General features: G+C 53.0%; 2 protein-coding genes and 1 long non-coding RNA gene across 5 annotated transcripts; 1 reads left to right on the top strand and 2 right to left on the bottom strand.

Annotated features, from left to right (window-relative positions):
* Nucleotides 1-45850: 45850 nt before the first annotated feature.
* GLRX3 (glutaredoxin 3) lies at nt 45851-75735 on the bottom strand. Its single transcript, XM_066238289.1, has 11 exons — nt 75570-75735; nt 70882-70990; nt 62205-62279; nt 61161-61362; nt 56234-56406; nt 55938-55999; nt 53378-53435; nt 51577-51629; nt 48807-48846; nt 48629-48721; nt 45851-46087 (listed from the first exon to the last, which is right to left on the bottom strand). Exons 1-11 carry the CDS (start codon nt 75665-75667, stop codon nt 46037-46039), a joined length of 1014 nt encoding a protein of 337 aa, XP_066094386.1. The 5' UTR covers nt 75668-75735; the 3' UTR covers nt 45851-46036.
* Nucleotides 75736-80433: 4698 nt separating this feature from the next.
* LOC136310131 (uncharacterized) lies at nt 80434-86516 on the bottom strand. Its single transcript, XR_010726514.1, has 2 exons — nt 86380-86516; nt 80434-82020 (listed from the first exon to the last, which is right to left on the bottom strand). It is a non-coding gene; the product is annotated as an uncharacterized lncRNA (long non-coding RNA).
* A 506-nt stretch (nt 86517-87022) lies between these two features.
* C7H10orf143 (chromosome 7 C10orf143 homolog) lies at nt 87023-107082 on the top strand. 3 transcript variants are annotated; one of them, XM_066238290.1, is made up of 4 exons: nt 87023-87154; nt 94655-94819; nt 94928-94990; nt 105481-107082. In XM_066238290.1, the coding sequence occupies exons 1-4, from the start codon at nt 87086-87088 to the stop codon at nt 105508-105510; spliced, it is 327 nt and encodes a 108-aa protein (XP_066094387.1). In that variant the 5' UTR covers nt 87023-87085; the 3' UTR covers nt 105511-107082. The 3 variants fall into 3 exon arrangements, with proteins under 3 accessions (XP_066094387.1, XP_066094389.1, XP_066094388.1); XM_066238292.1 differs by lacking the exon at nt 105481-107082 and adding an exon at nt 104057-104080; XM_066238291.1 differs by lacking the exon at nt 105481-107082 and adding an exon at nt 96281-96698.
* Nucleotides 107083-142320: the final 35238 nt, after the last annotated feature.

The following is a 142320-nucleotide window of genomic DNA, read 5'->3' as shown; positions in this document are numbered from 1 at the left end:
GAGGAGATGCCGCGACTGGATGTACTTGAAAGTCACAAGACAGGTGCCCGGGCTGCTCTCCAGCCGGGGGGACCATGCACCCGCCTAGAGGAGGGTCCTCCCCAAAGCCCAGCACACCCTTCCCCGGCCCTTGTCTAGTGACTTCCAACCGGGACCCCTGGGAAAGAAAAGGCCACCATGGTGTGGCCGGTGGTAGAGTGAAGGACAGTGAAGAGGGGAGAGTCTTCACGCCCCAAAGGGCAGTGACGGGGCCACTGGGCCCCACAGCAGGACGGCCCTGCCTTCGTCAGGGACAGAAGTCCACACTCCCTCTGCTGGTGCAGACGCACAAGCCCCCTAGTCCTCATTCGTGCTCAGGGCTCTCCGGCCAATGCAGCTGTAAACCATCCGCCGTCAAGGACAAGACTCAGAAATTTTCGAAAGGAAAAGGCATTGATTTTAGGAAAGAGAAGAGGTATCCAGAAAGTTTTATTAAAGGATGGCCCAAATGCAGTTGACAGGGTGGGGGGAGTGGGGAGACTAATTCACACTGCTGTTTCCATCTGCAGGCTGGCGGGCAGCCCAGGTGCTAGAGTGCTGTGATGTCCCAACAGCTGAGCCACCCTGCCAGCCTGGCTCAGAGGGAGACCCAGAGGCCTGCACGCCTGTCCCGCGGAGGCGCATGCGACAGAGGTTGGCTTCCTGCTCTGGCCGGACTGCCCAGGGCCAGGCGCCCGGGAGCCTCCATGCGATGCGGAAGATCAGGCTGAGCCCAGAGTCCCCGGCATCCCAGGAGGAGGAAACAGGGCCCCCTGGCCAGGGCTTAGAAGCCCTTCCCACTGGGTAGACAGCCAAGGTAAACACAGAGGACAGCGAAACATCCTTCTCCCAGACCCACGAAGCAGCCCTCAGACATGGCCACACACTATGTTCTGCCCACACCCTGCTCGCCAAGGCACCTGATGTCACCCAGGAATGAGACAAAGCGCCAGAGGGAACCGCCCTGCTGATCAGCGTTCACGGAGGGGACGTCCTCGGTGGAGAGACCCACAGACGGCCGGCTCACCAGGAAGCAGCCTTGGCCTGTCCCTCTCCCGTCCAGAGCTGCTGTGGGTCAGGCAGCCCCCGGCCCCCAGCCTGCACCCCAGCGAAGCACTGGCCTCCCCTTGGAGGCCTGGCCTGCAGCCCAGCCGGCCACGTCCCCTCTGCTGTGTCTCCCCCTCAGATGCAGCCGGCCCTCCCTGCTGGCAGTGCTGCAGGGAGCACAAGGACAGGCTGGGAAGGCAGCCAGCCTTTGCCTCAGCCTCAGTGCCAGAGCCCAGCTGGTATCCCCGGGGCAGCGCCAGGTGGGGCGTGGCAGCCTGGGTGCCGAGAGAGACAGGCCGCACCTCCTGACAGAGCTCTGGATATTTATCGGCTTTCCAGGGTTTTAATCCGGGACGCTTGTCTTCCCCAGCGCCGCACGTGTTAATTTACCAAGCTGTCCTGCGTTGAGCTGCATTCCTCTTTAATGAAGCTAAATTGGGAGAGTCCCTGAATTTAAATGAGATTCTCTTCCAAGGCAATCAATTTCTCCCCAGGCCCAGAGCTCCCCCCCCCTCGCCCCCCACCCTCCCTGCCGTCCCTGCATTCCCGGGAGCCCCCGCCCATCCGTCTGTCCATCTTCCACCAGGCAGCTGGGGGATGCTTTTTAAACCCTTCACGTCATCAGGTCTCCACTGCCTCAAACCCTCCGCACACCTGTCTGTGCTGACACCTGGCTTTCTGCTTCCACAGTGGAGTTCCCCTGCCTCCTGCCCCGGTCACCCCTCGGGGCTCTCCGGCCGCCCAGGAGCTCCAGGCCTTCCTAGCTGCCGTCCCCTCGGCCAGGACACTTCCCTTCCCTCTGGTATTCCTGCCGACGGTCAGCAATCAGCTCCAAGAGACTTCTTCCGGGCTGTGTCCTCTGGACGGGCCGACCCAGGCCCCTCTCAGGCCCCAAGGCAGCCGGACTGCCCTGTCTGGCTCTCACTGCCCTTGTCATTAAGTGATGAATTGTGTGCCTGTGGAGCAAGGCCTTCCCTTCCAGGAGATGTCGTCTCCGTGATCTGAATGACCATCTGTTCCTCCACGGGCATGCCATACTCCACAGACATTTCTTCAGTCAATACACAGGACGCACGACAGGGTCCAAACGGGAGCCACAACACCCAGGCCCTGGATGGAACGAAGGATTTCACTGGACTCGCCCCAAGTCCCAGACACACTGGTTCCGACACGGGCACAGATGTAACTCGAATGAGGGCGTAGCTGCACCAGACCCCAGATGAAAGGCTAGTTCCTGAAAAGGCATTGACTTCCGCCTCTACAGCCATGCGCCAGGTGACGGAAGCTCAGGAAGGCTGGCGACATCCGGGGGAGGGTTTGCGGCTCTGAGCATGTTGGTCACGAGACACTAAGGAGGCTGAGAAGGGTGACCCCCAGAAAATGTGCCCATGTCCTCACCCCAGGAACCTGTGAAGGCAACCTTATCCAGGAAAAGGATCTTAGCCGAATCAAATAAATAAAAATCTCAGAATGAAATTTACCCTGGAGCTCCTAGATTGAAGGTGGCCCTCCGACACTACGTGTCCAGGCGAGGGTCAGAGGGACGCACGTCAGGGGAGGACGGGGCAGAGACTGCCAGGAGGCGTCTGCAACCCAGGACACACCGAGGATCTCCTGGAGTCACCAGACACAGGGAGAGGTGGGAAGGTTCTCTCTCAGAGCCCCTGGAGGGACCCCTCCCTCCCGATCCCCCGATTCAGGGGTGCTGGCCACCAGAGTTGGACAAGAACATATTTCCGTGTTTAAAACCCACCCAGCTCGTAGTGATTGGATACAGCAGCCCCAGAAGCAAATGCAGGAAGTACATAGAGCTTCTAGATTCAATTTCTGTGAGAATACGCCAAGAAGTGCCTTACAATGATTATTCCGGTAACAGTTCCCTTTGGGACAGAGGGACTTGGTTATTGACTAAAAGATGGAGTTCCCCGGCTCTGGGATTGACCTCCCTCTTCCATTGCTGACTGAGTGATGGGCAAGGTGCTATTGGATTGTCTCAGGATGTAAGGGGGGAAAAAAAAGATGTTTGGAAATCCTTTTCCTTAGCAACTAAAACGAAAGCAGAGAAGACCTTGGAGCCTCAGGGGACAGAAGTCCTGGCCTTGGTCAACAGCTGGACCGGGGACCCTGTGGCAGGAGGGCTCTGTCTCTGAGATGCTTCTCATCCGCTGGTGGCCTGGACACCCTTTGACAGGTGATGCCTCCACCCAGAAGGGCCAGGAGGAGGCATGGGGAGTATTTTTCTCTGCGTGAAAGGGGGTGCGTTTTTGTTTCGGGGAATGAAGAGACGTCAACGGCCAACGTGGTGAGTGAGGGTGGGGGACAACAGCAATGTCCAGGTGATGCCATCACCATCGAGCCGGGGGTCAGCTTAGTCCACGATGGTGCCAGGCACACCCAGGGGTGTCAGACATCAAGCTGGAAAAGCCATTCCGAGGAGTCCAAATTTCCTGCCCCGACGGCTGGTGTAGATGCAGAGAGACCGGGTTTCCCTGACCCTTAATGGCCCGTCCACCGTCACAAGAGCAGTGGGAACGTGAGCTCCCGAAGGCTCGGGGTTCGCCTTGCTCTGTAACCCTCAGGCGCTGTCCAGTCTGAGTCCGATCACCCAACACGACGTCCTCCGTGAAGACACGCGTATCTTTCAAATCAGCATCCAAATTATCCATAAAAAATGAAGTCATCATACTTCCAAGAACTACACCCCTGGGGCCCTAACCACTCTCAAGTTTTGTCTCTAAGAATCCAATGAGGAAATAGTTCATTTACATCTGATTCTACCGGGGCGGGGTGGGGGGGTCGGTCAGCGGCCACACTTTCGGCGGTCAGGAGGGAGCGCCTGTCGAGCTTCGGGTTCAAGGACCACAGACGTCAGGGGCGCCAGGCAGCCTCTCCCGAGCATGCAAACGGCTTCCTGTCCGGCTCGTGCGTACGCGGGCTGCCCTTCCGCCCTGGCTTTCATCACAGGGGCTCCTGCTCCCGGCGGTCGGCGGTAGTTCTGCTGCCCGGGCGCTGCTCACTCGTCATATTATACATTTTCAAAAAAAAATTATTGATTCCACTGCATTTGCATTTAAAAGTTCAGCACCTCCTGGCTGACCCGTGTGTGCGTGCCAGTCCACTCTCTGGAACTCTGATTTCGTGACGTCAACGCTCTCTCCAGAGATCTGCACAATGGTGGGGTTTCCCCTCCTCCGTGGGACCGAGAAGGCTTTTTTTGTTTCGTTTTGTTTTTGCCTGGTACAAAAGACAAGCCCTTGAGGAGAAAAAAAAATCATGTTTCTTTTGGAAACTCAACGTGGCCCCCACAAAAAAGCACACTGGGAAAGAACAAGGTCACGTGTGAGGTATCACACTAGACAACACGAGGGTATTTCAACAAATGGGTCGAGTTGACCCATCCACATCCACATATTTTCCTGAAAATCAATCTATTCTTATTTCATTAATGGGAAAAATCTCTTGGCCAGCTGCTTTTAAGAAGGAGCAACAAGGCCCTGGCCGGTTGGCTCAGTGGTAGAGCGTCAGCCTGGCGTGTGGAAGTCCTGGGTTCGATTCCCATCCAGGGCACACAGGAGAAGCGCCCATCTGCTTCTCCACCCCCCCCCAACTCCTTCCTCTCTGTCTCTCTCTTCCCCTCCCACAGCCAAGGCTCCATTGGAGCAAAGTTGGCCCGGGCGCTGAGGATGGCTCTGTGGTCTCTGCCCCAGGCGCTAGAATGGCTCCAGTTTCAATGGAGCAACGCCCCAGATGGACAGAGCATCGCCCCCTGGTGGGCATGCTGGGTGGATCCCGGTTGGGCACATGCGGGAGTCTATCTGCCTGCCTCCCTGCTTCTCACTTCAGAATAATAAAAAAAATTAAAATAATAAAAAAAAAGTACAACAAATTGGTTTTAAACTGGTAGAAAATCTTCAACTCTGCAGGGTGACTGGAAGCTCGGAGCGAGGAAAAGTTGTGCGTGGCAGGTCTGATCAGGCAAGTGTGGGGGTGCAGGAGGGGGTGCCGTCCTCGGGCAGAGGTGAGGCTGGTTTGCTCCCAGCGGGCTGGAGGTGGAGGAGCAGGCAGCCTGGGCCGGCGGTGCCGCTGCTCTGGGAGGGGAGGGCTCTGGACGTAGACTTCCCACACTGGGACAAAGATGACCATGTGTCCCCGCACACTGGCCCTGGAGGACACTGCATCTGCGACCTCCGGAGCGAGGGAGGCCCGCGCCAAGAGACTCCAGCGGGCACGGGTGGACGAGCGCCACGTCCTCTCAGTGCTCTGCCCTGGTTCAGCCGAAGCCGCAGGGGGCTCGGTCCTGCCATGCCCTGGAGGGGTCTGTGCATCAAGTATAACACACTGGTTTTTCCCCAACAACAGAACAACTCGTTTTGAACAGGTACCAGCCCCCCCCCTCAGAGACGGAAGATTCACTGCGTACCCTTCTCCCTGCTCGCCTGCTGGGAAGACCAAGACGCAGAGAGGAAGGAACCCCACACCCTACGTCTAAGAGAAAGACATGCCGGACAACCTTGCTCATACCTAAAACGCCGAACTCGCAGAAGCAGAAAGTAGAGTGTGGTAGCGGGGGGGTGGGAGGTGTCGGTCACAGAATACAAACATCTAGTTAGAAGACAGATGGGTTCTGGATCTCACGTACCGCAAGCAGGATGATTATAACCAATAGTACCCTGTCGTATGTATACCTGTCAGTTTCTAAGAGAGAAGATTGTAAATGTTCTCATCACAAACACCACGGTCTTCCTGTGCAGGGAGGGGGGTGTTGGCGAACACTGCGGTGGGAGCCATTCTGCAGCATGTCAGCGTGCCACATCAACTCACTGCACGCCTTCAGCGTACACAGCCTGGCATGTCAGTTATATCTCAGCAAAGCTGGAAACATGAAGCAGCCAACCATCCTGGGTGGGCTGCCCCAGACGGTGCAGAAAAACAGGTCTCAGTGTTGAACATCAGGTGGCCACTGAGCCTTCCAGATTTAAATAATCAGAATAACTGTATTTTAAAAATAGCCAACACAAAAAAATAAACTGGCCCTGGCTGGTTGGCTCAGTAGTAGAATGTTGGCCTGGTGTGTGGATGTCCCAGGTTCAATTCCTAGTCAAGGCACACAGGAGAAGTGCCCACCTGCTTCTCCACCCCTCCTCCTCACTTGTCTCCCACACACACACACAGCCATGGCTCAATCAGAGCAAGTTGGCCTCTGGCGCTGAGGACAGCTCCACGGCCTCCACCTCAGGTGCTAAAACATGGCTCAGTTGTTGAGCAATAGAGCAAGGGTCCCAGATGGGCAGAGTAGTACCCCCTAGTGGGCTTGCCAGGTGGATCCCACTCGGGGCGCATGTGAGAGTCTGTCTCTCTGCCTCCCCTCCTCTCATGAAAGAAAAAAATAATAATAATAAAACCATGTTGGCATGAGGACTTGTATTTTTCCAGCGATACTCCAGCAGCAGGCATGCACGCCCACGTCTGAGACCATGAGCAAGGCTGCTCAGGTACAAACACATGAGAAAACTGTGGGCTTGGGCAAAGCATTTCTATTTTCAAGTATATCTCTAGAAAACCATCAAGAGCCCATATGTCAGGGAGATAAAAGTGATTTAAGGTTGTCAAAAACTACTTTCAAGCTTTCTCTGGGACGCCCTTGAGGATCAGGGAAGAGATGTCAAGAGAAGGGAGAAACTCCTTAGAATGCATCAGGGTCTGGAGCAAGTGGAATCCACGAGTGATTCCATAACACGGGGTGTTTCTGCACCATCAGCCCTACCAGCAACAATAACACTAAACTCAAAACAGTTCCCAGAAATACCATTTTGGAAGCCCTGGTTGGTGGCTCAGTGGATAGAGTGTCAGCCTGGTGTATGGATATACTGGATTTGATTCCCAGTCAGGGCACACAGAAGAAGTGACTCCCCCACCTTCTCTCCCTCTTCCCATCCCACAGCCAGTGGCTCCACTAGTTCAAGTGTGGCCCCAGGCACTGAGGAGAGCTCCGTTGAACCACATCAGTCCCAGGCACTAAAAATAGCTCGGTACTTGAGCATCGGTCCCGGATGGGGTTGCCAGGTAGATCCTGGTCAGGGTCTGCCTCACTATCTCCTCTCCTCACAGCTAAAAAAGAGAAAAGAAAGGAAAAAGAAATACCATTTTGGAAACACCTACCGATTTGGGGAAAAACAGCCTCACGTGGCTCACACTCAGCAGTCCCATGCACAACCATCCCACTTTCCTCTGAGTCGAGAGACAATTCCCTCCCCTCAGAAAGAGCCTCTGCATTGTGGATACCTCCTCACGGTAATTTAATGCTACATTAAAGTTCAAAAACCTTCATTATTCACCAGGTTTTTGTTCTGTTCATTGAAAGTTTGGGCAGCTTCCAACTGGCTAATGCCCCCTTTCTTAATTGGCACCTGGCTGCATCAGAAAGGAGCAGAGCGAATGCACCGTACCTGTTACTCTAAGCCTGCGCGGTTCACTCCAGATGTCAACATGGAAGCAACCGCTTCTGATACAGGAGAGTTCGAGCCAATTACAAATCTGTTCTTAGAATCACACTAACTCCACCCTGAAGCACGCAGAACAAAATCAGATTTCATTGTAAAGACAAAGCGCACGCACACAGATAGGTTTCGACAGCTCCGTGTGCGGCTAGCCCGCACTTCCGCTCAGGTCGGGGGTTGGGAGACACAGAGATGTCAGGTTGAACGCTTGCTGGGTTCAGACCTAAACGGGAATCTCATCCATCACAAGAGGGTCAGACAGAGAACGGTGATGACAAAACACCTCAGTGGTGGCCACCAGTAAAAATCTTAATTGCTGTGATTGTAATACTCGTTTAGGGATCATACATCTCTCTAACATTTATTGGCTTTAAGCCTGTCACCAGCATTCTGCCGAATATTCTAAATGCATTATGTCACACAATCCTCACAACACCTCTCAACACCTCACTATCCCATTTAGCAGATGGGAAAACTGAGACTCAGAGAGGTATGAAACTTGTCCACAGTCACACAGCAAGCAACCCAAACCCGCGCCCCCTGACTCCAGTGCCCAATGCGGCAAGTCGATGAGACTAATGGCCCTCATTTAGGGTCTCTCTTTGCCCTGTAACTTTGTAGTCTCCTCTAATTCTTGGCCATATGACTTGCTTTGACCAATGGGACAGTAATGAACCCAACAGGAGGAAGAACTTTACAAAGTGCTCATGTGTTTCTGTGCCCCGCCTCAGTCCCTGTGAGCCTGCTGTGTGAGGGCTGCCCAGCTCACATGCCTGGAGCTGCAGTCAGGAGAGAGGTGGCCGTCCCTGCAGGGACCATCTGAGACAAGCCAACCCATCAGCTGACCACAGACACTGAGCAAGCCCAACTCAGACCAGCCGGAGGAATAAACCAGAGACAAAGGGGGCTGAGGGCTGGAGGAGAAAAGACCTCAGGATAAGTACCCTATTTTGACTGAGAGTTTGAGCACCAGGGGGACATTTAAATTGAGGGAGGGGCTAGTCAGGAAGCAGAATTCTACTCCAGAGCCCAAAGATGGAGAGTGGACCCTCGAGAGAGGGAAACTGGGGAGAAAGGCCAGCCAGGGCCCAGATCACCTCCCTGCCATCCCCATGTGGTCACTTAGCCCTGCCCTCATCCCTACAAGGGACTGGCCCCTGACAGAGAAGCTCAGACAGTAGAAACAGCTTCCTGGGGCAGGGGTCCACTAGGGCCCTCGGGCTCCTGAGGGAGGCACCTCTGCCCCTCCCACAGCCCACGTCCTCCACTGTTGCCGCAAACTCTGTGCAATCCTGGTCCCTCTTTGGGCCAGCTCGGTTTATCGCCCACCTGCCGTCTCACACCGGCTGCCCCGAGCTTGCCATCCACTCCTCCGGCCTGACCTCCCCCACCATGTTCCCATCACCATGCTGCCCCCACCCCTACCTCTCTGTGCCCACCTCCTCCAGGCCAGTGTCAGGCTTTCGTGGGGACAGAGTGAGCGACACACCGGGGGCCAAAGGAGACCCACCAATCCATGAATTATTACCCCGGTGAGAAAGAAAGGAGATGGCGATTGGCCATCAAGAGTTCCCCAAACAGTAACCATGACAACCAACCCATGAGAGGGATTTTTATGCTGTCTCCAGGTTTTATGAGGCGCATGGCAGGCTCTTCAACGGACCTGGGCATTAATTACGCTCCTTGTGGGACAGAGCCCACTAAACCCACCACGGGTTCTCACCCGTGATGCTCCACAAAACTCAGACACGCCGCCCCTCCCTCCCAAGTTAGGGGGACCCCGCACTCGGGTCAGGCATTGTGGAATAGCTGGTAAGACAGGTGTTAAGGTCAGAATGTGCGTTGATACCACAGAAAAGGCCAGAAGAGGAGGGTGCTGTTGGAGTTTAGGCAGAACAAACTATCCACCTGCAGCAATTGTGATGAACTGCCCGTCAGATCAAGCAGACACTTGGAAATACATAGAGAGAGATGGGGGGGGGGATTATGTTGACTTGAGCCTCAAAACTGAGAGCAGATGGTGGCAGAAAGTGTTTCCTCTTTCCAGGTGCCACTCGTGTAGAAACCAAGCAGACACCTCTCAATCGAGGATTTCCTTGCCTCTCAGCCCTCTTCCTGTGCACAAACGTCTCCGCTGCGTGCCAGTGACATGGACCTACAAATGCCATTTGAGCTCCAACTCCTGTCCTGGGAGTCAAATGTCGACAGCTTTCTACAAGAAGAGGCATACTGTCCTGCTCCGTGAGCCCCGTGCCGTGACACTGCCGTGCTGACATGACACCTGTTTCTTAGGTCACGGCGCTTAAAATGGTCAAGATGGACCATGTGCAGCCGCCCACCATGCTTCGCACATGCAGACAGGTCCCTGTTCTCAGATACCAGAGGACTCCTGATTGGGCACGGCCCACCACACTGTTTCTGCAGCAGTGACAATGCAGGAATAACAGAGGCCAGCCTGGGTAAGGGACAGGGACGAGACAGGAACTGCTGAGACCAGTGAGGTCAGTGGCATCCGGAGGCTGGAAGGCAACCAGCTGTAGTCAAACCCTGGGGCTGGAGGGGTCAGTGCAGAACTCAGGGAGTCCGGAAACAGGGACTGGAGAGACAGGCTACTTGGAGGGGTCCAGGTGTGCCTGCAGACGGGGGCTGTAAGAAAACGCCCCCCTATCCAGCTCCAGATGCACCCCCTAACCCCACAGCCCAGAGCCACACAGCTCCCCACCCGCACCCGAGGGCAGCTGTCTGAGAGACTTCTGCTTCCTCCCGGGGGTTTCCACGCTGGGGTGGAGGCCTAGGCGGGAGGACTCACTTCTCTCCCAGGAAGATCAGAGTGCAAGTCCCTACCCAATGCTTGTACTTCTCCGCCCCTCAAGGAGACACAGCGGTGACCAGCCCTTCAGAAGGCTGTGTCCAGTCTCCCAAGTTCTCAGAGCCTCACTGCTGTGTAGCCAGGGAGAACAAAGCTCCCACCAGCCCACCTACTATCCCCACCGGCCCCCCTATGTTGGGCCAGCCGGGGGTGGGGGAGGTGCAAGTCAGAAAATGAATAAAGGCAAGAGCCAAACAGTTCCACTCAGTTCCCATGCGTGGGCAAAGCACACCCCGGCTTCCTCTGAATACTTGTAGTGCCTGCTGAGAGGAGCAGGGTGAGTCTGCTGTCCACAGGGCACCAGCGTCAGGAAGGTGTGAGAATGGGGCGGTCTGCCGCCATGTTCCTGAAAACCTGCAGTTTCTCTCGCCTCTGGGTGTCAAGAGTTTGATTTTTCTCCTGCTCTAAAGACTGGGTCATCTCGATCTGGTCTGCTCTGTGCCCATGGGGCAGGCCGGTCCCACAAGATCCGTCCACCTTCCCCTCCCCCGCCAAAGCCCCAGGCTGCCCCTTCCCAGCCCTCTGTCCTGGCCTCTGTGGTGCTGACGGAGGCCATCATCAGATGGCCCCTGGACCGGCGGTCCAGCACGAATCCTCAGCTGCCCCAGGAGGGTGGGAGCTCCTCAGGAAGTCTGAGCCAGGAGGAAGGGTCTTGCAGAATGTGGCTTCCTAGTCCCTCAGGTGCGAGACATGACTCCGACCCAGGCCGGCTGCCTGGCTAACCGCCGGTGCCCACGGAGGGCCGGCCTCAAGCTACGCCTTGTATGACGCTTACTCTTCCTTTCACCATCACCCCCTCCATTAATAACCAGCCCATAGCCTAGCCCTCAGCACAATCCGAAAGCTGTCAGTCAGAAACACCCCCCACACACACAACCGCCGCCGCCAGAGGCAAAAGACACATTTGAAGAGGGAGGAAAAAAAAAAGATCCAAGAAGGAGACTGTGGAGCCGGTTTCATCCTGACGCCCTGCTGCCCCCAGGTGGGGAAACAGCTGCTAGAATCCGTGCCCTTGGCCGTGGGCAACTGCCTCCTCCCGCAAGGACCTGCAGGCTGCAGGGGGGCTGCCCGGGTGAGTGTCAGTCACCACCACCCCGAGAAACCCATTCGTACCTTTGCAGGTTCAGGAAAACTCCTCTGAGGTCCTTTTTCAAACCTCGAACTATTTCTCTAAGTTTGTGTAGAAAATGCAGGGCGGGGAGGGCAGTCCCAGGGGGTGAGCGGGGGTCACGGAGCACAGGTGTGTGACAGCACTGGACGCAGAACTGGTGGGGGTGGCAGGGGCCCCAAGCCGGTGATGGGCAGAGTCTCTTTCAACAGGCAGTGTGTGACAAGACCAAACCCAGTGACAGCTGGCATCCACACGGCCCCCCATGGGGACATGGTGCGTTCCCCCAGAAGCACTCAGCACTTGGACAGCACCCTGAAGTCCAGGCTGATTTAAATGCGAGCTTGTTTACCAGGATGCGGCACATCCAGGGGCGATTAGCCGGGAAAACGGGACGTCTCACTTGCTTGTTCTGTTCACGAGACAGAGCCCAGAATGCTGGCTGTGAAGGAAACCTGGTGTTTTCAGAGAGCAGCAGAAGTGACAGTTTATTAAAAAATATAGGCTCTGCCGGAGAAAAAGTAATATTGGGTTTTATGATTATTTCATACTGGGAATTGTTACGTAGTTCCAGGCCTGTTTATTATATAAACTATAGACTGCAATAATACATTTTGTAGCTTGCAAAGTCTGAACCAGCAATTTTTTCATAGCTACATTAGTAGGTTGGCTTTTTTAAAAGCGGGGTGGGGGGAGGGGGAGTTCATATTAAGAGAAAATAAGCCTTTGGGAGAATTAAAACTACAATATTTTTTTCACATCACTTCCTTAGACGGGGACTGTGGAGACCATGTTTCTCTGATACTCACCTGTATCTAGCCGAGCTTTGCAGTTAGATCAGTGGGTCAGTCATAGCAATTGGTCCTGGAGCATTTCTTTACAGCCGACAGACCAACGGTCAGCCCCAGGAACTCTCTCGGGATTACAGAGCTGGTGGTGAACTCTCATTCATCACCGAAGTTTTTCGGCTTCCCCGTGGCGGGACCTCGGGAGGGACAGTGGGCTCAGGATGCCGACCGGAAGCGCACAGGACCCCTGTTCTTGCAGAACTCAGACGGGGAGCAGACAAACCGCCTTCAGAGAAATCACACACTATCTTGCAAACCAATAGCTGAGACCCCTTCTACTGCGGCTAAGACCACAAGCTGTCAGGACCCGGGAGAGGCGGTCGGTCAGTGACCAACGGTCGGTCAGTGACCAGCAGCTTCCAAACTCTGATCAGAGTCCATCCTCATTGGTGGATCGGGGTCTGTGAGGAGTGTCCAAAGAGAAAATAGTTATTTCCATGAACAGGAACATTGCAGCACAAAACGGTTTCGTGCCTAGAGTACGGACGCTCACACTGCAAACACCCGTGCCTCTTAGGTCGGCGTCAGGAAGAGAGAAACACTAATTTATTGTTCCACCCATCTGTGCAGTCACTGGTTGATTCCCGCATGTGCCCGGACTGGGGATCAAACCCGCGACGGTGGTGCATCAGGACAACGCTCCAACCAACCGGGCTGCCCAGCAAGAAGCTCCATCTCTAATGATCGGCCAGACCCACACCATCTCCTTCCCTTCACTCCAAACTCTGCTCTGAAGCAGAGGCCAAAGGGAGGGTCACCAGGGGGCCTGTGACCACTGCCCAGACCCGGCTGAAGGCAGCCGGGCTCCCGTCTGACCGGGCGCAGAGAGAGGCCACATGCCTCGGAGTGCAGGGACAGCCAGAGGGCAGAGGATGACAACCAGTCTGTGACTGTCTGAAAGCGTGACGGCCGGCGAGGCCCAGACGCCACGTCCACGCGGGGCCAGGCCAGGGTGCTTCGTCCACGTGGGGCCGCGCATCTTGCTGCACCAAACAGAGGTGGCTATTCACACGTCTTTATAAAAACATAAACACAGGGAGAGGAAAACAAATACATTATGATGTTTCATAAATCACAAACGCAATACAAATTTGTCATCACAAATGGAATGTTTCACGGCTGACAGGCACGGTAGCGCTGGGGCGGAAGTGAGATGGTCAGGGCAGAACCGGGGGGCCAGTCAAGGTCCTTCTCAGTGCCCTGGGCTGTACGCTTTGGATTTGGAAACTATATCAATATGTTCTCTGAAAAAGTAAGTAGGTCAAGATATCTTTTTTAAAGTATTCCCTAAAAATCAAAAACCAAACTGAGGCCCTGGCTGGTTGGCTCAGCGGTAGAGCGTCGGCCTGGCATGCGGGGGACCCGGGTTCGATTTCCAGCCAGGGCACACAGGAGAAGCACCCATCTGCTTCTCCACCCCCCCCCCTCCTTCCTCTCTGTCTCTCTCTTCCCCTCCCGCAGCTGGGGCTCCATTAGAGCAAAGATGGCCCAGGCGCTGGGGATGGCTCTGTGGCCTCTGCCCCAGGCGCTAGAGTGGCTCTGGTCACAATATGGCGACGCCCCGCAGGGGCAGAGCATCGCCCCCTGGTGGGCAGAGCGTCGCCCCTGGTGGGCGTGCCGGGTGGATCCCGGTCGGGGCGCATGCGGGAGTCTGTCTGACTGTCTCTCCCCGTTTCCAGCTTCGGAAAAATACAAAAAAAAAAAACCAAAAAAAAAACAAAAACCAAACTGAATGACCCTTCGCAGGAAATCAAGCTGACGGGACAAGCACGCAGAGGAAGAGTCACTTGGAATGACCTGCAGTGCCCTGGCTGACTGGTCAGGCTCTGGTCTGACTCGCAGCCCGCGGGGGAAAGGGCCGGCTGCGTCTGCGTCTCTGCTTTCAGCAGCGGCATCTGCACTGGCAGCGGAGGGCATACCACCAACGCCTTCCTCTCCCTATGGCTGGTCTCCCATCCCCGCCGGCCAACTTCGGTCTCGGTTATGGGACTCGCAGGCTCCACCCTGCTAGACCCAGAATGAGCCATGGATTTGATGTGGCCAAAAACACTGTGGGTGAAAATGGTGTTTCAAAAAACCTTTAAAGCCAGCTCCTCGCCCATCAAGTCAGTTTTCTCTCCACCGTGACACTCGACCGCGTCCCAGAATCGGGGGCTACCTGAGCCTCTGAGTGAAGACATGGAGCCTCTGCAGCCCTGGTGGGCACACTGGGGGGAGCCCGCCATGAACTTCTGCAGTCAGCGGCACACCCCGGGGAGCTGGGGGTCTCAGCGGCACACCCCGGGGAGCTGGGGGTCTCAGCGGCACACCCCGGGGAGCTGGGGGCCTCAGCGGCACACCCCGGGGAGCTGGGGGGCTCAGCGGCACACCCCGGGGAGCTGGGGACCGTCTCCACGGCCTGCACCGGCTTCTCTCTCCGAACACGGGTTCCACAGGAAGCGGCACACTGAACGCACGGGATGAGGAGCGGCGTGCTGATGCTGCCAGGAACCGAGATGTTTAGGGTGATAGAGAAACAAACATGTTCATCCTGAGTAACAGAGTGTAGGACCTTGTCGTCCAGGATAAGTTGTAGACATTAATATGAACATAATTTTTTTTTCCTTTCTAAAAAAAGTATGCCTTTTCTAACTCTGTTCCCTGCAAAGGCCTAAAGCAGTGACAGTCCTGTACGCGGTGAGCATCTCTGGCACTCAGACTGCAATCTCCACGTGATGTTTCTCACTGAGGAGAGCCACGCCTCCTTAGAAAATCAGCTCATTCAAGGTCGGGAGCAAGAAATGCTCAGAATGAGTTTGAAGACCTTTGTTGGCCTGAACACACATACACACACATATATATACACACACATACACACACACACACGCGCGCGCGCACACTGAGGTCACTGGGATTTCATCTCAAAGAAAGGAGCCAGCTGGAGATGGGGCTCTTAGTAGCCAAAAAAGGGGGAAAATTAACACTAGAAAGATGCATGTTAAATGCAGTGTGGTATCTTAGGTTGGAGCCTACAGAGAAAGGGTTGACGGTGGACACTGAAGAAATTCTAAACAACTCTGCCGTTCACTTGACGTCGCCCTGTACCACGGCTGCTGTCTGAAGCTTGGCAGCTGTCCTGTGGCAACGTAGGACGAGAGCATCTGGGGAACTGTGTGCCCAGAATGTGGGGATTCTGCACAGTCTTGGATACTGTTCTGTAAACCTAAAATGATTCATAAATGGAAAGGAAGTCTTTTTAAATATGAAGGACTACAGTGCACTTAGTTACAATAGATATAAGTTCATGGGTTCATAATGATATTAAAAAACACACACACACACACTCACCACTGGCTCTGGAGATTCTTAGGGAACCAATAATAGATCTACCTTGCCTTTTTCTAGAAACTGTATCTAGGTAAATTAAATAGTTAACCAGGGCAAGACTGTCTTTGCTAGAAGTGCAGTTAGTAAGCACAAAAGAAACGATGAGAGTTTTTAAATTACCTTGCTATTAGATAACGATTATCGACGGTATAGAAATACGGTAACATCTAGAAATGTGACACACAATTATCCTCTGACCCAACGACTGCACCTGCAGAAATCTATTCCGGTACACATCAGATACATGCACTAAGCTATTTAGTGAAGTACAATTAGTAATAGAAAAAGACTAGAGTTAACTCAACTGTCCAGTAATGGGGACTGTCTGATTAAACAATGGTACATTCACAAAATGCACCGCATGATGATAAAACAAAATAATTTCTCCACATCTTTATAATTTCTCCACGTCTCCATGATATTATTAAGTTGAGAAAAAAGCAACGTGGACAAAAATGCGTATGTTATGTATTTTTAATAAAGAGGGAGGGAGAGATTTTCTAAGTACACATAAGTATATGTGGACATATAAAAATAAAGCAATAATTAAATTAATTTAATTTAATGTATTAAGATAATAAATTAAACTGAAAGAATTTTTCCTGGCCAGTTGGCTCAGCGGTAGAGCATCAGCCCAGCATGAGGAAGTCCCAGGTTCGATTCCCAGGCACACAGGAGAAGCACCTATCTGCTTCTCCACCTCTCCCCCTCTCCTTCCCCTCTGTCTCTCTCTTCCCCTCCCGCAGCCAAGGTTCCATCGGAGCAAAGTTGGCCCGGGCACTGAGGATGGCTCTCTGGCCTCTGCCTCAGGCGCTAGAATGACTCTGTATGCAACAGAGCGACGCCCCAGATGGGCAGAGCATCGTCCCCTGGTGGGTGTGCCGGGTGGGTCTCGGTCGGGTGCATGCGGAAGTCTGTCTGACTGCCTCCCTGCTTCTCACTTCAGAAAAATACAAAAAAATTTTTTGAATTTTTCATGGTGATGTTTGGACGGAGGCAGACCAGCATAGAGACAAGAAGTGGAAAAGGCTAATTTTCATGAAGATGCCTTATTTTATAGATTCGCCTTTGGAAACGGGGACATGTTTTATGTTTCTATAAACTACAATTAAATTGAAACCAACCCTTAAAATCCAAAGTAACTCGAACCATATGAACACGACTGTGCTTTGGTTCATGGCATCACTTCTTAGGGGGAAATTATTTCAATTTGAAATCACAGCAAGATAACTGTCCATCCCTAATGAGATAGAGTCTAAGGACAGAAAGAAATGAAAGGAGCCCCTAAACTGATTGCAGGGCGCACACTGTGAGCGTCAGCGGCTAGGCTGGAAATAACAGCGATTGTGGCGACATTATTCAGAGACTGCTGTCCGTGCTGGCTGAGGGATGAAACAAATCAGTAATGCTAATTGGCAGCGTAATTGGAAAAGGGCACTTTCAGCTTGGGAGAAGGGGAGACACAGATAGAAGATGAAAGAGGTTAAGTAAGAACCCTGTAGCTTTCACAGTTTCATTGGAGCTACTAGTATGGATTTGTAATTTTTTATTTTAAGGAAGAGAGAGACAGGAAGGGAGAGAGATAAGAAGCATCAACTCAGAGTTGCATCATTTTAGTTGTTCATTGATTGCATTCTGATATGTGCCTTGACTGGGGGGCTCTAGTCGAGCCAGTGACGCCTTGCTTAAGCCAGGGACCTTGGGCTCAAACCAGCAATCATGGGATCATTTTGATGATCCCACACTCAAGCCGGCTACCCCACGGCTCAAGCCCATGAGCCCACACTCAAACTGGTGATCTCAGGATTTCACAACTGGGACCTCAGTGTCCCAGGTCAATGTTCTATCCACTACTCCACCACCCATCAAGCTATAATTTCTTTATTGCTAAAAACATTTGTGTGTTTCCTAGCCTGACCACTGAAAACATCAAAAATAATAACCTACCCAGTAGCAAAAAACTGCCACTTTATTTCCTATAATACTATTGTACATCCCACTAAAACGCAGCAACACTTCTGAGAAAAGTGTCTTACTCAGTAAGACAGAAAACACACAAGATGTGTCTGGAACATTCTGTCTTAGAAGAAAAGCGAAGATGGTCTCCAAGATTGAGGTCACGTCAGAAAGTATTCAGAATCCAGGATGAAGATGCTCCCACAAGGCCAAAGACGGAACAATTTTAGAATCGATAAGATAACAACTGCAACAGTTTAAATACATCACACTCTTCAAAGCCATGAGTCCGTAATCATAATTTCTTTCAACTCACCGTGGAGCATGCTGGAGAACCAAGCCATTATTTTGAAACTTGGTAAGCAAAGGAAACAAATCAAGTATTTATCCTGCCTTTCCTGTATAAACTTTATCTTATGATAACTAAATAATTCGTGAAACTTTTCTTTTGCAGAAGTAGTACATCCAATAAAGGAAAAAAATCACAATATCACCTGTTGGCAATCAACCCCTAATAAATTAATGGATTGAGGCAATGATCATCGATGGCTTATAACATCATAAGATGAGAGAATCAGACATCATCGCCTCTTGATGGAAGTACACACATCTGCCCGTTGCTCTCCCAAAAAAACCCAGACCCCTGAATCTGACTGAACCTCTAGATCTAATTACCAACTTATAGGTAACACAAGGGAACAGAGAACACACGGCCGGCATGAACTCAGCAAAACCCAAGCAGTGGGAAGCCCTTTCACACCAATGAAATCGTTTTCTCAGCAAATAAGTGGCAAGAGGCATGGCCTGACCTGTGGCAGGTGCAGTGGATAAAGCATCGACCTGGAACTCTGACGTTGCCGGTTCAAAACACCCGGCTTGCCCGGTCCAGGCACAGGCAGGAAACAACTGTGCTTCCTGCTCCTTTCCCACCCCACCCCTGCCTCTTCCTCTCTCTCCTCTCTCTAAAATAAATAAATAAATAAACTTAAACATTAAAAAAGAAATTGCAAGGGGCATGAGAGAGGGGAGAGATGATGGGAAAAGAGAGGAGAGAAGATAAAGAAGTAAAACGTGCAGGTTAAAAGAGGCATATTAGTTGACTGCAATTCGTTGAGTTTATTTGGGTCACATTGTGAAGAAGGTAGAAGATGGACCAGGTCGGCCGGATCCTGGGGGCACTGAGGGAGGGAGGGAGGGAGGGACCCTCTCCCTCCCTGTCTGTCCCACAGCCGCCACCAGCGGTAACCGGTTAGTTAAAAGCTGCTCGCCAGACCGAATGGGAGCCTGAACGTTTCTATGCACAGACTCGTTCCTGGAGAAGTTTTACAAGCCCAGTCTCCGATGCCCTGTTACTCTTAAAAGCTCTTCTGTTGGCGTTGCGGAGACAGCGGCTTGGGGAAGAGGCTGCTGCCCTGACGTGGGAAAAGCCCTACGAATGATGGGGGGGTCCTGGGGCAGAGCCCCCACAAACACATGGACCTTCTCGAAGGAGCGAAGGCCTGCTGATACTTCAGACGCAGAACGCGTCAACGACAAAAATTAGAAAGGCATTTCTTTGGAAGAACTAATTTATACCTACTGTGTATTTTGTAAGGACCCCAAAATATGCTGGATCCTGTGCAGACCCGGCACGCCCCCCCCCAGCCTGGGGCCAGACAACGTTGTCATCGCAGGTGACTGGAGGACACATCACACAACCCCTATGTAACCAGCTGACCGCAATACCGGGTCTAGTCCTTTTTTATTTTGTTTCTTTCCACTTGAAGTCGCCGACGTTTTTAAAACTGGGGTACTCAGTCTCCCCTTGAAGGATGACAGTTTCCTGTGCTCTCTCAGCATAACAATTGATACATGCACGCTACACCATTCAGTGGACATGGAAATGTCATGTGCCCCAAACCAGCCTGGCCACGTGGGACCACTGACCCTTTTAACAAAGCAGAGAGCCGAGCAGTGGCGTAGCGAACAGAACTGCGTCCGGGGCACGACACTTCATTGGCGCCCCTCCCCTTCTGCTAGGCTTTTCTTGTTTGTCTTGGAGACCATTTGGCGCCCCTCTGCGCGTGGTGCCCGGGGCATGATAGACCCCCTTAATCCCCCCACCCTGCTACGCTATTGAAGCCGAGACATAGATGTTAATGAGATCATCACCTTATTTCTCCACAAAACAAAACCAAGAGGCCACTGAGCACTGAGTCCACCCCCAGTGTGCAGACTGAACCCCCATCCTCCCCTTCTGCCAGGTTAGGGGGCCAAGAGGAACGCAGCATCCGCCCAACAGCCTGCCCACGTCTGCCATGCTGGTTGTGGCGGGGCAGGACTCAAGCTGTGGGGCCCCATGAGTCCCCAACCTTCACTGCTACTCTACTTGCTCACCATGGAAACTGTCCCCCAGCCTTGGTGACTGAAGACACTGCCCCCCCATAAGCTTGAAATGGATTCAGTAAGGCAGGAAAGGGAGCCCAGTATCTGTCCTCAAAGTTGACCTGGAAATAGGTAATGTGGGGGTTTAGGGAGAGTGGGGTGGGGAGGGTCCACGGGGTGGGTCAGAACAGGACATGGGACCCTCCCAGCCAGGTGCCCTCACCCCACCTGGGGACAGGTGAGGCAGGTTGGGCCGTGGGCATCTGTCCCTGGGTAAGCCTGGCACCCTCCCCCCAGAGCCACAGCCCACCCTCTCAGCCCCACCCTTCTTCCTGTCACTCCATTCTCTTCTCAGAATCTGCAACTTTAAAAAAACTCTGGGGGAGGTGCTGGCCAAACCCCAACGATGAATCTTTAGTGGGGGCAGCTCCGTGCTGGAGTCTGAGACAGAGGAGCTGTGGGCTGGGGATGGGGTTTCCTCTCCACCTCTGGACCCCTCCTCTGCTCCCATACCCACCCCCCCAGGCCCAACTGAGCCCCCATATCCCTGACCCCCAAAGTCAGTCCAAGGGTGGGAGTCCCACAGCCAAGGCCCGGAGAGTATCCTCTCGGCCTTCACACCACAGAACAGCTCACGGCCATCTGTTCTGGAAGATTCTATCAGAACTGCAAGAACGAAATGGACTTCCTAGTACAGCCGTGGTCAGTCCAGCATCACACAGCCACAAACCCACCTTTTCACCTCTGGCCTTTCAAGGATGCCCTGAGCCCTGCCCACCTCCGGGGGGGGGAGCTATGGAACCACACAAGCGTGGAAGGAGGACACCCCCACTTACCTAGAAGGACACAACTTCAGACCCCACAAAACGGTGGCCGGCGATCTCAGGCTTCTCTAAGAAACTATACTTTCAATATGTTAATTCAGCCAATAAAAAGTAACTGTATTTGAGTTTCCTGATGTAACAGTAAAAAGATACAACTGGCTGAGTATTGGAAGTGCTTTCTTTGCATTCTGAATAAATACAAGACCCACGGCTCAAGCTTGAGTACACCGCCCAGAGCTCCACAGATGCCGGTTCCATGCCAGGCCAAAGCCCACGGGAATTCACTGCTGTTTAAGGAATTCAAGTCTATAGAATGCTATTTAATTAAACTGCCTGCCGACCTTTTTTTCTTAATTACACTTAGACATCTACGCACTGAGTCTCATCTCCACCAAAAGTGAGATCACACGACTAACTTCCACGCGAGAATCACAAATTGGAAAGAAGACAATTAGCAAAACTGAATTTGAAATGCACATAGAAACATCTGAGACCATTAGGTTTGATTAACGAGCTCTCCTTCTTTAAAAACCGGCCATCCTTAAGCGCGGGTTCGCAGAGGTGGCTCGTAAACCAGTGGGGCGTGCGGGGACGCAGACATGGATGGCCCGCGTGTCCCCCTCCTTGGGCCCACCTGCCCACTCCCGCAGGCCCCACGCGGCCCTCCTCCCAATTAGGCGCAAACTAGGGTCTCCAGGCAACAGGAAACGCTTGTGTTAATCTCTCCATGCAGACGGCGGCAGAGCGCCGCACTGTACCAGCTCCCACGGCTCCCACAGCCATCTCTCCGGAGGCCGGACGACGGTTGCCAAGAGTGAGCAGCTCAGAGAACCGGGTGTAAGCAACACTGAACCGCCCACATGGCGTACCACCCCGTCCACGTACATATCGCACAACCCCCTGCGCGTATGCACCGTGCAACTTCACCCCATACGTACTGTATAATCCCACGTGTGTGCGTGCTGCACAACCCCATCCACTAGGTGCTCTCCTGGCCATCGTCCAGATGGCACCAGTCGATACCAGCCGCATACACGCTGTACAATTCCATACACGTACGTACTATACAGTCCTACCCAAGTACAGACTGTACGACCCCACCCACTGACGCACCGCACTGGGCTGGCCGAGCACATGCGGCGTGGCTCCAGTCACGTAGGCAGTGGCCACGTGGGGCGTGGGGGGGGGGGCGGTGACTGCAGAGGGAGCGTGCGTGGCACGTGAGAACGATGGCCCTCCGGGGAGGGAAAGGGAACTGTGATGTGTGCAAATTTTACAACCGAACCGGGAGGGTAGCGGAGCCCTGGGCGCAAGGCCCAGTGTGAGAAATGGCACGTGCTATTATTGCCCGTAAGCGACAGGGCTCGCTGACGCAGAAAGGGGACCCGGCCCAGGAAGCTTCGGACAGTGGTTTGGACTGGAAACTAAGGCTCCAGAGGAAAAGAACCATCCCCACATGGACACTGGTGCTCCCTGGGGCAAAGCCATTTTCTCCCGGGAGCTGGGATACTTTTCACGGAGCTGGAGCAGACAGGTAACTGTGCCAGGGGATGGAGGCTCCAGGCTCCTACCTGGCAGGGGGAGGGGGAGTCCGAAATGGGCCCTGTGCTCCTGGGCGAGGGTCTGAACATCAGCGTGCACTCGCGTTTCTGATGTAAAGACGCGGGTAGGTACCGGGATAATTAGAAGCGCGCGTGGGTGGTACGGACACACAGACCCCTTGGCTCTAGGGACCCAGCAGCAACAGCACCCTGGTCGCCACAGGCACCCTCAGTGCCCTCTGCCAACAGGAGCAGCCAGGGCCTCCTGAGAAACGTCTGGTACCCGAAGCCACAGCACCCCCGGTGGCCAAAAGTGGCACAACCTGAGTTAGAGCCCAAAGTGTAAAAGAAATATGCACAGTCTCTGCTGCTGTAAACGTTTGAATAGCTAACTGGGAGGAGAGGTGTTTTGAAACGTTTCATAGTTACTAACCCCTCCAGGCAGTGGAGCCTGATTCCCCTCCTGACTTTGAGTGAGGCCAGACTCAAGTCACTTGCTTCCGAGGAATAGAGTCCGGATAGTGACTTGACAGCCAAGGACCCTGGCCAACGGCCTAATCCAGTCTCAAGATTAACGTCACCAGTGGGAAGTCACCTTCAAAGTATGTGCCCCCCGCCGAAGATAATAAGATTAGAGGACATGTCACCTGGGTGGCGTTATTCCCCCCCAAAAAACCATAACGCCTCACGAAAAGTTGAAGAAGGTTTTACAAAGTACAGGACCTATGTCCTCCAAACAACTGAGGTCACTGTCAACAAGGAAAGCCTGAGAAGCCGCGACAGGGACGAGGAAGGAGACGAGGGAGATGGCGCACCGAGACCCCGCTGGAGAGCGTACCCTGAGCTGGGTCTTGGAAGAGAGAGGGGAACAGCGGAGACACTGGTGAACTGGGCACAAAGTCCAGAGCCGACTGCGCGGGGACAGACGCACGTTGGTTTCTCAGCTGTGACAAGCACATCTCCCACAGGAACGTAAGAGGCCAACGTCAGGGGACACTGGTGGAGGGGTATACAGAGCTCTCTCTAGCTGCAGCGTGTCTGTACATCTAAAATTATAACTAAAGGAAAGGTTTATTTAAAAAAAATAACAGGCCCTGGCTGATATGAAACCCAGCGGTAGAGCATCGGCCTGGCGTGCGGGGGACCCGGGTTCGATTCCCGGCCAGGGCACATAGGAGGAGCGCCCATCTGCTTCTCCACCCCCCCCTCCTTCCTCTCTGTCTCTCTCTTCCCCTCCCACAGCCAAGGCTCCATTGGAGCAAAGATGGCCCGGGCGCTGAGGATGGCTCCTTGGCCTCTGCCCCAGGCACTAGAGTGGCTCTGGTCACGGCAGAGTGATGCCCCGGAGGGGCAGAGCGTCGCCCCTGGTGGGCGTGCCGGGTGGATCCCGGTCGGGCGCATGCGGGAGTCTGTCTGACTGTCTCTCCCCGTTTCCAGCTTCAGAAAAAAAAATACAAAAATAAATAAAAATAAAAAAATAAATAACAGCACGGAGATGTTGGCAGCCTTGGGATTTCTTCCGAGGCTAGTTTGGTTAAGGACTGTTCCTACTTCCTTCCCGAACAATAACCAAAGGATAATTAACAGCCTCCCCACTCAGCACTGCCCCCACCTCATTCCAGCCCCCCCCCAGGGGGGGCCAGTATCATCCTCTACACCAGGGGTCCCCAAACTACGGCCCGCGGGCCGCATGCGGCCCCCTGAGGCCATTTATCCGGCCCCCACCGCACTTCCGGAAGAGGCACCTCTTTCATTGGTGGTCAGTGAAAGGAGTACATTGACCATCTCATTAGCCAAAAGCAGGCCCATAGTTCCCACTGAAATACCAGTTTGTTGATTTAAATTTACTTGTTCTTTATTTTAAATATTGTATTTGTTCCCATTTTTTTACTTTAAAATAAAATATGTGCAGTGTGTACAGGGATTTGTTTATAGTTTTTTTTTATAGTCCAGCCCTCCAACAGTCTGAGGGACAGGGAACTGTTTAAAAAGTTTGGGGACCCCTGCTCTACACAGTGTTCCCACACCCGCAGGGCGCTAGCACTGCTGGAACCCAGATAAGCCACCAGGTGGAGCTGTTTCTTATATTGACGTAGTTAAATTAACTACTCAGAGTTGGTAGATTCTGACAGCACATTGGGGTAGCCCGTTCTCCGGGTCTTTGTAAATGGATGGTCAAGGGGTGCTTTTCTGGGAAGATGGGTGTCTTGGCTTGTTTGGGCTGTGACGACACAATACCACAGACTTATGCACAAGATGGATTTATCCCACACAGTTCTGGGGGGGCTAGACATCCAAGGTCAGGGTGCCTGCGTGTTTGACGTCTGGTGAGGGCCACTTCTCCCTGTATCCACATGTGTTGGAAGGGACACGCTTGCTCTTTGGAGCCTCCTTTATAAGGGACACTGACCCTATCGGGAGCCCTGGTGACCTAATTAACTCCCAGAGGCCTCTCCACAGAATATCATCACCTCAGCGGGTAGAATTTCGACATAGGAGTTTGGGGGGAGGAAAACAGATCCCCCCCCACGGGAAGGGTAAACCAGTCATCTCGGATGTGCCATCATCATCATCATCATCATCATCATCACACAGTGAGATCCGATCCATGGGGATGGTGTCACATTGGATATGAAACCCAGGGGACAGGCAGGATGGGAGCAAATTGAAGACAATGATATAATTGGCACTCTAGAGCGGTTTTTAAAAAGACATAAAATATAAATGGCCTGGTTGCAAATCACACTGCGGCTATTTATAAAACGTGTGACTTTGAGCAAGTCACTCTGACTCGGGCGGCGTCCCTGATGGTGAAACGGGAATGGGCTCACGGTGGCTGCACGAGGGCTGGACTCACAGGTCACTCCGGTGCAGAGACAGCGGCCAGGATTGTCCCCCCGGGGCGGAGAGGCTTCCCAGCACTGTTTTATACATATGACCTATGAATGTCAGCCGCCTAAGAAGGGCGTTGAGAAGTCTGTGTGCCCGACGCTGTGGTATCGGCCTTCAGCCAGAGCAGACCACCTGCACGCCAGGGGACAGGCACTCAGTCTGCCCTGGAACCCGGGGCTGAGCACGCGCCCTGTCTGGTGTGACGACACGCAGACCCGGCACAAGCGTGAGGAGAATTTCCATGCCACCATGTCCACGGGCTGTGGCATCTGAATGGACCCGTGTCCGCAGTGGCTCTGTATCAGCCAAGGCTGCAACCAGTAGGAAAGAGAATTCACCCCAGACCGTGCAGAGGAGAAGTCTGATGAAACGGCTACTTAAGAGGGTCAGACAACCAAACAGAGGCTGCTGAGGCTGGCCGATGCCACCGCTCTGCAGGAGCTGTCACCCCAGTCCACGGGAAGGGCAGGGGGACATCATATACACCTGGCCAGTGAGGAGGAGGAAGGCCGCAAAAGGAACGCAGGAAGATGCACCCTGTCCCCCGCCCTCCCGTCTCCCCCCGCCCTGTCACTGCTGAACTGACAGCCAGCCAGGAAGGGAGCCAGGAAGGGAGGGTGGCCTCCGCCGGGCACCCCGGGAGGTTGAGAAGGCGCAGAGGCCATGGGAGTCACGGGACAAACAGCCACACCTCCCGTTTGGTGTGGGGGTGCGGGGACGGCCAGGCCTGTGTTAGCACAGGGCTCCCCTGCAACGTGAGGGAACAGGTGAGTGCAAACGACACACTTGCAAAGACGGGAGGGGTCCTCACACGCACGGAGGTCTCCAGGGACCTTTCTCTGCTTTTTAAACCCTTTTGCACTTTTCAAATTCTAATGCCAAGGTTATCATATTTTTATCATCAAAGAAAAGAAATGTTTCTGAAATGGAATAAAAATATACACGCCGTCACACAGAAATATCAGATCGAATGCTATGAAATCGCTGTTTCCTGTAGGTCAGCACAGTTGAGTGTCTTACACACACGTGTTCACACACTCTCTCTGACACATGTTCACACACACACACACACACCCTGCACATCCTGAAACAAGGCTGCTGAGCAGTGCACACCAGTGGGGTGTCAGTGGCTTGCACAGTGAGGCAGCTGGGCTCCCATGTCGGTGCTCCGGCTTAGCTGAGCCGCTCCGGCCATCCTGCAAACTGTTGGCACTTAGGGGGTAAATCACAGAGGGTGAGCTCTATGTGGCTGACCCGGCCGTTACCTTCCCCCACGTTGGAACACCTGTGATGACTCATGAGATAAAACCTAAGCGGACACAGCCTCCTCCTCTGCCGTGATCACTGGCCAAAGGTCCGTGTTTCACCCAAACGTGCCTCTTGTCCACAGCCCCGCCAGCGGAGCTGCTGGCGGCCGCAGGGCAGGGAGGCGGCGCTGCTGCGTGCCCGGTGCCCCGGGCAGCCTGGAGGCGAGCCAGCATCTGCTCACCGTTGATGAGGGCTGGCAGCCGAGCCAGACTCATGGGAAACATCACGTTATTAAGAGACACCTCGTGATGGGCAGTCCAGAACATCCCGCGGTTCTGCAGGAAGTTTAGGGCATGGGTACCCTCTGAGCCCTGGGCAAGTATCTCCCTGGCTCCATGCTGTCAGGGAGCTCTGCTGGAAGACAGATACTGGCCGTAGGAAGTTCTCGATAGATGACCGCCGTCCCTGTCAGGCTGCTGCAGGACATGCATCCCCAATTAAAGCCCTCAAGCGGGCCGGCCCTTCCAGTCCGCTCCTCGGGCTGGCTCCATCCACCCGGCCCTTAGCAACCCATAAACCTCCCCTGGGGGCCTGGGATGCCCACATGCCAACGCAGGGGGGTCCACTTCCCTCCCGCCCCCCCACTTCACAGGTCAGCTTTTTACCAGTGACGGGCGGAAGCTCTGCGTCACGCTGGATGCTGAAGTCACAGTGATGACTGCTGACCCGCTAGGGCCCCTGCCTGGCAAGGCCAGTGGCCACGAGCATTTGTGATGGACGCCTGTCCCTTTCAGAAAATGTGCAGACCAGCCTGACCTGTGGTGGTGCAGTGGATAAAGCATCAACCTGGAAATGCTGAGGTTGCCGGTTCGAAACCCTGGGCTTGCCTGGTCAAGGCACATATGGGAGTTGATGCTTCCAGCTCCTCCCCCCTTCTCTCTCTCTCTTTCTCCTCTCTCTCTGTCTCTCCCTCTCCTGTCTAAAATGAATAAATAAAAAAAAAAGAAAATGTGCAGACCAGAGGAGGATTAGGGGACACAGAGGACTAAGAAGAGGGAGAGCTCAGCCACAGGGGCTCTGGAGAACCCCAAAAACACCTCCTAAGGAGAGCTGGCAGAGAACGAGATGCACCAAGAAGGTGCAGAGCCAGGCTTGTCTGTCCAGAGAAAGCGTCTTCCTTCTTCCAAGCCCAGCATGAAAGACTCCAGCAGCGACAGCCAGGGGGTGAGGCGGGACCCCTCCGTGCCACCGGCACAAGACACCTTCCTAGTAACCGCCCCGGAGGTGGCTCCCAGCACCCCTGCACTTCACAACTCCCCCAAAATAAAAGGATTCAAGAAAGTAACACCCACCGAGGCTTTGCTGTGTTCATTTTTAAAAGCCACACTTTTATTATAGAAAACGTTAAAGCTCCCAGAAAACAGAAGTTGTTAGTCACTTTGCCACCCAGAAACGACCCCTGACGTCCTGACGTAGGACAGGTATTCCAGGCTGAAGAAAACCAGAGCGCATCACCTCAAAACACACACTTGGCGTCTGGACGATTTTAAATTAAAGGGCACCTCGGAGAAACATCAGGGACCGGAAGGGCACTCACTGCCCTTCACCGTCTTTGTCCTGAAATGAGATTAACCCCCTCCCCCCGGGAAAGGTGCCCTCCCTGTGCCAGGGGCTGGGTGCTGAGAAGTCTGTGTGACAATCCTGTTCAATGCACCCTGACTTCTGCGCTGTGGGCCAGCCTCGCCAACCCTCCGTCTGGTCCGTGCTTCCCCGATACACTGTTTCTCTGCCTCACGGCTGCCAAAGATCCCCGCCCTGGTCACCTCCTCCGGTCTCCCTTCTTCTGTGAAGGCTCTGTGTACTGGGAACTTCAGTGACAAAGCCTCCTGTTAGTCTGCAGTGTGTCAGCTTACTTCTTAGGTCCAGCTGGACCCGATCAGTGGGGGGCATTTCTCCTCCCCGACAAGATACACACACACATACATGCATGAACACACACACACGTTCCAGAGACGCACATGTGCAAGCACACGCATGTACCTACTACACTCACAGGTATAGTATTTTTTTTTTTCTGAAGTGAGAAGCGGGGAGGCAGAGACAGACTCCCACATGGGATCCACCTGGCATGCCCACTCGGGGATGATGCTCTGCCCATCTGGGGCATTGCTCTGTTGCAATCAGAGCCATTCTAGCGCCTGAGGCAGAGGCCACAGAGCCATCCTCAGTGCCTGGGCCAACTTTGCTCCAATGGAGCCTTGGCTGCGGGAGGGGAAGAGAGAGACAGAGAGGAAGGAGAGGGTGAGGGGTGGAGAAGCAGATGGGCCCTTCTCCTGTGTGCCCTGGCCGGGAATCGAACCCGGGACTTCCACATCCTGGGCCGACGCTCTACTGCTGAGCCAACCTGTCAGGGCCACAGGTATAGTTTTTTTATTTTGCATTCTTACCCAAAATACAGGTGACTGCTATCTCTTCTGATGCCCTTTAAACTTGGTTTGTTACAATCCTTCCCGGACGACAGCTCTTGTTTGTGAATGTTATGTCTTAATGACTGTAAAGTAGCCTCCAGGTGGCTCAGCCACGTTGTATGTAAACTAATTCACGCAAAAAACACTTGGGCCTTTTGCACGTTGGCAGTGTTATGAGCACAGCAGAGATGTGCTTGCATCCTTTGGGCTGAGTAGGGGGTCGTGTGCAACACGTTCCTGTCTGAGAAACGAGGTCACATGCTTTGGGGTGCCTGTTGCTAACATGCCCCTCAGAGAAGTGACCCCCCAGGCCCCCTCCACATGAGAAACACCCAACATGCGACCACACCTAGAAGGAAATCAACTTTGACCCAATTAAATTGCTAAGCAAATGCCTATGAAACCAGGCACAAGCCAGGGCTCAGACAACTGGGTAGCTGTGGGGACTCTGAGGCCGTCTGTCCAAAAGCAGATTGCAAGTGCTGTGAGGGCAGGGCCGACATTACCTAGTGACACTGCGCTGGGCCTGGGAACCCAGCTTCCGGGGAGGGGTCTCCCCACCCGGACAGTCACCCCCAGGAGCCCCGGCCCAGCCAAGGACACGCAGGCTGGGCCCTCAGAATCAAGGCGCTTTCGGGGAGGGTGTGGGGGTGGGAAGGGTCAGGGGTCTGCCTGCGCCTTGGCCCTGCTCCCTTGGGGCCGCCTCCTGACCTTGCTGGCCAGAGCCCAGCCACCAGCTCAGAATGGGCAGGGACTGGCCAGGCACCAGGACCCCATCCATCCTCTCTGGGAGACACTCCCACTCCCTGGGGTTCCTGTGGCTCTCCGCTCTGTCGCTTTTGGGGTCTTTTTACAGCAAGAAATTTCTACTTTTTTAAAAGAAGGTGAACAATTTCAAATACAAGCAATGATGAGCTATATAGGAACATTACCGTGTCTGCACTGGCTTTTCAGCTAGTCAGATTTCCTGGTGGTGGGAATAACTGTTTCAAAGGCTGGTGTGGCTGGCTGCCATTTGATTAGGTTACAGCACAAGAGAAATGACATTTGCAGAAGCATACCTCCGATAACACGTCTGGACCGGGGAAGTGCAGTGTTAGTCAACAAGCAAATGAAGCCACTAACATGTCCACAGCTGGAAACAGGCCTTGAGTCCCAAGCCTGGCTGAGAACAGCGGTCCTCACAGCCCACTCAAGCACGTGCCTGCTACAGGCCTAAGCTCTGAGCGCCAGGAGCCCGCGCTCACTGAGCCTGAAGGCCAGGCTCTGTCACCAACTCCCTTAACAGATGGGAAGGCAGAGGCACAGAGAGGTCGAGGAATTAGCCCAGGCCACACAGCAAGAAGAACAGTGCTGGGCCAGGTTCGGCCATCCCAGGATCCAAACCAGAGCTCGCACGCTGCCCGCCGTCCGGCCGAGGGCCTCTTGCACCTGAACCCGCTGTGCAGATGACGTGTGAGAACAAGAGGCTGTGGGTGTCTGGGGCGGCTGCGCTCCCTCGTGCGTGGTGCCCTGGCTGCCTCAGGTCTGCCCTGCTCTACGTGGGCCCCCAGGACCGTGGTGACGGGGTATCGCTCACCCATGCTCGTGAAACCAGCACAGTGCCTGACAGCAGAAAACACTCAATGACCTCACTCTATAACGTTCTCTAGTGCACTCCATATGCAGGTTGATGTACACTGTGTGAGTAGACTGGAGAGGCTGGCCTCTCCCAGGGTCCGCCCGACAGGGAAGAGTGTGGGGACCAGGGGCACTGGCCCTTCCTAACGGCCTCTGCGGACACTCCACAGCAGCTCCTCGCAAAGCACCCTCTCGGGCGGCCCTGGTTTCCGCACAGAAGACTCCTGATGCCTTTTTTACAGATGCCGCATCTGGCTGGCTGAGCTAATTAACAACGAAAATAATGGTAAAAAAAACCGAATGAGCTAACGCTGCTCAGGATGGCAGCGGCGGGAGGAAAACAAAGCCCTTCAAACGCTGAGCAGCGGGCGAGCCTATTCATCAGTGTCTGATTAAAGAGCCCGTTCCTGTGGGGAAGAAATGCCCATAATTCCTCTCTCAACTAGACCAATAAACTGTTACTTAAGTGTTGTTTTTTTTGTTTTCACTTAAAAGTTTTTCTAATTCCTCACTCTCGGCTCTGAAACCAAACGCCTCCTTTTCACCAGGCAGGGACGAAGGGTTGAAATTGTCCTTGTCTTTTCTTGGAGTCCCTCTCCTCTATCTGTGGTGCTGAACGGTCCCTTGTGGAGGAAAGCATGGTGTGAGTGAGGCCAAGCTCCGCCACTGACCCACGGGGACCAGGGACAGCCACGGAATGTGAGTACCCCCCCCCGGGGAAAATACTACAAAGATGTTTGACAAACACCCAAAGACACCTTGTCTGCTTGCTCCTGGGCGCGCCCTGCCTGGCTCTGTCCCTCGCCTGTCCACCCGCCCCGCCAGCTTGAGAGACCTAGGTTGAAGGGAAACAGCTGGGATTTGGGGCACGACACGTCCCAGGTTCGAATCCCTGCCACACACCTGTGCCTGGCCTCCCCTCTCAGAACCTGTGCATGTCTGCAAAGTAGGGGCTCGGCCCCCGCTCAGTTTTGCTGTGAGGCCACAGTGTACGTGATCGCCTGGCTCGGTGGCCCAACACAGCCCCGCGACCAGCTCTGGGTGCCCTGAGAGGCGGACACTTGTCCTGGCCTGAGCGGCAGGATCAAAGAGCAGACATGAGCCCCGCCCCAAGTGCACCCCCACCCTCGGCTGTCGACAAAGAAACAGGTCCGAACCTCTGATAAGGATGGTTCCTGATTGCCAACTCTGAGCACCTTTCCAATGTACAAAAGCCCCCCATGAAGAGGCACCCCAGATTAACAGAGGCAATTAGAAGGAGTCTTTTTGTTTCCCTCGATACAAAATCAGCTTTTTATTGCACAACTTATAAAACCTTCACGTTTTCCAAGTCAAGGGACACCAAGGGGGACCTCAGCATGCCAGCGTCCATCACACGCAGTTATCTTTGGTGGACAATCAGAAATTTGAGCTAAATCTCACTGCCCACTGAATGACGAAAACCCACAAGAAACAGAACAGTGGCCGTCAGCTCGTGTTCACAAATACCTCCCAGCTCGGTTTCCTAAACCCTCTGTGACCTCACAGGAGGGCCACACCGAGATCATTCCTAGATTAGAAACCAATTATAACTGTCAACTCAAATGCCCCAGCTCAGCCAGGGTGCTCCAAGGTTATGTCCTAGGCCAAGCAGCCCTTTGTCGGGGGGGCCAGAGGCCCCTCCCTTGGGGTTGATGAGCCTGTGTGTGCGGAGGTCTCTGGGGGCTGCTCACCATCTGGGGGATCCTCCTGGACACCAGGCCTCCTCCCTCCATCGGGGCTTCAGGCCGGAAATCTGGCTCCAGCCCAGCAACCTGGCTGAGGCTGTGCCCATGTCCCCCCAGCCTCCTGGCTCCCGTGGTGGAGAACAGTGGGCAGCCCTGCCCGCCCCACCAGCTCCGCCCTGGGTCTTACACCCTCTTGAGCTCCGCAGCAGCGCCCCCAGCTGCCCACTGCGGTGACTGTGCCCTCCCTGGGATGGCCCCTTCGTGGGACATTCCAGTAGGTGACCTCCAGTCCGGCCAGGTTCCCTGCTACCACCAGCGATGGGTCCTCCCTGTCAGCTCCCATGTCATCAGCCACCCCTAGGGGGAAGTGGACCCGGAGATGGAGACCAGTGTCCAGAAGGTTTATTATGGACGCTCTGAAGTCAGCGCCCCTCGGGGAGGGGAGAGGCAGGGAGGGCCATTCTCTCCACAGGGAACCCAGATGCTGGGGCGTCCCCCCCCCCAGAGAGGCGGCTGGGGCTGGCAGTCCAGAAGGCACCTGACTTCAGGATGTGAGGACAATTCCCAGAGAGCTGCCCAGAGGGAGGGAGCCTCCAGCATCTGGGCAGCATCTGGAGGCAGGAACCTCCCCCATCTGAACAGGAACTGGGCACATGAGCATATCCTAGGTAGGACGACCCCGTAGTCACCCACACAGGGACAGGGACATGCTTAGCAGAACAGCAGGGGACCTACTGATAACAGCGCAGGCAGGAACTGGGAAGAGCCAGCCCTGGTGGGACATGGGGTTGCCCTGCTCACAGTGACCTCGCCCTGGTATATGGGGACCTCAAATAGAAACCCTCGTGGGGCACAGACCCCTGCTCAGAGCCATTCCCAGTGTCTGTCTTCACCCTCCAGCCTTGGTTTGGGCAGGAAGCTGACGGAGCTGTCCTGTCCACAGGAGGAACACGGGGCAGATGGCTGAAGGGCACGCCCGGGTCCGCCTGCCCTCTGACACTGAGCCGGCACCTTCACTGATGAGCTACCAAGTTGACTGGGGCCAAGGGTCACTGCTGAAGCAGAGCGGACCAAGGCAGAGAGGGATTTTAAAAGTTATTCTTCGTGTATTTGTTTAAGTGGTAAAATGCACCGTCTTTATGGGCACGGTTAGGTGCTGCGTGCCTTCCGGGTGCTGCGCGTCCACCACCGTCTTCTCCGAGCGCTCAGTCTCGCAAACCTGGAACTCCGCCCAGGACACTCTGACTGTCCACCCCTCCCCCAGCTCCTGGCGCCCACCCTCCTGCTTTCTGTCCCGAGGGATCTGACCGTCGTACATGCTTCCTATAAGTGGACTCAATGGCGTTTGTCCTCCACGTCTGGTTTATTTCACTCGGCGTGTCCCCGAGGCTCACCCGCCCTGTCGCTGGTGTCAGAACTTCCCTCCTTTTAACATTACATAATATTTCTCTGTGCACAGGCACGTGGGTATTTACTAAAACAGAGATCAGCCCTGGGAGTCCAAGGTCACTTCAAGGCCAGCAGCGTCTGAAGGGAGAGACCGGTCTGCGGACCAGGCTGCAGGTCGTGGCGGCCGTGACCCTCAGGGTGGGATCTCCGCCTCCCGCCCTGTGAGCTGCCCACCTTGTCCTCGGCCCTCTCTGCCGGTGGCCCTGCCAGCAGCTTCCAAACTAATAAAAGCAAATGGAGTTTTAGATGCTCCTAATGGAATCATGGGACGTCTGGTGTTCACGGGAAGAACAAGTTAATTCTGAAAGATGGTGCTGATCCCCGGTTATCGTTGCAAGGGAAACGGTGTGGCTCTGGGGACCCCGGCTGGCACTGCCCATGTGCCATGCTGCCAGGCGGGGCCCAGGGGCTGTCCTTCTGTCCATTGCCAGGGCCCAGGACCACCCCCAGGGATGAGCTGCCCAGGTGCAGAGGACACCAGTCAAGCAGAAGGACATCTGTACCTGCGGCTGCACAGTGGACACGAGGGCTGTGGAGGGAGCGGCAGGAGGCCGCGTGAGGGGAGAGGGGGTTCCCAAAGCTTCTCATAGTGGAAAAGGCCCCAGACCGTAGCCCACGACCCCTCACAGAGCTCCAAGTGTGACACTATCCACACAAACTGACCCGCACCCTCCCTCCTGCCTGGAACGTGGCCACTGGACAGCACATGCCTGTGATACTGATGAGGACAGAGCACAGCAGGGAGGCCCCAGGGGACCAGAGTGACCCTCAGAGTCAGGGGCAGGCCCACCCCTCCCTCCAGGCTGTAAGCCATCCACCTCAGCACACTGCTGTCTGTGGCCAGGCCTGTCCTGACCTGCGCGTCAGCTGCCCGGGGATGACGCACTTTCCCCCGGACACAGGCCCCCACCAAGGCCCCAGCAGCACCCACAGGCTCAGCTCCTGCAGCGGCCACCAGGGAGAACCGGGTCCCTGCCGCACCACCCACACCCACTCAGCGGCGGCCCTGGCACCCCCCGCACAACCCAACCCGCAGCTCTGACCCCTCAGGACCTGCGGGCCCAGCGCCAGCCCGGTTCCTTCCTCCTCCTGTCACCCACGTGCTGGCCGCCCCCGCCTCTGCCCCCAGCCTGGCTGGGAGCCCTGCGGGCTGCTCTCTTTCAGAGAATGGCAGCCCTTACGTCCACCTAACAAAGGCTCCTGGCAGCTGCCCTCAGGGGCCTAGGGGCCACGCCCCCGCACCCTCCCCGCTCAGAGCGGCTCTGCCGCCCCATCAAGAGGCAGCGTGTCCCTCCTCCTGGAGGCTGGAGGCCCTGCAGCTGCAGGAGACAGGACCGGGCACTGGTGCCGTCCTGAGGTCCAATGGGGCTGCACACGTCTGCTTGCTACTTCGGACCCTGTGACCACAGTGAGGACAAGCCCAGGCTGGAGGAGGGGGATGCAGGCGGCAGGGCACCGTGCCAGACCAGCAGCCCGCAGCCAGCCCTGCGTACCTTACACCTGTGGGAGTCCCAACCCCCAGCGGGCTGCAGACGCCCAGGGCCCCACATGGGACTAGCAGCATTGAGCAGGTGTTGGGGACAGGGGCGGATTGCTGCTACTGTGACACCAGCTCGCTGGTCCAGGACAGGGGCAGCTGTCCTGTGGACATGAAAGGGTAACTGACACCAAGCTGACCCAGGAAGGAGCAAGTTGTGAAGTCACCACACTGCACGGGCCAGTGCTGGGCCCGCCCCGACTCTGGAAACCAGAACCCTGCTCTGATCATCAGGTAAGGGCCAGTTGTAGCTCTGAAACAACAGGGCTGAGGGAAGACACCAGTCCGGCCTGGGAGGAGGCCCGGCCGGCACAGGGAGTGAGGACCCCACTCGTGTCCTGTTAGAACAGGCTGCAGGGGCCCCCGACCCGGAGTGACTGCAAGGACTTGCCCCTCAGGTCCACCTGGGACCAGGCTCATAGAGAAGCATGGCTTCTGCTCTCCTGCTGCCCCCATCCATGCCCGCAGCCAGGGGGGCACCAGGGCTGCAGTCCCCGGACCCTCTCTCCCCAGGCCGGCGACCACCCCTGTGCAGCCTGCCTGCACCCAGGTGTCTGCCACCTGAGCTGATCTTTTCAGAGCGGCCATTTTTGTGCATTTGCATGTGAACCTGTGATTGACTCAAGACGTGTGTCCACAGCACGCCAGCCAGCAGGGAGAACAGGCTGGAGCAGCCCGAGTGACCGCAGGAGGCCAGACCCTTCCAGGCACAGCCGTTCCGAAGGGCTCAGTGGGCACCTCTGGACCTGCTGGGGACCTGGGGGAGGCAGGAGGGGTGCTGTAGAAGCAAGCACCCAGAGGGCTGCCAGGGGTTTTCACGGGCAGGAAGAGAGAGGGACCGGCTGCCCCCAGGGTACCCAGCGTCGCCCCTGCTCCAGGCCGAATTCCCCCCAAAGAGCAGAAGCTTGTAGGGAAATGAACCAAACTTAAAGCTTTGATAGGTCATTTGAGTTTGGGAACCAGGCTAGTTTGCCAAAGTGATTCTCCCCTCTTTAATTAAAATCCTTTATTAACTGCCAAGCTGATACCTTCCCCAAGACAGAGAAGATAATGAGCCCACATCTGTCAGCCCAGGCAGGCGGCTGGCCAAAGGTAGGCTCAGGAGAGGGGTCCCCACAGGCACCCCTCACTCTTGGGCTGTGGGCATGGCTCGGAACTCAGGACAGGAGTCCCGCTGGGGCACAAGTCAGGGACCCGTCTGAAGATCCCCGTGGGAAACGGGGGTGGCCCATGGGTGCCGCCCACCCAGTGCTTAGCAGAGCCCGGTTTCCTCCACGGTGTACTCACTGCAACCAGGGCAAGGAGCTGGGCGTGGGCCCCGGGGCCCCGCGGGTCCCGGACATGCTCTCAGACTGTGTCAGCTGAACAAGGACACTGAATAAGGAAGGTTTCAGGTGCCAACCAGAGCCTGGCCTGCCACAGGAGCCCTGGACCACCACCATTAGTACAAAGAGGGCCCCGGGCCCAGGAAAGGGGGTAGACAGCCACAGCAGCAGCCCGCCCAGGGCCAGTCCTCCCTGGGCATAGGGGAGGGCGAAGCCATGGAAACGCCGACTGTCCATAACCCTGGCTCAGGCCCGTGATGACCGCCATCACTCCATTTTTATTTCACTTCACCTGAAACATCCCAAACACAGCCAAGTATAGGGACCCACACGACAAAACGTCCACAAGCCACCAGCCATACCCAGTCTCCAAACCATACTCCCTCCTACCCTTTACACACGGAGGGGCTGTCTCAGGCGCCTCAGCAGACATGAGGCTCTGGTCTCTTTGGGGTCAGCTTCCTCCATGAGATTTTGTTGGAGGAACAACAATACCCAGGAGGCTGTGCTGAGGTAATAAGTGATTGAACAAATAAATATGTGGAAAGAAGACACAAATCTCCTAAAATCTCTATCTGTAAGACTTCAAAGTGTTTTATGAGATCCTCCCCCTAAAGAAGCCCCTTAGTGCGGGCTGTGTATGACTGACTCCCTTCCCAAGGGGACAGTGTGGACGGGCAGAAAACAGCACCTCAACAGTGGAGACAAACAACCAGCCAGGTGATCAAGGTCAACAGAAGCAGTGATGTCATGTGGACAGGACGGGCCCTTAATATGACGTGATGAGAATGACACTTCACTGTGGTCTTCTTGTCAAAAAACCCTTGCCCCCGTCTAATCATGCCAGAAACCTGAGATAAATTCCAATACAGAGGCATACCACCAAACACCTGGCCACGACCTTCAAACTGCCACGTTCATCAGAAAGAAGGGATGTCTGCAAAGCCGTCAGAGCCGAAAGGAGCCTAAGGACCCCATGACAATGAAACGCTGTGTGGGTTGGGTCCTGGGACAGAAAAAGGACATTGAGTAAAACGGAGGCATTCTGAAAAACTACAGGTGTCAGCTCAAAATAACACGTCGGCAGTGGTTCAGTGATTACATTAAATGAACCACAGGAACGTAATATGTTCATAACAGGGAGAACTGGGTGTAGGGGGGATATGGGAACCCTCTCCATTTTCCTGTAAGTCTAAAACTCGTTTAAAAATTAAATATTGACCCTGGCCAGCTGGCTCAGCGGTAGAGCGTCAGCCCAGCGTGTGGAAGTCCCAGGTTCGATTCCTAGCCAGGGTACACAGGAGAAGCACTCATCTGCTTCTCCATCCCTCCCCCTCTCCTTTTTCTCTGTCTCTCTCTTTCCCTCCTGCAGCCAAGGGCCCATTGGAGCAGAGTTGGCCTGGGTACTGAGAACGGCTCCATGGCCTCCACCTCAGGTGCTAGAATGGCTCCAGCCACAACAGAGCAACACCTCAGATGGGCAGAGTATTGCTCCCTGGTGGGCATGCCGGGTGGATCCTAGTCGGGCACATATGGGAGTCTGTCTCTGCCTTCCCACTTCTCACTTCAGAAAAAATCAAAAAAGAAAAAAACATTAAATATTAATTTGTAAAAAAAAAAAACTAAACTCCTGTTGTCCCCACTCTCCCCACCTGCCCCCCTGGGTCCCTGGGCTCCCCTCATTGAGGGAGCACTGAAGGTTTACTGAGGTTGAATAACAACAAAAACAACAAAATCTCATGGAGGAAGCTGACCCCAAAGAGACCAGAGCCTCATGTCTGCTGAGGCGCCTGAGACAGCCCCTCCGTGTGTCCTGAGGGACCTGGCACTATCCACTCTGCTAGAGCCACCTAGTGAAGTGTCAATACAAGAGAGAGGGGAGGGGCTGTGGGAGGCTGCCCCGAGGCCTGGTGCGGACCCTGGCCGGTGCTAGCAGCGCACCAGGGGGCTCACAGGCGTGTCTCTGCAGACGGTGTCTCACCTACATACAGGCATCTCACCTGCACACAGGCGTCTCACCTGCACACAGGCGTCTCTCTGCATACAGGCGTCTCACCTGCACACAGGCATCTCACCTGCACACAGGCGTCTCTCTGCACACAGGCGTCTCTCTGCACACAGGCGTCTCACCTGCACACAGGCCTCTCACCTGCAGACAGGCGTCTCACCTGCACACAGGCGTCTCTCTGCACACAGGCATCTCTCTGCACACAGGCCTCTCACCTGCAGACAGGCGTCTCACCTGCAGACAGGCGTCTCACCTGCACACAGGCGTCTCACCTGCAGACAGGCGTCTCACCTGCAGACAGGCGTCTCACCTGCACACAGGCGTCTCACCTGCACACAGGCCTCTCACCTGCAGACAGACGTCTCACCTGCACACAAGCGTCTCACCTGCAGACAGACGTCTCACCTGCACACAAGCGTCTCACCTGCAGACAGACGTCTCACCTGCACACAGGCGTCTCACCTGCACACAGGCGTCTCACCTGCACACAGGCCTCTCACCTGCAGACAGACGTCTCACCTGCACACAAGCGTCTCACCTGCAGACAGACGTCTCACCTGCACACAGGCCTCTCACCTGCAGACAGACGTCTCACCTGCACACAGGCGTCTCACCTGCACACAGGCGTCTCACCTGCAGACAGGCGTCTCACCTGCACACAGGCGTCTCACCTGCACACAGGCCTCTCACCTGCAGACAGACGTCTCACCTGCACACAGGCGTCTCAGCTGCACACAGGCGTCTCACCTGCACACAGGCATCTCTGCACACAGGCGTCTCACCTGCACACAGGTGTCTCACCTGCAGACAGGCGTCTCACCTGCACACAGGCGTCTCACCTGCAGACAGGCGTCTCTCTGAACACAGCCGTCTCTCTGCACACAGGCGTCTCACCTGCACACAGGCGTCTCTCTGCACACAGGCATCTCACCTGCAGACAGACGTCTCACCTGAAGACAGGCGTCTCACCTGCACACAGGCGTCTCACCTGCACACAGGCGTCTCACCTGCACAGAGGAGTCTCACCTGCAGACAGGCGTGTCTCTGCACACAGGCATCTCACCTGCAGACAGACGTCTCACCTGAAGACAGGTGTCTCACCTGCACACAGGCGTCTCACCTGCACACAGGCGTCTCACCTGCATACAAGCATCTCTGCACACAGGCGTCTCACCTGCACGCAGGCGTCTCACCTGCACGCAGGCGTCTCACCTGCACACAGGCGTCTCTCTGCACACAGGCGTCTCACCTGCACACAGGCGTCTCACCTGCACAGAGGAGTCTCACCTGCACACATGCGTGTCTCTGCAGAACCCCAACCCCCAGGGCCGACTGAAACCCTCACAGGGAGGGGTCAGGAGCACCACCGGGGACCCCCCTCAGGACCAGGCTGGGCGAAGGTGTCGGGGTGCGCAACCTGCTGGGGTCCAGGGCTCCCCTGACACCGCCGCCTGGACCACCGCGCCCCCAAGGGCGCAGGCACGAGGCTTGGGGCTGGGGGCCCGCCGCGCAGGCACAGTTCATCTCAGCTCAGCTAGTAGCCTCTCCCCAGAGCCCTAGGTTCGGGACTGGAAAGCGTGGCCGGTGGCCGCGCGGGGGACCGGCTCGTAGGACAGGCACCAGGCCGGCCGGGTTGCCACCGCGCCGTGGGATGTCCGCTCCAGCGCACGTACCACGCCTCCCCCGCGCGCCCGGGCCCCGCCGCTCCTCGGTCTTCGCGCGCCCCCTGGCGCCCCCTGAGCGTCCCTGCAGGCGGCGCGGGTCGGACCGAGCGCGGCGCGCAGCGCCCTCTCGTGGACACGTGCCGTCTCCGCGCGCCCCGTAAGTCTGCGGTCAGCGTGGCGGCCACTCAGCAGCCGGCAGAGCGCTTCCCGCGTGCCGACCTCGAGACCCAGCAGTGGCCTGGGAGCCAGAGCACGGGCCGGCGCCGTTTGGCATTCGAGGTGCTGGGGTGGCTATTTCCGTCTACGGCACGCAGCTTGCGTCCCGGCCCGACCCCTTCGAGGTCACCCCGGCCTCGGCCAGCGTCACGCGGCCCTGGGGCTGCAGGCAAAGGATCGCCCCTGTGGACCCCACGACCGCCGCACTCGGGCACCAGAGATCGGGACCGGGACTCGCCCCGACCAGACAGGTGAGGAGCCACGGGGCCGCGCGGGTGCGCCCGAGCCAACCTCTCCAGAGGGGCGTACACGGAGGCAGACCCCGCCAAGAGGTGGGCGCACTGGAACTGACCCCTCCAGGAGGACGACCTTGCAGAATGTGGTGTTCCTGGAAGAAGCCGTCCAGGAGCGGCCTCTCCCAGAGCCAGCGCGATGTCCCCACGCGCTCCTGCTTCCACCCGGAGGGGAGCGCACGGGCCAGCGAAGCCGGGCTGGGCCCGTTCGCCCAGACCTGGCGTGGAGGGCTGCACGGGGCGCACTGCCACGGTGGCCAGAACAGCACTCTGAGGACTGATCATTCTAAAATCAAATGTGGCCCTCCGGGTCATTAGTGGGGTGTATTTGTCAAGAAACGTTCTGTGCTCTTGACTTAGAACCTCGGGGTTTGCACTTAGTAAGTTAGAGGCTTGCTCTCCAGTGCCCGCCGACTCCCCAGGCCACCCCAGCGCCCGACGTCGCTCCTCTAGGATAACAGAGCACCCACCCAGGACCCACAAGCTCCGCGCCCGGGACAGAATTTCTTTGCCCTCAGCCAGGCTCTGGTCTGCGGTCCAGCCAGGAGCGCACACGACAGGACGACCACGCGCTGCCCAGGAGGGGCAGAGATCCAGCCTGGTTTGAACCCTGGTGAGTGACTTGGGAAAGTTTCTGAACTTCTTTCCCCGCTGACGAAAATAGCACCCAGGGCACCTACTGTGCTGGGTCCTTTGCATTTGTAACTAGCACGCACGTGCTTCGGGCAGGCCTGCACTTCATCAGAGGGCCTCTTAGGTGCTGGCCAGTCCCGCCCCCACCGCCTACCCAGCTCTCTGCCCCATCAGGACCAGCCCAGGCCCATCTGTGCTCAGGCTGGCTGGCTTCCCCACCCTTCCCGTCACAGGGAAGGAACGCAGTCTGACTCCACCTCTGGGCAGCATGAACTCCCCAGCCAGGTGACCTGACCAGGACCAGATGCCCGCTCCACCTGGTACTCTGAGCTGGTGCAGTCTGCTTCACCTGGTCCCCCATCTGTAAAATGGGCTGATGACGCCTCCACACAGGGTTGCAGTGAGAATTTACTGATTCCCTGTGTAAGATACTTAGGGCAACACCTGACCACATGAGTACCAGGTGTGACCTGTTGCTACACCACATCAGCACGGAAATGCAGAGGACAGACTCGAGGACAGTGTGACCAGGTTGAGGGTTACGTGTACATTTCTCCAGTGGCAGTTTTGATCAGGTTTGAGGAGAAGATTCATTAGCAGGACCGTGATTACCCTAAATGGTTCTTCAACAGACTCTCTAGGAAAGAACCCAGGCCAGGGCTTGACACCCACCCTGTCACGTCACTCCTCTGTCCACACCCTCTGGAGTGGGCAGCTTCCTGGGCCCGTGCAGTTGCCAGGGTCCTGCCCACGCTTCGTGTACTGCTGCCACCATCTGGAGACTCTCCAACGATGTTGTCTTTGGACATTTCGTGAGTGAAGCCCGATGGGATCACAGAGTGTGTGTGAACATACGTGTAACCTGTGTGTCCACCTGTGCTCCTGGCCCCCAGTTCATAGTGTAGGTAATGCCCCGTGAGCACAGGATTCTAGTGGCCCCCACATGTGGGTGAGTCTCAGGGAAATGTAACAGAACACACACAGTTAGGGGTGAGGGTCAGGGTGCTCGACCTGGAAACCCCAGCACTGGGCCCAAGGCCACCTCCCCAATGCAGCTATCCCGCTCAGAGCCTTCCCCTCTGCAAAGTGCATGGGGCACAGTGGGGCTGGGGACTCCGGGTGGGGTCTTCAGGACACTCAAGGGGCACGCACCTGGGATGCTCCACACCCCGTGAGCTGAGGCCTCCCTGGCCCACAAACAACTTGGGCATCCTCCCTGCCTGCACCTCCCAAAGCCAAAGGCCCTGGAATCTCCTGTAGACAGGAAGAGTAGGAGAGAGGCAGAGGTAGGAAAGGGCTCTCGGAGGACATACAACCTCCTCATTTTTCATTATATCGTCGTCCTTTATTTAAACACAGGGCAAGAGCATAAAAGCTATTTTAGCTCCTCTTAGAGCATCCAACTTCACTTCTTCCTGAATAGACTTCCACGTCCAGATTTGAAGCCTCTGTTCCAAAGCCAGGCTGCACCTGAGACAGAAAAGCACCACCCCCACCACCACCACCCCACCCCCCACCCCGCCCCGCCAGCCACCCTGAGAAAGGGCACACTCTCCCTCGGTGGGTTCATGTGGGTAAGGTGTAGGGCCCTCAAATAAAATGTGATGTTGTAAGAAAAGATTAAATAAAATTATCTCCAAATGATAACCATTTAGATGAAGGCAGGGATATAGCAGAGGCCCTTTATACTCACAAGTTGCTGAGTCCGGGCACTTACTTTAGAACACGGAGATAAATATCTCATCATTTCAAAAGTGAAACATCTGCAGGGGACCGCCGCGGGCCCTGTGCATGCGGCCCAGCTGCCGGTGTGGGGCGCTCAGAGCACAGAAACAGGCTGGAGCCCTCATGCCAGCTCCCAGCCCCTGGACGTGGCCAGCAAGCGGCTAACACCTACACTTACGAGGGCCCTCCCACCAGAGCTCAGACCTGGGGCTGCAGCCAGATGATGTCACCTTTCCTTGCAGACTGCCTCTTCTCCAGTGCTGGGAACAACTCCGTCCCTAGGCCGCGGGCCTCAGAGAGGTCAGTGCTGACAAATCGCTACCACAGCGGCAAGCTCGGTTCCGTTAGGAAACTGATGGGGGGTTGCTGGTGGATTCTGAGGCTCAGTTGGACACTGTAATCTCCTGACTCCTAAAATGTGCGTAATAAAATCAGATCAGGAATGGCCGCCAGTCTGCACGAAGACCTCTCGACCTTCCTGTCTAGCTGCAAGCACCTGTGAGGTAGAAATGTGTCCCACTGTCACCCCCATACACCTGGAGTCCGCGAGCCAACACCTGACGGACGAATACGTGCTCGACCCAGGGATAACACCCCAGAGACCAACACGAGCCCCCCCTTAAATCACATCACTGACGTTTTCATCGTGAGAGTCACCCAGAGGAAGGGACATCTGTCCTAAAGTGCACAACGCAGTTTACATGGCCAGGCAACAACTTTTGGCCAGAACAGTGGTCCTGAAACTGGAGATGGGTGTGTTTATGTTAACAGTTAGGCATTTTCTTTATTTGAACAGGCATTAGGAGAAAAACTAGTTTTTCAAATCTCATGGCAAACACATTCTTGCTTAGGATGAGGTTAAAGGGTGACTTAGCAGAACGTACCCTAGGACAGGTGGCACTTGATGGTCACGAAAGCAGTCCGCGAACGATTTAACTTTGGGATAAAGTATACAAGAACATTATGGAGCACTCCTCTCTACACATTCTGAATTCAATGGCTTAATAAAATTGCACTAAAAAACCCATTTCCATCTGCATTTTAAAGGTTTTGTTTATACAATGATTTCCCTTTTAAATGGAAACAAGCAGTTCGAGGATGATGCCCAATTTCCCGATGCCTGGTTCCCGAAGGAGCCCCATCTAATTACCGTGGCGAGAAAAGCCGCCGTGGGATGCTGTTGTCTCTGAGCTGGGGGCAAGGCCCCGTGCACCGCTGTGCTCTGTGCAGACCCCTCTGCAGCACCCACCCCTGTAGCCGCCACCACCTCTTCAGTCACACAGCAGGGCCCCAGCCTCTGGGGCAGGGCGAGCCTCCCTGGAGATGTTCCTACCTCTCCCCTAGATGGCTGACTGCTGCGCCCTCTGCGTGCCTACTACCGGGCAGTCCATGGAGCCCTGGTCCCTGTCAATAGGCTGGGAAAATGCAGTGACCATCTCAGGGCCATTGGTACCCCCAAAATCTCAGAAGCATGGCGGTGAATTCAGCCATGCTGTTAATGGATGAATGGTGAGAGGCCGAATGCAGCCACTAGTTCTTCAATATGCTCGACTGAGGATCAAAAACGCTGCTGAAATAATTTTCATGGACCTCAGGATGTTGTCAACCTATTTAAGAATAAATCAGTACTATGCATGTAATGATTAATATAAGTGGTGACGCTTAACACAAATGGACAACGCTCTGCGGCTGCCCACTGCCTACGTGCTGTGTGACTCACCTCCCTGAGCAGTGCTTCCCGGGTGTGCCAGGATGCACCCCACATCCGCATACATGCCGGGACGCACGCCCCGCATCCGCGCACGTTCCGGGACGCACGCCATACATCCGCACACGTGCCGGGACGCACACCCCATATCCACACACGTGCCGGGACGCACGCCATACATCCGCACACGTGCCGGGACGCACGCCATACATCCCCACACGATGCCGGGACGCACGCCATACATCCGCACACGTGCCGGGACGCACGCCATACATCCGCACACGTGCCGGGACGCACGCCCCACTCTGTACACATGCCGGGATGCACCCTACATCCGCACACGTGCCAGGACGCACGCCCCACTCTGTACACATGCCGGGATGCACCCTACATCCGCACATGTGCCGGGACGCACACCATACATCCGCACACGTGCCGGGACGTAGGTCCCACTCAACACCACTGGTGCCAGGAGATGCTGTCAGAACAGGACAGTCACCTGCGTTTTCCAAGATGTGAAGTGGCCTTTGACCAGCGAGGGGAGCCATTGGTCTGGTCTATGAGGTTCTAAACGCTGCTGGGGATTAGACTCCATCATAATTCTCCATTTTCTAGACTTTTTAAAAATTTTTCCATTGATTTGAGGGGGGGTGCAGAAAAGCATCAACTCAGTTCACTTAGTCGTTCCACAGATGTGCACTCTGGTGTGTCTTGCCCGTGCCCTGACCAGGGGTGGGACCCGCGAGCCCCAGTGAGCTGGGTCGATGCTCCCCCCACTGGGCCACCGGCCAGAGCAAACTGCCTCACTTAACTCCTCCTACAAGAAGCCCCCATGTTAGAGGGATTTCAGGCAGATCAGTCGCAGTCACTCTGTGGTCAGCACCACTGTAAAAATGAACTTTTTTACACAATGATTTTTAACTGAATTTGAATATGTTTATTGTATTCTATTTTTGGTGGAAAAAACGTAACATAGGCTCCTTTAGCGCAGCCTGCACAGTGCAGAGGGGGGCCGGGAACCGCGCTCCTGCCCCGCCAGCTGCACGCTGACCCCGCGGCTCCACTCCCTCTCTTCCCACGCCAGCGGGCACTGCACTCCACGCAGATCACTTCTCTCCTTGCAGGGTGGACAGCAACTCGCCATTCTCCTTCAGCTCCTTAAATGAGAAAGAAAACATAACGAGCACACGTGTGTGTGAGGACACCCTGATGACAGATGGCATCTGTGTCCGGGAACCAGAAGAAGCTCCCGTTTACGGACACACACTGACCATGCTGCCACACGCCTGTCAGAGGACACTGCAGGTGACAAAATTCAGCACGGAGGCGTCTAAAACCAGCCGACTGTTCAGCACTAGCAAACGGAGCAACAGAAACGGAACAAAGCTTCCGAGTTAAATAGCGACACACAGGGAAAGAAGCTGAGTGATGGAAGGAAAAAGCAGCAAGTGCCCGGTGCTGACCCACGTCCACTGAGACATGCCCGGCAACACTGCCCACTTCAGTCTCCAGCCCACCTGGAAAAGCAACAGTGCTGCTGTGGACATTAAAATATAAAGGCCAGGAACATGAGAAAGACACAATAATTCAGAAGTATTCCCGTGCCCGTCTTTCAGAAAATGTGGACACCGCCATCAAGTGTACGATGTGACAGGGCAAGATGCTCTGATTTAGATCCAGGTTTCATCTGACGGAACTCAGAGTTATTATGGGACATTAGGCAGCTCGCCTCTGGATCCGACCCGGGGGGCACACAAGCTCAGCTGGCCCTCAGTGATGTCGGGGCCCTCTCCCCACATAACAAGCAGAGACCCTGCTGCATGCGAGGTCGAGCAGCGCTGTCCTGAGCACATGACTCGGAGGCCAGAGCCCTCAGACAGAACCTGCACCTGCACTCCAGGACTCCCTAGTGTGACCTCGGGAACAGCTCGCCCTGGTCATGTCTGCGCCCCACCCAGGGGGCAGGGCTGGGGGCGGGATGAGGCTTCTTGCTCGGTGCTGACCCAGCGTGAGACCCCCAGACAGGGCAGGTGTCCTCACTGCAGGTCAAAGGGCACCCTGACCCAAACACAACAGGAATGATGTCTTCAGAAGATTAAGTCACCGAGTACACACTCGTTAGCAGCTCAGTTTCTCAGGACATGAGACTGTCTGAGTCACCGACTTACTAATGCACTTGTTCAATCACCCATTCAACAGAAAGACTCAGCGCTCCACAGGGGCCAGCCAAGACTGACCACCTGGAGCATGACTGATGTTTTAATTCAGCTGCAGAGGAAGGACCAGCTCTGCAAGAAACAGACTGAAACACCCATTCAAGAGCTGCTCCCACTTATCTTCCCCAAGAACCAAGTCCAAGCACCTGTGTTCTCAGCAGGTGAAGATAAAGTCATATAGCAAACGCCCTGTTCCACACCTAAAACAGAAGCTGCCCACACAGCTCAGCTGCAGAACTAAATGAGATTTATTGATCGCACCTTCCCACAAGTTACCAGTGGCTCAGGTCCAGGCTATGAAACATTCAGATGAGAACAGGCTTGAGAGAATTTGGGGTCTGAAGACTGCCTGTGTCTTGCAAAACTAAAATATATATGCAACAACCAATGCAGATCTATTCCTGTGGCTTCAGGGCTATTCAACAGCTACTAAGTTAACCCTGTTCTCCACCAGGAATAAGACAGTTTACTAGGAAAACAACTCCTGGCTTGCTTGGGAATGTGCTGTTGAACCAGGAACCTGGCAGGGCACCTGCCGTCAAAGGCCCGTCCATGACACCCATGGCCACAGCGCAGCCGAGTCAGGTTGGGTGCGGGCTCTCTCGTCATGATGTCACGGAGGAGAGCTCAAAACTTTCGTTCTCCAGCACAACCAGGAGCAGTGCGGAAGACCTGCCTTCCTCAGAGGACGTCCTCGGCAAAGCGACCCGCCCCAGACCCGCCACCGCCCTCCTCCCGCACCACAGCCCCTGGTGGGCCCGGGGGCGGCTCAGCTTCCCTCTGGTTCTGGGCTGACCAGTCCAGCCTGGAGCACAGGTGCCACCACGTGGGGGTGCCCTCAATTCTAGACTCTACATTCTAGAAGAAAAATCACAGCCACCTAAACCCAACGGGAGTGTACTTAAAGCAAACCAGCATGTGAGTAAGGCAAGTAGAAAAACGTGAGAAAACTAACGATTATAATGGCGAGAGCAGAGGCGCAGAAACACAGACGTTCCCGCTGCAGCACTCTGCACGGGGCCCCACACAGGCAACTGGGAGGACACCGAGAACAGGGTAAGTGGAGGATGCAGTGTCCACAGCAGAGCCGACAGTGAAGAAAAGCGGAGAGCACGCAGGGAAGTCCCCGTGGATTTAGAACACAGGAGTAAAAGCGATTCTGGACCTTGGCCACGATGAAAGCCTCTCTCAACACCACTTCCTAGAGTCTGGATGCTGGTGGCACCCCCAGGACACGGAAGGGGCTCCCAGGAGGAGCCGCCAGAGACGGGAAAGGGAGACTGACTAGCTCAGGGGAGCGCTGAGGGCTGTCTGGTACAGCAGTGACACTGAGAATGACAAGAAATGATGCCTGACATGGTGACGCTAGGACGACCGCCCACGCAGCCAGGAGAAAGGCAGCAAGGACAGCCCCCGAGTTCCTGCTCACAGTGAAGCCACCCCACTCCCCGTCCTGAGGTGCCTGATGGATTGGGACCTCACCTTAACAATGTCCAGCCCTCCAATGAGCTCCCCTTTCACATACAGCTGAGGGTACGTCGGCCAGTTGGAGAACGTTTTCAATCCTTGCCGGACCTATGGAAACAACAGGAACCCTAAACCTTCCCACCAGGCTCGAGTGACAGGAAGTCAGACAAAGGACATAAAGCACAGAGCTTACTTCTTCATCCTCCAATATATCGAATGTCTCATAGTCAACACTAAAAAAGAGGAGAAAAGCATTAACAGCAAATTCAGTTTTAAACAAAAACTGTAAAACTTATTCTGTGTTTTAAAAATTGTCAAGGAAAAAGAAAAGTAAATAAATCATTTTGGTGCTAACAAAATTTACTGAAGAAAAACAGAAACACTTTTACTTCATAATCTGTCTGGTACTTATTCAGAATAAGTCATCCCAAGATACCCATTTATCTGAATATTCCTCTAGGCCAGGGGTCCCCAAACTTTTTACACAGGGGGCCAGTTCACTGTCCCTCAGACCATTGGAGGGCTGCCACATACAGTGCTCCTCTCACTGACCACCAATGAGAGAGGTGCCCCTTCCAGAAGTGCGGCGGAGGCCGGATAAATGGCCTCAGGGGGCCGCATGTGGCCTGCGGGCCATAGTTTGGGGACACCTGCTCTAGGCAGTATTAGGTTAGACAGGGTCAGCAGATCTTTTCCTAAAGGGTGAAAGAAACATTTAGGTTCCGCAGGCCACAGCCAGAGGTACAGAGCACTGGCTGCACCTCACCTGTGACACAGAATAAATGTATTTCAGAACCCACATGCTATTTCCAATATGCACAAAACCAGAGATGGCGTTGTGCTGTGTGCTGTAAAAGGAATGAAAAAGTCACCCCCTGGGGATCAGGGATCCCTCGGAGTGGGACCAGGGGTCTAGGGAAATTCAAAAGTTGGCCAAAGAAAATGTCACACAGAAAACTCAAAGCCACCCTCACAGAGAAACCTTGTTTGATTAGTAAACAAGATTCCAAAACAACTGTCCATGGTGTGGGAACAGTCGGAAAAATAAGATGACAGGATAAATCAGCAGCACATACCAAAAAATGAATGTTTGGAAAGAGCAAAAAAAGAATTAAAAAGGACCCACACAGGTGAGTCTCCTTCAGGGTGAACTATGGGAGGCAGTCTGATAAAAGGTCAGGGGTCTGGGGGCCGGCAGTCCTGACAGTTCTTCGCAGTGACCTCCCCCACTGTGCACAGGGCCTCAGCCCTCGGGGTGGTGGACTGGCAGGCAGGGCAAGTGCGAGAACAGAGGAGGAGGAACAGGGCTCCCTGTCCACCCGCCCACGTCTCCCGCGGGTCTGCGCTGTGTTCCGCCATTCCGCCAGGAGCCGGTCTGCACGGTGTTCTCCCAGAGCCGTCGTGTTAGCAAGGCTGGAGCGGGGGTGGGGGGCTGGGGGACTCCCAGAGACGCCCGCTTGGCTCCGAGAGAACCGGCACCTCCGCCCCACCAGGCTCCCCAGATCCGGGACAGAAAGCAGGCAGGGAGACTTGCCCAAACACGAGAGCAGATGCATGTCCTGGCCTCATGACCCGGCAGAGGGCACCCAGGGGACAGGCTGGGCCAGGGGGAAGGGACCAGTGTCACCGTGAGGCTGTGGTGGGGACACACCAGCCAGCCCGCCCTCCACCCTCAGGCAGTGTCAGGCAGGTGAGACCCTGCAGGGGATTATGGGCTGACCAGACTGCTCTGGGAAATGTCAAGGCCACCTGAAGAAATCGACTGGTTTTCTTTGTCCCTAAAGTTGTCTTTAAACCTGTTACACTCAGCCACTTTCCCCTCTGCCAAGAACGTCTCAACATTTCAAGAATGACTTTCCTTCCCAATCATTTCCTAGGCTGCCTAATCTATTTAAAGCCATGGTTACAATACCTATAATATTAAAAAAACAAGTGTGAAATAATAAGAGAAGTTAGCAAAAACCATGTGACAAACCCTATAGAGCAGGGGTCCCCAAACTACGGCCCGCGGGCCACATGCGGCCCCCTGAAACCATTTATCCGGCCTGCCACACTTCCGGAAGGGGCACCTCTTTCATTGGTGGTCAGTGAGAGGAGTAAAGAACAATGTCGCTCACGTACAGTACTACTTCCGGTGACGTGGGATGTATGCGTCACAGCTCCAGAAGCGCGTCCTATCACTTGTTAGGGCTAGCGGTGACAAATATGGATCTGGACATTGACCATCTCATTAGCCAAAAGCAGGACCATAGTTCCCATTGAAATACTGGTCAGTTTGTTGATTTAAATTTACTTGTTATTTATTTTAAATATTGTATTTGTTCCCGTTTTGTTTTTTTACTTTAAAATAAGATATGTGCAGTGTGCATGGGGATTTGTTCATAGTTTTTTTTTTTATAGTCCGGCCCTCCAACGGTCTGAGGGACAGTGAACTGGCCCCCTGTGTAAAATGTTTGGGGACCCCTGCTATAGAGCATGTGCTAAACAATCCAAACAAGTGGCTTTGTTTTCATCTTTTAAACTGAGGTATAACTGACACGCAGAAGTGGCTTTGGTTTTATCATAAAAATCAATCCCAATTTTCTCACCTGGCAGCCTCTCAAGGACCTGCACCTCACTGACCAACTGACTTAATATGTACCCTGTCAGCTTTGTGGACTGTTATAGACTCTAGAAAATTAAAAATCTAAGTTCACTTTCCCTAAAATGTTTTTGTGCCGATTAAGAACTCAGCTATTAACTTTCCTCTGGGGAAGTAGTCATTTCAGTGTTGCCTGAAAAGCACGTTTGTTACCTGTAGTCTGAGACTGGCCAGAAAACTCGATTGTTATCTAACTTAAAGCATTCACAAAACAGTATAGCAAAAATAAGCAGATAAAAATACACGGTGCAAGAAAACACCGGTGGGAGAACGGGAAACTTAGAATTTCTTAAATACAAATTCGAAAATAAGACTGACTTACCCAGTACTATTTAGTATTTCCAGAATTTGTTTGCTGAATCCACATTTAGCTTCCTAAATCAGAAAGAAAATGGAAGAGGTGTTGCCTTTTGCACATGGCCCACAGCAGGGCTGCACCTAACACTCTGTTCATGGGACGGCACGTGGACGAGCACGCGCTCCCAGGCCCCTCATGTCAGGTCAGTCGGACAGTATGGCTTCAGGAGGCACCTGACACCCCCTGCCCCTTCCAGCACTGACCCCTCCAGACCCTGTCCCACTGCGCAGCCCAGACTGGCTTCAGTGTGACCACGGGAGGTGCACGTATCTGGTAGTCTCTCTCTGGGGTCAGAATTCCCTGAGTCCAGTCTCAGCGCTCTCCTGAGATTTCACTCACACAGATAACCCCAACTCCTCAACCTGTCTGACTCCATCGTCACTGTCCTGTCCCGTTCCACTCAGCCAGGGAAATCCCACCCTTTTCAGGCCACAGGAAGCTGAGAAGAGGCGTGACCCCACAGACATCTTAAGAGCACTCATAATCACGTTCCCAAAATATACAAATACTTTCTGGGCTTCCAGAAAAAGTGTTTTGAGAATAAAAATAATCACCAAAAAGAATTTAAAAAGAAAGATGACTTTTTTACTACTGGGAATTACTAACTTCCTCTGTTTCATTTTAGTAAATACAGTGTCGAAGAACCGAAGTCCTCATCCAGTGACCACAACAGGCTGAAATTCACATCCCTGTTTTCTGAGTTAGACTGCTTTCATTGTAAGGGTTATACTAACCAACTCCTCAGAGAACTAACTGGTTTCACTATACTAGTTATAGTACTAACCAACTCCTCAGAGAACTGGTTCACTATACTAGTTATAGTACTAGCCAACTCCTCAGAGAACTAACTGGTTCACTATACTAGTTATAGTACTAATCAACTCCTCAGAGAACTAACTGGTTCACTATACTAGTTATAGTACTAATCAACTCCTCAGAGAACTAACTGGTTCACTATACTAGTTATAGTACTAATCAACTCCTCAGAGAACTAACTGGTTCACTATACTAGTTACATTAGACTTTCACAAGAGTTATTGTTGCCTCACTCTAAGAAGACGCCGTGAGGTGTCATGCTGTCTGCTCACACAAGGGGAAAGTGAGGCTGTGAAGTTAGGTCAAAAAGCGACAGGGACCACCCACGACCCGTAAGAACTGTACTGACGTGAGAGGAGCCTCTCAGGGCAACAACGCAGAGGGAGGTCGGCTGGGTCAGGGGTTCTTACCCAGTTACGGGCAGCCCCCTGGAGACTTTGGTGAACCCTGAGCACGCCCCTTGTAGAAACGCAGGACTATGCAGTTACAGAAAAGAAAGCCAGTGTCAAACTGCTCCACTCGTCATCACACAAGCACTGGGCACACGGGCAGCAAGGCCTACTTGTCCACCGTGGGCATGTCCAGAGGATGGTCCAAAGCCACCAACGCAAGACCACAAGGCTCCCTGTCCTCAGTGCGTGCAGTGACCCAGCCGCGCTCTGTGCAGCCAGTGGACACAGACAGTGGCTCGCACAGAGTTACCAGTGCTGACCAGTGAGTTGATGAGGTCTGGCAGCAGAGAAACGCACCCCACTGCGTGCCGAGGATGGAGTCAGAAAAGGCAGATGACTTTGTTTGATCTCCGTAAGCAGCAATTAAGGCCCAGATAACTTCCTGGCACCACCGCGGCTTCATTAGCTATCGCTGGAAAAAAGATGCTAAGTGTCCCCTTGCTGCAGATGTTAACATCAAAAGAAATTACAAATAAAGCCATTTCTGAGTTCTTTACCTGTTTGTTTCCTTTCATAAAGAGCATCACGGAAGCTTTATTGGTCAGCACTCTGAGCCTAAGGAGAGAGAATGGGTAAGAGATGGCTCAGCTCGGGTATTAAACAGCGCCTCTGCTCCGCGCAGGAGCGGCGTGCGTGTTGAGGGACAGACACAGGCGGGGGGCCCCCAGCTCCACATGGCAGTGAGCAGCAGGCGCACTGATGTTCCCTTTACTTCCCACTCTCTGAGCCACTGTGAAACACAAGATGGCTTTTTAAGGCAACGAATGTTCCTTCAAGTTGCAATTTAAGCCCATCAACTCACAGTTTAAAAAAATAATAATAACCAATTCAATAAGGAATTGTTCAATAAGGGGCCCATTCGGAACTTCCAGAACTCCACCTCGGTGTTCCCGTTTCATCCTGAGGCTGCACACGGCCCCACATACCCCGTGAGCACAGGCTGCCCCTGGAGGGTGGGCTGGACCTCCGAACACCAGCTACCACTGGCCGCGGCCACCAGGTCCTCTCGTCTTGCTGCAGAGCAAGTGTTTCACACAGTCCTTCACACACCATCACCTAACTGCTGTCAGGAACTTGCACCACGGCACAGTAGCCAAGTCAGACAGGTCTCAGGAACAGCCGGCGTGGGGACAGCAGGCTGCGGAAGACCCTCTGGGCCGCACGGTGCCCATCACGTTCTCCTAATGACCCTGGTTCTCTAGGCCACAAGAGGCTCCCAACCACCTCACAGAATGACGCTGTCACAATGAAACCAGATCATGCACAAGGCTGTCACACTCGCTCTCAGCAGAGTACCGTCTGCTGATTCTCACACAGTAAGAAACAGCAGGACACTAATACCGGCTGTCCACCTGGTAACCAGGGGAGCAAACCAGGTCCCTCTGAGCCGCCCAGAGATGGCACCCACCCCCGGAGCTCTGGCTCCTGCACTATTCCTCCCAGCAGTCCTTTAAATTATGACTCAAACACCCTGAAGATTGCTTCCTACATAATCCTAGCCAGTCAGCCTGCAGAATCTGAAACCACATGGGATGAGGTGCCCCCGACAGCAGTCGAGGACACGGGACAAGGCGCCCCCGACAGCAGTCGAGGACACGGGACAAAGCGCCCATGACAGCAGTCGAGGACAAACGCACAGCCCGGGGCACGGCAGCGCGGGCCACCCGGCGTCCCAGCCGGGAGCGTAGCCAAGGACCCAAGTCCCAGGGGTGGGGGCGTCCCTGTCTCATCAGGAGGGCAAGGAGGGGTGTGCATCATGAGAAAAAGTGCCGCCCTGAAGGTCAGCTTGACATGCATGGAACACTATCTGTGAGGACTACTTTATTAATCAATGACAGATAAATCAGGTATTTATTAAACACTTTTAGAAATTCTCAAAATGTCAAATGGCAAGGCAGTTACAGGAGGAAGTTTGAGCTCAAAAACTGAATCCCCATTGTTCACAACAGCAAAGATCTGGAAACAGCCCAAGTGTCCGTCAGAGGACGAGTGGATTAAAAAGCTGTGGTACATATATATATACAATGGAATACTACTCAGCCATAAGAAATGACATCAGATCATTTACAACAACATGGATGGACCCTGATAACATTATATGGAGTGAAATAAGTAAATCAGAAAAAACTAAGAACTATATGAATCCATACATAGATGGGACATAAAAATGAGACTCAGAGACATGGACAAGAATGTGATGGTAACAGAGGGGGTGGGGGTATACAACATAATCAAATGTCAAAATAATCTGGAGATGTTTTCTCTGAACATATCTACCCTGATTTATCAATGTCACTGCATTAAAATTAATAATAATTTTAAAAAGGTAATTAAAAAAATAAAAGTGCATAAACACACAAAAAAACTGAATCCCCAACAATGAATGGCTGATATGCTACAATATATGTCAAAAGAAATTCCTTTCTCAACCTCTACATTAATTCATATTTATTGCAATAAAAATTCCTTTAAGTCTCCCTATAGGCTGAAGTCCAAAATTTCTATAAGATAAAATGTTTGAAAGCTGATCGAGATCCTTCATAAAATGAGTCAGACAGATTTTAGAGCTCCGAGATCTCCTTGAGTTTGAAGCCATCGGGTTCAGAAAGGCGGGGAGCCCGTGTGCACATGCACTGCAGACACAGTGCTGCTGTCCGCCCAGAACACCCCGTTCCGACAGGACAGGGGCAGCAGCAGGCAGCAGGGCTCCGCGTAGGAAAACACAGGTCACCCAGTCAGGCTGTGAGAAGAGCCCCTGACGACAACCTGGACACCAACACAGCTGGACCCTGGCTCGAAAATGCAGACACTACCCACGGTCATCCCACGCGGCAGACACTTCTACAGGAACAAAGAGCATCACCCAGCTGGGGACACAGAACGTCCCTAGTCCCCATCAGACCTTCCTGGTCAGCATGACTGTCTGCCAACAGCAGACTGGTGACCTCGACATACAGGACACATCTGACTGCTATACAGGAGGACAATGCAAAAACTGGGGATTAAAAAATACACTTAAAACAATGAGAGACTATTTGAAACTCTTAAAACACTTACCTCTCCTCTAATTTGGGGGCTTTGGGACAGATTGTATCTAGTTCGTCAGAGGCTTCCAGCTCCTGCAATGAACACACGTGCAAGTTTAAGAAAGCGTTCATAAGATCAACGCCCTGGCCATAACACAACACAGAACTTCAGTCACAGTCATCTCACCGGACACAGCGGTGCGTGTTCCGGACTTGTATTGGTAGGTGTGGGCATGCTTAAGAAATTCACACTGAAGACGCGTTACAGCACTTACAAAACTGCGCTCTAAGGGAAACTCGACCAGGGACAGACTGCCCAGTTCTAACCTTGACTATGTCAAGCCCTCCTATGAGCTCGCCGGAAACATAGAGCTGGGGGTAGGTGGGCCAGTTGGAATAGGTTTTGAGGCCCTGACGAACTTCTTCATCTGAGAAGATATCAAAACTGCTAAACTGAATATTGTGTCTGTTGAGAATTTCCACCATCTGCTTGCTGAAACCTGCAGAGAAAAGAGAATGAAAACTCAGTCTCCCTCTAGTTCACATCCACACACAATTCTAAAGTCAGAGTGCATTTATCTACTGAACACGGGCGCCCACCTCTACAGTACACTGATTTAAGCACGCTGACAGTATGGAAGGACAGAAATCCAAGAACTCCTTATCTAACAGTCACGTACCACATGTTCAGTGTGGTTCAAGTTGTTAATACACTTGAAAGTTTTTTTTAATGTGTGTTGAGCAAAGTTCTTCTCAATATCAGGCACATTTTTGGTTCCAGGAGAAGCGTACAGGCCAATAAGCAGAGCCCTCAAGCCTTGGCACCTGGCTCCATGCACCCAGGGGATGCCCAGGTGAGCCGTGGACAGCCCCCCACGCCCCCCCCCCACCGTGCTGGCCCAGCGTCAGGGACAGATGTGGGAGCCCGGACAGTCCCTCCAGGCTCTGCCGTCTGTGACTGAGACCTTCCTGGTGGGGAAATGCTCCACAAGGGGCTGTGTCTGCAGCTACTGTGCGAACATGGGAAGCTAACTCCATTCCCACTGCCCTTCGCCGCTTCCCAGGTGCCGCCGTCTCTAGCTAGAAGAGATGAAAAGCCAAGTCAACGCATTCCCTTTCAGCCTAACACGGGTGTTTTAGCACCTAACACGGGTGTTTTAGCACAGAGTTTCAGAGCTGTCCTCTCTGCTCTTCTGTATGAACTGTCAGTAAACTGGGGGTGTCCTTCCTCGTCTGGGGTCACAACTTATAGCTTCCTCCCTAAAACTGTTTTCATTCCCCAAAGCCTGTTATGTGTTCCCCCCTTCACTGTAGTGACAATCTTCTGTTCCATGATTTTATTATACTTTGGTGACACATTTTTGTTCCGTACATTTTTGACATCATTTTCTCAGGATGACGTTAGTACTGAAAAACAAGAGCATGAATATCAATCAGTCTTTCACAAATCTGTTGGTCTTGCATAAGAGGAGGGCGTCTTTCTGTCTGTAAGTTCATCCCCCTGCTGGTGCGCAGCATACCGTGCCAGTCTGCCCACGCCCTCACACCAGCCTGCCTCTTCCCACCAAGCCTAAGTCTCTAGGGAATGACCTATTGTTCAAATTCAAAATTCCTGTAAGATTTAACAGCATCAGCAATTATCTGTAAATAAAACTGAATCATAAAATTCAGTGAAAGGTTATGTCAACAGCAGGCTCTACCTGCTCCCATGCAAAAGCGCTTTTACTATAAAACCAGGATCGAAGCGAGCTCCAGACAGCAGCTCACGAGACGACCCCTGGGGGAGGAGCGGGTTCACAGTTGTGAACCCTGCGCTACTGTTTACTAATTATGTGTTATTTTCCACACGGGCAGCTGCACCCTGCCTCTGCCCTGCCCTGTATTTATCTGTACAGTGTGCAAGCGGCTTTCCCACAACCCAGTGCTAGGTTCTTGTACAGCCCGAAGTAAAACACTGGCTCTGAATCTTTTTCACTCATCTGGGAGTTCATTAGTAAACAGCTAACGGCTGATTGCTGAGGGTTATTCTGTAGCCAATACATTAACTCATTGCTACTGCAACTGGCTGAGAGAAAGCTTGGTTTTACCTTAAGGCAATTACATGCAGACTAGAAAGATTGATTGGTGGTGTTTCATTTTTAAGGGTTAAAGTGGCAGACTAGAAATGTTATGCTTAAGGACAAAATAGTAAGAAGGCTTTATTCTAATAGCAAAATATTCACACGCTTTTTAAAGAAAAACGCATACATGTACGCATGCAGTAAAAACAGTTAAACGTGGAAAACGCATGTTGAGCTGCCACAGAACCATGGTTTGTATCCACAGTCGTTTCTACTCATGGCTGGAGACGGGAACAGGAATCTAACTGCCCACTCCATCACTCACACAATGAAACCTTTAGAACACTTCTAAACCTGCAACATCTGTGTCTGACTTAAAAGGTAAAACCAATTAGATGACTCTCTGCAGGAGAAATGTCTGTACTGTGGTTCAAATTCCTTTTGCTTTGCTAAAAGCTTTGGTAACAGAAATAGATAAAAGAATTCCCAAATAACTTAACATCATGTTCAAGGCCTTAGCACTCCACTTAAAAAGATGTCCATCTCAGTACGTCTTAGACATCCTCTGAGCATGAGCGCGGCCCTGCCCTGCCGTCCTCCCGAGCAGCACGGGGTGAGGACGCGCGAGCCTGTCACTGGGACCGGACACACGGCAGTCCAGTCCTGCAGGCAGAGCCCCCGTGCGAGTGAGGGGCTGGCCCGTTCAAGGAGGCGTAGGCTGCAGGGCAGATCCTGGAACAGCGTTCACGGTTTTCTTCATATGAAATTTAAATGTGACGATTCCTGTTTTCTGATTAACTGAAAGTGAAGGGCCAGCTAATCACAGAGCCAGCATGGCTCCACTCCCCAAGGGTGCCCACCGAGAGCGGGGAGTACTGAGGAGGGGCTCTCGCAGTGACTGTCCCACCACGGACGTGCCCACGCCGCACCCCACGCATGCCACTGACTACTGCTCCCCTGGGCCGGCTCTGCCCACACTGCACCTCTAAAGCACTGTGACAGCAAGTTCCCACTGGCCAGGCTCAGAGAGGAGGGGGGCACGCACATCCCTGTGAGAAAACAGCTTGGAGACGGAGACTGTGTGACACAGTGCCCATGGGCAAGAGCAGGCTCCACAACAAAGTCATGGCTCCATCCCACACGGCACCTTCCCATCGGTCCATACGCAGTACGCAGAGGTTTCACGAGAGAAGCAGCAGTGAGAAGTGACCTGTTTGCAAATGTGACAGAACCCAAAGCAGCGGAAGCAGAAAAGGCTATCACCAGTGCGGTTACAGATACTCCCAGTCTCGGGACACTGTGAAGTATGGCTACTGATGCAGAATAACAGTGGCAACTGTAACTGAAAAATAAAATTTTTAAAAATATAATTATAAAAATTATAATGAATAAAATAAATACTTGTACAGAATAAAACTGCTAAATCGTTTTTATCTATAAAGCTTTTAATTCCCTAATTAGGTCTTTTATTATCTAAGTGTCTATAATATGGAGTTTTTGCGATTGCTCTGAATGTTTTAAAGCATCTTGTTTCATTCTAACTTACCTGTACAGTCTTCTAAATGCCCCTCGGCGACTGTGCAAAGGGACACAGCACATCAGAACCTCAGCGTAATGAAGTGGAAGGTAAGCAGGAACATGATCGTCTGAGTGTCACTGTGACTTATTCGAGTAACCTACAACGTCTGAGCTGGAAGGGGCCTCCACCCTGGCCCATCCCTGCCTGGGGAGGCCGCGCAGGCACAGGAGGGTAAGGGACCAGGTGGGCACGCGGCCCACCTGCTGTGACATCTGCACTGCCTCCCTTCCAGTGCCCTGGGGGACCTGCCCAACTTCAGTTAGCCACCTGCCACGCCCACGAGGGGGCCATTCAGAAAAGACTCAGAAGACGCTGCCGTCCAGTCCCAGAGAAGGGAATAGCCTTCTCTGGGTTTTTCTGCAGGGTGACCCCATTCTACTGCCTACAGTCGCCCCCACCCCACAGTCACCGGCAGCACGCTGGGCCGTGACAGGACTCGGGCTCTAAGTCCTGTCACTGGCACCACACACAGGACCAGAAGTGACTTTCCTGCCTGATGGCAGAGAGTGTGCCAGGTGAAGCGTCCACTGAGATACGTCACGGCATGTGGACCGCCCGCTGCTGCCTTGGGCGGCCCAGCCCCTGAAACAACTGACTCAGCACTTGATGTGGACACTGGCCAGGGGAGTTTTCAGATAGAACTGAAATACAGGAGCCACTTTTCTAATCTTTTTAAGAGAGACTTCATCATGAAACTTTATTTTTAAACCAGACTTTTCCATAATGTAACATGTAACTCACTAACCACACAGGGAAGAATTTACAGTCACATGTCCTTAGCAGCTTGGATATCTGCAGTCACCCAGGACACAGTCATTCTTCCGACAGCACTCCGTGGTGCCGCCGCTCTCTGCCAAACTCCCTCCTGTGCAGTTGGAACAGATCCTCGCTCTCAACAGCACCCTCCGAAGGCGGTAACTGCCCGATTAAGCCATATAATAATGCCATACGAGGCTCACGAAAGAAACCAGCATAAGCCCAATACCAAAGGGGCCAGTAACCGTAAAACTTACTTAAGGACAAAATTACAAGCATCTATGTGCTTCAGAAAACAAGAGTGACTATAAGCCACAGAATTAGGAACCTTGAAGTTACCAGAAGCTGTAAGTTGGAAATGACAGTGAGGGGGACCAAGTCATCAGAGCTGAGACAACAGGGTAGGTGGCAGTGCCCACGGCAGACATAGGAACACGTCAAAATCTGGTAAACGTGCAAACTGCTGAACTTGGACAAGGTGAGCCAAGGGGCAGCCGAGAAAGAGGGTAACTGCTAACAGCAAAGTCCACGGGAGAGGCAAAAAGCCCCTTCGCGGACCAGCAACAGGCGCTGGAACCCCATCCGTCCCGGCTCTGCCGTCAGGAGACCGCGGGCAAGCTGTCCTCAGCTCTGGGTACGTGGGTGCACCACACAGACCTGGGATTAGATGACTAAGATGCCTCTCGGTTCCAACATGCTCGTCTGTAGTGAAAACCACTTCGCATCACCCAGCCACCTAGCGCCACTGGAATCCTAACGGCTCTGACTTTGGGGAGGAACGCAGTGCCCGGTGCGCCCAGGCGCACCCAGCCGACCCCGGGCGAGGCCCTCTGCCAGCGTCTGAGCAGCAGCTCCTTACCGCAGCGCGGCTCCTGAGGAGTCCCTTTCATGAACAGCATGCAGGGGGCAGCGTGAGTTAATCTCTTCAGGCGGAGGTTGAGGTCTTCTTTGGGGTGCTCACTCCCCCTGGGTGGGAAGGAGCCCACAGACGCATGGCGCTGAACTTTTCTGGTCAACTCTGGGGCATGTGCACCGTCTAATCGGTCCATTTTCTGAGAATTCTGAAGTTATAAACCTCCTTTAGAATAGGTGGCATTCCTTCCTCACCTCTATACTGCAGCCTCCACAATGATAACAAGACAAACCCACAGGGCTGGCCCGTGTTTAAGGGGAACACACTATTACTGGAGAAGTTTTTAAAATCCAACTACTAACTGCCGGCACTGCGTCTCAATTTTAGAGATAACTAATTGTTCTCTATTTCTTTTTTTGAGAACATGCTAGAAAAACATCTGTAAAGTTCCAAATATGAACTCCCTTCAACTAGCTGATGTTTTTCAAGAGTAGGGTACAAAAGTTTATGACACATTTATATCTAAATGAGATTCACTGGGTTGGCTGTAAACATTTCTACATCTCAAGCTCAAAGCAGACCGAGTCTAACATAAAACAGAAAGGGTTTCCCTGCCCTCTGGGATGAATCCTTTATTACGTATAAATGAGGTAATTGGGGAACTGTGGTATAACACCCAGGGGTGCCCTGAAGCACAGATGTGCATCACTTCCTACAAGAGTCATTAATCAAACCAGAATCAGCCAGATGTTTCATTATGTCCAGACACAGGCCCTATCAACCAACTTCTGACCCAACTCGGAACGCTTTGTGTCTATATCATGTATCTGATTTTTTTCTCAAGAAGCTCTATCTAGCCCTGGCTGCTGGACCTCCCCTCCAAGTCCCTTCTCCAGGACCCCAGGGCAGGCAAACACCAAGTCCACAAGAAGGGCACAGCCAGGAACAACCCAATGCCAATGTTTAGTGGGAAGGGGGAGGGTCAAGGCACCAACACAGAACCCACAGCCCAGGACAGACGAGGAGCCGCTCCTGCAGCTTCATCCTTACCTTGAAAAACAGAAAGGTGGGGACAGAGCTGATTTCATATTTTTCAGATACTTCAGGAACAGCTTCAGCTTCCAACTTTAAAATAAGACAATTTAAGCTTGATTACAAAAGGTCCTTTTTCACGACTTCATTATGTAAATCAGTTTCACATGCATTATCCCTTCAAGTAGTTCTAAAGAGTGTGGTATGAAGTTTATGACACATTTACATTTAAATGAGGCTCACTGGGCTGGCATGTCATCCACTGAGTCTGCCGTGTCAAAACAGGTTCAGAGGTTTTTACTTTGTTGCACATTTCAAAAGATGCCTGGAGGCTGCGAATAAAATTTTTGGTGCACTAGTGACCTAGTAAATTTTCAATCATATGCAGCTACTACTATATTGAAATCCATAAATCACTGACCCCAGTTATGTCATGATTACAGTGCTGATTTTCTGCCCACAGCAATTCTTGCTGTTTGCTCTATTGACTAATTTCAAGAGGCAGTACATCATGACTGACAGCTGCAGCCTTCTGCAAATTATGAAGCAAAAAGGAGTATTTCTTCAATAAACTATTGATGTCTGATGAATTTTACTTTTAACTCCTGCAAGGCTGCTGGACACGCAGACGCCGTGCTCAGTCTCTCGCTCTGGTCTCTGCACCTGTGAGTGCGTGTGAGATGAGCGTGCTGTGTGCCAACCCTCAACAAGACGCGGTGTGGCATCTGACAAATGGACGGGAGACATGGAACAGTGTCCGCTGAGGAGGGAGGACAATCACGCTACGCTGTTTATGTAGGCCCTGATGGGCAGTGTACTCTGACAAACACCGAGATGCTGTATCCATCCCTCACAGAACCACCAATGTAATACCAGCTTTTTAAAAACAATAAAAATCTGTTTTCATATTATACCTGTAGGAAATAAAATTTACCAATGCATTATATTGTTAAAGTTTTTAAAATGCATATCTTCTATTTTTCCAAGAGTAGACAATTTCCTCTGGGCTTCAAGCGCTACTTTTAGCTCGAGCCACGCCGTCACCGCCCGCCTCTGCCCAAAGGACCCGAGACAACAGCAGCCACCGAGCACTTGTCTCTGCCTGGGTTCCTCTGGCTCCCGAATTCTCGGTGCTCTTCTGACTTAACTCTTTACTCTCTAGAACACCCCTTTGAAACAATATTTTTAATTTTTTTCATTTTTAAATGTATTTATGTGAAAAATTAGATCCACTTGAAATCAGCATCCACTGTCCAATGGTGGTGACAGGACAGCAGAGGAGGAGCAACGGAGGCAGCGCTGGGGACAGAGTCCAGGCTGCGGACACGCCTGGGCCACCCCCCTCTGCACAACTCCCATCAGACCAGAGAGGAGCCGCAAGGTGACGGGCAGTCCACTGCCTTCTGTCTTCCAACAGCGGTTTACAGAGTGCCCACCGCACCCTGGGCACTGGGCGAGGCTCACTAGTAACTGGATTCTAACAGAGAAGTAATGCCAACCCAAAAAAGGGCTACACTCAGTAGAAACAAGATTATGTAGTCTTAACCCAGAACAAAATGAAGCACAGCACCCTCGCTAATAAAAACAAGTTCAAAGTTCCTGCATGCTTCTCACACCCCTGCCCAATCCCAGCTGGCTTCCCCCACTGACCACTCTTCTGGGAAGCAAATGTGTGTGCTGACATTCCTGCTGAGGCCACAAGGGTCACTACACGCCTCCCGTCTGTGAGCTCCCAGACACCAATCTCAGCAAGACAAAGGCCGTGGTGACAGACAGACAGCCCCCTGCGCACGGCCAGCGCACCCACAGAGGCACAGCCGCTCTCCACACGGCAAGCACGGCCAGCGCACCCAGAGGCACAGCCGCTCTCCACACGGCAAGCACGGCCAGCGCACCCACAGAGGCACAGCCGCTCTCCACACGGCAAGCACGGCCAGCGCACCCACAGAGGCACAGCCGCTCTCCACACGGCAAGCACGGCCAGCGCACCCAGAGGCACAGCCGCTCTCCACACGGCAAGCACGGCCAGCGCACCCAGAGGCACAGCCGCTCTCCACACGGCAAGCACGGCCAGCGCACCCAGAGGCACAGCCGCTCTCCACACGGCAAGCACGGCCAGCGCACCCAGAGGCACAGCCGCTCTCCACACGGCAAGCACGGCCAGCGCACCCACAGAGGCACAGCCGCTCTCCACACGGCAAGAGCTTCTCAGGCCCAGAAACCTCTGCGGCACTAAAACTCCCTGGACATGGTTTTGTTGAATGTAAAACATGAGTTATAACAATGACAACAGAAAATAAGTATATAAATATTTAAAGTGATCTGCACTCAGAAGGGACCAAAGATCTCTTTGATGGCTAGCAGATATCTTTCACGGAAGGCCTGCTCTGTGCCAAACCATGGCAGTCCCTGGACCTAAGCAGGCCGGTCCACTTACAAGCTGGAACGGGGTGCAGCACACCGCCTCAACCTCCAGGCGGCCCAGTGCAGAGACCAAACCAAAGACACAGCTCTAAGCAGCCGAGCTGAGAAACAAACCCGCTTAGTCTGAGTACCAAGCCTGTGCTGTTCCCACTCTGGTGAACCTGTTCTACAATAACTACCAAAGAGAAAGGTTACATTTCAAAGACAGAATGTACACATGACTTCAGGACCAGCCAGGGATGCACACTTCCAGAATGGAACCCAGACTGCCATGGGCTTCCTGTGCTGGGACTCCCAAACCTGAATCCTTCCCAGAGTGCCGTGCGTCTGCGGAGAAGGGAGGTGTGCCTGCAACGAGGCAAGTCCGGAGGGAGGGCACTCTCTCTGCAGTCTACTTCAGTGTGCCGGGGTCGCCACGGGCCCCTGGTGCTGGTGGCCAACAGCAAGGGTTTCATCCAGGCCAGACAGGGCTCTAGCACATTGTGTGTACTGACTCATTTAACCCTGACAACAACAGGTGCTGTCCTTACACCCTTCTGATAGAAGAGCCGGACCCTGAAGATGCCGGGGAGGCTGCCTGGCCAGGATGACAACACTGGTGATGTGGAGGGAGGCAGTCTGCTCCAGGGCCACACCACCATCTCACCAAGCCCAGCGGTTCCTCATCCACTCATTGTACTGACCTTCCAGTTCGCTCAATAAGCATAACCACACTCACCTCGTGGCGATGTCCTTCACATGGCTCTCCACGCTTCCCCCTCTCTAACTCTCAGACTCACTTCCGGCTTCTTCCTGCACCTCTGGCCAACGGCTCCATGGTTCCATGTCCCAGGACTTGGTTCTGAGCCTACTTCTCCACTCACTCCCCTACAGGGGTCTCCTCTGACCTCAGAGCTCAGAGTAACCCCCTGTGACACGGCAACAGAGCCCAGCTGCGTCCAGGCCAGACCCCACCCTCATGGCCGCACGCCTGGGCTGCACTCAGATGGCTCACAGCCGTCTCCCACTTGGTCTGGTCTTCATTCTTGAATCCCTCCAATGCTCAAATTAAGGAGGAGACAACCTCGATGAGGCCAGTTCCCTCACCCTGACACCCAAACCGTCCATAGGTCATCTGGGTCCCCCACCAAAATATACGCTGACTCAGACTATGACGTCATTTGATGCTCTCTCCCTGCTCATGTCCAGGGCGCCTGGCCCAGCCTAGTGAGGCACCTCCTCCCTGCAGTGCTTCCAGTCTGCACCCTCGGGCCCTGGGAGCCACTCTCCACAAGCAGCCAGAGTCACCGACCTAGGGGACTGACTGTCCTTTACCCTGCACTCAGAACACAGCTCAACCTCCACCAGTGCCCATGAGGCCGCCTGGCCCCACCCACCTCCAGCTGCACATCTGCCCTCTCCCTCGGCCCCCTGTGAGCCCCACGGCCGGGCCTGCCCTCTGACCGTCCACACCTGCTCACCCACGGGCTCCGGGCCTCCTGCCGCTCGTCCAATGACTGTCTGCTTCCCTCTGCAGCCGTTCCAGCCGCTCACTGAAGCACCCCTCCTGAGTCCCCAGCCTGCACAGCCGGCCCCTTGACTCTTGGCGGCACTCAGAGCTGCCTGAACAGCATGGTCGTGTCCCTGCTGTGTCTGCACCCGTCCAGCGCCCCGGACACCCCGTGGTCAGCACGGCACGCGGCCTCTCAGCGTCCAGTAAGTTCGTCTCACAGAATACTGAATGAATAGTGGTCACTGTGCCTGAGCCAGGAACCGAATAAGCACATGCCTGTGGTGGCACAAGGCCCCAAGGGGGAGCAGGGACACTTCAACCTATGCTCACTCAGAGAGACGCCTTTCTACCTGTGACATGTGACAGAAAAGGAAAATGAAATTCCTTCTTTATCACATAATCAAATATAAATTTCAAAACAGGTACTTATATTAACATTTTTGGTAACTTTTTAAAGACTTTTACTAAACGTATTGCAGTAACAGCTAATAAGCTAAGTTAACTGCATTGTTTTCATTACCAAGACAGCATAGATAGAAATTAGGATATTTTTAAGATATTTAAGATTGAACAATTCTAGAATTATCTGAGAGGCATATCTGGAGCTAAAGTAAGTCCTACGAGGCTAAATAAGCTGGTGACTGTCCCTGACACTGAAGAACAGGACTCCAGCGGGCCGGCTGGTCCTAGCTGCATGGCTGGCCGGTGAGCCTGAGACTGCCCTACGCTGTCTCCTCACACCCACAACCGCACAGATGTTTGAAATGAAACCACTTAAGCTCGGAAATGACCTGCGCTGGCTGCGCACGCCTTCAGAAACCAAACCATGGGAGCTACAGCTTAAGACTAAGTCAAGCTGTAAATATTCCTACTTCCGTAACAAAATCAAAAAACACAGATTTACATAAGTAACTCCTCCTGTACCCCTCCCTTGGGTCTGGAGGTACGATGGACACAGCCCAGCAGCTGCGACAAGAGGAATGCGGAGTGAGACTGGACAGCGTGAGATCTCACCAGCCAGGTGGCTGCTGAGTCTGTGAGGATTTCTGCACCCAAGTGCACTACACTGCGAACTGAGCAACCGCAGCCCCGGAGGGCAGCTGGGGGGGGGGGGCATGGAGGGGGCCCTGGCTCTGGAGGCGGGAGCCACCTGCACAAAGACTGTGATTAAAAATGGTACATGAAGGCTCCTGCCTCAGGCATCCACCCTCCAGTCAAGGAGCCGATCGAAACAGAAATTAAATAACCAATGACAAAAATATAAGATATTCCCTAAGAGTCCAACTCATGAAATAGACTAAGTTCAGAGACCAAAAAAAAAGAGGGAAGAAAACGGGAGAGGGCACAAAAGAGTGCACAGGAACAATTTCATACAAAATGGACTGGATTTAAATCAACATGCTGTACAACTTAAGTATATGCAATTTTTATTTTTAAAAATAAAATTAATAAAATCAAAAGTGAAATTTCAAAACTGACACTCCTATAAAAAAAGGATTTGATTGGGACCTCATATACGACTAGGGGACCCCAATTTGTTCGTCACCCAAGAATCCTGGTACAAGTTTTCTCTCTCCTCTCCTGGACACTCTATCTTGAAAGATTCTACCAAACAATTGATTAAATGATAAATGTGTATTCCCGTTTCAGTTAGTGCAAACAAACCAACTTTACAAATTTATTTGAAAACCAAAGGCACTTACCACTTTAATTAATTTCATTTTAATCTGAACAAATGTAAGGTTTCTAAGCGACTTAGCAACAGGAATAACTCAGGTATCACCTCAACGCCTGGGAGGTGAGGACCCCGGTCCACTGAGAGCTGGTGGGTGGTGCAGGTGAGCCGACGCCCCCCGCACACCCGGCACCAGAAAGCCCCACACCACCACCAGTCTGGGACAGGAGGGCACGCAGGCCCGAGGCTGTACCCTGCCTGTGAGCAATCTCTTCTGACGAGCGCAAATCACCCAGACCAACAATGCAGGCCACCTCTTCTCAGATATTAGTCTTCCGTCACCTACAGGGTAAGTTGTTGATGGTCCCAAAACTTAACCATCAAACTATGTAACACGTCAAGTTTGACATCACCCACATAAGGCTTCTGTAAATCTAAGTCACAGAATGGACTAATCTCTCTACTCCACGAGTTAAAAATGCCAAACTACTGCAGTCACAATAAAGAAGAAATCTAATGAAAAAACACAGTAGCAGGCCCTGGCCGGTTGGCTCAGTGGTAGAGCATCAGCCTGGCGTGCAGAAGTCCCGGGTTCGATTCCCGGCCAGGGCACACAGGAGAAGCGCCCATCTGCTTCTCCACCCCTCCCCCTCTCCTTCCTCTCTGTCTCTCTCTTCCCCTCCAGCAGCCGAGGCTCCATTGGAGCAAAGATGGCCCAGGCGCTGGGGATGGCTCCTCGGCCTCTGCCCCAGGCACTAGAGTGGCTCTGGTCGCAACAGAGCGATGCCTCGGAGGGGCACAGCATCGCCCCCTGGTGGGTGTGCCGGGTGGATCCCGGTCGGGCGCATGCGGGAGTCTGTCTGACTGTCTCTCCCCGTTTCTGGCTTCAGAAAAATACAGAAAAAAACAAAAACAAAAAACAACACAGTAGCAGAGCATCATTTCCATAGCCCAGAAGTTTCAAAAAGCTCTCAATAATGAGAAAGAGCTGTTTTAAGATGAATCTCTGCCTCTCTTCCTAGGAAACGCCAGATCTCCTCGAATCCTTCACTTCTCACTTGATCTGGATGGTCCAGCAACTGCAGCCTTTCCAACAACCCACCTTGCACACTCCTTAAAAACTGCCTCTGCCCTCCCTGATGTCCAGCCCAGTGAAAGAAAAACTATGCCCCGGAGTGGACACCCAGAAAGCAAGCACACCTGGACAAACGTCCCATCTACACCGCCTCCCTCCCCATGAAGGGCAGATGCAGGCGGTTCAGGTATCTCCAACAGGCAAGGGCTCCCAACCTTGGCTTGCTCAGACACTTAAGCACTTTAACAACTTCGAGTCTCACTGCCAAGTTTGGTACCAATGTGAGAAGTAATCCTATAGCACTTTCAATAAGTCATTCAGGCGGCAGCCAGGAACAATGTGTTACCTAAACCAGTAACATTATCCATATAAAAGCAGACTTACAACAATTACCATCCTCTTGATTAATCTTATGATTGAAATGTTTAATCATTCATTTCACTTGTAGTCATTATCTTTTATCACTGACCAAACATGCAGTTTTAATGTTCCCTTCTATTATTTATATTGGACATTTTAGGGTTACATTCTAAGGTTACATTGTACATTTCCCTGGAATTTTAAATAAGATCTTAACTTTTAAAAAGCTAGCCATTATACTCATACTTGCTCTATCTGCATAAACTCATACAAAATTAATAGGAGCAGGTCCTAATGGGGACAACAGGCCCGACAGGAAAGAGCCCAGTGAGCCTGCTCGGTTTTGATTTCTGAGCCACCGACCGGCAACACCTGTTGAGAGCACACTCACCTGCCCAGACCCCCTCTGGAAACCACACCCGCTGCACAAGGCGGCAGCCTGTCCAAACTGTCCCCGCTGCACAAGGCGCAGCCTGTCCAAACTGTCCCCGCTGCACAAGGCGCAGCCTGTCCAAACTGTCCCCGCTGCACAAGGCGCAGCCTGTCCAAACTGTCCCCGCTGCACAAGGCGCAGCCTGTCCAAACTGTCCCCGCTGCACAAGGCGCAGCCTGTCCAAACTGTCCCCGCTGCACAAGGCGCAGCCTGTCCAAACTGTCCCCGCTGCACAAGGCGCAGCCTGTCCAAACTGTCCCCGCTGCACAAGGCGCAGCCTGTCCAAACTGTCCCCGCTGCACAAGGCGCAGCCTGTCCAAACTGTCCCCGCTGCACAAGGCGCAGCCTGTCCAAACTGTCCCCGCTGCACAAAGGCGCAGCCTGTCCAAACTGTTCCCAGTTTACGGAAAACAAGGTATTCAAACACGACTGACATCACTCTTAACGCTATACACAGGTATATTTGCCAACATGTCTTACGATCTTATACATGCTGGTTTTAAAACTAAGGCCTTGGTTTTTTTATTTGTTTTAAGTTGGAAGGACCCAGGCTTGTGAACACAGGGTGCACCTCCCTTCCCAAAGGTTAATTTCTAAGACTCAGCTCACATTCTGGACTTGTTGCCTAAACCAGTCCTAAGTCCTGAATGGTAACATTAACGTGCTCAGCCCAGCGAGCCACAACGATCACTTCCCAGTCCTCACCCGCCCACAAGACACAATATATTATACATCGTGTGAAACGCAGCCCAGCAGCCCAGACACAGGATGCCAGGGAGACTGTCTGCGTTTTTTTCCTCTGGTTCCTGAGCAAGTCAGAAATGCCTTCAGTTTCTCCTGTCGGTTTGTCCAATCCCAGACAGCAACTTCTCCCTAGTCCCCTGCTTCCTAACACTTCACACGCCTCTCCTCAGTCACTTTTCCACATCACAGCTGGCTTTTCAATGAAATACATCTGCCGATATTTTCCTAACCAAACTCATAATTACTCCAGCAGCCTGTGGCCCACCTGCTCTGGACTGCTCCTGTCTGCCCCCATGCACGTGACAGGCACCGTGTGGTGAGTTTTACACTACCTGGGAACTTAAGAAATGCAACACTATTTTAAGGTTTATAAGAATAGTCTACTACAAAAATAACAGATCCCAACATCAATTATAAATGAAGAATTCAACACCACTCCTCTCTCGTGTAAGTGAATGTCAACTCCAAAAAGACGTGACACAGAGGACGCACCTTCACAAAGGAAACTTGAGGGTGTTCTTTGGCCAGTTCTGCCATGACGTCGTTCATCTGAGCACACTGTGGAGCCCATGGCGTCCAAAAGTGGACCACAAGGAGGGACCTGTAAATAAGCAAGATACAACTTGAAAAAATTACGGCATCTTTAAAAATAAGCAAATACTGATAAGAGATTAAATTCGATCACCAAAAAACCCTTTATGAGAACTGCCTGGATTCTTTGCGTTCTGCTAGAATTTTGTTGATTTAAACACAGGCTGAAATATAAGGACTTGCAAGGTCTTGGAAATCTTTTAGGTCAATTTCCAAGTTAGTGATTATTTCTTGAGTCAATAATTAGTTCGCATAAAGTGGTTCTATATAGTCATCCATCTCAACTAAGTCATGTAGCTCAACTATATTTTCTGCTTAGGACACACATAGACCGGATTTCTGTAGCTGAGGCATAATGTTCGTGAGAAATGACTGTAGAAGCGTGATCGCTATTAACGTTAGCATTTACTTTTTTAACATGGTACTGTGATGGATGAGCATAATCATAACCATAGAAACGAGAATAAAATGTTGAAAATGAAAGCACACAAAGCAGAAGACATGAAAAAAGTTGAACTGCTTTTTTACAAAGACATACTCTTAATGTTATGCTATAAAATACTTTCTAAACATTGACAGTATAAACAGACAGAACCGAGGATTAATAAACTGTTGGTAAAATTCTTAGGAATTTCTGTATATATCAACTACTTTCACATAAAATTATCTTGGCAAAGGTATCTTAAGTCTATCCTCTCATATCGAACTCAAAAACTCTAGTTTTATAGAATTCTAACTTCCAATTCAATCAATTCCCCTAACCAAAAAAAAAAGGAAAAAAAACCCACAAAAAACTGAAAAATCAGGAAGAACACGTTTTAAAGAGGTTGCATGGAAAGAAGAACCGAGAAAAACAAAAGGGTGAATTGAAGTAAAGCAGGTGAGCACAGGGCCTGCCACCCAGGCCGGGAGAGCGGGAGCGGGAGCGGGAGTGGAGGGAGGTGCTGGAGTTTCAGCGGTGGTGGGAGAGGCAGGATCTGGTGACAGAGCACAGCGGAGAGCTGACTCTGAGTTCTGGCTCAGTGAGGGATGGCCAGTGGTGGCACCAGACACAAATCGTAGCACAGAGCTGCCAACCAGAGAGGAAAGGGAGGCTCAGGGGCTGGAGCTCAGGAAAGAAGCCTGCACTTGACCCACAGATCTGGGAACTGAGAAAGTGCTGACACAGGCTCACCCAGGCAGCAAGCAGGAGAGAGGCCGAGGTCAGAGCTCTGAGGCTCCTCCACGAGTCACAGGAGACAGGGAAAAAGGAGCCCAGGCAGGGGACCATCGGAGGCCCAGGGCTATAGCACGGCTAGAGGGCCTCAAAGAAGTCCAGAAGACAGTGACAGCCAGCCAACCCAGCAGGAAAGGACAAGCAGCCCTGGGGAGCGAGTCCAGGGGTGGCAGGGCAAGCCACACACTGCAGTGTGCGAGGGACTGAACTGATGGGGAAGATGCTAGAAATCTGCTCGTTTGTATCTACAGAGCTGGGAAGCAGCAGTGTGGCAGTAGGTGGCTGCAGGGTCCAAGCCAGGGTGGGTCCTTCCTCTAGCACTGCCTCCTCTTCCTCCAGGCAGACAGCGAGGCTGCATTTCCATCTTCCTCGCAGCTGCTGGGGGGCAAGCCAGAAGTGATCTCTGTCACCTCAAAACCCTTCCACGTGAACCTCTGCCTCGGCCAGCCTCATCTCGCAGAGTCTCTGCAGAAGACACACGGGGACCCCAAGACCTAAGGCACGGTGAGACAGGAAGCGAGCCCCCACAGAATCTATGCAACAATGTTCACGGCAGCCTTGCACATAAAAGTCAAATCCTGGAAATAACAAGTTATCCCCAAATTGGAGACCTTGTAAATGAACTATTACTCAGCAACGAAAGAAAGAACCAACTGTAGAGAGATGCTACAATATGGATGAATCTCAAAAACATAGGAGCAAAGCAGGACAGACAGAGGCCAGGAGTACATGGCTCCACTCACATCAAGGCCAAGAGCAGGAAAAGCGAGTCTGCCCTGACAGAGAGCAGATCAGTGGTGAGGGTTACTGGAGAGGGCCTGCAAACTTTCTGGGGTTCCCCATCTCGTTCTAAATGGCGCTGACTTGTGCGCATACAATTGTTGAAATTCATCACACCTAACAATTAAGAGCTAAGCATTTCATTATGGTAATACACCAACTTCTTACCAGATTGAAAGAAGATTTTTAACATCATAATGGTCAATGAAAAAAAAAAGCCAGTGAAATATCCTCATTAAAATTAAACGGGAACCTTTCAGAAATTTCTTATACATTTTTAAGTGTCTACCCTAAGAACAAAATTAAAGAGACAAAGGTTTATATATATATATATATATATGAATACTTCGTCATTAATTTATATAGCAAATAACTAAAAATAACTAGTCCAACAATAGTTTTTAAGAGTCATATAATAAAATATTATAAAGCCACAAAAATTATGTCAAATCTTAGTAATGGTATGGGATATGATTACATTTTTTAAAAATTAAAATAGGTGGCCCTGACCAGCTGGATCAGCAGTAGAGCGTCGGCCTGGCATGTGGAAATCCTGGCTTCGATTCCCGGTCAGGGCACACAGGAGAAGCGCCCATATGCTTCTCCACCCCTCCCCCTCTCCCTTCTATCTCCCCCTCCTACAGCCATGGCTCAACTGGAGCAAGTTGCCGCCCTCAGCCCACCCCCACCCCTGTGCTGAGGGTAGCTCCATGGCCTGGCCTCAGGCATTAAAATAGCTCGGTTGCCAAGGAATGAAACAACGGCTCCAGATGGGCAGAGCATCACCCCACTGGGGGCTTGCTGGGTGGATCCCAGTAGACAAGAGCCTGTCTCTCTGCCTTCTGCTTCTCACTTAAGGAAAAAAAAAAAAAAGGTTACCAAACTTTGTAAAAGTATGAACTGCCAAGTAAAAAAGAAAGGACTAAGAAGAGGTTCAAATCCTGACTACTGTGATTTGAAACAGTAGCACTCAATAAATGGCTGTTTCTCTATCATTACAGGTATTCTGCTCCTAGTGACTCAGCTGCAGAGAATAGCTACCGTTATTAAACACTATCGGGTTAAATTATTTTACAAATGAGCAAAACCTTAATTACTTTGCAAATGGGTATTAATATCCCTAATGCACAGACCAACGGAGGTTCCAACAACATATAAATAGGATACCATGTGACTAGATGATTTAAACCAAAAAAAAAAAAAAAAATGTTCTTCAATTTGTATGAAATTTTAAAACTGAACAGAAGTGGAAATTTGGGAAGTGGGTTTAAATGATGACATGAACAGATGCTATATAATATTTTTAAATGCTTTCACTTTCACAAAAAGCTGCAGAGATCTGTGCCTTCCCCAGGGGCCAGCCATCATGTCCCATGAGCCCACCAGCACTATCATGGGGCAAAAGAGACACTGTTTCCTCAGTCACTGCAGGTAGACCAGTGGCAAGAATACGTTCAAATGGTATACGGAATACATTTCAACTTTTACCGACGGGGATAGTCTAACGACTTTTGTGTTTAGAAAACAAAACACAAAAACAAAAATGTGAAACAAAAAGCAAAAACCATGTTGTAAGTGACAAAAGTCCACTCATCCCGGCAGGTGCACAGAGCCCTGCTCCTGTAAGAGGCCGCCCTGTACTCCATCGCTGCGCTGCTGTAGAACGGGATGCTGCGTGGGGTGAAGCAGAACCCATTCCTCGTCAATGAGCAAACGTCCTTTCCCCTCCTTCCCCCCGCACCCCCTTTTAACAATCTTCCGGGTCAACCTGGCATATGCCCAAAGGGGGGTTAAGGGTGACACTTTGGAACGTCATCACCTCCAGAAAGCTCGGCCCACTCCAAGTAAGACGGGAACTCGCCCCGCTCCCCACAGCGGCTCGCCTGTCTCGGGGCGAAGTCCCGCTGCACTCGGGTGGGTGCACAGCGTTTCTGGCCGGTGCGCCCCACGCGGGCGCGGGCACGGGCACAGCGGGGGACACGGGCCGAGCGCCCCGCGCGCCAGGCCGGGTCAGCGCCACTTTGTCCGCACCACCGCACCTGACCTCCAACCCCGACGCAGGCGGGCCCGGTTCCGACCCATCAGCTCACAGCTGAACGATGCACCTCGCCCGCGGCTGACCGGGCGCGGCCGGGGGCTGAGCTGGGGGCCCCTCTCAGGTCGCCCGCCGGGCTCGCCGCGGGAACCCCCAGCCCCGGGGGGAAAGGGGGCAGGGGGACGGCCCGACTAGCCCCACCAGGCCGGGGCCGGAAACCGCGGCGTGCGCACTGCAAGCCCGGGTCCCCGCGGGACTCCGACGCGCCCGTGGGCGGCCCGGCCGGTGTCCTCCCGAAGGGTGACCCGCACGTGCCGCTGCCACCGCGCTGATCGCAGCAGGCCCTCCGGCCCCAACCCACGCCCCCCGCGCGCTCGGTCACCGCCTCGCCGCGCCCGCGGTCCGGGTCCGGGCGGGAAGGTCGGCACTGGGCTCGGGAAGCACCGGCGGGCCGGGCCCGGGGCTGGGTCGGGCCCCGCTCCTCCGCCAGCGCCGGGAGCCCGGGCCCGAACAGCGCCCGCCGCGCCCCTCATCCCTGCCGCCCGCCGCCCCGCTCACTTGGCTCTGAGGCGCAGCAGCTCCTCAAACTGCGGGGCTGAGCCGACCTCCAGCACCGCCGCCGCCGCCCCGGCCGCCCCGGCCGCCCCCGCCGCCATGCTGCCGCCGCCAGACAGGAGCAATCGAGCGTGGGCCGGCCGACGGGGGGAGGCTACGGCGGCTGCGCGCGGAAGCCCCGGCCCGGCCCCGGTGTGCGCAGGCGCCGGCCGCGATCGGCCTACCGGGGGCGGGGTTTCCGGCCGCGCTGGGCTCGCGACCCTCGGGGTCCTGACTAGGGGCTCCACACACTCCCTACGGCGCTCGCAGCGGGAGGAGGCGTGCGTGTGCGTGATGGGCGTGCAAGTGACGTGAGCTTGCACATACTTGTACAACAGCCGAAACCTTAACTGGACGTGACATTACACCACGGCGGGGCGCAGGTGGGAGGTCAGGGAAAGGGAGGATGCGCGTCTCGGAACCTCCGCGCCGACCCGGGGCTGCGGACGTGGGTCTCCGCGTGTCCGGGCGTAGACCGCCCGCGTGCCCCGCGCCCTCGGAGCAGCACAGCCTGGGCTCGGGCTCCGCCGGCCCTGTGACCCCCGCCCCGCCCGGTGATGACTCCAGGTGACGCCGCTCGCCTTCCTCCCGTGCGCCCCACGCTCTCTCCCGCCCGCGTCCTCGCGTCCCTGCCGCGAGTGTCCTCCGCCCCCAGGGAGAGTTCCAGGCCAGCCCCTCTCATCTGCTCTGCGGAGGGGGCGTCTCCTGGGGGCGGTCCCCGACCCACACCGGTTTGCCCCCCGAAACGCCGCTTCCCCTTCCCCTGGAGCTCCCATCTCCCTGGAGCCATGCTCGCGCCCGGGACCAGAGCGCTCCTCCTGGACAGCCCTGGGGGCTGGCTCCGCTTTGAGAGCCAGCCCGTGAGCGGAGCCAGCCCGTGATGCTGGAGCATCCGGACCCCCGCTTCCACCACGTGCATGTCTCCTCCGGCCCCGTCCCCAAGGGCAGGAACCGCGTCAGTCCGGGTGCCTGCGAAGGTGCCCCATTCCTGCCCACTAGGCGCAGCTGGTGGGCAAGCGGGCGCGTGGCGTTTCAAAAGACTTAAACTGCCTCCCCGTTTCCAACTTCAGAAAAATACAAATTAAAAAAAAGACTTAATTTTAAAAAATGTAATATATGCCATTAATAATGGTTATGTTGAGTGCATATTAAGATGGTAATACTTTAGGTTTTGTGAAATGTCCTGTTAAGTTTACATCTCTTTACCTTTTAAGGGGGTTCCTAGAAATTTTTAGTTCTGTAGGTGACTCATTTGCAGCTCACTCTGTTTTCTCTTGGCTGCACTGCCCCAGTGACTGAAAGTGGCCTTTAGGAGCCATTACATGTGTGCCTCACCCGGAGGAATAGATGTTACTGAAAACGGTAAATTGCAGCATTTAAAATGCAACAGGAGAGCGATGCCGAAGTTGTATCCTGGCTGTGTTGGTAGATACACACACCTAAACACATGATAAAATTGCACAGAAGTACACACACACACACACACACACACATGAATCCTGGGGAAATGGGAGATCTGGAAAAGGTGGGCAGATGGTCGGAGTGTCAGTATGCAAGCCAGTGACCCCTCACTCAAGCCAGCGACCATGGGATCATGTTGATGATCCCACACTCAAGCCGGTAACCCCACTTTCAAAGTGGTGAGCCCACGCTCAAGCTGGCAACCTCAGGGTTTCAAACCTGGGACCTCAACATCCCAGGTTAATAGGGGAGTTTTAAAGGGAGAAACTTCCTTTTATACATTTTGCATGGCTTACTGTCATTTGCATTTTTTCAAAGAGAAGGGGCTGGCTTTGTAATTTTAAAAATAATGGAATTGTAATGGACCAGGGCGATGTGCTATTGGAATCTTTTTTCAAAACAAAAAACCATAGTAATCACCTCTCTAATAGAACTATTTAAAAAAAAATCCTGATTTTTTTCTGTAATTGGAACTTGTTGAGAGCAGCACACCCCAACTACAGAGCCTACTGGCTACTTCTCCAAGCTAGGGAATCTCCAGATTTCCAGTCCTGCCTCCAGGATCAGCATCAACAGGCTGAGGTCAGCAGATGACCTCTGAGCTTTGAAATGCTCTGAGTCAGGCAACAGAGAATACTCCCTTCAGGCCCGGTCACTTCCGGGGCCTCTCACATCTGAGTTACAGGTGTATAGGGAGATATATATGGTCGTACAGTGCATTTCAGCCTTCCGGAGCCCTCACATACCCATGGCTGTGTTTATCATCACTGCTTCCTCCAGCTGACATGTAAAAAGAAAAAGCAAAACCATTGCCACACCCCCACTTTGTAGCCAATGAAACCGCCTAGGCCCACAGTGGGGAACGGCCAGCACCCAGACTCATCCCAGAGCCTCCCCTTGAGGCCTCAAGCTCTTCTGGGGCTCTGCCCCCTTCCCACGTGCTGTTGATACACTGGAGAACCCAGTGCTGTCTCTAGTCTGTTTGGGTCCAGAGGGAGAAACTCGTCATTACACCGACCTGGTTGGCCTGTGAGAGAATCTGGACTTGGCTTTCCCTTAGGCTTGTTCATGCTTGAAGGTTGAAACGCACAGCAAAGGAGGGCACCTGGGCTGAGTCCAGCCTTGTCTCCGACGTGGGTTCCTCCCAGGCACTGGTGTTCTGCCGACTCCATGCTATGGTTTGGCCACATCCTAGTCCCTCTTTGGGGTGAGGGAACCCAGTGGCATTTCCTCTTGAGTGCCCTGGGGCAGGGGCTGGTCCTGGGCTCCCAGGGCCCTCTTGGTCAGGAAGCAGGAAGAGCTTTCCCCAGACAGCAGCACAGTCCTGAGAAGGACCAGACATAGGTTTTCCCAGGGTGCTGTGGTCCTGGCCCCAGAGAGCGAAACTCAAAACTGGGCTGCAGGGGCCACCACCCTGACAGCCCAGGGGGGCTGCCTGTGTCTCTGTCTGTGAATTGACCTCATTTTAAAGAGGCGTGTGGATATATGATTGATTATTCTTTTGGTAAAGACAGCTAACCCTGCTCCTAAAAGGCAAGGAAGTATTGTAGCCACACCCTCCTGATGAAGAATCTGTCATTCCTGTTGCCAACCAGATGTCCTTCTGTGGCAGGGCACAGGGCTGGGTTCTAGGTGGGCACACTGACCCAGAGTGGAGAGGAATGATGGCAGGGCAGATGAGGACTTGGCATTGAATTCCCAGCAGGTGGGGGGAGTCTTTGTAAACCCCACCCCAAGGCGCTGAAAGCTACAGGGGTATGGGAAGGACTCAGCACATTTAATGGGCAAAGCGTGGCACTGGAAAGTGTTGTTATTCGGGTAAAGTGGCCAATGTTTCCTTTCTTTTAAGAGAGACTCTTAAATTCCAATTACTCCGCCCCCAAAGACCAGTTGAGAGCAACCCCAACTGGAGGGAATTAATTTCCTTAGGAATTTCACTGTTAGAAGATTAATGGAGCCCCCCTGCAGAGAAACAGTAAAACTGTAAGTACAGTAGATTTGCACCTGAAGGATACATATTTTAATTTCTGTTCTCAAGCTGCGATAACATCTCTAGAGCTACTATAAAAAGCATAACCGAGCACCTGCACGCTGCTGGGAACCTAACAGGGCTCCCTAGGAAGGGTCCCTCCCGGCTGGGGACACCAGGAGTGCCCCGCGCCCCATGGATTTCGCAAAGGTGGCTCTGGGGGCTACGACTTGGGCCTAGGGGCACAGTGACCACCACTGGGCACCTGGCTGAGAAGGGTCCAAACAACGTCACCTCACCGGGGAGCACCCATGGGTTGACCAAAGCCCAGAGCATTATCTCTGGACAAGACCCTCCAAAGACCACCCCCGTACCCCAGCCCTGCCACCAACCCGGGCACCTCCCTCACTGGGGGGACCAAGAGGTAGATGGTCTGTATCCTGCCCTCAGGAGCCCTCCAGGAACTTTCACCCCACTCTCCATCAGCTTGGATGGCTCTGCAAATGGGTGTTGGGAAGGGCATCTCACAGACCACGTTGAAATAAACTGGAGACTGGGCCCAGCGTAGCGAACAGCTCTTCTTAGCCTGTGGGCAGTCGGGGTGCTCCGACAGTCCCCCTGGCCACTGCGGACTGGTCCAGGGTCAGGGAGGCAAAAAGGGCTGTGACAGTTCCTCTGCCAACCCTTAGGAGCCTGGAACTCAATCGTGACACAAGTCAGCCCATTCTGTGTCGTCTTCCTTCCCAGGAACCGCTTTTATTGGAAGGACTCTATGTAGATGCTGGCTATAAAGGTTGTTTATGCTGCCATAGCTAGATTTTTATTGGTTGTATTTTTGCTGCACTTGCTTGAAAAATAATTATTTTCAAAGAAAAGAAGAATTACGTATCCAGTAAAACTAAACAAGACTCGTGTTTATTAGGGACCTCTGACAGCTTCTCAAACATGAAAAAAGATCTTGAAGCAGGAATGGACAATTTATGTGCAAGGTTATTTGTAAAACAGATTTCAAGACATACTTCATCTTGGCTCCGCCAATAAAAATACATTTCATTTCTTTTCAGAGGTGTGTTGTCGGATGGTGTCACAGTCATCTGGTTTCCTCTCAGAAGATAAAACAACCGGGGTGAACAGGTACCCCTGACCTAATCTAGTGTTGGGTTGAAGGTGTTGCGGTTGTACACACAGGAAAAAAAAAAAAGATGCGACCACATCCCGTAAGGCGCTCTCTAGAAATATATTTCTAATAAATGTAGTTCACAGACTTGATTCCAATGGCTGCAAGCTCCAGAACATCTTCAGTCAAAATGATTCTTAAACGTGTTTCTAATTGTTTACAGTTCAGCGGGGGCGGGGAGGACTTGACCTCGAGAGCAGACTGCCCCGTTTTTCATCCCCTTCGCAAATTCCCATTTCCTCTCTCTCCCGGCCAGCCAGCCAGCCAGCCAGCCTGGGCGGCAGGTACGGCTGTAGAGCCGGATTCCGGCTGTAGGTGGCATCCGCCGCCTCCGCAGGCTGGAAGGAGCGTCCTTTGTTGAGTGCTTCCTTTATTCAACCTGGAGGGGACACGGTTGAGACTATACACAGGCTGGTGCCGTCCCTACACAGAGAGGCGCTGCTCAGCCGCGCAAGCCCGTGCTTTCTCCCGGACCTGCCAGCCTCTCAACCCTTTCTCCCACCCTTCTCGCGGTGGTGCATGTGCCTTTGAGGTCCTGGACGGTTTCCCACAGTCTGGACGGTGCCTGAACGTGCTGGCGCGGACGGGATGGGGCGGGGCAGAGCAGGAGGGACTCCGCTTGTTGCCACTGGCGCGCACACTTCCACGTGCGCCCTTGACCCCAAGGGCCAGTTCCCCAGCTCCCCGTGCGGTCTGCCCATGTGCAGACTCGGGGTCTCTGTGGATCGACAGCCTTCACCACCACTCGGGGTGTCCACCTGCAGCTGCGTGAACACCCTGGTGTGTGTGCCCCTGTGCACTCTGTCCCAGTCCACTTGGGAGTTAATTTTCTGCTCTTATTTGGAAATCTTGTTTCCCATTTGAGAAATGAAGGACCCCCATGAGCTTGCCTTGGTGGCACAAACAAGAATGCTTGTCAGGGTCAGAAGTAATTCTTAAGAAAGCGAAGAAATTGTCACCGGGTGAGCTCCGTGAGGCTGTGTGGCTCCAAAATGTCCCATCTCAACAAGGAAGCTTCCAGACACTGGTCCCCAGGCACGCTGCCTCGTTTGAGCCCCCGGGCCCTCTGTCCTGCCGACCTGGGCACTCGCAGGCTGCTTTTGCATGGAGACGTCACCTCATGGAGTGGGCATCTGTAGTGTCCAGTGAGCTGGATGAGCAGGGCTGGCCCTTCCGGCCTGTGGAAGGAATTCTGAGTACAGAGTTCTGGGACTTCGAGAACACACACACACAGGCCCCTGAGAAACACAGCTCAGCGATAAACCACCGAGTCCCGGGGTCCAAGCTGTGGTCAAGGACAGAGTCAGGCCCTGGTCCTCTCTGACCTGGCAAACACCATCCCAACCCAGAAAGCTAATCGGCTCGACTAGTTAAATCAATGACCACAATATCTGTGCCTGCCACCTTGCTGGAAAAGTGCCACCCCTTCACGTTCCTTCTCTGTCTCTGCCCTCTGACAGAAAGCAGTGACATGTCCCTCAGGTGCAGGACAAAGGGACACCCAGTACTTTCTGTAATCATCTGAAATCTGGACCGTTGAGCCACTTCCAGAGCTGCCCCGCCTGGGCTATGGGATGCTGGCCGTACCTGCCTGGTCAGTGGTGGGGCCCCTGTGTCTGGGGTCAGCCACTGCCCCCACTGCAGGAAGGGGGTGACCATAAAATAACCCAGAACAACGCAATGGGTTTAGATTGCTTCAAATCCTGGAAGGACTCCCAATTCAGAGGGTCTCCAAAGGGTCTGCCTCCCTCTGACTGGGATGGCTGGGGTACATCTTCTGTGGAATGATTGCTGACTCACATTCCTTCCTGTAGAACCAAACAAAAGAGAGAGAAAAAATGCGAAGCGGTGATTTTTCAACGCTGTGGAGGCCCTGCTGCTCCGTAGGATGTATACAAAATAAACGGGCAGTATTTCACGTTCTCACGATAAAGTCACTAAAGTTTAAAACTCCATGGTTGTGTCCTCTTGTCAGATAAAGCAACACTTGCTGGTGTCTCCATTAGTAGCCTGCGTTTAAGTTAGTATCTGTTCCTCACTCATTCCAGTGAAATACGTTCACTGTGATCAGAAGAAATAGCTCGATGCCAACATCACCTTTGGATTTTTCAAAGCGACATACATTCCTTTTTCAGTTCTGATCTGAACTAAGACATGAATAACAGGTAATAGAGGGGAAAAGGAAAGCCTCCTTCCTATGATAAGGGACAGATGTGCGGGACACTAAAATGGTGGCCCTGAGGGAGGGGGGTTATACCACATCTGGCACATCTGCAGACAGGACCCCATGGCTCTGTCCAGCACCAGGCTGTCAGTAGTCAGGTGCGGCTGCCCTAAGGGCTGAACGGGATCAGGCAAAGACCCCTCCCCCCGCCACGAGGTCTTTAGCAAGGGGGGGGGCTGCTACCCTCACATCCTCAGCCCCTCCTCGTGGAAAGCCCCGCGTGGCCCCATCTTCTAAACTGCTGGGTGTTATTCCTGTTGTCCCTAACCCTCAGGCTTTCTTCCCAGTCTGGAGAGGACCCGAAGGAATGCAAATGCTCTCATCTACTTAGAAGAAATGTTTATTTTCTACTTCCCTACACAAATGCCATCACTGTGTCACCGTGAGAAGTGGCTGGACCCCTCCCCTCAGGAGGCACTTGTCAGTGGACTCCAGCCACCGGGCTTCCTCTCTCCTGAGGCTTCCTCTCATTCCCTAACCAGAACTGAGTAATTATTAGCCATAAATGTATTTACCCTACAGAAATCTGTCCTTTTACGATGGGACATGAATAGGAAAGAACAGCAATACCTGGTCACTAACACTTGAGGGAGAAAGCTGGATTGCAGACCAGTCCCAAGGCTCACTTCTATTCTTAAACGAAACATCCTATTTTAGGGCACGGCTATAAAAATCTTTTAACACTATTTAGCAGTCTCCTTGGAGGGGGTTTGTCTCTTACTTGCCAAGAGATATAATACGTGAGTTTTCTGTGTCTTCGCTTTTGTTTTATCATTTCAGATAGAAAATATTGCATTCAGTGGCAATCAATTTATTTTGATTGATAAAAAGGGGTTAATAAAACCCCCTTAGACATAAAAACCAGGTGAACAGTGATATATCTGTCACAGTACCTTCTTCGGGCTGTGCATAAAGAGAGGAGGCTGTTTACCTTCATCCCAATACGTCTCCCCCATTTCCTATACCTAGTGAGTCATTTATAATCCTTATTATTTGTAACCCACACACTAATGTGACATCCATCATATTTCCACGTGCAGGGGGTTTTACCGCATTGTGGTGTGAGAGCTGAGAGGCAAAATACCCTATAATTTACAAGAAAATACATGCCAAAAGTGGGTTATCAAACACAACCAATGTGACTCCATACACTTGCAAATAAAAAAATTTTAGGATGAAATATAAAACATGCTAAAATTTAATCTATTGTCGAAACAATGTAGCACAGAGAGTACAGTGTGTGTGACACTTAAACATAGCAGAGAGATAAGCAGGGGTGAGTTCAAATGAGGTGCAATTAATATTTTTATTTATTTACAGCACCTCTGAAGATAATGCACAGGGACAGATGATAACATCCTTCCTCCATATGTAGTGAGCAAACGATTACAGGTACATTATGGATAGAGAGGGGCACACACATTGCCCAGTCTCAGGTAAATCTCTCATTGGCATTGGTCAGCATCTGTTCATAGTAAATAATTATCTATTTTTGGTAATCCCTGAAAAGCACATTTACATCAGGAAGTAGTTTAGGGCAGTTGTCCCTAACCCCCGGGCCACGGACCACTACCGGTCCGTGGGCCATTTGGTACCGGTCCGCAGAGAAAGAATAAATAACTTACATTATTTCCATTTTATTTATATTTAAGTCTGAACCATGTTTTATTTTTGAAAAATGACCAGATTCCCTCTGTTACATCCATCTAAGACTCACGTTTGATGCTTGTCTCAGTCACGTGATACATTTATCAGTCCCACCCTAAAGGCCGGTCTGTGAAAATACCATATTTTCTGACATTAAACCAGTCCGTGGCCCAAAAAAGGTTGGGGACCACTGGTTTAGGGCACTGGCTTAGATCACAAAGGTCTCCTCATAAAGATCATATTTAGAAAGTTCAAAAGCAGTGGTATTTTTTCTTTCTGTTTTTATTTTTTCCTTAATGAAGTACATCTAGATCATTATAAGGATGGCATCTAGGAAAATATTACAAAGTTGTACCAAAACAAAAACAAAAACAAAAAAACCTGAGCTAAAATGATACTGGAATAAAACCATGACCCCCAGCAAATGAACACGTGCTGACTTTGAAGAGACAGAACACTGTCCAGATCCGGACCCTCCTGGGGTAGACAACCTGTCCCCGGTGAGTGGGCCCGGGCTGCGTCCTGGCCTACCCGCTCACCATTGCACAATCGCACTGAAAACTGAGAGCGCCCCCTTGTGGCGGGCCCCTTAGCAGAATCCAATTTTATCAAAAAGGGGCGGGGACTACGAAGTGACACCAGCCTGAAGGGAACTGGACCTCGGGCCACCTTCCTCCTGAGCCGCTTCAAGGTAGGGTGCAAGGTGACGAGAAGTGGTGTATGGATAAACAACTGTTCTTTTAACAGTTAACATCTTTTTTTTTTTTTTGTCTTTTTCTGAAGTTGGAAACGGGGAGGCAGTCAGACTCCCGCATGCGCCCAACCGGGATCCACCTGGCATGCCCATCAGGGGGCGATGCTCTGCCCATCTGGGGCGTCGCTCTGTTGCAACCAGAGCCATTCTAGTGCCTGAGGCAGAGGCCACAGAGCTGTCCTCAGTGCCCAGGCCAACTTTGCTCCAATGGAGCCCTGGCTGCAGGAGGGGAAGAGAGACAGAGAGGAAGGAGAGGGGGAGGGGTGGAGAAGCAGATGGGCGCTTCTCCTGTGTGTCCTGGCCGGGAATCGAACCCAGGACTCCCACACGCTCTACCACTGAGCTAACTGGCCAGGGCCCAGTTAACATCTTTACTGTGGTGAAACATACATAAAATAGACCATTTTAACCTTTTTTTTTAGCATACAGCTCAATGGCATTAGCATTCTTTTTGTGTAACCATCACGCCCATATTCTTTTCATCTACTAAACTGAAACCCTGTCCCAATCAAATAATCCCCATGCCCTGCACGTCAGCCCCCCGGAAACCAACATTCCCTTGTCTCCATGAATTTGACTCTTCTAGTACTTCAAATAGTGGAATTCCATTGCATCTGTTCTTTTGTGAGCAGCGTATTTTGTTTAGCACAATGTAGCAGGTGCCAGAATTTCCTTCCTTGTTCAGACTGAACAATGTTCCACTGCATGTATCAAACACATTTTGTTTTATCCATTTATCCATTTATGGACATCTAGCTCATTTCCACCTCTTGGCTATTGTGAATAGTACAGTTTTGAACATGGGTGTTCTAATCCCTGCTTTCAATGACTGTATACTCAAAGTCGGAACTGCGAAACCACACTATTAATCTTTTGAGGAACAGTTATACTGTTTTTAGTAGTGACTGCACCATGTCACATTCCCACCTGTGGTGCACCAGGGTTCCGAGCTCTTCCCATCCTAATCAACGCTTTTTTGTTGTTAATACAGCCTTCTCATTGGGTACACATTGGTATCTCGCTGTGGATTTAATTTGCATTTCCTTAAGATCCATGATGTTGAACATCTTCTTTTGTGTTTTATGGGTCATTGGCATATTATCGTTGATAAATGAAAGTTTTAAGTTTTTATATCATCTAACTTAGCTATTGTTCTCTTTTGTTGACTGTTTTGGGCATCATATGCAAGAATCCAATGTCAGGAAAGTTTCCCGTTTTCTTCCAACGGTTAATCAATTTAACGTTAAAGCAACAAGCACTTGAACTATCATTTTACAGATGTTTTGTATTACTTTCTAAAGCTTTTAAAAGCTGACGATATTAAGCATTTTAAGTAAACATACTAGATAGACAGGCCATAGATTCCCACCTGCCCTTGAAGTCAGAGTTGAGCCCAGTCTCTTTCCCTACTGCAAACTCGAACACCTGTCCTGATGGTCCCCCGAGTGAGGATGTTGGCCTTGCCATTTTTAACAAGTGTCACAAACACCTTTCCTCTAGCACGATGCACAGCAGGTGCATTTAGAGGGACAGTTGACTAACCTCAGTCGTCTGGGCACCTCTGCTCCCCAGGCGCACAGCCGGAGGCCCACTCGGCGAAGCCCGAGGGCCCTGGCAGCGCAGCCCTCAGCCTGCAGAGAAGTGGGGCGCCCCTGGGGCCCCCGGACCACCAGTCGTGCGCCGGCCCATACCAGCCTGGAGACAGCCGCCGAGTGGCCGCACAACCGTCCAGACAGGCTCCCGCCCAAAAGTGAGGCCGCCTCACGGAAACTACAACTCCCAGAGACGCCGCAGCCTCGCCCATGCTGATTGGCTCAAGGCGCCACCTATCAGCCAAGCAGCCAGGAAAACGGCCAATGACCAGGGCGAGAAGGCGGGCGCTCCTCCAGCCGATCCGAGGTCGGTTGCCGAAGCGTGGCGGGACCCTTCAAGGGCAGGTCCTTTGAAGCCTGGCGGGCGGCCGCTTCAGCGAAGAGAATCGCTGAGACAAGCGGGGAAGAGACAGGCGGCTCTCTTTGCAAGACAGCGACTCCTGTAGGACAGACGTGCCCCGCGGCCGGAGGGTTCCGGCGTCCGCTACTCCTGCCTGCGGCGCTCGCCCTGTAGGACTCGCGCGGTCCTGCGGCCCGCCTCCTATTGGCTCCCGGGGACACGTGGGGGCGACCAGGGGCGTGCCCGAGGCGGCGGGGGCGGGGCGAGCGGCCTCGGGTGGGGCTAAGCGTCCCCTGGATTCAGGCTTGTGGGTGGCATGGACAGCCTGGCAGCGGGCAGGTGGCGTCGGCGGAGGCCGGAGGAACTGCTGGTTCCGGGGAACGCGGTGAGACACCCGGGCCTGGGCGACAGGAGCGGGAAGGCGGCGTCCTCGGGTGGGTCCGCAGTGGGCTTCGCGTCTTTTCGGCGGCCCTGCCCGTGGGGCGGCTTGGCGGGGACTGCCCGCTCGCACCTGTCGGGGCGGACCCGGGGTGGGCGGGGCTACTGGTGGGCGGGGTCTTCCTTCCCCGGAAGCGCCTGCGCAGAAGTGCGGGATTCGGGTGCCTCCAGATCCGTGCGCTCCCAGGTCCTGTAAGGGTGTACGGGGGGGGGGGGGGGGGGGGGGGGGGGGGTGTCCCTCCCTGCAAGGCCGGGAGGACTCTATGTCTAAGCCGGGTGGTGGCGTGCCTGCGTCCCGCCTCCACGTGCTGGTGGGGCAGACGTCAGTCCCGCAAGGTGGAGTGCTGTGGCCGGGAGAGAGGCGACAGCATGCGACACTGGGCGGGAACACACAGGAGGACGTGGGAAGGCAGCACCCCGTGCTCGTCCACCCCCGCCCACGATCGCGGGCCCCTCTCCACCGCGGTGGTATGCGCCTACTCTCCCAGAGCAGCAGACTAACTTTTGAAAAAGTATTCTGTAAATAAGGTGATGAACTAGCTTTTTTACAATGAAAGAAAGGACAAAAATGAATGGAAGAAAACAGTATCGTAAATAAAAGAAACATTTTATTCATTGCAACAATAATCCACTATAATATGATACATACATAATAAAAACATGTAATATTTTATATTGTCATTATGCTTACCTGCCTATTGATTTTTAATAATAATTGTAAGAAAAAAGTACTCATTTAGATACAAACAGGTCTCATCACATGCAATGGATCGACTCTGAATCGATCGAATACGGACATTTACAGATTAGTCCAACAACATCAAAAAGGAGGACCTGTAGGAGGACACTTTTTGAGGGAGGACAGAACTTACAAAAGAAGACTATCCTCCCTAAAGGAGGACAATTGGTCACCTTACTGTAAAGCAGGTAGCCCTTGTCAGCAAAGCCACTTAAACATACTGCTGGCTTTCACTCCATTTGAGGAACCCTAGGGGGTCTAACTGCTACAGTGAGAAACTCAGAATTCAAATTTCTTTCCCCTCCCTAGGATGTGGGTTTTGTCGCCCAGGATGTGGACCCCAGAGAGAGCCCCTGTTTTGTCTTTCCTGTGGTCGCTCTTCATCCTAGTAATTGTAGCACACTTCTCAAGAAACCAGTTACTTCATTCTTTCACACATCTTTAATTTTAGAAATAATCTGTTGAGCTATTTTGTGCTGTCTGATCCACTCAGTTTGATTGTACTCAGCCATTCTCCCTTCCAGATAGAAGAAATTTATCAATAGGAAGGAATTCATCGTGGGTTAGAACTAGTCCACGTGTCCACACTGCCAGGTACACTTAGCCTTGACCCCTTCTAGCTTTTGGCTGATTTCTTTTTATATGACACAAAAAGATCAAAATGAAGGCAATTAGGAGGTAGTTTTCCATGGTTGGGGACTCTTAGGTGTGTGTCTCTGGGACTCAGCAGTAACTTAGAAGGACCATGACTTGTCATCTGCTTTTTAATTACCGGGCGCCCAGACCCAGCGACACACACAGTGGGTGTCCAGCAAATGCTTTTTGGTTGATTCATATATGAGGGCGTGCGTGCATACGTGTTTAACTGAAAAGAAGTGTTCTAATGCATAATGGTGGTATTTTCAGAGTACAGTGGCACTTATTCAGGAAAAGTTACCATTTGACCCATAAAGCCCCAGCAGTGTGCCCCTTTGTTACCCGTTAGGACCACGACTGTGGGTCATGTTCTAGAGCTCTCTCTTGCACTTGTCAGCAAAACTGCATTGGCTAGTGTTTTGTTAAGTGTGTGATGAAGTGATTTTTCATTTGTGTGCAGTTGTGCCATCACCACACCCAGAATTAGAAGGGTTCCATCACCTCAAAAAGATTTCTCCTGCCCACTTGAAATCACTCATTCCCACCTGGTTGCGGGCAGTCACCGGATCTTCTTTCTGTCTCTCAGTGTCATGTACTTGTTGGCCTTTTCTATACATTTGTTGGAAACCCTTTGCCCGTTTAAAAATTATTTGTGTTCTTGTTGAATTGAAAGTCTTTTTTATATATTCTGGGTTCAAATCCTTTATCATATATGATGTGTAAACATTTTCTCCAAGAATGTGGCTTTATTTTTACTTTCTTAATGATTTTTTTTAGCCCCCAAACTTTTGATTAAGTATAATTGATCAATTCGTTTCTTTTACAGATCTTGTTTTTGGTATGATATCTAAGAAATCTCTACCTAACCCAAGATCACAGAGATTTTTCTCTTATGTTCTCCACTAAAAAATGTATGTTTTAGCTCTTACATGAGACTTGTGATCCATTTTAAGTTAATTTTTGTTGATGGTGTGTGCTAAGGCCCTGAGGTCCTCCCTTGACATGCCAGTGTTGAACGCGACAGCGCCATTTCCTGTAAAGACTGTTCTTTCTCCCTTGAATTGTCTTCATAGCCTTGTCAGAAGTCAGTTGACCATAACTGTAAGGGTTTGTTTCTGATGCTCAGTTCTATGCCATTGATCTGTATATATCCCTAAGCCAGTGCCATACTGGCTTGGTTACTAGAGACATATTAAGTTTATGTTATATTATGCTTTGAAATCTTTTTCCCACATTGTTTACTTTTTAGTGTTTCTCTGTATTGTATTTTTCAGTCCGTTTCCTGAGTTAGACTGAGAGTACACTGGCCACCCAGCTCTGTCCTTTCAATAGATTACACATGTATGATACTTCAGGCAAGTTAGCTAAGGTTTTTAGATTTCATTTATTCATCTGCAAAATGGAAATAAAATTTCCTACCTTTCCCATGACACAATGCTATTGTGAGAATCAAAGAGGATAAAAATACAGGTTTGTATGATAGGAAGACATGCTTATTAGCTTCCACCTGATGTAAGTAAATTTGTATACCCACCTCCCTTAAAAGCTTTGATTTTCGTCAGGCAGTTAACTTATGGTAGGTTTATAGTATACTCGGTCAATATTGCAAGCCTAAAATTACTTCCCAATAAAATAAGTCTAGTGTGTGCATTTGTATTTTTTACTTTAATTAGAAGTAAAAGTGGCTATTCTCTGCTGTCTTCTTCTAGATAACCCACTCTCATAGAATTCAGTTGGCACTCAGACTTCTGACCACCTTGCTTGTCTCCTCAGAAGTTGTCTTCTCTTTGCCAAGCTAGACTGGTCAAGCGTGAGGGTATGCACAGGAAGATGAGTGTGGTGTGGACAGGAAGTCGAGGGGTCTTGAGGCGCAGCTGATAGAGCACAGCATGACCATGTTCAGATCCATTTTGGTAAAGACCTCTGTGCCCAGCATGGGAGCTGACAGCGGAGTCCAGCTTTCCACTCTTCTCTGCAGCTGACATGGTGCCAGGTTTCCCTGTGTTGCAGCGAGAACCTCCCAAGCATGAGGTCATTTTCCGAATGAAAATGTCATCGAGGAGGACTCTTGGCTAGATGGAAACCGGGCCCTCTTTCTAAATGGCAGTCTGTCAGGCCTTAACCTTTCTCATCAGCATTAACAGTTCTGTATTCAAGGCTGATGGACGTCAGCTACTCCATGTCAGCAAAAGTAAACTTTCCTTATAGGGTAGAATTAAAACCAAACTCGGCACTGTTTCTAAAAACTAGGACTCAGTTAACCAGCATTACACATGTATAATGTAAATGATCTTAGAATAAAGGCCATTCATTAGTCAGTAAAAATCCTCAAAATACCTTCAAAGCATAAGGTTAGGTGTGTGTGCGTGCGTGTGTGTGTACGCGTGTGTAGAGACTTACCATTAATCACATTACTGAATTCTAATGACTCGTGTTGGTATTCTAATTCATGGTATATACACTTAACTCATGTATTAGCGATATATTATACGTTTAATTCAAGGTGTTCGATTTTTAAGGATGTGGCATTTCTGTGGTGCTTTCACTGAAGAGAATACACAGTGCTTTTCTGTCAGTGTTCAAAGAAGTTGGGGTCTTTTTCTTTATTGTCTCCACTCTTCCCCAGTGGAGAGTGGAGAAAGGGAAGTGGTGATGTGCCCGAGGTCAGCCCACAGCACAGCTGGCACCAGCCTGTGCGCGTGTGCCCTGGTCCCTAGTCTGTTCCTGGGCTCCGCAGTACCCCCAGGTTCATGGGGACAGCGTCCCCAGGCTGCGTGCTAAGGAGGCTCACTCTCATCAGCCTGGAAGCTGAGGCTTTGAGTTTCATTTCCGCTGGACTATGAAGCCTTTAACGCCCCTCCCTCTTCCATGTCCCCGCATCCTGCTCACTGGGCCCCATCACTTCCAGTAAAGGAGCAGGTCCACAGCAACAGGGCACGACGGGCCCCTCTGTGAGGGCAGCCGGTCTCTCACTGAGGCAACAAGATGCACATTTCATTTTATATTTTAATTTATGTGGCTTATCAGGTGTCTTCTCTTAATCATGCTCCTGTTTCAGTTGTACTCTGGCGAGGTTGCTGTTCGATTGATCTTCAATTATTGTTAAGTGATGGAGTCTTAGTGTAGATGCAGGGTTTTAATTTTGTTTACACAGTGCGAGCATGTTTATAGTCAGGTGGTAAATCTCCATCTGCCTTAGGGAGGCTGGCAGAGCCTCTAGCAGGGCGGGGAGGAGTGGGCCGTGGGACTCAGGCTCCCGTGCAATGCCTGTGCAGCCTCCAGTTCCCTTCGGTCCAGGACAACCCACGGTCACTGGACAGTTTGCCGAGCAAGGTGCAGGGCAGCAGTGTCACGCAGCCAGCTCTCAGTTATGCACAGTGAAGAGCAGACAACATGGAGACTTGAGCCCACTCCGCTGACGGGGGGCCACCAAGCCAGCTCCTGCACATTCCCTGGGGGAGCCCAGCCTTCACCCAGCGCCTTGCTATCAGCACGGGTCCTCCTTTAACCTGCCACAGGAGGTGAGGACATGACCTCCCTGCCACCCAAGCCACTTGAAGAATGTCAGCTTGTCACCGTGGATAATCACAAGTCTGCTGACTCTAGTGTGCCAGTTGTTACGTGACCCCACACAGAGGTGGTTCAGAATGTTGTTCCGGAGGGCCTTAGATGTCACCGAGCCAGCCGGGCCTGCCCCACACCACCCACCAGGGCCTGTGCTTTCCTTTTCACCAGTCTGGTGTTACTCAGGACCAGGAAGTAATGTGCCTGCTCATAGCCACCAATGTCACTGGTGGAGAAAGCGAGCCTCTGTATAAAATGACATGGGGAATATGTAGTATTTACAGTTTTTCCTTTAAAACAGATTATTGAGAGTGGACTGTAAACCAACTTTAACACAGCATGCCTCTTTTTAAAATTAAATTTATTGGGATAAAACTGACTAATAAATAACATTATATAAATTTCAGGCATACAACTTAATAATACGACATCTGTATATACTTTATCATGTGCTCACCATCCGAAATCTAGTCGTCTTCCCCACCATGTAGTTGACCTTTTTGTGTCATTTTCACTCTCTTGGTTGTGTCCCTGTCTTTCCCCAGTGTCCCTTATGAACTTCCACTTGAATGCATTCTCCTTGGGCACTTGATAATTTATTCTTCATTTCTGACATCATTTCCTTTTCTCCTTCCATTGCTTTCTTGAGTTCATTCAATTCTTTCTTTTTTTCTTTCTTCTCTCTCTCTCTCTCTCTCTCTCTCCCTCCCTCCCTCCCTCCCTCCCTCCCTCTCTCCCTCCCTTTTTTCTTTTAATTTTAATTCAAGGTGATTTTCATATCCTCAGATGTTTGTATATGTTTTGTTAGGTCTTTAGACTATCGAATTACAATTTTCTTTTGGTTCCGGGTGGTTTTTAGGAGGGAGTTTTTATGGTATTGGTAGTTCTAAAAGACTGCTCGCTTGATGGCAACTCCTCTGGTCATCGAGCCACGTCCAGGTGCTGCTGCTGCTCTGTGTATGTGCGCCGTGGTGGCCGACAGGAGGGTGTGAGCCTCCTGATATAGGGTCCTCTTGACTTGTAGGACCCCAGACGTTCCCCCTCTTTCTCATTTTCCTCTTGGCCACGCAGTTGCCAGAATGCACCCCACCCGTCCTCCTCCCCCTTCTTCCGTCCCCAGAGTGACGAGTTTGGCAGAATGCCTCTCTGGGGTCTGTTCCTTTGGGTTATGTGGACTTTGAAATCCCTTCCCTGAGCGGGGCTCCGGTCCACACAGGTACCATCACGGCTTTCCCGTGTTAGTGGCGGGCTCGCCAGGGGCCGTGTGGCTGGCTCTGTGTCCCTCCTCCATCCGTCAGTGACCCCTTCTGCCCTTGCTCACCACAGAGCCCGTGTTGGTGGGTGTAGGCCCGGAGCTCAGGGACCCACAGTCGCATTTGGGGCGTTTCTCTTTTTACTAGCTTTATTTTCAGATTTTGGCCTCTCTCCAAATTTTGCTCAGAGTGCGGTTTGGTGTAGAATTTTCAGTTTCTGTGTCTTCAGTTTCCTGTCTTTGGGAAGAACTGTAGGAGGTAGGTGACTGAATAGCCACCTTTGTCTTTTGCCACCCAGAGGTGAAGCGCTTACTCCAAGAAAGTTTTTTAAATGGCTTATTAAGGGGCTCAGAGTTCAGCTTTCTTAAAATTTTAATCTTTAATAAGGTATCTGTTTTACAGCATGTTATAGAACAGTAAAACAAGCAGCTTAAATCTATGCTATGAAGTTTCTATACTGAATAAATTAATGAAATAAAAAAGGTGTCAATTTAGAAAATGTTAAGTAAGTAACAGTACAGACAATAAATAATTTGTAACAAATCATGATGCTGGTTTGCAAGTGACTGAAGACGTTGCCCCTGTAGTCGCTGGTGTCACAGTGGTAGCTGTCTGGTAGCTGGCCTGCAGGCTGGCCCAGGGGTCAGAGGTGCCGTGGGGGCTGAACACGCATGGGCATCGTGTGGCAGTGAGGATAGCGTGGCCCTCCGAACACGCAGTGGGCCCTTTCCTGTAGCTTGACAGGATTGCTTTGGGCATTGTCTTAGTTCAAGCAGAACCCAAATGCTAACATCCCCAAAGGTTACCAGTTACAGATTGTGTATGCAACTTTTGCAATAAGATTAATTTGTGTTTATAAGAGAAAGAATTATTCACCTGTTGTGTTAAGTGACAAAGTGAGCTGAAGCAGAGAACTAGTTTCTTGAGTAAAATTTATAGGTTTTATACATTTTCAATATCAATAAACCAGTCACAATAGTTTATGACAAGAGTTTCTGCCCAAATTGTTAAAATGACTATTTTAAATCCATAAACCTAAGTAAATAGCAGACAATTCGGGAAATGATGAGGTTAAATGTAATTGATGGTGGTTATTCCTGAAGATAAAGTTGGAAGTCTTCTCCTCAAATGTCCTATAAACTTTCCCAGTTCCACAGGGGTCTGTGTCTGCGGCTGAAGTTTTCAGAAAGCAAATGTGATTAGAGTGTCGTGTGCTTTACAAAGGCCATCTCCAGTGGAATTTCGTTTGTTTCAGAAGCGGGCATGCCGGAGCTCGGAAGCAGCGGGGCTGGAGCGGGGCTGCCCCCAGGTGACAGCCAGCGCCCTGGCTTCCTGGGGCAGCGCAGGGCTGAACACGCAGCCCGGGGGCCACCTCCCTGCACCGAGGGGAGACAGCGGCGAGGGGCTGCCGACTGCGGGGGTAGGTTCCTGTCCCTCCCCCCCAGCTGAGAATCCTTTTAAATATTTTAATAAAAAATGTAAATAGCCATTGTTCTGATAACATCTGTGGCTGTGATTTGTTAACTAGATCCCTCTGAACGGTGGAAGGAGCCCAGCCCAGCCCTGCCCGAGATGTATTGCAGGGGAGTCTGTAAGTGCATTAACCTTCTTGTGGCACATAAAGGATAGACTTGTTCTTAAATATTAGATCCATAAAACAAAGTTCATAAAAATGGCAATTACGGTTCTAAGGAATGAGGGGTGTAAATAATAAGGTGCAGATGGATTTAAGCTTTTCGCAGCATTCTGCCCGGGTGCGATCTCACTTGTTTCCTGCTTCAGGTTGGAAATAGAAATTATAAATGCATTTAAAATTCTTTTTAAAAACAGGGTTCCGAGAAGGTAACAGGCCACCCGATAGGATGAACGCAGAGATCTTTTGAGGTTATCTGGACGAAAAGACCTACTACCTTTACTTAGTTAACAAATAGAGGCCCTGGCCGGTTGGCTCAGCGGTAGAGCTGACGCCTGGCGTGCGGGGGACCCGGGTTCGATTTCCGGCCAGGGCACATAGGAGAAGCGCCCATTTGCTTCTCCACCCCTCCTCCTTCCTCTCTGTCTCTCTCTTCCCCTCCCGCAGCCAAGGCTCCATTGGAGCAAAGATGGCCCGGGCGCTGGGGATGGTTCCTTGGCCTCTGCCACAGGCACTAGAGTGGCTCCGGTAGCACAGAGCGACGCCCCGGAGGGGCAGAACATCGCCCCCTGGTGGGAAGAGCATCACCCCTGGTGGGCATGCCAGGTGGATCCCGGTCGGGCGCATGCGGGAGTCTGTCTGACTGTCTCTCCCCGTTTCCAGCTTCAGAAAAATACAAAAAAAAAAACCAAATAGGAACCAGTGCTGTGTTTTCTTATCTCTGTTTGAGCTTTTCTTTCATGTTTCCATAAGGTTTCCATAAACCACAGATTTCAGGAGAAATGCAGTATTCACACCATTAATTCAAAGTAAAGGGAATTGTAACACTGCCAAAGTCAGGTCCTTGGTCTCCTGTATCCAGCAGAGTATCATAAAGCACACATTAGCATAATAATTCCTTTGTTATTAATTTTGAGCTTATTCTAAGAACAAGTTAATATATCTTTGATAACCTCTGTAATTCTTAGGGTTTTTCAATTTAAAATTTGGAATATTAATATTGCGATAAAATAGAATTGTGTTTGATTTCCACACAGAAACCAGGAGAGAGAGACTGTGTGTGTGTGTGTGAGTGTGTGCGTGCGTGCGTGCGCCTGCGCCCACCTGTGCGTGTTCGTGTATTTCTGGTGTTGCTCCCTAAAGATTTGCAGAGAAATGTATTGCTACGTTTTTGATAAGCAAAAGATTGTATCAACAAATTAGATCTTCACTTGATACATGGCAAGCTACTATGTTTTACAATTGTAGGCAATGATTTAGTTTTAAACAAGAAGGAAACGGTGTCAAGTATTCTCAGCACCATGATCCTGAACCCTGATCCTCTTCAGTCATTAGACAGGCAAGACGACAAAGCCTCCTGTCAGATGCACCCCGCCTGGAGGTGTGCTCTTCTTCCTCTCCTGCTCTGTCTTCAGGGCTCCCTGCGGCCAGCCCGTGGTCTGCGCAGCAGGGAGTCAGGGGTCCCGCACGGGACTCACTCTGCTTAGGTCGACTCACATGACTGCCAGACATCCCTGCAATGCAAAGAAGTAATATTTACCTTGAGAAACGAGGCCCACCCTGGGCCCGGAGCGTTCTTGCTGCTGACCTTCTGTCTTCCCGTCCCCTTGCAGGGGGGGTCTCTCGTCCCCACCCACAGCGGCACACTCAGAGTGGGACGTGGGCCAGCGTGCTCCCGGAGGTTGTGCTCTAGCAGGAGTGGCTTAAAGGGAAAATAAATTGGCTCTGGCAACTGATTGGATCATTTTGGCTAATATTCTGTTTAAGCAGCAGCACCTGTTTGATTAGGATTTTCCCTTCCTTTGTAATTCCCCAAGCTTCCCTCTGTTCTGTTTCATAGGAAACGAGTCTATGAGCAGAAAACCTATATTGATATGTAAATATATCATTTTTTGTTAATGCTTGATATTCTTTTTCATCTAAATTTCAGAAACTGACTTTAAAAAATCAGTTTCTCTTTATTTGTAGTTATTTTCAATAAAATTTCACCCAGGCTTGGGTGATTTAATATTTACACCCACTATTTCTAAAAGTCTTATGTAAATAGAGATTGAAATGTGAATTTGAAAAGTCACACCTCTTGCTATTTGAACAGACTATCGCTTGCATACATCATACATCTTCTTTTTCTAATAATATGGCTAGTTTCCCTCTTAAGCTTTTAAAATAATAAGACACTATTTTTGTATTCTAGAACCTTGAAAGTTCAGTGTTAAATAAAAAGCAAACAGTGTTTTTAGCGATGCGGGATCCCAGGGAGCAGTGCTTAACACAGATCACGGACAGGCAGGCGCCCACACGCCAACGGCTTCATCAGACACGCGGCTCTGTGCGCAGGGCCCCCCCCCCCGCCCGGCCTGGCCCCAGGGCTGACCCGGGGTGGTTTGGGTGGAATTCCGACCAGGAATCCTGCATGGGATTCTCAGCTTCCTTGGTGCTCTCCCTCTGTAACCCTTCACACCCCAAACCCGGGGCGGGCGTCCGACCCCAGCGGACCTGCAGGCGGTCTGATCAGTCATGCTGGGAATTCTCAGCTCAGTGGCCCAGTCCCGTCCACCCTCTGCTCCAAGCTTCTCCTGGTTTTTATCAGGAGCCGTTCCTCATGCACACGCGGGTCTCTCCGTAGCTGTCCTCGGATTCGTCTGCCGAGTGGCTGTGTCGGTCGTCTCTGTTCCCTTGCAGCTCACTGTGACAGTCGTCACTGCTGCAGTTCCTCATCGTAGTCACTGTTCAGGGCCACCTCATAGTACATGTTATCTGTCAATCAGAACCGTCTCTCAGGCCTGTCACTCTGCTCGTTGTCAACAGTGGGAATGAAACCGTCCTCAGCTCCCGCGGGGGACATGGTATGATGTCATTCGGGGTGTCTGCCCGACCCAGGCTGGGCTGCTGTCTGTGCTGGGCGGCAGCCTGGGGGCGGGGCAGGAGGCTGTGCTGCTGGCCACTGTCCCTGTCAGGCGTCCTTTCTCGGGCCAGCTCAGCCCACAGGTCCAAGGTGTGATGTGGAAATCCTGCTGTTCTCCATAAATCCAGGCCTGTTAGATGAGACTTAACAAGGCTGCCAGAGCTCCCCCAAATCATCCAGAAAGGCACAGGAACAGAGGGTGGCAATACAAGACAGAACTGTGGAGAGAGCCGACATGGGTGCTGGTAGAGGGGAGGTGGTGTGTTCCCAGCACCAAGTTCTCTGAGGGGGGCCTGGTCTCTGACTGTGGCCCTCGGCACAGGCATCCCGCAGCGGGGGACACCCCAGGCTGCTAGGTCAGTGGACAGCTGGGTCTGCCTGCTCTCAGCCCTGCCTTCCCTGCGCTGTGGTGTGGTGAGGGCGTTTTCAGACTCCCTCGCTCTGGTTTCTGATGCTGGACGTGAGCGTGGGCTGGGGAGGTACCCTGAGCGTCCTCCCTCCCCCTTCCCAGTGGCAGCCCCTCAGCGCCTCCCTCTGGAACCAGCCCTGGGGAGATGTCCTCTTCAGTCCCACCTCTTGCTAGTCCTCCAGCCCGAGGGTGGAGCTTCCTGCAGGGGGGGTTGTTGTGTGGCCTCCACCTCCCCCGTGTGGTTTTTCTCCATTACTTGTGTACTTGAACCCCGTTGAATTCCCTGGGTGGAAGCACCTAGACTGGCTTCTGGTTTCTGGTTGGGCCGGACCTGGGCCAGTCAGCTAAGGAATGGGCAGCTTCTCCTGGAGGGAAGAAAAGATTGTGGTCCCCGTGCCACCTCCAGTCAGGCCCTGGGGTCCCGCCCATCACTGCTGCTCCTTTGCTTTCTTTTGTCTGCTGCCCCTGAGCATCATCTGTTGCCCCTGGGCATCGTTGAGCTGCCACCTGAAAACCAGTGTGGAAGCCACGGCTCTGTATCGTAGCCCTACACCCCACACCCCTACTTCCCCACAAGCTGACTTGGACAGTGGCCCATTCATTAGTGTGGAGGCAGAGGGCAGTAGTCTGAGTAAGCCTCTGTGTTACTTTTCAGCATTTAGTTTTGGACAGTAACTCTGTTCCCTGGCAGTGAGGGCAGGGCTCCCGCCGGAGTAGAAACGAAGGGCAGCGGGAGGGGTGGCTTGGCTTGTTTTTGCCCCGTAGGGAGGGCAGGAGAAGCCCAAGTGGGATGGGTCATCTGATTCTAAATGGACACACAGTTTTTTGCACTTCTTTTTATTTCAAAGGGTGACCTTGGAAAAACTTGTTTGATTCGTTTGCCCGTCTGTCTCACTGGCCGCTGCTCCGCACATCTGTAGCACCTGGAAACTGCAGTGGAGCAGGATGGCCCAGGCCCAGGGCTGGACCGCCTTCCTCCTGTGCTCGATCCCGGAGGCCAGGTGTCCAGCTGGGACAAAGGCCAAGGAGGGAAGTGTGACGTTCTGACATAGATGAAGGAAGATCGATGTGCAGTGGTTCGCTCGCTCTGTGGGTCTCGTTTCAGCAACAGCTCGTGTTCGCCCATCCATCCTTCTTCTGTCCTGAGAGGAGGAAGCGCAGTCACAGAGGAGTCAACGGGCCTCTGGTCACTCTGTGAGGATGGAGCTGTTGTCCCTGGGTTTTCCCCCCATGGACTGTCAGGGTCCCTAGAGTTCGTGGGTCTGACTCCCGTCAGTGTAGAGCTCAGGGCAGTGAGGTCCGCAGGGGCTGAGTGGTGGGCCCGCCACGCTCAGTGTCATGAGGAGGCTGGGCCCCTTGCTCCCCTCCTGGTCTTGGCCGGGGGTGTGTTTACAGCCCGTGCCCCAGCGTCCCCCCCCCCCACGGGGCGCAGCGACCCACTCTGACGCTCCCCGAGAAGTGCCGCAGGGAGACTGTGGGTCTGCGTGGGCCTCATTCCCAGACACAGTGAGAGCTTCTTGGCTCAGACGCAGGGCTGAGTTATTCACACTGCGAGAGAGTAAGCTGGCCAGGGGAAACTTTGGCCGCGTCAACATAGCCAGATGTGATCTCCAAACAGATACACTGAAATGGACTCCGACCGGATGGATCCTCAGACAGCGCTTCTGCGAGCGAATGTGTCCTCTGGAACGTGGATACCAGAAAAGCAGAGTTACCAAGAAAACTAAACTTACTTAGATCATTTCTAGGCTCTGAAGGAAGAGAGCCATCAGGTGATGAGACGAACAAAACAAAACCTCTTGAGAAATAAAATACGTTCCTCTGTGATGGTGAAATGGAATGAAAGTTAACACTAAGAAACATGCAGCTTAGATTTGTTACAAGCGTGTTAGACTAAGGTAATGCAAACGTGCCCCCCCCCATGACAGCGTTAAATATATCGTCCACAACGTCCATCCGTGGAGAGAAAACAAAAGCTGTGTGGTGGGTGCACATCCCTGTGGCTGTCCTTGTGTCTGGGCCTTTGTTAGGTTTGGCCCCGGATTGGGCCCAAGGGCTGGGGGCTGGAATTCTAATTTCCAGAGGTAGAGGTGACTTTGGCCAATAGAGGTGTGGGAGTTAGAATTTGGACCCTCGCATAAAGTTCAGAGCCTAGAAGATCTGAGTGCACCTGACTTGAGGATTAGAGGTCACAACAGGCCACACATGGGTGTCGGCTCCAATTTCATTCTCTCTTGGCAGTAGGAGGACCAAAAGCCAAAGCATTAACACAAAAATAGATGCAACTGTTGATGTCCATGAGGTCTCTCATAGTGACGCATGCAAAATTATCCTGCAGGCTCCCGCCCCTCAGAGCTCACGGGGTTCAGAGATGAAACCATGGCACTGGGGAGAAGGTGGCAAGAAAAACACCCTACGAACAAATCTCCGTGGTTAGGGGCCGGGGGTCAGGAACTATAACAAACAGGAGAACACGAACCTCCAAGAATCTGAAATAGTAACTGAAGTTCACTATAAAGGTGTTTTAATTCTTAAAAGTAATTAAAGAAGAAATAGACCTGTAATGAAAGAAGAGAACAGTGTAAAGAAAAAGTAATTGGAAGGTTAAAAAAAAATTCTAAAAATGAATGAATGAAAGTCAATTGGAGTTGAAAGAGAAAACAAACATCAGGTTAGACACAGCTGAAGACAGAATTTGTGAATTAGAAGATAGATCTGGGGAAATTACCCAAAATGCATCAAGAGAAAGAGATGGAAAGGGTGGAAGTGTGACTAGGATTCAGAGAGAAAAGATGGAGAAGGTCTATTAGGAAACCCAGAGTGAAGGAGTTTCAAATGGGAAAGGAAAAGAGAATGGAAAGATGTGAAAAGAATATGACTTTTCAAAAGATAATGGCTGAGAAGTTCCTAGAATTGAAGAAAGCCAGCTTTGAAGCAGAACAAGGTGAGGGACATCCCCTGTCAGATACCCAGATGTGTGATGGTCAAGATGCCAGCAAATCGACCCATGGACCAGAGAGTAAGCTCAAGGGCTGTACACACACACACGGCAGCTTGATGCATTACAGAGAAGATACTACAAACCAGGTAGAAACACGGTGGTCTATGAATTTTGCTGGAAGGAAAAATAAAATTAGATCTCTTTCTCACACAGGTCTCAGTAAAGACCTGTCTTACAAGCGGAAGCTGCTGCTGTGGGCCTTTGAGGACTTCTGTCAACAGAGCACAGGCCTTGTGGCAGCAAATCTCAGCCCAGAGGGTCATTGTTACAAGTCACACGGATGCTCAGCGAAAGACAACTGGCCACATGGCAGCGTCCCACGCGCTGGTGACTAGGGGTTTTAGCCAAAGGGAGATGGTATGTGGCAGGGGTCTCCCTCGCCCGGTGTGAGTGCGTGGAGGTCTCAGCTGGTGTCGATGTGGTTCTGGGGTCGGGTCACTTGCTCCTGGCATGAGATGAGTCTCTTCTGGCCTTGCCATTCCTGCCAGACCCCAGAGAGGGGAGGGAAGCCCAGGCAGGACGTTGTAAGTAAGATGGGGACTTTCGGAAGAGTTCTGGGCATGTGCCAGCACCCTATGAGTAGCCATTCCTGTGGGAGGCTGTGTACACAGGGTGGCCATGAGGAAACAGGTGGAGGTCATGGGTCTCGGCAGTGAAAGCAGCTGGAGGCAGGGGACCTGGGTCCCTTTTCATCCCAGTATGAGAAACAAACTTCCAAAAACACATTTTTCTTGCTTGGTGAAAAAAATATTGGAATTGGGTTTTATCAAAAGTGGTATATTTCCCACTATTGCGTATACTTCAAGCCTAACCAGACACTCAGCAAGGCATTTTAATTGTCAGCAGTGAGACTTACAGTCAAGGCACAACTCACCCTTTCTTCCCTCTTGACTCTCCAATCAGAGACTAGGTGCTAAGACATCTTCTCTCAGACGTGCCCCTAATGGCCGGTCCATGCTATTGGGCTGCTCAGTCCAAGGACTTGAACCCTCACTGCACCATCCTTCGTCTGGACCGGGCGGGCCAGGCTCCTCTTTGGGGGCCACTGTGGCTCTGTGCTTTGAGAGGGACATCGACAAATTGAACCCTCTTGAGAAGTGAACAGGACCACGCGGGAATCTGAAGTCCGGTCAGGGGTGGGAGCATTGGGGGAAAGGTTTAATTGAGCAATTTCTGCAGGTTCTTTTGTGTTTAAAATTTCAGATTCTGATCCTCATATTGGTTTGGCTCTGTCTACCTAACTGTTCCCAAGTATTGTTCATTCTGCCTTCAACACGTCTTTAGCTCTACCCCATCTATCAGAGGTGAGGGTGGGGCAGCAGTGAGAATCTCAGTAAAGACCTTTTTGAAAAACATTGTGCCCTGGCCAGTTAGCTTAGCGGTAGAACATTGGCCTGGCATGTGGAGGTCTCGGGTGATCCCCAGTCAGGGCACACAGAAGTGACCATCTGCTTCTCCACCCCTCCCCCATCTCTCTCATTCCCCCTCCCACAGCCATGGCTCGAATGGTTAAGCAGAGTTGGTCCTGGGCGCTGAGGAAGCTCCATGGCCTCTGTCTCAGGCACTAAAATAGTTCTATTGCTAAGCAATGGAACAATGGCCCAGGCAGGCAGAGCATCACCCCCTAGTGGGCTTTCCAGGTGAATCCCAGTCATGGAGCATGTGGGAGTCTGTCTCTGCCTCCCCACCTCTCACTTAAAAAAAGAATGTGTTATGTTTTGAGTCATGTGGTGTTGATGGTGACAGTGATGATGATAAAATTGATTTAAAAGCATTGTCTGGCCCCCCGCCCACCTCAGTCCCATTGGCTCCTGAAAGGCCCCATTTTCTTGCCTCCTGACCCCGCCCAGCCCACTCCCTCACCCCCAGCACCTTGGAGGGAGCTTCCGAGGTGCGTGTCTGACCTCCCCTCTACCACTGTGACACCCAGAGCGACTCTTCCCCACCGGGGGTCCTGACTCTTCCCCACGGGGGTCCTGACTCTTCCCCACCGGGGGTCCTGACTCTTCCCCACGGGGGGTCCTGCCTCTTCCCCACCGGGGGTCCTGACTCTTCCCCACCAGGGGTCCTGACTCTTCCCCACGGGGGGTCCTGACGCTTTCCCACGGGGGTCCTGACGCTTCCCCACCGGGGGTCCTGACTCTTCCCCACGGGGGTCCTGACGCTTCCCCACCGGGGGTCCTGACTCTTCCCCACGGGGGTCCTGACGCTTCCCCACCGGGGGTCCTGACTCTTCCCCACGGGGGTCCTGACGCTTCCCCACGGGGGGTCCTGACGCTTCCCCACGGGGGTCCTGCCTCTTCCCCACCGGGGGTCCTGACTCTTCCCCACGGGGGTCCTGACGCTTCCCCACCGGGGGTCCTGACTCTTCCCCACGGGGGTCCTGACGCTTCCCCACCGGGGGTCCTGACTCTTCCCCACCGGGGGTCCTGCCTCTTCCCCACGGGGGGTCCTGACTCTTCCCCACCGGGGGTCCTGACTCTTCCCCACCGGGGGTCCTGACTCTTCCCCACCGGGGGTCCTGACACTTCCCCACGGGGGTCCTGACGCTTCCCCACCGGGGGTCCTGCACAGAGGGTCTCCTGACACGTTTCCTGGCCAGCGGAGTCTGAGAAACGCTGCATCCTTCTGGAGACTTGCTGCGTGTTGGACTTAGAGGCATGGAGAGTCACCTTAAAGAAGCCTGTTACAGAAGGTCCTGTCGCACAGGGACTTTGACCTCCGAGACTGTTTGTAGCCGGCCTGTGAACGAGCTCCGTCCCTGTGTTCGTCCTGCTGTCGGGGAGAAGCGGGCCCAGCGGACTCCTCAGGCAGGTCTGTCGTGCCCACGTGTGCCCTTGCCACCAGCAGCTGCTCCAGCTCTGGCACGTTCAGACCTTGGGCAGCTCTCACCACCTCAGACATCCCCTCCTACTCGGACATCCTCTTCCATTTCTTGTCCTGCCCAGGGCACTTTGTTTGTGTGAGGCCTTCCCCGACCCTCCTCAGGTAGAGTCAGGGTCACACAGCTCTGTTGTGGTCACCAGAATGGGCCGTCCTGTGAACGACTGCTGTCAATGAGGCCTGAGTCTCCCCTGCCGGGTCCCCTGCCCCCAGCTGTGGGCAGCACCTGCTGCCGGGTCCCCTGCCCCCAGCTGTGGGCAGCACCTGCTGGCCGGGAAGCTGGGACACCATTGTGGACCCAGCAACGGGCACAGCACACTGTCCCTGGCCTCCGCTGGCCCAGGGAGTCCCCCACCATCACAGTGTGGTCTGCCGGTGGGCCACCAGTAGAGTGGCCACATGTGACAAAGGTTTCTATGTGCCAGAGGAGACCTCTCCATTCCCAGGGACAGTGTCTGTCCACCTGTCCACCACCCGCCAGCTGGCTCCCTGGTTGTTGCTGCGGGTGAGGCGGAGGTGACGTGAGGCCACTCCCGGGGACAGGGCAGAGGCCCTCGCAAGGTGGTGATGAACCCTGGCTGCATCCATGTCCTGGTCCCTCGAGAGAAGCCGCTCTTGTGCTGAAACTTGATTCTATTTTCTACAACAGCATTTTAAACGTTCCGTGTTGTGAATCTGTAGATACTTTCATTCGCTTCTTTCCTCACAGAGCAGAGGGGAAGCGATGTTGATGGAGAACGTTCTGTGTACCAGGCTCTGCAGGAAGCGCTGTCTTGCCTGTGCCCTTACATGGGCGGGCGCACCCCGTTTTGTTATGCTGGCTCCCCTGTGCGCCCAGTACTGAGTGCTCCACAGACACAGGGCCGGACCCTCCACCCGCAGAAAGGTTCCAACCTGCAGAAGGTTCAGAAGACAGTGTTTTGTCTATAAAGTATTTTTCAACCGACATGCATGTTTCAGGCATAGTGCTATTAGCACACGTACTAGACGGTAATATAGTGTAAATAACTTTCCTATGCACCAGGAAAGCAACACATTCGAGTGACTCGTTCTGTCGCAATAGTCGCTGTCTTGCGCTGTCTCCGAGACCCGCCCTGTGCACTCGGTCATGCACCTGTCTCAGTGAGGGGACCTCGTTCCCGGTGCCGCCATCACTGCGAACTCATGCTGAGCGTCAGCGCACAGACAGCCACGGGAGACGGGTGCACATGATGGAATGCATTCCCACACATGCTGTTTTATCATTTTAGGGACATTTTAACCATGCCGGGAATCATTAGAAGATGCAGGCTGTAACGGGAGCATTCCAGTTTGGTCTGAACCTCTGCGTGACGGTGACTATAAATCTCTCACGGATGGATGTGGGCGCCACCTGTCGTCTCAGCCAGGTAACCCGCTGTCCTTCACGACTGAGCCAGGAGGGTCCTGTCACTTCCCGAGCACTTGCTTCTGAAGCCTTCTTCCCATGTGTCTTGGTTGAAGAGATCAATCCCAGCATTTAAAGGTTTTTTAAAATTCAGTACCAAGTTTCCTGTGTGGTTTGAGAGCCCCGTGGCTACGGAACCGCACACAGACAGAGCCTCGCCTTCACACTTGCCCATGGCTTTGTGGGTGCGTCCAGGGATGCTTCTGTGTTCTTTTTTAATGAAAAGCTTTATTTTTATACCTAAATGCTCTATAATCTTAGACTGGGTTTTACTTAATGCCAGCATCCAAGCCGTTCTGTCATTTTGCAACTGAAGTTTATCAGGTGTCGGACCCCTTTAATATTAAATGGTGATTTCTCACTTTCTCGTGGGTTTTCAATGTGTCTTCTGGCTGTGGAGACTGGTGTCATCTTCCCCGAGTCTGAGGCTCCCGAGGTGTCCCCGTCACTTCCCAGACAAGGTGCTGACAGGTGCACTGGGGTGGGGAGTCGCCCTCAGGTTCTCTGCCTTCCCACACCAGAGCGGGACAGCGCCCCTGAGCTCTGGTGATTTCAGTGTGTCACCCACCTGGGCAGTTCTCTGCCAGCCACTGGCCCTCAGCATTGGCGCCCCAATGGTCCCAAACCACACACAGTCATGGAGTGTCGTCATGGAGGAAGTTTGTGTTGGAAAGACAGATGGAAGACAAGGAGCTGGGAGACACTGGTTGCTGCCGTCTGTGACATGGGCTGTACTGAGCCACAGGGAAGAGCCAGTGCACCTGCCCCGGCCGGCCTCTCTTGGGGCCACAGACATTCAGCCCGGATGCGGTCACAACTGTGACAGATGTGAGAATGCCCGTCCATGCCCGACGACCATGTCCGAGAGGAAGTGTAGAGCTCTGTGACCCTCACGCACGTTTTTGTTTGTTTTGTTTTGTTTGTATTTTTCTGAAGTTGAAACGGGAGACAGATGCCCACATGTGCCCGACTGGGATCCACCTGGCACGCCCACCAGGGGGCGTCGCTCTGTTGCGTCCAGAGCCATTCTAGCGCCTGAGGCAGAGGCCTAGAGGCCACAGAGCCATCCCCAGGGCCCGGGCCAACTTTGCTCCAATGGAGCCTTGGCTGCGGGAGGGGAAGAGAGAGACAGAGAGGAAGGAGGGGGGAGGAGTGGAGAAGCAGATGGGCGCTTCTCCTGTGTGCCCTGGCCGGGAATCAAACCCGGGACTCCTGCACACCAGGCCGATGCTCTGCCACTGAGCCAACCAGCCAGGGCTACCTCACACACGTTTTTAAAAAGAGCTTTAGGCCCTGGCTGGTCAGCTCAGTTAGTGGAACGTTGTCCTGAAACACGGAGCTTCTATCCCCAGGCAGGGCTCGCGTGGGAGCGTTCAGTGGCACCACTAAGTGGGACAAATGAGGCCTTCCCCCTCCCCCATCTCTCTATCCCTCCCTCCCTCCCCCCTCCCTTCCTCCCCTCCCTCCCCCTCCCTCTCTCTTTGTCTCTCTAAAATCAATCAATAAAAAATATTAATAGCTTTAGTTGGCTCCTCACTTTTCAAAATGAAATACACATCTTAATTTTTGCAAGAAAAATGAAGCATCCCATTTTCTCTCTGTGTGGAAGCGCCTCTCTCCCCTGTTCACAGGGAAAGGAGGTGCCCGCGGGTTCACAGCAGGTGCTGGGGCGAGGGCACAGGCACGGACAGGCCAGCTCCGTGTGGGACCTGGAGCTGGTGGGGGAACACACCCTGTGCAGCCTCCCGCCCGGTGGACACCATCCTGCCGTAGAGCTGGACAGACAGATGGGTTCAGGTCTCGGCTCCCCCATGGCCAGCGTCCAGCACGTACCTCGGGCATCCTTAGTGCCCTTGTGCATCATTCCCACCTGCGGGATGGGGGTGTTGCCCGCTCGGTGCCCAGCCTCACTGCACCGCCCCTCAGGAACCGAAGAGAAGGGACCTGAGAGGTTGTTGCTGTGTGAAAAGGACAGAGCGGGTGGGAGCTGGCCGGAACCGGGGAACTGGCGGTCAAGTCATGAATTCCAGTTCTTGGCCTGTGAAGAGAGGACTCCGCACTTGGAAGACGTGACCTCAGCCTTTCCTCGGCTTTTCCATCAGTTCAGCACAGCTCGGGAGGTGGGTGCCCGGAGACAGGCTCCAGACCGCCTCTGAGCTGCGTGCCCGCCCCGCCCGCACTCCCTGCCCCCCCCCCGCCCTGCCCTCACAGCCTCCACCCCACCTGCCTCCCACTCCCCCACCCACCGGCCTCCTTTTCGGCCCTGCAGCCTGAAACACAAGGGAAAGGAACATTTTGGTAAAAATTTTGTTTTAAGTGACTTTTCTTTTATGGTTATAAAAAGAATACCTGTGAATATCTGTTCATTGTAGAAGGTAGAACGTGCAAGAAGGAAAACAGGCGCCACTCACCCTGATTGTCACCGTCGACCAGGTGGACCCTGCCCTCCAGGTGTGACTTGTTTTCATGTCTCAGGGAGTGTGTCCGCTGGCGGTTTCCGAGTCCCTACAGGGAGACATCCTTTTCTCAGGCTAGTCCCTACTGGGACCGGCCCCTACGTGGATAGTCCTGAGGCTCAGACCCGCTTGGCTGGAAAACATCAAGTCTGGAGGTGAGTGTGGAAAGTGTCTCTCCCTCTGCAAAGCGCAGGCCAGGCCGGTGTTGCTGTGATGGGCAGGAGGCAGGACACACGGCACAGACTCTCTGGGGGGACGCACCCAGCCAGCAGTGTTCCCGTCCCCGCCTGCAAACCATCTCCTGCCAGGTGCACCTGCGGCCTGCAGGTGCTACCAGAGACTTACTAGCTCACAGGCAAAACTTGCACAGATTTCACTAAACGGTGTGATGCACACACTCCCTGAGACATGAAAACAAGTCACACCTGGAGGGCAGGGTCCACCTGGTCGATGGTGACAATCAGGGTGAGTGGCGCCTGTTTTCCTTCTTGCACGTTCTACCTTCTACAATGAACAGATATTCACAGGTATTCTTTTTATAACCATAAAAGAAAAGTCACTTAAAACAAAAGCATGAAATGGGATAAGCCTGTTAAAGTGTCTTTGTTTTCCTGTCAAAAGAGGAGGAAAAGACCCTGGCTGGTTGGATCAGTGGTAGAGCGTCGGCCTGGCATGTGGATGTCCTGGGTTTGATTCCTGGCCAGGGCACACAGGAGAAGCAACCATCTGCTTCTCTACCCTTTCTCCTCCTCTCACTTCTTTCTCCCCCCCCCCCCCCCCAGCCATGGCTCAAGTGAGTTGGCCCTCAGCACTGAGAATGGCTCCATGGCCTCCACCTCAGACACTAAGAAGAGCTTAGTTGCTGAGCAATGAAACAACACCCCAGATGGGCAGAACATCAACCCCTAGTGGGCTTGCTGGGTGGATCCCAGTCAGGGCTCTTGTGAGAGTCTCTCTCTGCTCCCCTCCTCTCACTAAATTAAAATTAACATTAAAAAAAGAAGAGGAAAAAACATTTTCTTCCACCCAGCAGAAACAAGACTAGTATTTATAGTTCCATCGGAAAAGTTTTCAGTTTGTTCTTTATGATCTGTCATTGTTCTTTGTGTAGGGACAGAAATATCAACACGTACCTGTTAGCATTTCACAAAAATAAGTTTATAATGGTTTCTAAACCAACAGATTATAAAACACTCAGAAAACTCACAGTCATGGTAAATGGCTAATAAAGTGACATGAACATCACTCAAAATGTTTTGTCTTTCTCTCAAAGTAAAGTTTATTTCCAAGAAGTTTTTAGCATGTTTAAAAATTAGACCTCAAATCCATGCTTTTTAAAGAAAAACACTTTTAACCCTTTGAGTAGTACGAATGTTCATGGACGTCCTCGTGCCTCCTGACCATCCAGAGTACAATCGTACAAAAACTTTTATTTGAAAAATGTGTAAGGCAACATTAAAAAAGGCAAATGTATGTTCTTCTTGTTTCCATAAATTGATTATCAAGCAAACGTGATTTTATGTTAATAAAACTGTCACTGGAACTAATTTGCTTTCTTGAAAAAAAAAAACTCACTCCTGGGGGTCAGCAAGCATGAAAAAAACTCACTACTCAAAGGGTTAATAGTAGATAATGAAGTAAAAATGAACGATAAATATCATTCATTATCCAAGGTAACGGACGTCTGCATTCCAGTGTGCACCGTGATAAAACCTGTGATCACACCCAGAAACGTGCACTTTGAGTGGCGGCATCATGTGCCTGTTTTCACGTCAGGAAAATGTACACAGACTATCGTCTTCGATGGCGCAGGGTGTCCCGCCAACGGGGTCCACACAGCTCGCTGCCTCGGCCTCACTGTGTGCTGTTACACAAACTGCTGGATGAACATTCTCACACGTACATTTCTATAGTTTCCCACTTCACCAGAGGAAATTCTAGAAGTCCATTCCTGGGTCGGAGGGTATACTCTGGGGGTCCGCCCTCCAGAAAGGTCGTTGCCAAGAGCACACGTCTATTACATTTCACCAATGCTAGGAAGAGCCAGTTCTTTTTTCTTATTTTTTTTAAAATTGTTTTTGCAAAAGCACAAAAGTTGGTAGAACAAAGTAGGAGCCCCGTAGTCCTTGTCCAGCCCCGACAACGGTCAGCCCTCGTCCTGCCCACCGTGTCCACCGACGCCTTCTCCCCGGGCACGAGAAGCCAATCTCAAGCATAAAGTCAGTTCATCAATAATTATTTCGTGCGTTCCTCCCAGAGAGACATAAAAGCGTGATCCCAGTGCCTTGGTCACGCCTCAAACACAATTCCCTACAATCCCTTATGAAATCTCTCTAGTCTGATCAAATTTCTGCATGCTTCATCAGTTTCATACGTGGTTTATTTCGGTTGTTTTGTTACGACTTATTTGAATGGGGCCCAAGCCCCATTCAACGGGCCCATGTTGCTCGTCTGCAAAAGGAGCAGACGGGACGCCCACCTCTCTGCGTACTGAGCAGCAGCGAGGGCAGGGTGGCCGCAGGGCCGCCCGGTGGCCGTTGTCAGAGGCACCCCGTGTGGAGAAGGGTTTCCACCGTCCGTCTCACGTGTGGCCTGGGTGGACACGGCTCCCACGGGGTGGGGGGCTGGGTACTGGGACAGGGTTTCACTTGGGGAGGGCGGAAAGTTCTGGAGATGGATGGTGGTGATGGTCGCACAACAATGGGAGCGTGTTGATGCCAGTGAAATGCCCACTTAAAGCTGGTCGGAATGCTAGATGTTGTGTCATGTATTTACCACAATAAAAGCATCACGTCCAGACCACGGTGGTCACGTCCTTCCCTCTCTCTGAGAAATGGCCACACTGCTCCTCATCTCCCGTGCGTCCCCGGCCGACTGGTTTTCCACCTCTCCCTCCAGCCACTGAAGACCCGGGCCGTTGTGGGGGCTTGGGCAGCGTCCCCTGCCCCAGGACAAATGGTCGTGGAGAGCCCACGCCTGGGGACACAGCCCTGGCAGCTGTTTGGGTGGGCTCCGTTCCTGCTGGCCACACTGCGTTATGCTGGAGTGGACAGCGGTGCCTCTGGGCCTCCTTCCATAACCAGTGGAGGGCAGAGGCCTGGCAGTGACGCAGGTGACGGCTGCTCCTCTAATCAGGCAATGTTGCAGGGGGTACGGGGGGGGGGGCGTCGTAGGAGCTCTGGCCGGGTGTATGGATGGCAACGCTGAGCAGGAAAATGAGGAACACAACACAATCCGCCATTCAGATGCTGTGAAGACATTTACCTGAAACTATGGGGAAAATAAAAGAAAGAGATGTCTATTGTGTCAGGAGCACTGAGCTCTGCGGGACGTTCCTGTTCAGAGTCTTTCTCAGCCACCTGTGTCCTTGCACCTTGGACCAGCTGGACCATGCGGCTTCTATCTGGTATAAGTAATTGTCTCAGTTGGCAGTAATGCCCTCTAGGTGAGCACTGGGCAGGGGCTGGTCTGCGTCAGTCACAACATCCAGGTCCTTCGCCTCTGTTCCCTCTGGACAAACAGCCTGGGGTGGCCCCAGGGGGGCAGTTCGGTCTGATCGGTGCCAGCTCCACACAGCTGGAACGCTGGTCCAGTTGGTTACAAAGAGGTTGCACTCATCCTGTAAGCTGATGACAAGTAACGGGTCAGGAACGATGGGGACAGAATGCAGAGTGTGGGCTTGTGTCTCCTGGCAGCTCAGCCCTGACCCTGTCACAGACAACACCACCAGGTCCAGAGGAGCCGCATCATCAGAGGTCACACCACAGCAGGTCGGTGGCTGCTTCCGAAGCCCACCTGGATATCAGCAGGGGTCCGGGTCACCGCGGAGCTGGACGTGACAAGGCAGGTGACCACCGTAAACACAGACACGTCCTCCTCACAAGCACCTGGGTGAGACTGTGCCTTCTTTGTCATCGCAACATGGCACTGGTTCCAGTGTCAGAGCCTGGAAAACAAATGTGCACAGGTGGACACACACAGAGAAGCATCTGAGAGGTGATCGTCACCGCCCAGCACCCCACCCTGGACAGGTGAGGGCCCTCCAGCAGGGAGACACAGTGGCCTCCCCAGGGAGGTGGGAAGCCCCACATGGGCGGAGGGCCAGGATGGAATCTCCTCATTGTTCAAAGCCGGTGCTGGGCAGGAAGTGACTGAGCTGCTGGCAGCCTGGCCACTCCGGAAACACGCCCAGCCTTTCACGGGGCGGCTGCCACCGCGCCAGCACCAGCACCACTGTGACTTAGGCGGAGATGGCAGCTTTACATATTTAAAGGAGCATGGCCGGCTTCCTGTCTGAAGTATGTTTCCCCGGAGAGACCACCACCATTTGATCTATTTTTGATTAAAATGTAAAAATTAAAAATTAAATCAAATGGTAGCATATGTCCTTGGGGAAAACACACTTGGGTTATGAAGTATTCCCTGCAGTAACCTTGAGACTCTTACGGCAGCATTGCCTCATCCGTAGGTGGTCTTTTTATGTCACCCGTAATTAAAACGAATTGCCTGCCTTCCCCTGTACGGAGCGGGTCCTGGTGGGGGAGGTGCCAGGTGGAGGGGACAGGTGGGGCTGCCCAGCCCGCATGGCCCCTTCCCTCTGCCGGGTCCCCTGGTGCGGTCCCCCCCAACCCCCCGGCCAGCGGACCAAGGAGCTCACCTCTGCTGCTCAAACAGCCTTAAGCGCATTTCATGTCACGCCACCGAATGACAGATACTGCCCCAGAAACCAAAACAGGTACAACGGGCTTTCCTGGAAAATGTGCTTTGTAGAATCTCATCTACAACGTCGGTATCAGACTAGATCAGTCGGCCTTGGGATGGGGGAGAGCGTGTGTTTCATGGGGTCAGAGGACAGCCGTCTCACAAAGGAGACACCAGCATCCGCACCCCACCCCTACCCCCACCCCCCCCGTCCCCACCAACGGGTGCGTGCCATGCCGGCATGTCGGGATGTGCCTTTCTGAGTCGTGACTTCATCTCCGTTCACGTGGAGTGCCGTGACTGCCCAGTGACACTCCTGCAGTCACAAGGCCACCAGAAAATGACCGGAGTCAAAGGCTTAACCCGGCCACCAGCATCACTGCATGGCATTTCCAAACGAGTGACTGTGTGTGGGGGTGCCAGGCCCAAGGGGCCCCAGGCTCCGTCCCCAAGTGCACACACACGGGCCGTGCTGCCTTAGTCTCCCGCTGGCACCAGACATCTGACCCGTGCTGTTTCCCTCTGACCCAGAAGGTCCAGGCCCAGGGTCTGGCTCTGGGGGTGGTATGGGAAGGGAGGGCTGTGATGAGCGGGGCAGGAGCGGCCACAGCAGAGCCCCAGGCTGTGGAGCAGGCGCCAGGCAGAGCTTTGAGCACCAGTGCTGGCCCCCACAGCCTGCCCTGTGGGAATCGCAGACCTGATCCTGCCCCCCGGGACACCCAGCCCCTGGGCAGGGTCCAGAATTTTTCTCAGGAGTGCATTTTGTTCCTCCCTGGAGTACAGACATTGCTGGGACGCTCGCCCCCCCCAGCCCCTTACCCCACCCCCATGGTCCAGTGACTCCTGGAGCCAGTGAGCAGAGGCACTGGAGGGCTGGTGGCTGGGGCTGGCAGAGACAGCAGGCCCCGCCAGACCTCTGGGACTCAGCACTTCCAGCCAAAGCCGACGCCATGACAGTGGTAGACAGACCTGAGCCGGACCCGGCATGCCCCGCACACAAGGCCAGCAGGGTGTTTCTTTTGCTAACAATTCAGCCTCTCTAGTCCCCCCACCCTTGTCCCATGTGCCACAGGAAGCCCTTCCTGGGGGACAGAGACCTTCTGTGGTGGCCGAGGGCACGTGCCTGGAGGCAGCTGTGACTGCCCCAGGCCCACGCTGGTCGGTGGCCATGATGGAGCCCGCCTGGTTGTTGGGGTTGAGAGTTCCCGACTCGACCCAGCCGGCCACCTGCGTGCACCTGCCACTCAAGCCAGACCAAGCTGTGAGATCCAAAGGCTCGGTCCCCTGAACCAGCCCCTCTAGTCCTGGGCACAGGGAGCCCTGAGTGACACCCTTCTGTGAGGCCTCCTCCCCTTGGAGGCCACAGCCCTGGTGAGGGCTCTCCCTGGCCGCAGGGGTGCAGTGGAGGAGAGGGGAGGGCATGCAGGCCAGGAGGGAGCACACAGCCCGAGCTGGGCAGAGGCAGGGGGGCTGTACCTTCTCTCCAGCTCGGTGGGAGGGTCCCCTCCACTCTCCTCCAGCTGCAGGCCCCCCACCCCTGGTTTCTCTATGGAAGCCTCACATCATAGGACCCTGCCTGAGCCCAAGTCCCAGCCTGGCCACGCCACCCAGGCCCAGTCTGTCCTCCGGTGTCGTCCCAGCCTCTTTCCCCAGGAAACCTCTCCTGTGACTGCAGCCCCTGGTCGTTCACCCACACCTGGTCCTCAGAGGGTCCCACAACCACCCCCACCCCCAGCAGTACCTTCCGTCCGGGTGTGGCTAGCGGGTCAGACTGTAGGAAAGCATCCGACCTGTGCCCAAGTCCTCTCTCTCCTGCCCCCCCCCCCCCCATCTCTCAGTGTGAACGGGGAAGCCGTTGCCCCATGGCCACCGTCCGCCATCCTGAAATCCTGGGGAACTCATCTGGGGAGGATCCTGACACAGGACCACTGAGCAGGGATGGCGCCTTCGGTGACATTTGGAGCCACGGGACAAGCCAGCCCTGCAGCCAGCTCTGCCTCTGGCCTTCCTGTGAGATGAGACATTGAGTGGTCACACGTTGCTGTTTGAGTCGAGTATCTGTCACTTGTCACCACAGCATCCTTACCGCTGCTGTGTCCCTGAACCCGTGGGCTTCTTCTGCTCCCATGCTGGCCTTCAGACTGATGGCTCGGTGGGCACTGCCCTTGGCGCCAGCTGTCCCAGTGCCCAGGGAGTGAGGAGCTTTGCTCAGGGCCACCTCCCTTCCACCTGCACCTGAGACCAGGCAGCATCGTGCTAACAGGCACTTATTATAAAGAGCATTGCTTTTAAATGTGCTTTCCAGCGGTGGATTCCAGTGGTCGGCGTTTGGCAGGGGTTTGAGATTCTTATTCGCGTGTTTTGTATCTGACCAGCCTGATAAACCTTCCAATTAGTTGTTATATTAATAAACGAACTCTCTTGAATTTTCTAGAACTCCAACCTGTTTGTAAATAATGATAATCGATTTTGTTTGGTGTATATTGTCCTCTTGTCTTTCCAACTTATTTTTCACTACTGGTAAGCACTTCAAAAACACTTACCATTATGGAAAAACTCAGAGCCGCTCAGGAGTGGAGGGACTAGGGGTGGGGACTAGGGGTGGCTCCTGCATGCCGCCAGCTCGTCGGGCGCTAACGCTTCGCCGGTCTTTCCGCGCTCCCTCCTAGGACGTTTTTCCCAAACTGTATTAAGGAAAGCCAAGATTTCATCCTTAAATGCTCCAGTTCACACCGTATCACAGCGAACACAATGAGCAGCGATTCCCCAGTGTCATCCGAGACCCAGTTCCAAGTTCAGTGTCCTCCACGGGTGGCGTCCCACCTGCCACCCCAGAACTGCCTTCTGTCCTCTGTTCCCCCTTCCCTGCTCCCTCTCGTGAGCCTTCCGACCATAGCTGCAGGGGCGAAGGCATGCGGCGGGGAGCGCTTACGGCCCGAGGACTGAGGGGTTGTGCAGAATGAACAGCAGAGAACGGGTGTCATCCGTCGGGGTGACGGGCTGAGGGCGGAGCACGCAGGGCCTTGCGGGGGGCTGGTCCTGGTCGGGGAGGCAGCACCGATCTCCAGGGCTTCCTCCTGAGAGATGCTCTTCAGAGAGCGGAGCGGGAGGCAGGTCACACTGCTGCCTCTGGGAAAGCCCTGGAGTCACCGTGCTTCGTCCTCTGAGTCTGTGACTGTAGCCAGCATGGCTCCCAGGTTCCAGGCTCTTTCCTTGCTCGGGCCGCTTAGCGCCACTGCACCTGTGTCACGTGGGACCTTTCCCACCTGCCTGGGGTCCGGCACACTGTCTGATTTAGCCCGAGCCCTAGCCCAGGCACCCCGAAAATGTGACAGTCACCCTCACCCTGTCTGGCTCCATCTCGTGTCTCCACCAGATGCTAAACCTCGTAAGTTAAAACAACGTTAAGTCGAGTCTACATCATGTAACGGTCAAGGTGGCAAGAGTACTTTTTAAATGCCGATGCGTAGGCTGATGAGGAGGGTGCGAAAGGCACACGGCCTCTTGGGGGACCGTTGGAGGACTGTGTGGTCCTCGTGGAAGACAGTCTGGCAGGATCTGTGACCCTGTCCGCCGCCCCTGCCCCTTGCTCCGTTCGCCGCCCTCCTAAGAACTGGTTCTGTGCGTGCCTTTCTGACCACAGCTGCCTTCTGAGCCCTGTCCCCGAACCCACTGAAGGGGATGCCGTCTCCTTCCCTTCTGGGGTCAGCGCCGCCATGGAAGCTGTGGCACCCGGCAGTACCCTCGGGCTCCGGGGCTGCAGAGGCACCGGCACCAGGACCCGGGTCCCGGATGGCCAGGCTTGCTGCCGCGCAGACACGGGTGCGGGAGCCTTGTCTCCTGCAACGTGGAGCATGTGTCACAGGCTGTGCCCTTCCGTGGAGGGAAGGAGGCGGTTCCTTTCAGGACACCAGGACACCTGCCCCCACACTGTCACTGTTCCCCCAGCACCCAGAGGCAATGTCTGCGGGAATGCTAACACAGGCTAATGAAGACCCAACTGACACGTGGCTCTGGGGGCCGCCCTGACGGGGCCGGCCTGCGGGCAAGAGCCGAGCAGCATGGAGACACACCCCTGCCACCGCAAAGCAGAGGAGAGGGACAGGGCCAGGTCTGTCCTCTGAACGCACTTCCCCTCCAGGGAGTGCCGGTGGCCGAAGACACCTTGCTCAACAACAGGTGAGAAGTTCTGAACTGGAAGCTTCAGTCAGAGCCTGGGGCACCCCCATCCTGTGGTCTGGACAGCTCGGCACCCTCACCCTCTCTCCACGCCTGTACCTGCCGGGCGCCATCTCTACGTGCTTCTGTCAGGGAAGAATTAAAGACAACATCGAGGGTAGGAAGCAATTGTGGAGGGTGGAAGTTTCTGGCCAGGCAAATAAATTGGATTTAAGTATATTACAGTCATAATCTTTTTCTGCCTCTCTCCAGACGGTCTCTGTACATGGAAAAAATGAGAATGTATTCACAGACAAAGCGTGACCTGAGGGAGAAGCCTGCCGGAATCTGGATTTTCAATAACATAAGACAATAAAGCTCAGACGTCTAACCTGCTGCAATATGGTCAAAGTATAAAGAGCTTAGCTGCTAATAAAAGGGAAGGGCTTCCCCTCCCACCTGACAATCCGGACCCCCCAGAAGGACACTTCATAAAGATCATAATAGGTTAGCTGGGATCACGCAGACATGAGGCCCCTTGTTGACCAATTGTCTGACACTTGTCACCTATGGATCTGATATTAATAAGTTCTGTGTTGATTTCCTTGGGGTATTTTTGTCCCTGTAATTACACACCTTCCTGTTGTGACCCTACGCAGAGCGACGCGGGCGACAGTTACCTGGCAGCGAGATGCACACGCGTCACTCTTTGCCTTCTGGGCTGTGCCCACCGCGGGTCTGCACCTCCCTCCGCAGACAAAGGACAGAGCCAGCGGCCCCTCCCTGTAGGGCCAAGCACCCAGGGCTCCTCTGACAACAGAGGGGAGCTGATGAGATTCAGGGTCCTGAGTCATTTTTCTCTGAGTGTGTTTGCTTTTCAAATACTTGGTCGGGGGATGAATGGTTGCCGAGCTGTTCCCAGGACACTGTCGTTGGGGCAGATTGCGTGAATGTACCTCGGACTGAGCTCGCACCAGTACAGCTGGTGGAGGAGCAGTGTGAGAATAATCACGGTCCTGGGCGCGTAACGTGCTCCTGACCAGAGCCTCGCGGTGGAGAGCTGATGCCCCTGCCCCGCCCCGTGTCCGCGCCCAAGCTGGGCCATGCTCTTCTCGGTCACCTACACTTGGAGAGGACATGGAAGCCATGTTTTCTGGAACTTTCCAATTCTGTAATTCCAGGTGGTGTTTCATCCTTGGAGCTGCACCTCGGAAGAGCCAGCCCCATTCGTTTCACAGGGACCCATGTCTGTCACGGCCTGGGTGCTGGTGCCTTCCCCGCTGTGGGGAGGTGAGTGTGGGGCGGCCCGCATTGTGAGCTCTGCTGGGCCCTGTATTCTCTGGGGACCCCCCCACCCAGGTCCACTTGGAGAGGGAGCCAGCTGGCACAGCGGGACATAGGGGAGCGGCCCCCCTGCCTCGCAGCCACGTTCCACCGGGGGGACTTGGAACACTTCCCACCGGGACTCACAACACATGCGGAGCCCTGTGGGCCTCTCCCTGTGGTTGTCAAACGCAGACCTTTGGAAGGTGGGTGCTCGCGGGAACCACACCACTGTGAGACAGCTGACGAGGGGGAGAGGGGGAGCCGCTCCTCTCAAGGGGGCGCCAGGCAGGGCTGCTGGAAACATCCAGGTCCTGGTGAGGTCAGGGGGCTTCAGAGCCTCTGAGTCAGGCCACTGGGGCTTCCAGGAGTCAATGTAGAGCCATCGACAGCCCATGGGACCCTCCAGCCGAGGTGGGACCCATCCCAGCTGGTGCTTATGATCCTGTGACGGCAGGCCCTGGGGTCTGGGGGTGCTGTCCACACCGGTTGGGATCAGAAGACCAGAGCCCAGGACCAACATGGCTTCTCATCGGAAGGGCCAGTGTGGGAAGTGCCACTGAATGTGGCCGCCGTGTCCTCCACAGCTGCGTCCCCCGAGCCTCAGCGACCTCCTCAGAATACAGGATGACATGGGTGCCACTGGGCAGGTTGACTGAATTAACTGTGGCCTTTTAGGGAAGACAGTTCTCAGCCTCTGAAGGAAAGAGGTATGAGATGATTTGTCCCTGCATCCCCCCCATTTTTATGTTACAGTCCCAGCCTCCCGTTCCTCAGAATGTGGTTGTGTTTATAGATACAGTCTTTAAAGGCCAGTAAGGTTAAATGAGGTCATGGGGTGGGCTCTAATCCCATAGTACAGCCATTGTCCTAAGAAGAGGAGAATGGGACATGGACACACAGAGGGAACAGCACGTGAAGACAGAGAAGGAAGATGGTCCTCCACATGCCAAAGAGAGAGGCCTCAGAAGAAACCAGACCTGCCAACACTTTGATAGTGAACTTCTAGCCTCCAGAACCATGAGAAAACAAGTCTCCATTGTTTAAACCACATACTCTGTGGTGTTTTGTTACGCAGCCTATACAAACTGACACAGGCAGGGGTGCCCATGGCTGCCTGTGCACTCAGCCTAGAGGGGCGGCCCCTTATCCCTCAGTCTCTCTGAAGCCATTTTTCTCCCTATATTGCATGATCAGAGGCCTTCCCACTTTGTGACAGGAGAATGAAACTCCTGTGTGGTATAAACAAGCATAAGAATACAAGCATGAGCCAAGTAAATGCGTGCTGGACCTCTTGCAAATAACACTACAAACTTTGGACAAAAAGCAAAATAATAAACTCTACCCATGTCTCTAGTTGACCCTGAACCACACATGCTCTTACATGGACTTTAAGCAATCTAGCTAAAAGAAAAGATCTGTACAGTGATTTGAGCTGATACTAAGGAGACAGAGTTTCCACCCTAAGTCCAATCAAGTTAATTACCTAATAAAACAAAGAGTCCACACTCTCTGGGGGATTAGAACAGAATGCAAATCTCCACAATGTAACAGTCCCAATAATACATGATATTCCAGGATACAATCTAAATTTGCTTGACATAAGAAAAAAAAAACCAGGAAAATGTGAGCCAATCTCAAGAAAAAAAAAGTCACTCAATTGAGGACAATCCTTAGATGGAGCCCAAGGTATCAGAATTAGAAGATAAAGATTGTAAACATTGTAACTCTACTTGAGGAAGTAAAAGAAATGCTGGCAATGAATGAGGGGATAAAAAAAAATCTCAGCTAAGAAATAAAAATAATGAAAATTAAAACTAAGTGAAATTCTAGAACTAAAAAACATGCAATATCAGAAGTTGAAAATTCAGTGGGTTGACTTACTACCAGAGTGGAAATAATAGTCAAAAGAGTCCATGAACAAAAATATAGATGACTTAATTTGAAAAAGAGAGAAAACATGGAAAATAATGGACAGAGCCTTGGGAACATGTGGAACAATATCAAATGGTCTAACATTTGTGCAGTTTGAGCCCCAAGAAGAGAGGAAAGCGAATGTAACAGAAAAAGTATTTGAAGATATCGTGATGAAGAAATGTCCTAAATTTGACAGAACACGTAAATGTGAGTTTCAGAAAGTTCAGCAAACCCCAAACAGGATAAGTAGAAATCAACCACACCTGAGCATCATAATCAAATTGCTGAAGATCAAAAGAAAGAGAAGTCTTTAAAGCAACCAGAGAAAAATGGTACACATTGTACACAGCAGTATTCTTTGAATGACTTCTGATGTCTCATCAGAAACTATGGAGGTCAGAAGGCAGTGGAACAATGTCTTTAAAGTGCTGAAAGAAAAACCTCTCAACCTAGGATTCTATAATCCTTCAGAAGTGAAAGTATTTTCAGATTAGAGAAGACTTAGGGCATCTGTTGCTGTTTATGAGAAATGCTAAAAGAAGTTCTTTGAAGGGAAATAATACCAGTTGGAAATTTAGAACTCAGGGAAGTCATGAAGAGTGTCAAAACTGGGAAACATGAGTAAATACAAAATACATAATTTTAAAATCTTAATCTCTTCAGAACACATAATACTGTTTAAAGCTAAACGTTCCAACATTGTCTTGTAGAGTTCATTGCATATGTGGACATAATACTCAGGATAATGACAACATAGAGGATTTGGCAGGAGAGGCACATGGGCCTTTACAGTGATGAGTTTTATACGTTTTTCATATGATGGTACAATATTAACTCTAACGAGAATGAGAAGGTAAGTATGTGCATCATGTATATTTTGATCCCTAAGCAACTACCAATAGTGTCATGTAAAGGGATATAGTTACAGCTAAAACACAGTAAGTTAATTAAAACGGAACTTTAAGAAATATTCAGGTGATCCAGAAGAAGGCAGAAAAGGAGGAACGCAAAACAGGGACACAAAAAAAGGACACAAGACAGAGGGAACAAACCAAAAACAAATAATAAATTAGCACCCCCAAATCCAACCGTCTCAAAAACTACATTCAATGTTCATGAACTGAGACCCTGGCCAGGAGGCTCAGTTGGTTATAGCGTCATCTCAGTATGCCAAGGTTGAGGGTTCGATCCCCTGGTCAGGGCACATACAAGAATCAACCAATGAGTGCATAATTAAGTGGAACAACAAATTGAGGCTTCTCTTTCTCCCTTCCTCTCTAAAATGAATGAATAAATAAATAAATAAATAAATAAATAAATAAATAAATATGTTAAGGAACTGAGTATGCCAATTAAAAGGCAGAGGTATTCAGAATGGATTTTTTAAAAGCAAAACCCACACTTCACACTCACTACGATGCTACAATCAACCAACCAGGAGACAGCACGTGTTGGCAAGGATGTGGAGAAATTGGAACCCTTGTGTGCTGCTGGTGGGAAGGGAAAAGGTGCTGCTCCTATGTAGAACAGTGTGACAATGCCTCAAACATTACAATTAGAATTACCATGTGGCCCAGAAATTCCATTTCTGAGTATTGACCCAAAAGAACGGAAAGCAAGGACATGAACAGAGAATCTGTTCACCCATGTGCAGTAACAGCACTATTCACAGTAGCCGAACTGTGGCAGCAACCTACCATCCGTCAGCCGATGAACGGATCAACACAATGTGCTAAATACATGCAATGAAATATTATGCAGCCTTAGAAAGGAAGGAGAGTCTGACACAGGCTACAACACGGATGAACCTTGGAGACATGATACTGAGTGAAATAAGTCAGCCACGAACAACCAATACTAGAGGAGTCCACTCGTATGAGGCCTCCAGAGCCATCAAATTTAGATTAAATTAAAATGAGGGTTTCAAGGGCTGAAGGGGTGGTGGAAACTGGGGAGTTGTTTCGTGAGTCTAGAGTTTCAGTTTGGCAAGATGAGTAAGTTCTGGAGATGGTTGCACAACAAGGTGAGTGTGCTGGGCACTGCTGACCCGCACACTTGACATGGTGAATCACACTGAAGATGGTGATGGGCCTGACCAGGCAGTGGTGCAGTGGGTAGAGCATCAGCCCGGGACGCTGAGGACCCAGTTTGAAACCTCGAGGTCGCTGGCTTGAGCATGAAATCATAGACATGACCCCCTGGTCGCTGGCTTGACCCCAAGGTCGCTGGCTTGAAGCCCAAGGTGACTGGCTTTAGCCCAAGGTCGCTGGCTTGCACAAGGGGTCACTCTGTCTGCTGTAGCCCCCCCCCCCCCCGTCAAGGCACGTATGAGGAAGCAATCAATGAACAACTAAGGTGCTGCAACTAGGAGTTGATGCTTCTCATCTCTCTTCTTTTCTTCCTGTCTGTCTCTCCCTCTCTCACTTTCACTAAAATAAAATTAAATTAAAATGATGGTAATGGGCCTGACCAGGCTGTGGCGCAGTGGATAGAGCGTCGGACTGGGATGCAGAAGGACCCAGGTTCAAAACCCCGAGGTTGCCAGCTTGAGTGTGGGCTCATCTGGTTTGAGCAAAACTTACCAGCTTGGACTCAAGGTCGCTGGCTCCAGCAAGGGGTTACTCGGTCTGCTGAAGGCCCGCGGTCAAGGCACATATGAAAAAGCAACCAATGAACAACTAAGGTGTCGCAATGCGCAATGAGAAACTAATGATTGATGCTTCTCCTCTCTCTGTTCCTGTCTAACTCTCTCTCTGTAGAAAAAAAAAAGATGGTAATGGTACACTCAAGGTGGTTGATTCTGTGCACTGAGCACTTTTCAAAATAAAAATTAAAAATAGCAAGACCTAGCTGCAATCATTATTTTAAATATATTACTTTAAAATAGTTTATTTAAAGATGAAACAGAGATGCCGTGTAACAAGGCAGCGTGAGGAAGCTGAGTGGCTGCAGTCAGCGCAGGGCAGATGGACCTCAGGACAGAGGCTGGCAGAGGGGGAAGAGGGACGTGTTAGAACAAAAGAGTCCATTCATCAGAAAAACTTAGTGACTGTAAATGCTTGCGCACCTAACAAGGGGAGAAATACACAACTTAGAGATTTTAACTGCCATCCCTCAGGGATTGATACAATAACTGGAGAGAAATCTAGTTAAAACCCTGGTGACAGGAAGCTGTGACCCACCCTCTCAACCTGACCGGTGCTTGCACAGTGCACACAGCCCGTTCCGAGCACATGCTCTTTCCCAGCGTGTGTGGGGCGTTCTGCACTATGGTGACACCATGCTGGGTCCCATGACAAAGTTTGATCATTTAAAGGATGGAATTCATGGGGAAGATGTAATCTGACAAGGACGAAATCAAGTTGGGAGTCAGGAACACAAAGATGCCTATGACAACCCCTGTGGTAGACAGGCTCAGGTATGAAGCCCACCCAGGGTGTCCCGTCCTCGTCCCTGGACCCTGAAGATACGTCAGGTTATGCGGCGGTGGGAGGAATTACAGATGGAGCTACGGCCACTCTTCACTGACCTCGAGACAGGACGACCATCCTGCGTTATCCCAGCAGGCCCCGTGTCCTTGCAAGTGCGAGAGAGAGAGAGAGAGAGAGAGAGAGAGAGAGAGAGAGAGAGAGGGAGGGAGGGGCAAGAGGGGAGTCCAAGCGGGGGTGGGGGGTGGGGGGGTGGGGAAAGGACCGGCCCTGCCCGCTCTGAGCACAGAGGAAGCTACTGCCCAGGAGTGCGTCCTTCAGAACCCTGCAAAGACAAAAGCATGGGTTCTCCCCTTGGGCCTGCAGATGTGCCTCTGTCCTCCCCTCTGTGATCCCCGGGTCAGGCAGGGCCGAGGCCGCCCGTCCAGCATCCAGGGAGACATCCGTAGCTGACCCGACTCCGGCCGGGCAGTGGGCCTGGGAGGGGTGGACGATGCTGCCAGTGAGACTGGGCCCTGCCCTTGGGCTCAGCTGACTAGCCTGCTGTCCGGGGTCCCAGGCTGCAACACAGAGTGGAGGCCCGGGAGGGCCATGTGGCAGCGCCCAGAGCCCTGGAGGAAGGGGTCCAGGCCAGGTCCACTGGGAGGCAGGGTGGGGCAGGACGAAGCGAGAGCCCCAGGCCTCAGTCTGGGGTCATTGTTCTTTCTGGTTGTCGCCAGGCACACAACCCCACCTGAGAAGTGGACAGTGCCCGGCAGGTCTGGCCCTCGGGAGGCTGCAGCTGTTCCACTTCGCAGAGGTACCTGCGCTCAGGACTCGGTCCACTCAGCCCTGTGGGCCACTCGCACCGTGGGGTGGCCTTGGTCTCTTCACCGCCTTCACTGTGACCCCTGATCGCTGAGGTCGGGCTGGGCTTCTCCAGGAGGACTTAACAGGAGGCGTTTGTTTGCAAGTGGCTGAGACCAAGGGGGTATGGGTCAGGCAGGAAGGGGCTTATTGAAAGAACTGGAGATGTCGCCAAGAGCCGGTAAACCACCGGAGAAGCAAGAACGAACCAGACCCAGACAGGAGACCCGGCACCAGGGATGCCCGTGGGTCCCTTCCTGCTCCTCACTCGTGTCACTTGGCATTTTGGCCACCAGCTTCCTTCTCTCTCACTGTAAACCCGCTTTCTCCCTGAGGCCGCCAGCAGCCCCTGGGCAGGTCTGCCTCAGCCCACAGGGGAGCTCCAACTCCCAGACCCTCAGGGCAGCCACTCCGCGGAGGCCAGTGGGGGTGCAGAATCGCCCGTGGAAGGCGAGGGGCTGATGGGCAAACCCCCCCCCATCTGCGATGCTGCCGTTAGGTGAGGGTCTCTGGGCTCCAGCAACAGTGTTTGGAAGCCCCTGGGCTAATGTTTGTCATTTGGATATCATTTCCTTTGCAGGGCTGGGTAAGCACCTCTTCTGGAGCTAAACTCAGATGGGGGATACACCGTGCTGTGCTAGTGAGAGATGCTTGGGGTCTGGGTCCCCCAGCTCCTCCTGAGGAGGCTCAGGGGCCGAGGAGATGGGGAGGGAGCGGATGCTCTTCTGTAGACCCTGAGAGCCTGTGCACTTGGACAGCCTGTGCACTTGCTTCCCTGAGCGAGCTTGAAAACTCATCTACTCCCCGGGTTGGGGGTCCAAGTACAGCAGTGGCCATGCTGGCTCTCACAGACGTCTCCCTCTCATTCCTGCCTGCTTCTCAGGCGCAGGAGAGCCCAGCCCACACCTCCGAGAAGAGACACAGAGAGAGCACAGGAGTGGGAGAGGCCAGGGCCGAGGCCAGCCCTGAGGACCACTGGACCACAGCATTCATGAGCAGCATTCTCGGGAGGAACCGGACCCAGCGCCCTCCGTGGGGCAGGAGCTCCAGACGGTAGCTTGTCTTAACCAGGAATGTTTGATGACTGCGTAGCAAATTGACACACGGGTTCGCTGGCTTGAACTGGGGAGTCTAGAAATTGTTGATAGCTTCAGGCACCGAATGACCAGGGTCAGGGCCTGGCAAACTCACTGTCACACGTGTTTGGGGAAACAGCTGCAGACGTGTGTGTCTGCTCCCATGTGACAGTGGCAGAGTTGGGTGCCAGTGCCCCAGACCATGGGCGGGCAAAGCCTATAATACGTGTTCTGCGGCCCTTGACAGAGGCTTGGCAACCCTGGCTCTAGGCTGTGCCATCCAGCACAGGGCCAGCAGCCCCGTGGCCCGTGCCATGGGCCTCGTCAGAGTTAGGAAGGACAGGAAGGGTGAACTGCATACGATCTCAAAGACCCAGTGGGGAAAGAGTGCCAAAGAGCCCTTTAGGGTATGTGTGTGTGTGTGTGTGTGTGTGAGTGTGTATTACATGTTAAGATGGTATTTTGAATGCGTTGGGTTAAATCAGTTACAGGATTAAAATTACTTTGCCTGCTTGTCCTCACACTTTTCACGTGGCTCCCTGTGCTGCTGCTGTCGGACCGACGGACAGCACTGACCTCCAGGCTTGAGCCCTCCCTCTCTGCTGCCTCTGGGGGCTCCCTGTCCCCACCTGGCAGTGCTCTCAAGCTGAAGGTCAAGAAAATGCTGACAGGGAGGTGCACACCTAGATGAGCATTGGTTTGCATAACCCGTTTCAGTTATGCACTTTTCATCTCCTCTGAGCGCCGTAAGCTGTAAGACGTCTGTGATTTTATGGACAACCAGGGAAGAGAATGCACAGCCACCTAAACCGTGATGTGGGGCATCCAATGACAGGCATCTGAACGGCCACAATCGCCTGACCTGGCGGTGGCACATTGGATGATAGAGCATTGACCTAGGACGCAGAAGACCCAGGTTTGAAACTCCGAGGTCACCGGCTTGAGCGTGGGCTCACCAGCTTGAGTACAGAGTCACTGGCTTGAGCATGGGATCATAGACATGACCCTATGGTCGCTGGCTTGAGCCCAAAGGTCGCTGGCTTGAGGAAGGAGTCACTGGCTCGACTGGAGCCCCCAGTCAAGGCACATACGAGAAAGCAGTCAATGAACAACTAAGAAGCCTCAACAAAGAATTGATGTTTCTCATCTCTCTCCCTTCCTGTCTGTCTATCCCTGTCTCACATGCTCGCACGCTTAAAAAAAAAAACAAAAACCCAGCCTGACCAGGCGGTGGCACAGTGGATAGAGCGTCAGACTGGGATGCAGAGGACCCAGGTTCGAGACCCCAAGGTCGCCATCTTGAGCGTGGGCTCATCTGGTTTGAGCAAAAGCCTACCAGATTGAACCCAAGGTCACTGGGTCCAGCAAGGGGTTACTCGGTCTGCTGAAGGCCTGCAGTCAAGGCACATATGAGAAAGCAATCAATGAGCAACTAAGGTGTTGCAACATGCAATGAAAAACTAATGATTGATGCTTCTTATCTCTCTCCGTTCCTGTCTGTCTGTCCCTGTCTATCCCTCTCTCTGACTCACTCTCTCTCTCTCTCTGTAATAAATAAATAAATTAATTAATTAATTTAAAAAAACCACCAAAACAACAATAACAAAATAAAACAAAAAACCGGCCAGAACCGCCCGGCAGCCTCTTGGTGCCTTGTGTCCATCTGTTCCTGGCTGTGCCCACACCGCTGGGGGCACCACGGGTCTCCTTCACCAGACACGCCAGCTTCATCCGCTCTGGGCCCCCCCCCCCTTCCCAAGGCTCGCAAAGCACCAGGTGGATGTTTGGAAAACCGCGTGACCTCGCGGTCATCCTCCCAGGGATGAGGGTTTGCCTCCTGACGTTGAATTCAGTATTTGGTGCCTCACCTGAGTTGGCTGACCTGCTCTGGCTCCTTCCTGCACGCTCCCAATCCTTTTGTTCAAGGCTGAACCATGCCGGCTCTCTTTGAAGACATCTGGACTGACATTGATTTCAGCCCCGACGATACCTGTCAGATGGACAACTCCGGTGCCATGAGGAGGGCCCAGGCAGCTCTCGCCGGCTCGGTGGTGCCTTCAGTTATCAGATAGGGAGCATTTCAGAGATGCGAAGGGGTGGAGAAGTGTGCAGGGGAGTTCGAGCCTTCTGCAGGGGCGCGGATGGGCGGCCATGGCCGGAGCCGAGGCCACCTCCCCACACCACACGGGTCCACACAGGGAAGGGGAAGGGCAGACAGGCAGCAGCTGGGATCACAGGGCCAGGGCCAGGTGGTCGACCACCTGGATTTTGTCTCTGCTCCTTGCCCACCTGGGCCAGACCGTGGGTGGGACCCACGCGCCTACGTGAACTCACAGGCTATGCGTGGGTGCGCATTTGTTCTTTTGGGGGTTCGGGGGAATATTTATCGAGTATCTACCACAAGCAAGGCACAGGCTCGCGCCAGAGGTGAGAGGGCAGCTTTGGGCGTGGGGAAAGCCAGAACCCCAGAGGGAAGCAGCCTGTTTGGGAAAGTTCCGCCAGGAGTGGCGGGGGCGGGGCGGGGGGATGTGAGGGTGGCATCGCCGAAGGCGCCATGGTGAAATGAGGCCATTTCTAGGAAGACGCTGGGTGAGGGTGGCGGGACTCCACCCTGCAGAGGGGGAGGGAACTCGTAGTGGATTAGGTACCTAACCAACCAACCGATCAGCCCCCCTCCCCCCACCGACCGGAAGCCCAGTGTTGTCTGTCTGACGCCCGGGAGCTCCCGTGAGTGGCAGAGGTTCCTTGGACATGCTTCTGAGTGTCAGTGGGTAGAAGGGACAGCCCCCAAGGCTCTGACCAGCCTCTGTCCTCTCTGCTCCTCTGCCCGGTGCCCCCAGCGTGGTGGGGGCCCGGCTGCCCGCAGGCCCTCTCTGCACATAGCTCGTTGGCCTTGCAGGGCGCTGACCCATGGACAGCCCACAGGTGGGGACCGGCGGTCAGCTCACCCAGCCCCACACTGCGGGAGCCACCGTGTGCTCAGGCGTGGACACATTTGGGGGGTTACTTTGGGGAAGCCTGAGCACTCTTTGAACTGAGCACAGTTCCTCTCTGGGTGCACAAAGCAAGCAAAGCTTCATTTCTCGTTTCTTCCGGGGGAACAGAACGGTGGCAGCTTCTCCCCACCCCCGGTCCCTTTCCTGCCTGCCCGCAGCCTGGATGTGCGGCTTCAAGAAGGGGTGGCAGGGAGGACGCGTCCTGGGCGGCGAGCTTGGAGCGCAGCGCTATATCGGAGGCTGGAAGGTTTGAGGTGATGCCTTTGGTGACTGTGGCATTAAGATACGACACAGCTGCCACCGTGCGCATTTCTCAGTGCCATTTAGAGCAGGTGTCAGTACTCTATGACGTGGATACATCTGGGTGTGGATGTATCTATTTGATATCTGCCCTTCAAGCACTTCCAAGGCAGGGGAGTCTTCCTCTAGCTGTGGTCTAGGGTTCAGGCCTTGAAAGGGCCGGCCGGAGGAGCAGCGAAGGTCTCGGAAGAGCCATGCTGTGCGCCTTGGCGTCCTGCTGCGGGCTGGAGGGGCTCCGGGGAGGGTGGGGGTGGGTGCGCAGGCTGTGTCCCTCCCAATGAGATGACTGCTACCCCCCGCCGAGTGCTCCACCTCGGTCAGAGCGAGTGTTGGGTGAGGTGTTCTCCACCACAGACTGTCCCAGGGAGGCGTCTCGTCCCTCCCTCGCCAACCAAACCAGGGAGTTACAGCAGTTCCAACTCCATGCTCGGTGCCGGTGCCAGCGCTGCACGGGGGGTACGTAAGAGTTCATTCATCCGCAGATGCACCTACTGAACAATTTGTCTGAATATCAATCCCTGTAACCGGAGACATCAGCCTGACTAGCCAACATCACTGAGGTAGAGTCTGGGGGAGAACGTTGTGTGTGAAGGCAACGGAGTCAGTAACAATCCCACCATGTGATCCACGTGATGAAAGACTCGCCGTGGCCCCAGGCCCTGGCTGAGCAGCCTCAGCCCACCGGGCACACGGACCCGGCCACTCCTGCCCTGGCCCACTGTGCTCCCCCAGCCCCTGCCCGGGACACCTGACTGGAGCACGTGGAGGCTGGAGCCGGCCGCAGGCCTGGCTGTGCGCAGGAGGGACCCGCCGTCCTGGTGCCCGCTGCTGGCCTCGCGGAGCAGCTGTGTGGCCGAGCAGCCGTGGAGGCAGAGGTCGGGTGAACGGCCACCTGCAGAGGTCAGGAGGCTCAGCGGGCGGCCTCCCTCGTGTCCTGTCTGTGCTGCTGACACTGAAGGACCCAGCCCAGCCAACCTGGAGTTGCCGATGACCTCTCGCTTCCCAGCTGAGTGGCCTTGGGCAGATTTCTCAGGGCTGCCGTGCCTCAGTTTCCTCTTCCATAAAACTCGGATATCACGACGGGGACCGCTGTGGGGTCACGTGTGGTAATGCGGAGGTTCTTCAAGGGCCACAAGCCACACGTGGGCACTTGCTGTAGTCACCGGCCTCATCCCGGGTGACCTGCCGTCTCCCCGGGCCTCTGCATCCTCGGAAAGAGGACGATGATGCTGATAAGACATTGTAAGGAGAAGTTCACATGCTGATGAACTGCAAGGTGGACACCTGCCCCCTGGTGACGTTTGGGGGGGGCCAGGCCTGTCCGGGCATCTGTGCTGGAGACCCTACCACCCTGCGGAAACCCTCCCCGCCAAACGCCCGCACCCCCACTCCCTCCCCTCGCTTGCGGCCCAGCCTGTGGCTTTTTGGCCAGAGAGAGGCAGTGGCCGCAGCCTGGGTGTCAAGGCTCGTTTGCACAATTGCAGTGTGTGTCCTAACCCCGTTTGTCACGAGAGCTGCTCACGGGACAGTGCGTGGCCTGGTCCAGAGGAGAGACTGAGACGGGACAGGGAGAGATCAGGTACACTGACCTAACCATCAGACGACGTCCGAGCCGAGGATGCACGGTGCTGAGAGCTGAGAGCCTCGGTGCGGCGTCCCAGGTGCCGCGTACCAGCGCCTCGCACTTGCGACGCGCCCATTGCTCTGTGTCCTGAGAACGGTCTCGTCCTGAATCCTGCCTATCCCACCTTTGCGGAGCCTGCCCAGGAAGGGAAGGACCTCCGACGGGCCGACTCGAGGCTCAGCCAGAGAGATGGCAGACGCGTGGGGAGGGGCGGGTGCCTGCAGACGGGGCCTCCTCACCAAAGCTGCTGACTGCGTCCCAGCCTCCAGTCCGGGGTGTGACACGGTCCTGGACACCAGCCCCGAGCTGCAAGCCCATGTCTACCTGTAGGGCCTCTCGGGTCCGTGACAGGCCGGTGTCCATGGCCTCCTCCTGCTCCCTCCACCCTTGTGCTGCTCTGGTGGCCGTTACGTGAGGAACACTCACAGTGGTCACCAGAGCAGGGGCAACATGCCCATGGAGAGAGGGGCACAGGTGTCGGGCAGATGGGCCAGGTTTCCCACGTCCTCTGTGCGTGGGACGCTTGACGGAGGGTGCTGGAGGGGCAGAGGGGCAGAGGGGTGGCTGGGGGAGGAACAACAGGAGCAGCCCTCAAACCCACCGGCCTCTCAGTGCCTGGCCAATGTTGCCGTGGTCCCGGCACACCCTGGAGAGTGCCCCAAACTGGGCGCCTGGGCTAAAGAACTCCCGAGGAAGGAACGCAGAGATGCCCTGACGACCCTCTAAAGCCACGTCCTCCTTCTCCTCTGAGGACACAGCACCTCGTGGGGAAAGCATGAAACTGGGTATAAAACTGGGTATAAAGTGTAAGCTTTCGATGAACCATTGAGTTTAAGTGCAGAATAATCATCCTTACGAGAAGCAGCGCAGGACGGTGGCTGGAGTATAGCTTCTCACTGCGTGCTGGGCAGCGGCTTAGCCAGTGTGCATGTTGGTTCTTCACCTTTGAGACAGGGAAGACCCCCCCTGCCCCCACCCCACGGAGGGGTACATTGCAGCCTCTGGCAGGGCCTGGCTCCGGGTCAGCGAGCCCTGGCTGTTATTTATGCAGTGATGTTTAACCCACATGGCAGGAGGGGACAGCATGACTGGCCAGCGGCCGGAGCCTTGTGGCAGCGGGGTGATGGATAGGACCACCACCACAGCTGGCACTGCCCAAACTCGCTCCTGGACACGTCATCTCCCCTTTTCAGAGAAGGACATCGCCTGGAGCTGCAGCACAGACGGAGGGGCCTTGGAAGCCTGATTTCTGGGGTTCTGTCATGCCGTGCCAAATCACCCAGGTAAAATCTCAAGAAGAGAACAACAAAAAGATGTTGGCACAAAGAAGCCAGGCAGGGCCAGGGAACACAGGAGAAGCGCCCATCTGCTTCTCCACCCCTCCCCCTCTCCTTCCTCTCTGTCTCTCTCTTCCCCTCCCGCAGCCAAGGCTCCATTGGAGCAAAGTTGGCCCGGGCGCTGGGAATGACTCCATGGCCTCTGCCTCAGGCGCTAGAATGGCTCTGGTTGCAACAGAGCAACGCCCCAGATGGGCAGAGCATCGCCCCCTGGTGGGCATGCAGGTGGATCCCGGTCGGGCGCATGCAGGAGTCTGTCTCTCTGCTTCCTCACTTCTTACTTTGAAAAAATATTTTCAAAAGCAAGCCTGGCAGCTTCGCTGTTCTTTCTGACTGCGTAGCTCCAGGCAGCGCCTGCCCCGTCTCCTCTAGCTGCCCAGTTTCAGGAATAACTACAAGGGACCACGGGCGCAAAAGCAGCCCTCAGACGGTGGGCTGGGAGTGACTCCCCAGCCAGGAAGGCTCAGCAGGACCTGCGTGCGAGGTCCCGTCCCACCAGCATCCAGCTTCACGTCCCCAGCGAGCTCCTCAGTGTTGGTGAGCCTGGCAACCTCCTCGTCACAGGGGCAGAGTGACACCCGCCCCTGTCTGCTCCCCGTGTTCCCAGAAACAAGCCAGCACAGACCTCCTATATGTCCTTCTCTATTAGATCAGTAGGAACGTTGTCTTCTGTCGCAGTGCTGGAGGTTAGGGGCTCCAGGGCAAGGTTTCGCGGGCCCTGCTCCCTCTGGGACTCCAGGGGAGGGTCCTTCCTGAAGATTCTCCCACAGGTCCCGGGGGCTGCAGGCGCCTGGGGTGGCCCTGGAGTGTGGCCGCCTCACTCTGGCCCCGGCCTCCTCCTTGCGCGTCCCTCTCTGCACACCTGTACCCAGTCTCCCGGTGTCCTTCCCAGAGCCCACGTGGTGGCATGGAGGGCCCACCGCTGATCCAGAAGGAGCTCCTCCTCTCAAGAGCCATCACGTAATGGCATCTTTTGCCAACAAAGTCATTGTCACTCATCTGCCATGAAAGACATGTTCACAGGATCTGGAGGTCAGGATGGGGACGTACTTTGGGGGCCACCAGTCTGCACTCTCCATTATCTATCTCTCACAGTTGAGTGGGGATTAAACGAGATGTCACCTGGTTACCGTTCAGCCACCAGGAAGTAGCCACTCTGTGTGCCCTCAGCCCATGGTGTTGGGCACCAGGCAGCGGCTCTCAGGGTCCCCATCTGTCACCACAGGGGCTGCAGTCTCAGCCACGTCACCCGCCCACGGCAGCTGTGTGACACATGGCTCAGAGGCACAGGGGTGCCATCGTGATTTGACTACTCCTCTCCTGGTCGGTGTTCAGATGGACTAAGTAATAACAAACCACTCCCAGTACCGAGTGACCAGGACAGCTCAGCTCCTGCCTGGGGCCCAGGCCGGCCGCCTCCTTCCAAAGCTAGCTCCTTGGCCACACAAAGCTGGAAGCGAGTGGTACTTGATGTCAGATGGAGGCAGTGACGAGTGCCACAGGGGCCTCACACGGCTTGTCAGAGGGCAAAGGCAGGTGCCCACTACTGAGCCTGGAAGGTTGGCAGAGGGACGCCTGGGACTCCCCCTGGGGACCAGCAGGGCTGTGGTGACACCTGACATGTCATCCTCGGTGCCCCCGGTTAGACAGCCAAGCTGCCCTTTGTTTTGTATTTCTTGCCAGAGCTGCGAGGAGTGTGCCACCTTCTACATGTGGCATCGGGCTCCTCTGTGGCCTGATTCCGAAGGAGAAGACCGGAGTCAGGGTGTTTGCGGTGTGCTGCGCACCCTCAGGGCCTTGCTCTGCCCGCGGCGATGATTCTGTGCACACTTGCGGCACTGAGCCAGGAAGCCTCGCCCTCCCGGGACCCAACACCTCGCTTGCCAGGTGCTGTCCACGGGCCACATCATTTCACAGCCCCCTCCCGGGCCGCAGTGGGGGAGGGGAGCTACTGCCGATCCTTCTCCCGTCTCCCGACCTGGAAGAGACCCCGGTGAGTTCCAGCAGGGAGGCAGCAGCCAGCAGAGGTGCCATCCACGGGCCCCTTGCCGCCGGGGTGAAGAGGACGGAGCTGAGGGACCCGTACAAACATTGCAGAGCCGCCGCTGAGCAGACAGAGCAGCTGGCTCTCACCTCCCTCGGCCCTGAGACAGTGATATTGGCGGTGGCTGCTGCCTCGGACCCAGGATGGACCCCACACAGGAGGCGGCCTGACGGGCTGGGTGCTGGCCACCCTGGTCTGGCCCGAGACTGTCAGTCCATCTTTGGGCCGTTGGCCAAGGACGTTAGTTTCCTAGGACGCATCACCAGGCACCATAAGCAGGTGGCTTATAATAGCAATGAACTCTCTCACAGTCCTGGGGGCTAGGAGTCCAAAATCAAGGTGTTGGCAAAGCCATACTCCCTCTGAAGGCTCTGGGGGAGGGTCCTTCTGGCCTCTCGCAGCTCCTGGTGGCCCCAGTGTCCCTGGTGGCCTTCGGCTCCTTGCCACATCACTCCAGTCTCTGCCTCCGAAACACGGCTTCTTCCTCCCCTTGTGTGTGCTATGCCTCCGTTTTCTCCTTGCACTGGATTTGGATACATCTTCACACATATAACCAGTTATTTGCTCAGCCTAAATATGTAAGTGAGACCGATCATGTTCAACTTTTTTGTTGTTGTTTTTTTTTTCTGAAGTGAGAAGCGGGGAAGCAGACAGACAGACTCCCACATGCGCCCGACCAGGATCCACCCGGCATGCCCACCAGGGGGCGATGCTCTGCCCCTCCAGGGCGTCGCTCTGTTGCAACCAGAGCCATTCTAGCGCCTAAGGCAGAGGCCATGGAGCCATCCTCAATGCCCAGGGCCAACTTTGCTCCAATGGAGCCTTGGCTGTGGGAGGAGAAGAGAGACAGAGAGGAAGGAGAGGGGGAGGGGTGGAGAAGCAGATGGGCGCCTCTCCTGTGTGCCCTGGCCGGGAATCGAACCCAGGACTTCCACATGCCGGGCTGACACTCTACTGGTGAACCAACTGGCCAGGGCCCATGTTCAGCTTTTGATCATGTTGTCCAGTCAGCCCGTGGAAGCTCCGGGCCAGGCTCCCTGGGCCCCACCCCATCATGATGAGCTGTTCCTCCCCTCCACATCCCTCCCTTCCTCCTCCGCCTCCATCAGCTTCCCCAGGCAGAGAGGTAAAAATGTTAATTTGCTATTTTATTTTACTGCTCTTTATTTCTTTTTTGGTGAGATACTTTTTTAGCCTTTATCCTTTTTTTTTCCTTTCTATTCAGGCATTTAGGAATTTTTTCTTTGTAATTTGAGAAAGTTTTTCTATTTAAGAATGTCAACCGCTTTTGTCCTTTATATCTGTCGGAGATATATTTTTCCCCAGTTGAGACAAACCTTTTGTCAGGTAAGAAATTCTAGGAGACATAATGAACATGAATGTGTTTTATCGCAGTTTTCATACAATATAGACATATTCTTCAGATGGCCATTTCTTGTATTGACCCTCTATAAAGTCTGGTGGCAAAAGGCTAAATCATATATAAGTGGGGACATTTTTACACGAAACAAAGACATTGAAGTCTGTGGACATGGCTTTTTCTCCACATTTTTTAAACTTATAAAAGTAATACACACAAAGTAAAAAATATTAAAGCAGGGTAGACTGACATGAAATGAAAAGTAAAAGTTTCCAGCCCCCTTCCCACGCTCAAGACAGAACCGGTCTCACAGTTTATGGTTTCAGATCTTGGGGTCACCACCATAATTCCAGATAAAATGTTCTCCCTTCTGTTTCTGCATTTGTCAATTTTAAGCGATTTTATGGGACTTCTCAGTATGAAGGAGAAGTTTCCGTCATTCCCACTCCCTCCATTCGCTCCCTGGTTTCACGATATTATTTTTAGTGCTGCCATTTTTCATGAACAGCTTGGAGTCACATGCACAGATGCCCATTTCTGTGACCAGTCTTGGGGGCAATCCCACTACTCCCATCTGGTGTCAGGAAAGGAAGGGAGGGCATCTCTGCTCTGTGCTGTCCCCTCCACGCCATCCTGTGTCAGGGACACCCTTCCATTTACATCTTTCCCTTCTCCACCAAAAAAGGAGTGAGTACCTGCCAAATGTTGGTACTGCTGTGGGCAGCAATCACCTCAGAGAGCTCACTATTGAGTTTGAGGGAGCCTGCCAATAATCAAAATCAGTAAGGAAAATCTACACTGTATCATCAGGTAGTAATAAGAGCCACAGAGAAAACTAAAGCAAGGAAAAAAATGAAAAGCGTTGGAAGGGTTACAGTGTTGTTGAATGGCCAGGGAAGAAGTGATAACATTTATTGTCTGTTTTGAATCTGTGACTATGTCTCCCTTATAATCACGCCAATATGTTGTGTCTATAATTCTAGAGTTACTCAACACATACAATGATTCCATAAAGATTATAAACTGCTTCTGTGCTCAATCCTGGAGCAGCAGCCCCTGAACTCCACTCCAGAGCGGGCTGCCGGGCACTAGCCACTAGCCAGCAGCCCAGAGCTCTCCTGGGCAGAGCTGGCTTGGGCCCTAGCCTGACCCTGGCAGCCAGCCCGCTAAGTCCTGGGATTTCACTTTCGCTGCTCTCTGTCTTCTGCCATTGCTCCCTCCATCTGGGGGACAGGGCAGTGCCTGGCTGCTTGCTCCCAGGATCAAGGTGCCGGCCGGACACATGGCCTCATCATGGAAGCCTATGCTCCCAGCTTGGCAGAAAAACAGACGAGGAAATTCTTGCACACTTTAGTGCAGGGAGGATCATGCCCGGACCCGTCTTCCAGGCAGCTGGGCATGGCTCAGGGCTGCCCACCGCAGGTGTCTGGAGGCCAAACTGGCCTCAGAATGCAGCCTGGGCAAGAGAGCCTGTGCCAGGGGCTGGCAGCGCTAGGCTGGCTGGATGCCTTCCCTCCACCGGCCTCTTCATCATGGAGGGCACAAGTGTCCACCTCACAGCTGGGCATGGGGCTCTGGGGGCCCAGAGACGTGCCCAAGTGAAGGCATCTCCAGGCAGGGTCCCAGGGAGGGGCGGGCCTGCGGCCAGAGGGCAGCCAGCCCGGGCCAGGGAGGAGAGCCACAGGCTCAGGGTTTCAGGAACCACAGGTGTCACCATGTCTCCTCCACTGTCCATGAAAAGTATTCGGCAGGGTGTGTGTCTGTGGGACACCCAACACCTGCCGTTCAAAGTGAAATGAATTTCTGCATCTTCCCAAGGGCGAGGGCCGTGTGAGCACTGGCTCGAGAGGGCTGGCGGCCTGAGCTGAGGCTGTGGGCTGAGAATGGGTTAGAAGTAGAGAGGAAAGGGAGCAGTCAGGTTGAGTCAGAGTCCACGCCCAGCCACCAAAGAGACAAAGTGCCAACCCACACTACAACGGGGGTGAACCCCGACAGCACGGGGCAGCAGGAAGGAGCCAGACACAGGCAGCCACGTACTGTCTGGTCTCATTGATATGAAATGTCCAGAGGACCAAACCCATAGAGACAGGAAGCGGATTGGCGATGACCAGGAGCCCGGTGGGAGTGAGTGATAAAAGATAAACTTAGGGCCCTGGCCGGTTGGCTCAGCGGTAGAGCGTCGGCCTAGCGTGCGGAGGACCCGGGTTCGATTCCCGGCCAGGGCACACAGGAGAAGCGCCCATTTGCTTCTCCACCCCCTCCGCCGCGCTTTCCTCTCTGTCTCTCTCTTCCCCTCCCGCAGCCAAGGCTCCATTGGAGCAGAGATGGCCCGGGCGCTGGGCATGGCTCTGTGGCCTCTGCCTCAGGCGCTGGAGTGGCTCTGGTCGCAATATGGCGACGCCCAGGATGGGCAGAGCATCGCCCCCTGGGGGGCAGAGCACCGCCCCTGGTGGGCGTGCCGGGTGGATCCCGGTTGGGCGCATGCGGGAGTCTGTCTGACTGTCTCTCCCTCTTTCCAGCTTCAGAAAAATGAAAAAAAAAAAAAAAAGAAAAAGAAAAAAAAAAAAGATAAACTTAGGCACATTACAACTTTTCAAAAATATTGGGGGGAACACTTCATAAAGTATACAATTATCTAACCATGATGCTGTATGCCTGAAACCAATACAAAATAATGCTGAATGTCAACTGTCATTGCCAGTTGAAAAAGAAACCAAACTTTTCAAGAGTTCATTTGACCATATACATCTATTACAGCTGGGCAATGCCAAACCAAAGGTGGCAATGGCAACAGGAGCTTGGGGAGATGTTTTTATAGAGAACGCATGGCAGCAAAGCAAAAAAAAAAAGGCCACAGTTTCAGGAGCTGGCTTTGAGGGGACAGCCTTGTTTGGCTATGAAGCTGCTACAGACAGGAGTGGACAGATCCTCGTGGGAGCGTGTGCCCCTCTACTTGCACAGGCTAATGCCCGAGGGCACCGTTGCCGGGCTGTATAGTGGTTGCATGTTCAGTTTCTGTAGGAACCCCTGTTTCCCAAGGGTGGCTGCACCCTTTCCGTTCACCGGGAATGTGCAGGGCAGGGGCGTGTCATCTTTTCCACAGCCTTGTCAGGGGCTGGCAGTCACTGTGGTTCATTTTAGCCGTTGGATGGGTGTGTAAGGGTACCTCCTAGTGATTTTTAACCTGCCCGTCCCTAATGACTGCTGGTGTGTCACATCTCATCACAGATGAACTGCCCTCGGTAGACCCTCGGTGGTGAAATGTTTCTTCATGTCTTCAGCCAATCTTCTAATGAGATTATTATCATTATTATTATTTTTACTGTTGCGATTTGAGAGTTCCTTATGTATTCTAGATACTCGTTCTTTGTCAGACATGTGATATGCAACTATCTTCTGCTTGTCGGTAGCATGTCTTCTCATATTCTCATCAGGGTCGTTGGCAGAGCAGCCAACTGTTGCAACATTTTGGCTAAGACAGCAGCGCCTGTTGCCTACCATCAGGAGTTGCGATCTGAGCACGGCCGTGCTCGGCGTCAGGTATCGGAGTCTCCAGGAAAAATGCTCTACCGTCCAGCAAGACAGCGCTGGCTAGAACAACACAGAGAAGAGGCAGCACATGGTTGGCTTTCGCAGTGGCGCTGACGCCCCCACAACCAGCAGGCCCTGCCCCCACAGCCAGCGCACAGTCATTGGCCTTGCGCCACAGCAGAAAGACCCGGTTCCCTCCCTGCGGGGGACAGGCACAGTAGTGGGATCAGCCAGGTGCCCTATGACACACCCACACATTGAGGCTGAAACAGGAAAAGACAGATAGCCTTCCTAGGGTGACAAGGCCAGCATGGGTGGGCTGTGTGGGCTCCTTGTCTCCTGGTGAGGAAGTGGCTGGGGGAGGGTGGAAAGACTACGTGCACAAGACTGCCTGTCCCGGCATATTTTGGTTAAACTCAACTTATCCATTTTTCCTTTCATGGATTATGCTTCTGTGTCATGTCTAAGAACTCTTCGGCTAGCCCTAGTCTTCCAAGATTTTCTCCTATGTTTTCTTCTAAAAGTTTTGTACTTTTACATTAAGTCCGTGATTTATTTTGAATCAATTTTTGTATGAGCCATGAGGCTGCAGTGGAGGTGCATGTGTTGGCTTGTGCATGTCCACTTGGTCCACCATGCTTTCTAATGTATGAATTTTAATGTTACACATTGTCCTCCCAGCGCTGCTTTAGCTGGATCCCACGCTTCACGATATGAAGTCTTTTCATTTTCATTCAGTTTAATGCATTTCTTTTTAAAATTTCACTGGAGACTTCTTTGCCTCGTGGGATTATTTAGAAGTGCCTTGTTTACAGAGTGGCTCAGCCAGGATCCCAGACCCTTCCAACCAAGACTCCCCCCTGGGGCTGTCTTTACACAAACCGTGATGCTCAAGTCCCTGTAGGAAATGGCATAGATCAATGCAGACAGTTGGCCCTTAGTGTGTGCAGTCTCCCAACCTCAGACTGAAAAGAGTACAGGTGTTTATTGAAAGAAGTCAGCATATAAATGGACTCACACGGTTCAAACCCATGTTCAACAGTCAGTTGTCATCTGTTTCACTGCAAGACAGGAAGCGGCGTGTGAGGACAATGCAGAATGGTCTTCCCAGTCCATCGGCTTTGGGTGTGACACTTCACAGTAGAAAGTCTTCGAAAGCGAGTCACATCTGCATGAATTCAACATGGATTTGCCTCTAGAGCCCCACGCTGTGCCCAGCTCTGTGCCGAGAAGTAAAAACCAGGTGAAGAGAGTAGGTGGATCCTGATGGGGGTCACCACCGGGGAAATTCAATTGGGACGCGTCTCACGCTGGAATGAGACACCTACCGGTAAAAGCCGCTCAAACCATTTGTGCTCGGAAAATGCCCAGGACTAAGTTCTGACTTCGGGGTTAGGAAACCCAGTCCCACCTCTGCCAGGCTTCTGTGATGGCCTCCCCCTGTCCTTCTGCACCCTTGCACTGGCCTTTGCCATTTGGGCACTGTTTTATCCTCACCTCGTCCCACACTAACACTGCTGGCTGCTCAGTGGTGCCCACCAGGCTCATTGCTCATTAGGAACAGGGAGATGAAGGTAAACACTGAGGCAGGTTTGAATAGCGATGTCTGTGAATTTACATTTCTAGGTACAGTGGCCAGTGACCAAGTGTACATATGTGGACCAGGACAGGTGAACCTTGATTGTTATGGGCCTGAGAGAACTGGGTGGAGCCTGCCAGACCTCTCGAAGCCTTTCCCCGTGCAAACTTCACAGAGCTGGCTCCCGTGCCTCTTGTGTCTTGCTCTTATACCAAACTTCAAGTTCCACAAGGGCTGTGCCTTGCTCACCACTGTGCATGCAGCCCAGCCCAGTCTGAGTGAGCATTCAGGGGAGGCAGCAGAGGCACTGAGCCCTGTCTCCAGGAAGTGAGGACGGAGAAAGGAATTATTCCTATTTCCATTGAGGATACTTCTGTGCTGGTATTTGTGTATAAAGGGAAGGCCGAGCTCTCGGAGTTTTTCTCTCCCGTAGGTGATGGTCTCTCTGAACCAGCCCTGTGTGATCCAGTTGTTGACTTCATGCACCCACCCGACCAACATCGTTCCCCCCAGGCCCCCTGACTCCACTCGTCATTACCCACCTGGCTAAATGTTCCTTATCCCTTCCTCATTCCTGCAGAAGAAAACAGTCCTTGAGGCCCTGGCCAGGTGGCTCAGGTGGTTAGAGCTTCTTCTCCATATGCCAAGGATGTGCCCTGTCAGGGCCCCCACCATACAAGAATCAACAAACGAATGCATAAATAAATGGAACAATAAATCAATCTCTCCTCTCTCTCTCTCTCTCTAAAACAATAATTTAAAAAAGTTCTTAAGAACCTACCAAGGCTAAGACTTGGGCTCTGTTCTCAAGGAGCAACCCAGGAAAGGAGGTTTGGGCAGGTGCCTCGTGGGCGGCAAAGGCTGAGGGTGTATTCCAAGGAGGGAGGCCCAGCAGCCAGGGCCTTTTGAGGGCAGGGGGAGACAGACACGACTGTGTGGAGGAGGTGGATGGGACCCTGGGGTGAACCAGCGAGGGGGAAGGTGGACAGTTACCATCAGAGGGATCAACCCCGTCCCCTTAGCCTCCTCCCTGTTACCCTACATCCAACCTGGTCAAACTGATGGAGCAAACATCATTTCAAGGCTCCACGCGTACAAAGGGATTTCAAGACACTGAAATCCCCGCCTCTTTGCCTCGGAAGCCACACATGGCCGGGCCACAAAAAACAGTTACAGAGCTCTGGAGTCCAGCAACCGGGGTTGGAGTCCCAGCTTCCTGGCGGAGTGACCACAACATGTCCTTTTAACTTTTCCAGGCCCGTGCCCACCTCATGTGCCTGGCAGAGAGCATTTAATATACACACGCGCTGCTATTAAAAAACATGGGCAATTTTACATCTTAAAATATGGCATAGTGCTTAAATGGTTTCATGCTGGTTCACATTAAAAATGATTCCCAAGTGCAGATGACAAAGGGGAAATATTCGTTACTTAGTTCTTTTCTTACATTAAGCTATCATAATAAAGTATATTTCTGGGCTGCATTCTCTAGAGTGCTTTTTACTAAATAAATGGCCAAAAATAACTTTACCTTCCAGTAAGATTTCATGATTCAGCACATTCAACTTTCACGATAAAAGGTGGAAATAACGAGTAGGAAAAAAAAACAACACCAAAACTGTATCTGGGAGCAAGAAACAGGCAAGAAAAAGCAGTAAGCGGCCAGTGGCACGTGAGGGTCACGTGTGGACACACTGGTGCTCTCCGTGTTCGGAGACAAACCTCAGCAATGTGAAAATTGTATTTATTCAGCTATTTACACTGCACTTAAATTTCAGAGAGCACGTAGGTGAGAATTAGGAGATAATCCAGGTTCCTGGCAAACGGGTATATTAGAGGGGAAAAAAAGCATTTACGAGGTTAAGGCACAGGACCTGGGCCTTGGTTACCTGTCAGTTACTTCCCCCACAGGGTCCAGTGGCCAGCCTGCCCAGCAGACCCTTTTTCTTCCCTACAGCACCGCCTCCACGTGTTTATGGCGAGGTCCC

The sequence above is a fragment of the Saccopteryx bilineata genome, chromosome 7 (assembly GCF_036850765.1).
Source record: "Saccopteryx bilineata isolate mSacBil1 chromosome 7, mSacBil1_pri_phased_curated, whole genome shotgun sequence".
In the NCBI taxonomy this organism is placed as follows: domain Eukaryota; kingdom Metazoa; phylum Chordata; class Mammalia; order Chiroptera; family Emballonuridae; genus Saccopteryx; species Saccopteryx bilineata.
Note: the sequence above shows the minus strand (reverse complement) of the source record. Positions and strands in the feature narration are given on the sequence as shown.

What these genes read in the sequence shown, in the direction of transcription:
- GLRX3 (XM_066238289.1), bottom strand. Translation starts at nt 75,667, where the DNA reads ATGGCGGCGGGGGCGGCCGGGGCGGCCGGGGCGGCGGCGGCGGTGCTG. An exon ending in GCCCCCAAATTAGAGGAGAG is followed by an intron (nt 53,436 to 55,937) that starts GTAAGTGTTTTA and finishes CTCTCTCCTTAG; the next exon opens with GCTCAGAGTGCTGACCAATA. An exon ending in TTATGAAAGGAAACAAACAG is followed by an intron (nt 51,630 to 53,377) that starts GTAAAGAACTCA and finishes TTTCTGATTTAG; the next exon opens with GAAGCTAAATGTGGATTCAG.
- C7H10orf143 (XM_066238290.1), top strand. Translation starts at nt 87,086, where the DNA reads ATGGACAGCCTGGCAGCGGGCAGGTGGCGTCGGCGGAGGCCGGAGGAA. An exon ending in TGCTGGTTCCGGGGAACGCG is followed by an intron (nt 87,155 to 94,654) that starts GTGAGACACCCG and finishes CGTTTGTTTCAG; the next exon opens with AAGCGGGCATGCCGGAGCTC. An exon ending in GATGTATTGCAGGGGAGTCT is followed by an intron (nt 94,991 to 105,480) that starts GTAAGTGCATTA and finishes TTATCATTTTAG; the next exon opens with GGACATTTTAACCATGCCGG.